The sequence below is a fragment of the Sander lucioperca genome, chromosome 9 (genome assembly GCF_008315115.2).
Source record: "Sander lucioperca isolate FBNREF2018 chromosome 9, SLUC_FBN_1.2, whole genome shotgun sequence".
Taxonomy (NCBI): Eukaryota; Metazoa; Chordata; class Actinopteri; order Perciformes; family Percidae; genus Sander; species Sander lucioperca.
The window spans coordinates 2959434-3102193 of record NC_050181.1 but is presented as its reverse complement, the minus strand read 5'-3'; the positions used below and the strand labels follow the sequence as shown (position 1 = coordinate 3102193).

At 39.7% G+C, this 142760-nt stretch overlaps 9 protein-coding genes across 20 annotated transcripts; 6 read left to right on the top strand and 3 right to left on the bottom strand.

The window, feature by feature from the left end:
• The first annotated feature begins 21665 nt into the window (after positions 1 to 21665).
• Positions 21666 to 22978, top strand: rgs5b (regulator of G protein signaling 5b). The gene is made up of 5 exons (XM_031293686.2): positions 21666 to 21837; positions 21963 to 22052; positions 22162 to 22223; positions 22328 to 22491; positions 22610 to 22978. The coding sequence occupies exons 1-5, from the start codon at positions 21794 to 21796 to the stop codon at positions 22784 to 22786; spliced, it is 537 nt and encodes a 178-aa protein (XP_031149546.1). The 5' UTR covers positions 21666 to 21793; the 3' UTR covers positions 22787 to 22978.
• Positions 22979 to 34759: 11781 nt separating this feature from the next.
• LOC116045806 (carboxyl-terminal PDZ ligand of neuronal nitric oxide synthase protein-like) lies at positions 34760 to 49590 on the top strand. The gene is made up of 10 exons (XM_031293674.2): positions 34760 to 35339; positions 36236 to 36307; positions 38469 to 38561; positions 38656 to 38714; positions 38809 to 38917; positions 41071 to 41200; positions 41689 to 41816; positions 45356 to 45517; positions 46693 to 46861; positions 47362 to 49590. The coding sequence occupies exons 1-10, from the start codon at positions 35235 to 35237 to the stop codon at positions 47862 to 47864; spliced, it is 1530 nt and encodes a 509-aa protein (XP_031149534.1). The 5' UTR covers positions 34760 to 35234; the 3' UTR covers positions 47865 to 49590.
• A 2262-nt stretch (positions 49591 to 51852) lies between these two features.
• LOC116045801 (discoidin domain-containing receptor 2-like) lies at positions 51853 to 64183 on the top strand. 3 transcript variants are annotated; one of them, XM_031293662.2, is made up of 17 exons: positions 51853 to 52009; positions 53027 to 53130; positions 54604 to 54706; positions 55893 to 56130; positions 57176 to 57323; positions 57514 to 57616; positions 57818 to 58001; positions 58492 to 58732; positions 59128 to 59193; positions 59683 to 59819; positions 60880 to 61090; positions 61183 to 61406; positions 61684 to 61811; positions 62303 to 62521; positions 62658 to 62892; positions 63051 to 63200; positions 63396 to 64183. In XM_031293662.2, the coding sequence occupies exons 2-17, from the start codon at positions 53055 to 53057 to the stop codon at positions 63528 to 63530; spliced, it is 2598 nt and encodes an 865-aa protein (XP_031149522.1). In that variant the 5' UTR covers positions 51853 to 52009; positions 53027 to 53054; the 3' UTR covers positions 63531 to 64183. The 3 variants fall into 3 exon arrangements, with proteins under 3 accessions (XP_031149522.1, XP_035861413.1, XP_035861414.1); XM_036005520.1 differs by having other exon boundaries at positions 59668 to 59819; positions 63396 to 63530; XM_036005521.1 differs by lacking the exon at positions 51853 to 52009 and having other exon boundaries at positions 53055 to 53130; positions 59668 to 59819.
• Positions 64184 to 64727: 544 nt separating this feature from the next.
• Positions 64728 to 68813, top strand: LOC116045810 (3-keto-steroid reductase-like). Its single transcript, XM_031293680.2, has 9 exons — positions 64728 to 64931; positions 65465 to 65668; positions 65778 to 65870; positions 66003 to 66117; positions 66550 to 66744; positions 67886 to 67990; positions 68072 to 68128; positions 68224 to 68322; positions 68578 to 68813. Exons 1-9 carry the CDS (start codon positions 64897 to 64899, stop codon positions 68677 to 68679), a joined length of 1005 nt encoding a protein of 334 aa, XP_031149540.1. The 5' UTR covers positions 64728 to 64896; the 3' UTR covers positions 68680 to 68813.
• Positions 68814 to 70595: 1782 nt separating this feature from the next.
• On the top strand, positions 70596 to 80172 carry serbp1b (SERPINE1 mRNA binding protein 1b). Of its 4 annotated transcripts, none has more exons than XM_031293677.2 (9): positions 70596 to 70979; positions 72141 to 72321; positions 72613 to 72753; positions 74321 to 74392; positions 74632 to 74706; positions 75029 to 75206; positions 76052 to 76138; positions 76439 to 76648; positions 78501 to 80172. In XM_031293677.2, the coding sequence occupies exons 1-9, from the start codon at positions 70724 to 70726 to the stop codon at positions 78558 to 78560; spliced, it is 1260 nt and encodes a 419-aa protein (XP_031149537.1). In that variant the 5' UTR covers positions 70596 to 70723; the 3' UTR covers positions 78561 to 80172. The 4 variants fall into 4 exon arrangements, with proteins under 4 accessions (XP_031149537.1, XP_031149539.1, XP_031149536.1 ...); XM_031293679.2 differs by having other exon boundaries at positions 70597 to 70979; positions 76052 to 76117; XM_031293676.2 differs by having other exon boundaries at positions 70597 to 70979; positions 76436 to 76648.
• Positions 80173 to 80963: 791 nt separating this feature from the next.
• Positions 80964 to 84538, top strand: LOC116045809 (UDP-N-acetylglucosamine/UDP-glucose/GDP-mannose transporter-like). 2 transcript variants are annotated; one of them, XM_036005432.1, is made up of 13 exons: positions 81006 to 81199; positions 81904 to 81937; positions 82029 to 82115; positions 82241 to 82308; positions 82737 to 82808; positions 82899 to 82967; positions 83056 to 83158; positions 83256 to 83348; positions 83452 to 83519; positions 83731 to 83809; positions 83901 to 83983; positions 84064 to 84116; positions 84225 to 84538. In XM_036005432.1, the coding sequence occupies exons 1-13, from the start codon at positions 81006 to 81008 to the stop codon at positions 84233 to 84235; spliced, it is 1014 nt and encodes a 337-aa protein (XP_035861325.1). In that variant the 3' UTR covers positions 84236 to 84538. The 2 variants fall into 2 exon arrangements, with proteins under 2 accessions (XP_035861324.1, XP_035861325.1); XM_036005431.1 differs by lacking the exon at positions 84225 to 84538 and having other exon boundaries at positions 80964 to 81199; positions 84064 to 84216.
• Positions 84539 to 84741: 203 nt separating this feature from the next.
• On the bottom strand, positions 84742 to 94890 carry mier1b (mesoderm induction early response 1b, transcriptional regulator). Of its 2 annotated transcripts, none has more exons than XM_031293665.2 (13): positions 94794 to 94890; positions 93972 to 93996; positions 92347 to 92495; positions 91977 to 92171; positions 91696 to 91825; positions 91518 to 91585; positions 91050 to 91122; positions 90777 to 90928; positions 90090 to 90171; positions 89845 to 89939; positions 89369 to 89496; positions 87401 to 87528; positions 84742 to 86616 (listed from the first exon to the last, which is right to left on the bottom strand). In XM_031293665.2, exons 1-13 carry the CDS (start codon positions 94800 to 94802, stop codon positions 86300 to 86302), a joined length of 1551 nt encoding a protein of 516 aa, XP_031149525.1. In that variant the 5' UTR covers positions 94803 to 94890; the 3' UTR covers positions 84742 to 86299. The 2 variants fall into 2 exon arrangements, with proteins under 2 accessions (XP_031149525.1, XP_031149526.1); XM_031293666.2 differs by having other exon boundaries at positions 89369 to 89415.
• Positions 94891 to 96829: 1939 nt separating this feature from the next.
• On the bottom strand, positions 96830 to 99017 carry LOC116045812 (tctex1 domain-containing protein 1-B). 4 transcript variants are annotated; one of them, XM_036005434.1, is made up of 6 exons: positions 98781 to 99017; positions 98612 to 98750; positions 98198 to 98324; positions 97870 to 97961; positions 97274 to 97362; positions 96830 to 97189 (listed from the first exon to the last, which is right to left on the bottom strand). In XM_036005434.1, the coding sequence occupies exons 2-6, from the start codon at positions 98691 to 98693 to the stop codon at positions 96986 to 96988; spliced, it is 594 nt and encodes a 197-aa protein (XP_035861327.1). In that variant the 5' UTR covers positions 98694 to 98750; positions 98781 to 99017; the 3' UTR covers positions 96830 to 96985. The 4 variants fall into 4 exon arrangements, with proteins under 4 accessions (XP_035861327.1, XP_031149544.1, XP_035861328.1 ...); XM_031293684.2 differs by having other exon boundaries at positions 97274 to 97398; positions 98781 to 98975; XM_036005435.1 differs by having other exon boundaries at positions 96986 to 97189; positions 97274 to 97398; positions 98198 to 98345; positions 98616 to 98750; positions 98781 to 98855.
• A 348-nt stretch (positions 99018 to 99365) lies between these two features.
• On the bottom strand, positions 99366 to 123664 carry LOC116045800 (SH3-containing GRB2-like protein 3-interacting protein 1). Of its 2 annotated transcripts, XM_036005429.1 has the most exons (24): positions 123234 to 123664; positions 115858 to 115921; positions 115423 to 115468; positions 114516 to 114572; positions 114152 to 114209; positions 112961 to 113136; positions 112797 to 112808; positions 112277 to 112288; positions 111745 to 111769; positions 111190 to 111253; positions 110614 to 110684; positions 110428 to 110502; positions 110265 to 110333; positions 109393 to 110169; positions 107191 to 107312; positions 106924 to 107074; positions 106731 to 106787; positions 105315 to 105426; positions 104906 to 105061; positions 104581 to 104713; positions 104283 to 104485; positions 103287 to 103351; positions 102867 to 103031; positions 99366 to 102753 (listed from the first exon to the last, which is right to left on the bottom strand). In XM_036005429.1, exons 1-24 carry the CDS (start codon positions 123241 to 123243, stop codon positions 102731 to 102733), a joined length of 2703 nt encoding a protein of 900 aa, XP_035861322.1. In that variant the 5' UTR covers positions 123244 to 123664; the 3' UTR covers positions 99366 to 102730. The 2 variants fall into 2 exon arrangements, with proteins under 2 accessions (XP_035861322.1, XP_031149521.2); XM_031293661.2 differs by lacking the exon at positions 106731 to 106787 and having other exon boundaries at positions 123234 to 123663.
• Positions 123665 to 142760: the final 19096 nt, after the last annotated feature.

The window sequence follows — 142760 nt, the reverse complement described above, 5'->3', positions numbered from 1 at the left end:
TGAAGTTTTGGATGAGACAAATGAAAGTCAAGGAAATAATGTGTTTTGAGCAGTGATGAACTGTGTGACAGTCGAGAATTAATCCCACAGAACAACGCACACATTTGTAGTACTGTATGGAAAGTTATATGGCATATACTGTCAAATGTAACTCCTCTAATTGGTAAGATGTTTATTCCTTTTCCATAACTCTCCCTTATTCACATTTATTATATCATTTATTTGGACACATTTGCACCTGTACAACCAGTCTCACAGTTTCAGTGACTACAGGGTAGTAGCCTGATAATCAGACTGAATTACTGTTAGGGAAATTTTGATTTACATACTTTCCCTCTTGTTATTTATTAAACTGTTTGCATTGAATAATATTATATTCTCTCTCTCTCTGTTAAATTAAACTGTTGTGGATGTGTGTGGATATTGTTAAGAAACCAAAACACAGCTTGAACTCACAAGATAACATAAAAGCCTATTCTGTCCTAGCAGTTGTGTCCTAACAATGCTTAGGCAGATAGCGAACAAGGCAATGAATGAAGCTGGTTTGATGTCTTCTTAAGGTGGAGATTTATTGAAGAGTTCACATCAAGCATTGTTTTCTTTTTGTAAAACTAAGGAATACAAACAAAAATATAATTACTAAATACCAAATATTCCTTTCACATTTTCATACACACACATATTAGCCTGAGCATATACACACGCAGCTAGCGCTAGCATAACTTACACGAGGAAAAAGAATGAGCTACGCTAACATGAAATTACATCTTAATAACTATTATATTATTGCATACATATTCACATAAGTGTTAATTATGATATCTGCGTACAACAACCAAAAGAACACTTATGGACGTATTGCTACAAGGATCCGACATGTATAGAACAGCCGTACAGCAGTATTTCACCATTTGAACGTGTGGGAACTAAACTCATCCACTAGTTAACAACAATAACGTCACAAAATGCACTACCCATTTAGTACTCGCACCTGCAATGATGCACAGCAGTCTAGCAAAGCAGACTCAGAACAATTAAATTCACATTTACATTTCTCGACCAGAACAGAGCCATTGCGTGTCCTTGTCTGAGCACCGTGTGTTCCTGAGGGCATACATGCCCTCTCAGACTAGATAAGGGAGACGTCATCGACTCTGACAAGATAACAATTGATGACATCAATTCTGTTATGTTTGAATTTCACACATAAATAAGCTACTGTTTGAGGCTTACGTTAAGTCATTGTCTGTACTGTTCTGTAGTGCGGAGACGGCCTCCTTGTTGGGTTCTCAAGTAAAATTAACTTTAATATATCTTCAGTGGTCTCTGTCTATTCTTGATAATGTAAGACATTTTGATTTACATACTTTCTCTCTTGTTATTATTAAACTGTTTGCATAGAATAATATTATACTGAATACTCTAAATAAGATAACATGGAGCCATTGCGTGTCCTTGTCTAAGCATGGTGTGTTCCTGAGGGCATACATGCCCTCCCAGACCAGATAGGGGAGACGTCATCAACTCTGACAAGATAACAATTGATGACATCTACTCTGTATCATGATTTATTACATTTCACTTGGTAATTATAAAAAGCAGCTGTAGAGAGCTTTTCGTTAGGTCATTGTCTGTACTATTCTGTAGTGCGGAGACTGCCTCCTTGTTGGGTTCTAAAGTAAAATGAACTTTGATATATCTTCAATGGCTCTGTCTATTATTTGATAATGGAAAATATTCTAACAATTACCTTTTCATTTCACCTCTGAAATGAAATTGTGGGTAGCAATCCACGCTGACGAAATAGCTCAAGTGGAGAAATGTTTCTTTTTGGAGCGACGAAAATGTGTAAAATACAAAACTAAGGACTGTTTAAAATGATTAATTACACTTCTCTAGCCATAAACATAAGAAGAAAAGAACGTGTCAGTTTTTGTCTTACTGTAGCATGCAGTACTTGTTGAAGATGTAAGGTTATATATGCATTTATTGATGTAAGTAAACAATAATAATCGCCTGTTTTACTTCAAGTAATTCAATCCTTTGTTGAATGCGATAGTTTTGATTTGTAATATATTCTTTGTAATGTTTATTTCATTTATCCCTGTGTCTTTTCCCCCTGTGTTTTGTTTTTAACTACATTAGCGATGTGGCTCCCTGGGATGGCGATGTCAGTCTGTTGGTCAGTCACCCCTCCACTTTGGTCCAGGCTGAAATATCCCAACAACCATTGGCGGGATTGCCATGGCATTTTGTAGAGACATTCATTGTTCCCAGAGGATGAATCCCACTGACTTTGGTGACCCCCTGACTTTTCTTTTAGCACCACAAGCAAGTCCCCAGGAACAGTGCTGGGCTTTGAGGAGACTCTGACAGTACATTTAGGAACCATAAAATGCCCTTCATTTCTGTGTAGGAAATTCCTTGAAAAATCACCACATTTTCCCTACCACTGTGACCTTTTCTACCTTTCCAGGTAGATCTTCATGAAAGTGCGCATACTTCACAGATATGAACTGGGAGAACTACTTCTGGCTACAGGAAACTAAATGTTCACTCATGCGTACTATTTTAATTAAAGGCAAAGACTAACTGGCTATTATGATTAACCTGCGTATCATTTTCACACACCACATCAGGAAACTTATCTATCTTATCTACCTATCACGGTCATAAGAGGTATTTCCAAAATGACCCTTGTCTCTTAAGACATGTTATCCTCTCTTACACCCATAGAAGGCATTCACTAGTGATTCTTAATTAAACATGATCAGCAGAGGCTAAGTCTTCATTTCTGTCTTGATAAGCCATAAGAGCTCTCCTGGGTAAAGTGAGAGCTAACATGCAGTGTGGGGGGATTACGATTAGCTTCAAGCTCTGCCTCGTTCCTGCTGCCCTTGTACGACCTCAGCAGTCTGTCCTTAGCAGTCTGAGACGCCCCAGTGAGTTGAAGAAACATGAATTTACATTACCAATGTGGCCGTTAAAGTTCTCCAGAGTTTTCATCTCACTCCAGCCTCAGAAACTGACATTTTAAGCTGCGTGGCAATTAATTGGCTCACATTTGGGTTGGGCTTCCAAGAGAACCGTTACCATATGCTAATTTGGCAACTAAAGGCTTGGTGAATTACTTAAGGGGATGAACTATATGTACGTTTTATTACTGCTATGACAGATGCTTAATGACCCTCAACAATGATAAAATATTTTATAATGATCAAACTCTAAAAACTCCAGGCAGGGGAGCTGCAAGAGACAAATAATTTAGCAGCCCTCTGTCTGTATAGAGCTCAGAAACATTTTAATTGCATCATGAAGACAAAATCACGTAGTCTACAAGGGCCCTAATGCCAAATGTTTTACTGAAGACTGAAATTCCTATCAGCGCTCCTGACTGACAGCCTGAGCCTGCTATTGAAAGCCGTTTCCATGTTTCTTAAAATAGTCAATGGTTTTTTACATTGCTTCTTCTGGATTGCATTCCTTTAATGTGAACAATGAATAGATAAAAGCTATTTTAGTCATGTTGGATTTCTTAACAAACTATCTTTCATGAAAACATCTATAACCCTCTTGTTATCTTTAGTGCTGCACTTTGGGCATGAATTCATTCATTATTGCAACGTAAATATGATAAGATTAGTGATATTCGTAGTCTGGTCTGCTGAAAAAGACATATTTGTTAGAGCTAATGGTCCTACAAGAGCGCAGTGCTCCAAGTAGCTCCCTCTTACTGAAAAGACTATCAAGATCTCTTTGGAATGTAGACAAATCACTTCAATGGCTTTCATCTCCATTTATGAAATTACCCTTTTAGCTTAAGTGCTCTAATGAATTTGCTCAAAACCGAACACATTGACTATGTATTTTTCCCTTTTCCTCCTTCCCTCATGTATGTAATTCTCTCATAATATGTCCAGAGAATTATTTGGATTCGTGCCTTGAATGGTAGTTTTAAAAAGTTAATATTACAGACACAAACATATTGTAAACTTGGAGGTCACACGCTGCAGAGAATAGAATAGAATTGAAAAAAAAAACCGTTATGGTCAGATTTGCCCTTTGTCTTACCAATTGACATTATCATTACAATTTTGGACATCCTCAAAAATGTCACTTACATTTTGTATTTTCATATTTTTCTGTTAGCCTGAATTACCTATTAGCCATGCTGGCAACGTGGGGGTGGCAATATGTCATACAGTCAGTGTAGCACTTTGGTTCAGACAGAAATATTTAAACTATTGGATGAATTGCCATTACATTTTGCATAGATATTTATGGTCCCCCGACAATAAAGCCTACTGACTTTGGTAGGCTAGTATAATTCTTTGGTTATATGATTTTTCCTGTTTTACCATCATCAGATAAACATTTGTCTATTCATAACTAAATACCTGATAAACTACTGCCATTCCTATCAGCCTCAGCTGTACTTTGTGTTTAGTGCTAATTAGCAAATGTTAGCATGCTAACATGCTAATGTAAGATGGTGAACATTGTAAAAAATAACACTTGCTAAACATCAGCACGTGAGCATTGTCATTGTGAGTATGTTAGCATGCTGACGTTAGCATTTAGCATAAAGCAACACTGTAACACAGCTTCACAGAGCGGCTAGCATGTCTGTAGACTTTTAACCTTGCTATGTAAACTTTTGCTCCAAACTGTGTGCATTAAACACCAGGATCCAATATAAAAAAAGTTAAAAAAAAGACTAGCAAAAAAAAGTAACATTGACCTTTTTTACAGTAGAAACTGAATGTACAGTTTTAGCTCAAAGGTTTTGAAGATATATCCTGCTTTCAATGCCTCAGAGTCACAATCGTCGGTAATTGGTGTGCCAAGATAATGTGATTCCAAATGATTTATAACAATCAAACAGTGGAGCGGCCGGGGAGATTGAGCCATTTCACAGACCAGGGGATAGACATCACTATTGCCTTAACTGCAGCCCCTATTTCCACTTCTCATTGCAAGAGAGAATACTGATTTAAGCTATCATCTTCAGACAGGTGCTCTCATAGCCATCATCCATCCCCATTAGGTTTCAATCACACCCACTGATCCCGGAAGACAAAATAGGTCTAGAAGAAGGATACCTTATAGTAAAGATGTATTAAACTTGCCTCACTTAAATGTGTTCATACAAGAAAATCGCTCATGGTGGTGTGCTGTCGTATCCACCTTGGCTTTTTTGTTCAAGTATATTCAGAGAGAAGAGACACAGCTGAGACACAGTTGAAATGATAGGCTTTATTTAACAGAACTTTATATAACACTTGCATACATAATTTAAAATATGCTTACACATGCATATCTGCACCCAGTGGATAACATGAAAGCGTTATAAACATTTTTTTCTATTGTCTGCTATGGAAACATGCAAGATAATGTGGTCCTTTGGGAGGAGATGCAAGACAAATGCAATACAAAGTATCCATGGGTTTTCTGCAGGATAAGGAACTTGATCAGGAAAACAAATACAGCATTCTCTCGCCTGTTTCTATTCATCTCTCATATCTGCACGAAATGATTAGTGTTTTGTATTGAAATCATCCACTTCCATTCACAGTGTTTAAGACATATCCAGTAACAGTAGTACACAATCATATTTGACATGACACAAAGCGTGCTAAGTGCATCAAAGGACTTGATTTCAATGGTTCACTTGTGCTCGGTGCCCAATGTCTCTTTACTATGTGTAGTTCAAAGCAAAGCAAAGCAAATTGACTTTTAAGTCTTTACATATCAATGACAAACATTGGTTTCAACAGAAAACTTTAGCTTTATTTCTTTTCTTCAGCAGTCCGTTTTCATTCATTCCTGAACCTTGAAAGACTGAATGCAGCCGACAGACTGTCGTTGTGTAAATGGGAAGTGAGGAGAGATACCTTAATGAGAGCTGCTGCAGGATTGTCAGGATGTAACACAGATTTCAGGCAACACAGCATGGATGTGACTCTGCTGCCATCCGTTGGACAAACACTGAAGGACCCATTTCTATCAAACTGCTAAAAATGACGTTTTGGACCGATACTCCTACTCACAACTTGGGAATAAAAGTTATTTTGCAAATTTATTACGTACAATGTAAAAGTATTATTAAATTGAAGAGAGCTGCAGCAGTTTTTTAAGTCAGTTAAGACCAGATCCTGCTTCAGGGGTTGCCAACTTTTTTTATTCTGTCCCCTTAAAACGAAGCACTGTTTACATGTCACCAGTTTAACGTTTTATGTGCTAAGTCATTCAACTAAAGTGATTTACAAAATGCCATTATGTTAGCTAAGCAAATATTATTATTAATTTAATAATATTAATAGTATATAATTCAGAATATGATTGTTTAAGGCTATTGTTTGCATTTGAATTAAACATTTGAAAGGATGTTACATTACTTTTTTTCTTTGCATCTATCAGGGGTTCAAACAGAAATTATACTACTAAACTTCTAAACTAAACTAAAGTCTCTATTGGTTTCCTTTTGGTTTCCATTCCAGCCAATTTCCCATTAAGCCATTCCTATTTATATATTTTTTTTATAAGTTGTTATTGTTATGTTAATATCTGCTGGAGATAGGAGGAATTAAGGATGTTACAGACAATACAAATAACTTTTTAAAATAACATATTTTTACGGTTTTTAATAAGGAAATGAACACAGATGTAGGGTAAATCCTGGTCTCTGATTGGCTCTTCCTGCTAGGATCATTCATGTGATGTAGTCATGTGAGTAAGTTACTTGATAAATGTGTCTTATTCTTCGGTTTTGGACTATTTTATAGTCACATTCATTTCTTACCTGTTGGCCTTTTAGATTAAAAAATTGATAAATACGGCCTTAGATAGATATATATACTTTGATAGATGAAAAACTCACAAATAAAAAACGTTAACTCCTTTAGGTCAGACCTTTAGGTCACACGTTGGTTCTGGTTTTTCAGCAGACTCCAGGGTAAACACAAGAGAGAGCAGCCAGACCACAGACCGGTGATTTTCGTAACTTGAGCCTTTGTCATCACTGCTATGAGAGTATCTCATGGTGTGGGAAATAGCACGTGTGGCATCCAATGCTCCCCTCTCAATAAACACCTTAAACATTGGAATGATACTCCCAAAAAAAGTGAGGGGAGTTGAATTAAAAAATGGTCTCGTGTTTGTCAGCCCAGTCAGTCTTTGATGCATCAGAGCAAAAGAAATCAAAAGGTTCCAGTTTTTTGTTTGCTTTTTATGTTTTGATGTGTCCCCTGCTGAGGACGGAGGTGTGTTGGACCAGGATGTTCTTTGGGGAGATTAGGAAAACCTGCCTTATCTCATTCTGTAGTGAAAGGTCATTCATCTGAAAGGACAGTCATCTTTGCTGCATCTTCACTTTGTCATTAATGTTGATCTGTCAGGTGCATCTTTGACTTTTGGTTTATTTCCAGTATATTTGCTCACAGAGCCTGTTCATAAGAAATTTATTTTTGTAGATGAAAATAAACCCACGGTGGTTTCAGTAGGCATGTAGCCAAGAATGCTCTTGCCTCAGAGGGGAAACCAGAGTTCAGATGATAAAAGCCGGATGTGATTTCCTCAATTCTTTATCTTTTAGATGAAAAAAAAATATTAGCACTTATGTGACAAATGTTGTGTCTCATCAAATGATGCATGGGGAAGCAAAAATTCCCACACATGACTCTGTGGCTTGCAGTCGGACACCAGGGGATCCACTGAGCCTGGAATGTGGCAACATGGGAAGTTTGTTGATCATCACTGTCACATTCACTCTCAGTTAAATGATAAAAACACCCAAACAATAGCAGTTCTGTCACTCTCTGATAGCTTAAATACATATAAACCAACATAAAAGCCATCATGTATGAAAAAAAATAAATCTGTGTTTTCATATTCTATCATTGGTATTCTGAAAAATCCAAGGTCAAATTCAGAACCACATGAACGCTTTAATGCTCTCTTTTTCTGGGAAACTGACATCAAACTGAGCCTCTACAAAATGTCTGAGAGAGATGTCCATTTACAGTCAAAGTGCACAATCTGCATACATGAAATAATTACATGTTTTACATATAACATACATATGAAAAAAATAGCAAGTAATACAATATGCAGTTCTTTGAAGAACCGGATCAGAGTCGTCAGTGTTTTTGGTGAAACAGCTCCAACTGTTTTTTTAGGTGATGGATCCTCTTCTTGTGGTTTTGTGCGAGTCACCAGCTTGAATTCATACACAAGTCCACAATATCCACTTCAGCCTTGGCACATACGTCGGTAAAACAGAGGGAACTGTTCAACGTTCACAACTAAAATTATCAGCAGTATCACCCTGGATTTATCTGATTAATTACTGTGTTTTCATTGTCTACATGTGTCAGAAAAATCTAACTAATATACATGAAATCATACTGACAACAGTATATAAGAAGCCGTTATTCTATGGCAATAATTACTGTGATACATTTACAATGAATAGATATCTCTACTGACTGGTTGAGCAGGTTTTTTTAAAAGTCATTACAAAGTCATCAGTCTTTTGGGGGGTTTATTTATTGAGATGATTCTGTTCCTTTTACACCTAATCAAAACTCAAAATGACTCAAAACCACATCCGAGAGGAGCATTAAAGGGTTAAATTACTGATTACACTACTGTACTGTCTGTGTCACTAATATGACTTTATTTATTATTATTTATTTATTAGAATCAGGTGCATTTATCATTTTAATTACTCGCATAAGAGTGTGTAAATTAAGAATCTATGATAATTAAAAAGGAGCATTAAGTAATCCATGACCTTTATCAATCTTTGTAACTGTCTCATTCTACACAATGCCCTGACAAAGCCCCCTTCTGCTCCAGTCCTGTCCTACATTTTCTCAGTTAAAATGATGCGTACAAAATAATGTTGTTTTTTTTAAGCTAACAATGTCTATCATTCATAATACACATATGGAAACAGGAACATTGGTCGGATTCTTCTAGTCTGTAAAGTGAAAGGGAGAAATTCCAGATATTTAGTTTAAGCTCCATTACCCTAATGCTTTCACAGATTTAACGTACTGCTGCAGAAAAGATTCATATTTTTCCCCACAACATGGATTGATGAGTTGGAGTTCTACTACCATTGCGATACGTTGCAGAAAATGTGACTTCCTCATACTCTAACCTCGGAGTCCATGCTTCCTTTATTGCTATGCTTGTCCCATGTGACACAACTGATTACAGTGAACAGATCTACTGAGGTCTCTTGGAAACCCAAAGATCAGCCAGGCAGACAGTGAAATGTGGTGACTTCAACTTTAATCCTGCCAGAGCAGGAAGACCATCGAAAAGGTCAGATTTTATTACCTTTGCCGTCTGTCAGCTTGAATTTTCTGGGATTTTCTGCAGCCAAATACTGCTCCAATCACATACAGCAGGAGGTGTCAGGACCTTTATTTTCATCTTCTACTTACTCTCTGAGTTTTGCACAAAGCACCCTAAGGAGGTATTCATGTGTAACACAAGATAAGCTGTGTCACTGATTGTCAATGTGAAAGTAGACCTTGAAATTCATGAAGATTGAGAAGAAGCTCTGGAGGCCACCTTCCCTGTTTTGGAATCTTGTCCATTTTAATATTCCACAACATTTTCATCCCTTCTCTTACTCCAGGTTAGCTGTATTTCTAATTAGATACCAGCTTGTTGTCGCATAGCAATGAGAGGGATCTGACACTCCTTGCGCCATTTGAGCTCTTGTCTCTGCTACCATCAACGCTCACAGCTCAGCTTTGTGAAGAAACAATCGTCCTGCACATTCATTCTCTTCTCCTGGACTTCCTGTTGTAGATGCATTCTAAACTCAGAGGTACACAATCTGCCGAACAACCAAGCCCACTTCTATTCATTTTCTATAAGAAGTGAGTTATTCCCTGTGCAATGCATGCAGGGATTGCTTGTGGAGCAAAGCCAGTGCATCACAGAGAGAGAGAAGGCAAATGTATGGATCCCATCAGTATTATGAGCAGAAGCCCGGTGATTACACAGAATTACAAATAAATTAATGCATACCAAACATGTGCAGTTTATTATTTAAAGGGGCTGTGATCGATATTCAGAACATTAATGTAGCAGAAGACAACTATTTGCTATGTAGAGATATGGTGGAGTAATGGCGTCCTGACCATCGAATAAAGTAAATGTGTGAACTCCCTCTGTGTGTGTTCTAATCAGATCTTCTGTGTTCTTTGTTTTGATAGCTGTTCAGGCCACACATGCATGTCAGTGCATGTGAGTGCCTTCGCGTCGGTAGTTGATGAGTTGGGGAACCATCTCTGAGAGCTGTGTGAAGGCAATTCTAAACCACTTTTTTTCTGAATATCAAGTACAGCCCTTTTGATTAGTAATGAATCTAACCTTTCTTTCTTTTATAACCAAATGGAATGTGATATAAAGAAAACACTATCGACATAAGAAGGACTAAACCAATATTACAAGTCTTCCTCCCACCTGAAAGGCCGTTGGTTCCCAAATCAGATTTTTAGCCACACAAGCAACAAGACGCTAAGGATGGCAATGTCGGCCTGTGGTCATTGGTTGAATCCTAATGACTTGTTCAGCTACTTCCACCATTTGTGGTTTTGAGTTATATGTCTCTGAGATATGATTGGACAGATTACCAATACATGTGATATAAACATTCATGTTCCCCACAGGAACTTTAGTTATCCATTGACTTTTGTTTAGCACCATCATCAGGCTAAACATTTTAATTTGCCCAAAACTTTGGTTTATAACTAAATACCTGCAAAACCTATAACATACCCATCAGCCTTAGCTGTACTTTGTGTCCAGTGCTAGTTAGCTGATTTTAGCATGCTAACACGCTAAACTAAGTTGGTGAACATGGTGATCATTACAACTGCTAAACATGAGCATGTTAGCATAGTCATTGTGAGCATGCATATTTTAGCATTCAGCTGTGCCTAGATACAAAGCTGCTAGAGTGGCTGTAGACTCAGTCGTGTTCTTCTCATTTCTGAGAAGCTCAGCCAAGATTTCCCCACTCGAGTGTTGCCAAGCAGGCAGGGCTTTCAACAGATATGCTTTCCCAGATACTTTCAACAGGCCTGTCCCAGAATATTCCTCACCTGTCCCCCCAAAAAGCCCCAAAGCTTAAAAACATTTACTTACATTGTTGTAATGGAAAGAGAAAAAAAACCTGCATGCTGTTGGTTGAAACTGACATGATGATGCCCCTTTAAGTTTGAAGTAAAGCATCTCATTGCATTATTTGTTACTGTGCTTTGATCCTTGACAGATCTGTTGGCTGAATTTAATAAATGATATAATGAATACGGAGAAGACACCAGTGCCCTCATCACACCGACCGTGACATTTCTGTCTTGTTTACTGGCACCTCATTAACCTCCTGTTCCAACTCACCCTATTGTCTCACAAGGCAGCTGTATTATAGAATAAGACAAGACACAGAGTGGTGTATAGTGTCCCTGATTGTTTCCCATCAAACAGCTTTTTTCTTGCCTGCTGCTGGATTTCTGGCAATGTACCCAATTAGCCGTGTGTCTACCAACGTCCTGCTGGTGCATCAGTAGCCTTGCTGCGGGCATATTTGTTTCGGTGCTAGCGAGTGCAAACTTATTAGACTCCTGCAGAGTATTCTTTGGAAAAATTAAACCACTTTTTTTCTGGCTGTACTCTGTATTTATTCTAAGAAGAAAGAGAAGCTCTACATGTCTTATCAGACATGTTCACAGTGTGATAAAAGATACCCGGTGTCATCACCATCATCTGCGCGCAGCGGGCGCCGTCATCATCCGTAGAACTGAGTCGCCACCATTGTGAAAGATCATTGAAAAACATATGGATAAGGTTTCAGAAACACAAACACAAACACTACTTTGCTTTTATTTTTATTTCCTCTTAAAATGTTTAACATGCACCAGACACTGAGGAAAATTCCTTACATGTGAAAATCTACTTGGTAATAAACCTTCTGATTCATTCAAATATACAGATAGAGAGAAATAAAAAAAGGTCAAAAGAAGCTATAGACAGCAATAATCGCAATAATCATGAATAGCCTATTTACATTAAAATAATCATTGAGACCTGTAGCTAGATTAATTCATTCATGGGTGGCTGCAGGGATTGCATTAAATTAAGTGTATTTTGAACTGAATAATGATTTGCCATGGAAAGAATCTCTTCGAGGCAATAAGACAGGCTTGGATGAATTGACTAACTGGAATAGAGGTCTACCCTACAGCTTATAGTTTGTAAAGGACAAAACGTGTGCATTAGCTAGCAGGCCAGTCTGAGTTGTTGTTGTTGTTGTTGTTGTTGTTGTTGTTGTTGTTGTTGAGTTGTTAAGTTCAGTCTATCTTCAATTTCACCTTTCGTTTATGAAATTACCTGTCGGTAGCCCTGAGAAACCTAAATGCTATAGCTTTGGATCTCAACCTGGATAATTTGAGCAGAAGAACACTGCTTGTGGTTCATAATGACTAACATACTGTACAGGTTACTGATGCATTATGCTTATAATGGTACATTTTAATATTAATCAGGGCAGCATTAAGTCCAAGATGGCGGCCGCGTTGTAAGTGGCTATTGCGCGAAAAGAACGTAAGTGCCACCTCTGTGATGCAGATATAATTTGGCTAAAAGTAGATGATTTAAGTATGATTTTTTTTCTTCTTCTCCAGATTAGAAGAGCAAACCTGTGCAGCTTTATAGCAGATGGGTGAAAAACAACTCATTCATGTATTTATAAAAGCCAGTGTGTCAGAATTAAAAATACGTTCAGTAGCTGGCAGGTACAGAAAGCTAATGAGAGAGATGGGTTTAAACAGAAGTACTGGATCTTCTTCTCTAGTTAACATTGATTTATCAGCCTTGCTGCTGCATCTCCAGATGTTCTATGGACAGTTGACATTTGATAATACATACATAGGATCATGTGCACTACTGGTAGCCACTGGCAGGGTTTCTTAGTTGGGATGCATTAGGTAAGCCTCCACCTGCTCTGTCAGATAGGTAGCTGAGTGAATATGCAAATCATGGCTTCTGTGTCCACTGGCAGATGGTGCCACTCGAATCTGCAGCCTGAATACTGCACGTTGCAAAAACAAAAAAAGATGCTGTCCAAAGCTGGACATGATACAATAAATGCCCAGTGTTTACATCCTCTTATACAGCTTTGAATCACACTGCCTATAAACTCAAAAAATAATATCTAAACATGTCATGCTTCAGTGGAGAGGGAGGAGGAGAAGTGGTGAAAAAAGAAGGAAACTGTGTTGTTTTTGGAAGTCTTCCAGATAGAGGCTAAGGTCAAGTCAGCTGGGAAATGGACAGACTATCTGGGAATTCCATGCGGCTGTGTACTTCCCGCACTCGAAAGACCCTTCCAGAAAGCGAGCTCTGACTTTGGTTGAAAATCATCACAGCCGGAGCAGGACAGGAAGTGTCAGTCTCCATTCCATTGAGTCAAGATAATGACTATTACAACACAGTTTTGATTTTTAGATTACCAACAATCATGCAACATTAATCAACTAAGAGTGAGTTAAGTTTAGGTTCTTCAAGCATAATAATCAACACAGTCCATAGTGAACATCTTGATTTGATAAAGTTTTATAGTTCTTAAACTGACTGATCAGAATAGATTTGACGTATGTAGGCTGGGTCAAGTAGATATGTATGAGACACTTGTTAATAATGGAGTCAGATTTGCCCTCAGAAAACTCCCAGCTGATGTTTTCCTGCACAAAGTTCAGGAAACATACAAATACATCAAACTGCACGTCTGCAAAATAGCTTGCCTTATTCTGTTTCTGTGCAGCATGTATGGGAAAAAAGTGAAAGGTTCAGCAACAATTACAAAATTACTTTGTGGTTAAGAAATGACCTCCAGTTAAGTTTTACTTTCACTATGAACGAAAAAATTATACATTTAGCTTTACTCCACTTTAGGTGTCTGAAGTTGAATACTTCTGTGTTGCAACAAACTGGGGTGGCACTCGTTAGGAATGAATGCACCTTAAAGTGCCCATATTATGAAAAAATCACTTTTTCTGGGATTTGGGGTGTTATGTTGTGTCTCTGGTGCTTCCACACACATACAAACTTTGAAAAAAATCCATCCATGCTGTTTAGAGTGAGATACAGTTTCTGCATGTGTCCTGACTTCAGTCTCTGGGTGAGCTGTTCAAAATCGGCACGGCTTGTGACGTCACAAGCCGAAACGAGCAGGCTAACCGCAACCATTAGCTCGTTAGCATGCTAATGCTAACGCTAGCATGCTACCTCGTTCTCAATAGCAAAGCACTGCTACAACACACACAAGTTCACCATAATCTACAAAAGAACTACTTACATGTGCGCCCTCATTTAGAAGTCTCCCAGCTAATCCTGCCTTGTAACTGACCGAAGTTGTAGAAACAGCCTTTCTTTTACTGTCTATGGAGCTAGCTAGCTGACATGATCTACATCTGAGCTACTGCACATGTGCAGTGCAATCAAAGATAGTACAGAAGAAGAAGAAGAAAAGAGGTCTCACTCTGTAGCTAAAACAGAGACCAGCTGAAAAGAGGAGCTGCAGCAGTGAGAGAGAGCGGTGCAGTACAACAAAAATATGGTGTTTTTTGAAAATTAAACCATGTAAACCTATTCTGGTACAACCTTAAAATACAATTATGAACCTTAAAATGAGCATAATATGGCTGCTTTAAAGCTATAGTGCGTAGTATCTGTCTACCCATGAGGAATTCTAAGTAATGACAGCAAAACTGTCGCCGCATCCAGATGATACAAGCCTTCCATGACCGTGCAACACCCCCACCTGTCCTCCACACAGTTGCTTGTAAACCAGGAGGACACGGAGAATCAAAAAACCATGATGAACTCTTCAGAAGAAGTAATTATCTTCACTCGATTTTCTGCACGCGGAAGTCGCCGGATGACACCATTTTCTAAACATACTGATACTGAGAAATACAGAGAGAGTTTTGTGGAGCTAAAAGTCTTAATTAGCTTTGTATCAACTCATTTGGCAATGGCTTGAATGTAACGGACGTTCATTAATATAAAAAAGTTACGCACTAAAGCTTTAATTCTGCAAATAAAACATGATTCCAGTATTGTCTTATTTGATGGAATATAGTAATTTTTAGTAAATTTGTACAGGTGTGACAATGGATATATAATGAAGAAGGGGAGCCCACTAACCCTAAACCTACAGCACTGATAATAGAGTCTTGAGGGTCTGAAAAGTGCAGAGACCAGCAGACAGTATTGAACTACAGATTAACAACAGATAACTATGTAATCTGACTGATGTGATGACTAAAAGTTAGAAATAATGTTATGTAAGGAACCATGAGTTTCACTGTTACAGGAATCCCCTGTACAAAGTGATGGTAACTGACAGGAATGACATCCTGCAGCCTCTGAGCTCAAAGTGTTTCACTGTTTGACCAGTAGGTCACAGACAGGGTGGAAAACATTGTCCGTGATGTTTAAAGCTGCACTTTATTAACAACTTGGGGCCAGCAGAAACAAGCTGTAAACACAATATTGACATATTATCACCTCATAAAATTGATATCGCTAACAGGTTAGCAAACACTTACTTATTTACACATCCAGCATATATGGAGCAACATTAGCATTTATTTGGAGTTGTGTTTGTGTCCACCTGATGAGTCTACAATATTCACTCCTTTTAACTCTGTTTTTGGTCTCCACCAACTCCTGAAGTAAATATCTGTCTTGTTAGCCGTTAATTTGCTCCACTATGTTCACCAGCCAGTTGCTAACTTTGTAGTTCTATTATCCATTGTTAATATAAAAAGCCATGGTTACTGTAATACTAAAATAATGATTATAGCTGCTTTAACACTTGTGTAACATCTTCTCTCCACTACCAAATATATGGGCTCCAGAGTTAAGATACATTTAGCTTGTTTAAAATGTATTCAGCTGAGAATGAAAGGGAAAATATGTTCAATTTAGAATGCAATGTGAAAAAAATTAAACAACCATTGCAGCCTGTTATTTTAGTCTGCCTCCAAACTATAGCATGTCATGCTGATATAGTTTTCCTCATCCCGACTTCCACAAAATATCCTGTTTGGCAAAGACAGAAAAGCCTTAAAAATGTACCAAATTATATTTCATTATACACTTTTCTTCATTAAAAAAATAGACATTTCTGGGCCAAAGTTGTAAGAGATGAATAGTTAGGAGCAAGACGGGGCCAGGAAATTAAATGTCAGCTTCATGTTGTTCAAATGACCCAGTTTTTGGACAATAGTTTGTGACCTAAATGTTAATGTGAACCACCTCATCTTCTTTGTGCCATGTTCTATGAGCCTAAGAATATTTTCATGTTTTTTATGTACTGTATGTCTGAATGTGTGTGTGTGTGTGTGTGTGTGTGTGTGTGTGTGTGTGTGTGTGTGTGTGTGTGTGTGTGAGCCGCTGCAAAATAGCGTCAGGAAGGAACTTGTTTTGGTGGAACGTGTGTACGTTCAAAAGTTGTTTTAGTCGTGCAAGTAAAAACTCAGATTGGACAGATAGTCTAGCTATCTGTCTGGATTTACCCTGCAGAGATCTGAGGAGCAGTTAACCATAGTCCTCATAAATCGACCGGAGTTTAAAATTCCAACACAAAGAAAGGGGAAGGAAATGGACATCAGCGAAAAGACATGCATCCGGCAAAAATTTCCTGCGGCACCAGAGCAATCCCGGAAGAGGAACGTCGTGGATATAGACTATAGTAGGTGTGTCAGCAGCAAACATTTGCAGTATAGGAGATACAACAAGACAATTATTTTTGGATTCAGCAGTATTGTAAATTAAATGCAAATATTCCCCCATGTAGGCTATATTGATGAGGGGCTAAGTGTTTAGTCTCACAATATGATCAAATACTGCATCCGTTAATGGAAAGAACATAACTATGATGTGAATAAGAATAACATGTTTTGGTTACTGTATGAAACTCATGATGAGCAACTGCCAATGAAAACATGTTTACAATAGGCTATGTCAAGTGTCTTTAAAGAGGAAGGCTCCACTGGCTGAGGAATGGAACATGTTTAAGCCACGGTGTCCAGAAAAACAGTGACCCAAGAGTGAAAATAGGCTATTTGCTTTTCAGGCTCTGAACTTCACCCTACTCATGGTGCTAAGACTCTTGATATTGTGCATCTGACAAAGCCCAAAGTGGCTGAAGGTTGTCTTTCAGTTTAATTTTCTGCTATTTTCTACATGACCTTCAGCTTTTATAAAACGTATTCAGGTATGTGAAAAAGAAAATTATGTTGTATGCTTAGTTGGTTCCCTTTTTCTTTTTTCACATAAAATACTTTTTACTACAAAAACAACATGATGTTGATATGTGAACCAACCTATAAAATTGCGCACATCCGGTACATACCATACACACATACAGTGTAACATGTATGTCCCTGTTTCATATGACGCACCATCCAGCATTTAACTTACTGTGGATAATTAAACCTGCAAGGATTTTAAATGTCTAATATAATACAATCATGTTTGGTGTTGATACAGAACAGAAAGGTGAACTGGTGTGGTGAAGTATGAAGAATGTAGACTAAATAATTTATATTTACAGTAATACAACATATTCAATAAATACAATGAGTCAAACTTACTCCACATAATTTCAAATACTGACTTCTGCATAAATTGCTAAATTTTATTTTGGAATGCAACAAGGATTAAAATTAAGAGAGGAATATATGCAATGTTAATGCTATGGTAAATTCACTATGTGATGTATTACAGTACCAAATTTACGTAATTTTTATGTGTACATTTTGTGTGCTGGTGATACGATTTTTTTTTGTTGGTGTTTTGAGTTTTGTAAATTGAAACTTGGTTGTGAAAATTGAGGCAAAACAATTGTAAAATACTCCAACTCTAACTTTTGTAAGTGTTGTTAAAGTGTTGTATTCTTGTTGTACTGGAAATATAGTCCTCTATAATGGCAGTGTTAGGTTGTATTTTCTCCATATAATGTCTTAAATTAACACATCTTATAGTGTGAAGAGAGCTCTAAAAATGGATTACTGACTCTTCTTCCTCAAATAACCTGCTGGTTGCCAAATTTTCCTTTTTCCTTGTCTCCCTGTAAGGCCTATAAGACTGTGTCTCAATTGAAGAAGCAGGGGAGCAGCTCATTATTTCAGGCTGATGTGACCAGGCGTTGACACCCAGAGCTGTGTGTCGGACAAAGCAGCCAGTTAGAGGGAAGTATTGTTTGGGGCAGCTGGCAGAGGAAGCTGGCTCAGACACTCAATGAGCTCTCCACCTTTTCATCAGGCTACTTGATTTTCCCTTTCCTGAGCATTTTCCTGTGAACTCACTAAGAAATAATCCATGAGCAGAGTTTACTGTTAGCTAGCTCTTTGTCCTGTCTAAATATAGGTTTTCTTATTCAATAGACAATAGTTTTCTCGACCCCGAAGCTAAATATAGGCACAATTACCTTGAAAGAAAAAGACTCTAGAATGCAAGAATGCAACCTCTATCCATATGACAAAATAATAAAAACACTATTTTGTTACTGTACCTGTGAGGACCTTCATTCATCCATTCTCTCCATTGAGGAAAAATATTGAAGATAATGAAGTAAATAAAGATGCAAATATGGGACTTTTGGGCCCATAGAATAATATAATATATTAATTGGCAATACAATTATTATTATTATAATGTGTAAGCTGTTTGGAGAAATCTACTCAGTAGTTTATGTTTTTGTACTTTGTATTACTGTAATCATTTCCTACTGTGCATTTTATTATTTTCAATTTTTCTGTTCAGTTTTTTTTCCTACTGTTTTGTCCTGTGATGCAAACGTAAACTCAAGTAAAGACCCTTTTTAAAATCTTAACTATTTCTATAACACTAAGGAGTCATGACTAAATAAGCAACAAATAAAGTTACAGTTCAGAAAAAAATACATCTTTAGTTATTATGTATTAAGATGTTAAGATGTCAAAAACTCGGCTAATCTGCCCCATCAGGATTGGATCACATTTTTCCATCATCACTCCATAATTTTAAACACTGTACACCTTTTTTAACTTCAACATATATAAATTGTATATTTTACATATTTGTATTGTTAATTTGTATTTAACATTTGTGCTTCATGACTTTTGCGGTACCTGTTTTTTCTCTTCCTTTGTATATTTTGACTGTCATGCACCACAGCTTTAGGGCAAATCCCTTTTATGTGAAAACCTGCATTGCAATAAACCTGAATCTGATGTGTGATTGTTTTCTTTCTCCTGCCGCCACCCAGAGTTGGTTTCTTTTAATCATGAAAACAATATTTCCCCAACCTAACCAAGTGGTTGTAGTTGCCTAAAGTTAAGAAATGCTGCTGGTGTGCAGTGCTAGAAGGTAGTGCTGTCCTTAAAGGCCCTACACACCCATGGCACACCCACACAGGTGTTGTCACTTACCTTGCCAAATAAGACTTATTCTCAGTACAAACTATGCTTGACTGTCATCCCTCTGATCTTTATATTAGTGTTGTTGGTCCTGTTTGGGTGGGAGGGTCCACCTATGTCATTCATATTGGTTTGTTTGGTTTGGTGACCTCATACAATTTGAGAACAATAGTAACTGCTATACAATACTTGAGTATTTCCATTTTCTGCTACTTTCTACTTCCATTTCACTATATTATATTGGAAAATATGGTGCTTTCTACTCTCTATAGTATTGTTTGAACCCCTTTTGCCTTCAGAACTGCCTTATTTATTCATGGCATATATTCATCAGGGTGCTGGAAACATCCTCAGAGATTTTGGTCCATATTGATATGACGGCTGCAGATTTGTCGGCTGCACATCCATAATGCAAATTCCATCCACCACATCCCAAAGGTTGTCTATTGGATTGAGATCTGGTGACTGTGGAGGCCATTTGAGTTCAGTGAACTCATTATCATTTTCAAGAAACCAGTTTGAGAAGATTTGAGCTTTGTGACGTGGTGCTTGATCCTGCTGGAAGTAGCCATCAAAAGATGGGTACACTGTGGTAATAACGGGATGGATATGGTCAGCAACAATGCTCAGGTAGGCTGTGGCATTTAAGCGATGCTCAATCTGTACTAAGGGACCCAAAGTGTGCCATGAAAGTATCCCCCACACCATTACACCACCACTAGCAGCCTGAACCCTTGACACAAGGTTGGATCCATGCTTTCATTTTGTTTATGTCAAATTCCCTACCATCTGAATGTTGCAGCAAAAATCAAGACTTTTTCCAATCTTCTATTGTTCAATTTTGGAGAGCCTGTGCCAATTGTAGCCTCAGTTTTCTGTTCTTAGATGACAGGAGTGTCACCCGGTTGTCTTCTGCTGCTGTAGCCCATCTACTTAGAGTTGCCTGTCTGTCCATTATCCTTTGACGTCTGCCGTCAACAAGGCATTTTCGCCCAGAGAACTACCGCTCACTGGATATTTTCTCTTTTTCTGAGTATTCTCTGTAAACCCTATGGTTAATGTATGATGGTTGCATGTGGAAATCCCAGTAAATCAGCAGTTTCTGAACTACTCAAAGCAGCCCTTCTGGCACCAACAACCATGCCACATTCAAAGTAACTTAAATCACCTTTCTTCCCTATTCTGATGCTTGGATTGAACTTCAGCCGACCATCTTGACCATGTCTACATGCCTAAATGCATTGAGTTGCTACCACGTGATTGGCTGATTAGATATTTGCGTTAACAAGCAGTTAAACAGGTTAAGGTTACCATTAAGTGCCAATTAGTATATGATCAGTTTATAAGATGTGAGGTAATGATATAGACTAAACTACCAAACAAAAGTATATTTTACATTTTTATTTTTGATACTTATATTTTGCTGATTATACTAATGTACTTTTACTCAACATAACGTCACTGTTGAATGAAAACCATCTATATTTAAATTTGGTGCTTTTGCATTTTTCATTAAAAAAAATGAAGTATTAAGTCTTATTTTATAGGTTGACAAAATTATCCTACTTCTTAAGCTCAATAATAGAAAGAAACAGCTGAAAGCAAAGCTTTTCCAAGCTCATGAAAAGTTACTGTTTTGAAGATACATGGTTTTCATAAGACAGCGACAATAGAATTTAACAGTAAGAGAGTATTTTTACAATGTGTTGACCTGGTTACAGTCCAGATCTGCCAAATAATTTGGGTCTTTTTGGAATTCACCGACAATCAATCTGTGTCGTCATTTAGATTTGAGGGCTTGTTGACCCGACTCGAGAGACTTATTTTCTATTAAAGGTAAGGATGATCGAAAAGTCCTAACTTTAGGGGATTTTTCTGTCCTTGTGAGAACATCTGGTTCACCTCACAACTATTGAAATACAAAAACACACAACAAACACTCCCCAAAACCACACACACACACACACATATTCACACACCTTGACTAAGCACAAAGATATTTAAGAGTTCAATCACTGTAACTATCACACACGTTGTTCAGTAAGTGAGGAAGTAGGCTGGAGGAAAATCAGTGTCGAAGAGTCTCCTCATCCTCCTACACATCTGTTGTTTCATTGGCTGAGAGGCGTGATGTCACAGAGTGGACTGCCCTATAAAAAGTCACTCTCCCACACAGACAGCAGACCAGCTGAGAACTCATTCACTTACGGCAAGGAAGACAGCTCTGTACCATACATACTTTTCAAGCAACTGTCAAAACCTTTGGAAATATCTACCAGTGAGCAGGAAAACACCTCATCATGTGCAGAGGACTTGAATCACTGCCTTTCACCTGCCTGGAGAGGTGAGATCCATTTTTATTTTTTTTTGGAGGAGAATGAATTAGTCCTGTACTTCTAGGATATGACGTGAATTTAAATACTCATACTTAGTCTCTTTGTAACATTTTCTCTCTCTTTATCTTCGCAGGGCAAAGGAGCTGAAAGCTTTGTTTGGAAGTTTAATACAAAAGTCAGATCACAGCATCACTGGCCAGTCAAAGAAAGATGACAAACTGAGGTAAGACATACAGCACATTGACATTTTCTCTCTAAGCGTGTCAGTGAAATCAAAGTGGACCTCTGTAATTCTTCAGAACTTTTCTTATGATTTTTTTCTGTTGCTGCAGATTAAACGTCAACGAGCCTTTGAAATGGAAGGAGTCGTTTGAGAAACTGTTGTCCAGTCAAAGTAAGTGTGATTCTTTACATCACAAATGTTTCAAACCTGCCAGATGTTTTGAGATCAATACCAGATGTTAACCCACCACTCTCTCCTCTCTCTCCTGTTTACAGATGGACTGTGCCTGTTCAGAGCGTTCCTGGTCTCAGAGTTCAGTGAGGAAAACATTGCCTTCTACTTGGCTTGTGAGGACTACCGGGCAACAAAATCTTCAAAACTGGCCGCCAAAGCCAAGAAAATTTATGACCAGTTCATCGGCTCTGATGCACCACAAGAGGTAAATATCAAATATGCTAAATAGACAATTTAGGATACTCTGTCACTCTGCTGGCTTCACTTATATTGCTGTGAAGTGCTGATAATCACCTCTTTTCCCATCATTTGCTCCCCTGCAGGTTAATCTTGACCATGCAACCAAAGCCATCACAAAGGAGAACATGAAGCATCCCAGCCAATCCTGTTTCAATCTGGCCCAAGCCAAAATCTACACCCTGATGGAAAAAGACTGCTACCCTCGCTTCCTCAAGTCCTGCACATACCTGGAGCTCAGCAGAAAGGCTAAGACTGGCTAACCAACTTTATTTTGAAAAAACTATCCTTCAAGCAGCAGACATAAAGGGACATAAGCTTACTGACGCACAGTGGAGACTGGAAAGGTTCACACGGAACAAATACCTCAGTCCAAGGAGTTTCACGCCAAGTTGTGGAGTTATTATGGGGGATGCATACAGATTGGCGTCCGAGCTGAACACATGAAGCTGTGAGAAGAGACTGACACAGACTGAGCTGCAGGCGATGTCTGCCTCTGAAAGAAACACCTGTACTGTACGTACAGGGCTGCATGAACGGCAGCCACAGTGGCATAAATTATAAAATGCAGATAGACAGAAATTTGTTAGCATAGTGTTTATTTATTTATTTCTTATTTATTTAAAGTATTTGTATTATGTGGGGAAAACTGATCTATTCCATGTGTTGTTTTTTTATCTGAAGTACTGTATGTGAAAATAAATGCATTGAATAAAATATGACCATTTCCAGAGACAAAAGAGTACTGTTTTGTAGCATGGAAAGTTCACTTCTGAGTTCTGGTTACTGAGGTCAGAAAAAATGTTGGAGGAAGGAAGAAGACTTGCTCATGTGCGCTATTATAGCTGCTAACTAATCTGTGGCCTCAGTGGTTCCACTTCACACGTGGGTGACTGGGTGACTGACTTTTCTCTGGCGTCACAGTGAATGGAAGATATGAAGTGAGTGTGTGAATGTGTGTCAGTTCTTTTATCAATATAAGGATCTGGTATGACCCTTGGAGAAAGGTAAAGGGTAGGTCATTTTGGCTGGTATTCACAGGATTATAGGAGGTACTGAATTTAGATAGACAGACAGCTTCTTTAATAAATAAATTACTTTATTAATCAGCAGAGGGGAAACTAGTTTGGTCACCCATGCACAGTAACAAACACAAGGCACGTGTCAGACAGGTCACAATAGACAACATCTAAAAGACAACAACTACAAAACTAACATACAAACTAAACTACAACAATAGTTTAGAATAGGGAAATACACGTATTCACTTTCTTGCCGGGAGTAAGATGAAAAGATTGATACCACTTTCATATCTTTACGTTAAATGCTTAGCACAGAGACTGGAAGCAGCTAGCCTGGCTAAATCCATCTACCAATACATAGGCTATGTGTTTTCAGTGTTTGTGCTAAGCTATGCTAACCAACTGATTGCTGCCGCTAATTGTTACATATTTACCCACAAACATGCAAGTAAGCAAATAAGGGTATTTCCCAAAATTTCAAACTATTCCTTTAAGTTAGAGCAGGAGTGGAAAGCAAGAAATACAGTTTATATGTGTGTGTGTGTGTGTGTGTGTGTGTGTGTGTGTGTGTGTGTGTGTGTGTGTGTGTGTGTGTGTGTGTGTGTGTGTGTGCGTGTGTGTGTGTGTGTCCAAAAACAAGATCATTTTGCCAGGAAGCATCTGAGTGTGATGGCCGGTTGCCATGGAGACAGCAGCCACCTACTGTCACAGGCAGGTTTGTTTACTACTTCAGCCACCGCTCACAGCCTGCAGTCACAGCAGCCTCCCCTCCTTTTGTAAAGCAACCACTTCCCTCCATTCTCCTGCCGTCCATCATCACCACCTTCTCGCCGCTGTCCTCCTCCTACACTCTCCTATCGCTATAGCCGACTCCTGTTCAAACACTCAGCCCCTCAAGAGGAGAGGGCAAAGTCATTAACACCGCTCTCACACAAATGACAGCGGCTATCTTTCCACTTTATCCTTCTTTCTCTCTGTGGTGTTCACCCAGTAGTGATGTATAATGAGGCCTCTACTGAACAGACAGTAATTGAGATTCATTGAAGAAAGACTAATTTGTTTTTTTGCTTAGCAAACTGAAACGTCTCTACCTCAGAGAACAGATTGACTTGACTTTTTATTGTCACTTACTCCTGTACCATATGCACTGGTATCCCGAATTAGTTGACTTTACTAGAAATTTGCGTGGAAACCTGTTGCCTTAAACCGTTTTTAAACAAGGTGAAACTTAATAGGTTAAGTTGTCTTAAGTTAAGTTAAACATGCAAAGAAATATTACAAATATAAAACAATAGGCTACTTATCAATACTAGAGAAATAAATTGTATGTATGAATATTGTTTTTTCCTTTATGTCAGTATGATTCACAGAACATTATTTAAACACACTTTAACTAGAACAGAAACCGTTCAGAACATATCTTGTTTTTCCCATTAGCCTTTGCACCGCTTCAGCGCAAAACAGTTCAAACGACCCCGCCCCTCCCATACAGAAAAAAGATTGAGATTTTTTATGCCTGGAAGAAAATAGGTTCACTGCAACACCTTGGATCAACGTAAAAAATACACACCATTTGAAGGATTAAAGTAAAACTTCTTGTGACACCAGCTGTGCATCATTAGAGGTGAATCATATTGAATTGAATGCCAGTCAGAGCGTGACTGGACTTTTAGCTCACTTCCTGTGCTCCATTGCTGTTTGTCATTGCCTTTTTCAGCTATAATTACATGGTGAGAATCTATACGAGATCTTTTTTATCTGCTAAATATTAGATGTCAATGATCTTCATTACTCAAAGAATTTTTGTTTCTTTACCTTGAAGAAATCCCACTACACACTCACTCAGTGGTGGAAGAAGTATTCAGATCTTTTACAGTGTAAAAATACTCTGTTAGGAGTACAAGAACAAAAGTACACTGTAAATAATTGCTGTTAATTTACAGCAGGATTTCAACAGTTTTAACCTGTTATTGTTAAATACAGCGCTTTACTGTTGATACAAAAGAGAATATCGAGTATCATGCTTTATTGTAGCACTGCTTGCCTGAGTAGCCTATCAGTTCAAAATAAAACAAAGCTATTTGATCAAATTAAAATGTGTTCAAAGATTATAGGACTACCTGTAGCACACTCCTTTCAGGAAGCTCACAATACTAGTATGCTCAGACTGGCCAGGAATATTTCAAATGACTCTTCACATGTTTTGCACAGAGAATATCAGCTTCTGCCTTCAAACAGACGCTTTAGAGTTCATTCTTTCAATCGCATCAGACTTAAAAACTCTTTCATACATCAATCTATCCTATTGTTAATCCAGCTACATTAAATCCAGTGCAATATTTATTCGGGGTTACAAGTCTCCAAGACCTTGTCTATCTGTATGTTCATGTCATTTTCTGTTGTTATACATGTATGCTTTGTTTCCCTACTTGGGTGTTTATGTCATTTGTGGTAATGTTTCATGTATGTCTTTTGGTGTTATTCATCTTATGTATGTCTGTATGTATGTCTGTCCTCTTTTTTTATACGAGCTACCCAGGGATGCAAAAAGAATTTCAGTCCTGGCTGACAATAAAGTTGTATCGTATCGTATGTATCGTATCGTATCTGTTAAATAACGTTCTATTGACAGTTTTTTTTAACAGAACTATAATGTAGTCATAAAATACAGCACTTTACTGCTAGTCAACCGTCCAAAGTATCTTAGTTAACAGTAGCATACATTTTGGTAAGAGCAACTTCACCTGAACTGCACATGTGAAGCTGGATTTGTTCTTTTCTTCATCCATCCCCATCTTACTAATTATTTGGTGAGTAGCAATTTTATTTAATTCATAAATTGATGCAAAGTCTATCAGTGATGTTTCCAGTTTGTTTGCATACTGAATACATTTGTGCATGTCATAACAGAAGGATTCAGCAGCTTGCTAGAATTTCAGAGATTATTGCCTAATCAGACAACACAAGGAGGTCAATTTAATTTTTAAATATCTAAGTTAATGTGTGGATACATTTTGCCAGTGAATTCATGAAGCATAATGATAGTCTTGACAGTGTAAACCCTTTACAGTCTGTGGAAGTCTGTGTTATTTGTGTTCTGTTTCGGAAACGGTAACTGTTTGGATGTCCCAGGCTAACTATGGCTAATTTGGCTGGCTGAGGGGTTAGTTTAAGGCTTGGGATATTTATTTTTTGTATTTTTATGATCCACATTCATTGTGATAAGAGGAAATAAGGGAAACATATGCTGATTTTGTATTTGAGAAGTTGCAATGTATTTTGGAACTCATATCTCGGACTGCTGTCTCACATGCACAGGGCTGCTGAGGCTGGATTGAGACAACATGGTGTCTTCCAGTGGGCCATCAGTCATCCACTAACCCACTCCCTTGACATCTTCCAATACTTGGACTTCTGTACTTTTTGGCATTTTGTGAGAGAAGGCTCTGTCTCAGGTTTTTGTTAGCAATATTTAACATGCATTTGTTCTACATGTGAAGTTTCCAACTTTATATCAAAATAAAAAGTCAAGAAAGTCAAGTCAAGAAAAAGCGCTCTTTTTTATCTCACATTGTAATTATATGTATATAATAGTTCTGTTCTTCACTCACAACATTTTGTTATGGTTTATGTTATGTGCTTGTAGCCAGCTTTGCATTAACAGTAAAAAAAACGTACATTTTTGTGACAGTAAGAGAATGTTAATTTTACAGGAACATAATGGCAACCCTGCTGCCAGTTCTTTACTGTTTTTTACAGGAAAATTATTTGCAGTGTACTAGCATAGAATATGCGTATAGTACCAAAAGTGAAAGTACTTATTATGCACAATGGCAAATAAATTTAGTGGGGTAAAAAATACATTATTTGCCTTCAAAATGTTAGTTACATTTCAGTAAATGTGTGATTAAAAGTGTCCTGAAAGATGACTCCTCTTTACTTGATATTTATATGTTCATTATTGACAAAACAGTCCCATAAAGGTAATTGTGTCCTACATGCATTATACTAAACTGATTAAATGAATGTATGGATAATAGAGTGGGAGACCTGAGTGACTAAACCAATTTCAAGTACTCTATGCTGTAACTAAATGTGTCCACTACTGTACTCCATTAGTCACACAAACTTTGACGACACTAGTTGTCGTCAGTGCTTTCCGCTGTCAATTTACAGTAAATCTCTTAAAGTTTCCTCTGGAAAAAGAACACGAAACCATCTGCCAAGCCAAACTATAAAACGGAGGAGCCACTGGAGCCTTTTGACAACTCCTAACACAAAGAACTTAGTGTTATAATGGAAGCTGATGATGATTAAAATGTATCAGTAACATAACATAACAAACATGCGGGTCTATTTGAATGTTTTATTCTAAATTCTCACGAAATACAATTCTATGATGCTGTAAGGCTGCATTATTTCCTTAATCTTCACAAAACTCAAAACTGAGTAAATATATCTTTCCTACCCCTTGCATAAACGTAAATCCCTGGCTCGAGTCCAGCAAGGGACCTTTGATGCATATCATTGCTCTTTTCATTTCCTGTCATCTCTTCAATATCTATTATCAAAATAAAGGTCAAAATGCCCCCCAAAAATACTAAAAGAGAATACAGATACAATGCTGTAGTGTTGCTTCTCACCTTTAAACAAAGCCTCCATCCAACTCATTATACAAATATTGAAAATATAAAGAATATCTGAATAAATCCAAGAAGAAAAGCAAGACTCTCAAATAAGATCTCATCACCTACAATGGCAAAATGACTGACACACTGACTTTTACTGTCACAAATTTTTTTATTTGGTTGAAAACAGAGGTATAATCTCCATTTTCAGGTTTAAAATTGTTATTCCATGCTGGCTAGCCAGTTATAACAACAATGTGTTTACATCAAGAAGATTAAGTTTTATTGAAATACACCTTTGGTAACCATTCAGGATCATTAAGTTTAACAGTCCATACTGTAAAAACCGACACGTCCCACACCTAGATGAGCTGGCATGGGAGAGGCTGAACCTCATGTTGTATACATGAGGGTTTCTAAAGAATGGATCAGTTTAAGTGGACAGCTTTAAATGTCAGGAAGGTGGAAACATAATGTGGCACAAAAGAGGTGGAGCTGTTAAACGGTGGATCTAGGGACCTACTCCACTGGTAGAAATGAGTCAGCGTCCTCTTTTAAATACATATTTGCGGTGTGAGTGGTGATTAATAGCATCGCCAACGGTGCTTGAACTTGGGAGAGTGGTGTAAAAACAAAGAGCTGCAGTCATGGTTACCGGGTTACCAAGGGAACAAACCCACCACAGCTGAGTGGTCCCATCCAAATGTGCACTCTAAAATACTCAATTATAATACAAGAATGTAAATTCATTTTCGTTTAATGTGGAATACAAAATAGAAAAATAGGCTGCTACCATAAATAAACTCCTCTGTTTCCACTTAAAAATAGCCTCTTAAACACTTGATCTGATTCTTGGTGATATATATTAAAACACTGGCCTGAGATATGAGACTAGAACAACATCTGGTGTGCATTATTTCATTACATGATACCATATGAAAACAGCATGGCGTCGAGCCATGTACAGCAAATAATGATGACTCACCTCAGTGAGGCAACATCCCATATGTTTGCTATTAGTTTAAATTTTTTTCCAGGAAAAATAATGTAGAGCCTGAATAGATGTAGTTTGACTTTTCTCAGTGGAGTTCCTGTGTTGGTGCCCTCTGGTTTCCTCCTGCAGTTCAAAGACATGCAAATCAGATGCAATGGAAACCCTATGGTATGAATGTAGGAGTATTTAGTTTGGTTGTCTGTATGTTAAGGCCTTTGCAGGGTGTTTCCCTCGCTGATATAAATAAATAAAACAAAACACACAGAAAGTATACTAAGTATGAGTTAAGCTGTCTTTGTGAGTGCGTGTCCCATAGAAACGCCCTCTGTGTTTACTGTGATCCTGTCAAATGCTGCTTCTTTCTAATTTATTTGAGAACATTCTGCTGCTGGAGTTTTCAGGAAACCTCCTCATGACTATGTCTAAGCTTCACCTTTTCAAGAATTAGCCAATTGTCTGCTTCTCTGCTAACAACTCGTTTCAAGACACAAAATCACAAACCTTTGGACTGACCCCTTTCCCACATTAACATGCATGCTGTAAAGTGAGTAAATCTTACACAAATATGACAGTTTAATGCACAAAAGCACTTCTCATCATGTATCTGTCTGTTTTGTTTACTATTTTTTTTATTTTATTATGTTGGACAACCCCATTCATCAAACACTAATTGAGTGAAACAGCTAATAACATTAGGATCCTAAACAGATTATTTAAGTGGGAACTTAAAGGTCTAAAGAGTTCAGAACGGCCACAAAGTAAATATGTGCAAACTGAGGCCAACAAGTTCATTAAAGGGGAAGTTCGATTTTTTGGCATTTGTTGCCAAGAGTTAGAGAAGAAGAAAAATATCATTCTCCTGTGTGTACACTAAACCTGAGGCTACAGCCAGGAGACACTTAGCTTAGCATGAAGACCAGAAACAGCGGGAAACTGCTAGCCTGGCCCCATCCAAAGCTAACAAAATCCACCTTCCAGCGCCTCTAAAGCTCATTAATTAACACATTTTATCTGACTTGTTTGATCCATACAAAAGCCAGCACCTAGCAAAGACTCCAGGAAGTGACTGCACACAGTCAAGAAAGTACTAAAGCTATGTCTGTCAGCTTGTGGAGGGAAGCCTGATTCTATGCTCACACTTCGAGCGTCAAAAGCTACAAAACGAGCAAGCGTGGCCAGCTACATTGTCGCAGAGTCACCGTTGAAGTGTTGCTTAACCCCTCGTATCATTTCATATTAGACTGCCCTATTGCATCCCTGTGTGCACCACAATACTTAGAAAGCTGGAATACCGTCCCAGCTAACACAGTTCCAGATCTATGCGTTTAAAAACGTTGGTTGACACTTCACTGCGTCCTTTGAGCGCAGAAAAAAGACATCAGTTTGTAACTTTATGTCTGGCTTCTACTGCAAATTACATGTAGCCTGTTGGTTGTCACTCGTAGTGTGAACACAGCATTAGAAATGTCATGACCAGCAGGCGAAAGTACAGTTTTCAGTTTATAATGGAAAATATCTCCCTTGTTGCCTCCCACCCACTTCCCGTCACCAAACTTCCTAGACACTGATCACTTGTTTGTTTGTTTTTTACAAAAGATTAATTCTGTCCCAATCCAGCAGACACATTTAAGGATGTTTTTATGGTCAAAGTTCATTGTGAAGAATTCTGGGAAGAGAAGTGATGAGCCAAATGAGACGTTCATAAAGATGAATAAGCAGCAGCTTTTCATAAACTCAACTGGCAGTTATGAGGTTAAGTGATGCATATACTGTAACAATCCTTTGAGTCTATTTTCTATGTGAAACACAAAGGTCGGTCAACCACATCCACATGACACGTGTGTGACGCGATAACTGTGTGGCTTTCACAAGATAATTGAGATTGAGATTGAAATTGTGGGAAGGTCAGCTTTGTACAAACACAGCAGGCTGTGTGTTTATTGACTTAAGAAGAGCAATGAATGCCTAAAAGCAGCTGATCTTAAGTAGCTGATCTTGTGTCGGTCTGCGCTCAGTCACGTTTCGTTTGTAGATGTCAAAACAACACATGACTCCTGCTTGCTTTAATGTGACATTAGCATTTAACTCAAAGCACCACTGTGCCTCAGTTGGCAGTGTTACAGTCTATATCCACGTCCTTCCACTTCCTTTCTTTGTGGTGTAATTTTAATCTCCGGTAGATGTATGAGGACTATGGTTAACTGCTCCTCAGATCTCTGCAGGGTAAATCCAGACAGCTAGCTAGACTATCTGTCCAATCTGAGTTTTCTGTTGCACGACTAAAACAACCTTTGAACGTACACATGTTCCACCAAAACAAGTTCCTTCCTGAGGCTATTTTGCAGCGGCACTTTGGCTCTGTCCGGCTCTTAGCACCGCCCAAGACGATTGTGATTGGTTTAAAGAAATGCCAATAAACCAGAGCATGTTTTTTTCCCATCCCGGAATGCTGTGTGGACTAGCCAGAGCCTCCTCCGCAGCGCTGCTGAGGAAGGTCTGGCAATGCGAGACTAGCAGCGTTCAGACCGACAGTAGCCCTGCGTGAAAAAACACAGCCCTCTTATTTATTTGAATGGGGCCAGTCTGGCAGTGCAGTAAAGGACAGAAAATGGTGTTCACAGCATGAATCAACTCTACTGTTACTACTGTACAAACACACAGCATCAAAGATAAAAAAAAATAAAAAAAAAAATAAAAAACACAGCTCCTTCCTCACGTGGCAAGTGGGAAGCGGTGAGAGAGATAAGAAGTTGCCCTGAAGCTCTCATTGCATGCTCACTCACAACTAACTAAACATCAGATGAGTGATTTACCTGATGCTGAGTGTTAAAGTAACTGCAGCAGCTGAATCACAGGCATCCATTCTTACTGATCTTGTAATAAAACTCATTTGGACACAAGAAGCTTTGACTATTGTCTGTAGAAGTGCTGCATCCCAATGAAACCAGTAAAGTGTCAACACGTGACCACCATGTCACCAGCCATGACATAACCAAGATGCCACGTGATTCAGGCTGCAGGAACTGGATGAACCGAGCAAGAAGACAACTGCTTGAAATTAGACTATTTCAAGGGAGTAACTTTGGGTTTAACGTCCGAGGGTGGAGATCTCTACTTTGCACAAAATTGAAATTTTGAGCATATCAAACACTTTCTTCAAACACATTTCCTGCATTCTGGTGATTTTTTTTGCAACTATTTGTGCCGTTTCATCATCAAGTTATGGTGTAAATGTCTTTATTTATGTAAAGGAAATTATAATAAGATATTTGAAGGGGTTGCACTGGCCAGTTTTGATGACCCTCGTAAATTCCGCCTATGGACCATTTCCAGAAAAAGTTCTAAAGCACTGAACACTGTATTTCTGTTCAGTTCCAAGTATGAACTCAGAGTACATTTTGTCCTAAGAAAACAGTGAATATAAAAAGTGATGGGGGTGATTTTGTGAAGTGACAGAGCACTTTGTTCATTTGGACCTTAATGGCGTCTCTCTGTGCTTTACACTGAGGCGGAGAGTGCAACAATCAGACTGAGTGGTTCCTGACACAGGTCAACGAAAGACAAGCTGTACAAAACGATAAAGGACATGGAGAATAAAAAAATAGCACACTGCATATATAAAAGTGGATATTTGACTTTGTCTCTTCTGCTTGGTCTTTTGCTGTTATGTGCATTATCTCCTGTAAAATGCAAAGAACTCTGTTGCCACCTGCTGGACAGATGGCATGAATGAAGTTTGATCAAAAAACAGAACAACGTGTTATATTGACAGGTGAGAGGAAAACAAAGGTGTAGGTTTCACTTCAGATTTGAAGGGGGAAAACTTACCTTCTGTCTGTGGCTGAAATACTCATATTGCCCTGTACCTCAACAGGGGGCCTAAAGTAAAATGCCAAGGGTATGTGATTATTGAAGAAAATAGTGGTCAATGTGAAAGACTGCTATAATAAAATCATCATACCAACAATGGATCAAATGACTATATGTAAAAAGTGTCGCTCACAGTGACAAACCCACAGGTAATAAGTACCCAACTCTGCAGTTCTCCTCAGTACAGTGCGTCTTAGTATCTTTCAATTCACCGTTTGGTCCAGTCTCACTGCTCTCATCGGCTTCTTTTCTAGCCACAGCAGTCAGCTGTTTTCACCAACAAAAACACCTTACTGTGGCCTACACTACCTGCTCAGCACCAAACCGCAGACAAACAAAGTTAGCAACTAGCTGGTAAAAGTGAACATATTGGAACATTTTGCAGCTAAAGACCCAGATATTCCCCTCAGGATTTGACAGAGAGCCAAACAGAGCTGCAAGGAGACTGGGTATTGGACTTACATTCATCAGGTGGAAACAAACACGATTTCAAACATATGCCAATGTTGCTCCATCTCTGCTGGATGTGTGAATAGGCAACTGTTTGCGTACAAGTTCATCATAACATTAAACCTGCAATAACCAATTTTTTTTCTTTCCTTTTTTTGGCCACTGGGGGTCAGCAGAAACTCCTGAGGGAACTATGTGGCTCTTTGGCTGGTAAATGCTCCACTATATTCACCAGCTAGTCGCTACCTGTGTCTGCCTGCTGTTTAGTGAAGAGCAGATAGTGTACAGTGGCCCACTGACCTAAAAAAAAAGACCTAAAACCCACTGTCAGTGTCACTGAAAACAGCTGCCTGCTGCGGTTGTCCAAAGCCGAAGGGAGCTGCAGATTATGGTGATATTTCTCTGTAGGTTCATCCCTACAAGTGACTCCGTTCACATTGTCACATTGTTTATATTGCCTTTTGATACATTTATTAGAAACATATCAATAAGGCCTATATCTGCTTTAAAATGTGATAATATGTCAGTGTTGTGTTTAATTACCGTTCCCGCTGCCCCCATGTCACCAAAACCTTATTATATAATATATATAGGCTAATCAAAATCTGATGTCAGTTAAGCCGTTAAAATGACACGGACAAAGAAATCCAAAAGAAAAAGAGCTGCATTTTTCTTGTGACAAAAGCCAAGTAAACATGACAGTAAAATACAGTATGCTTCAACAAATCTGTCTCTGCACTTAAAAGTGCAGAGCAAGTGAAAATGCAGGTATAAAAGGTATTAAAAAAAAGCAGGGATTAAAATTCATCTGTCCCCCAAACATGCCCCTTCAGCAAACTATATTGTATCTTTATCTAAATTGCAAAGTTACCTTTGGGCAGCTTTTAATATAATATGACCTGGAAGAGGTTTCCGCTCTGCTTCTTGATAATTCCACACAAATGGATCTATAGAAGAAGACTGCATGTGGCAACCAGGAAATAATAATCCACTAACACCTCAGAGTGTGCCTTCATGTGCTTCACCAGGTTATAAAGCATGTGTCAGCTAATTACAGGAGCAATTATGCCCGTTTCATTCATTGTTTTGTCTGAGAAACATTTTATGTCTACCTATGGTAAATTGCACTTAAATAAATGGCTACAATAATCCTCGTATTGTAAGAGGGAACCAGGAGCCCTTCAAGGTCCTCTGGGGGCTCCTGGAAACCACTGGGAGTCAGTGATTTGGGAGATTGTTTGTTCCCTGTGATGCCACTAGATGTCACACAACCAAACACCAGCTGTATCTGCTGATAGAGTCTTTACAAGCGGAGTCTGTCTTCATCTGTTAGAGCTTACAGCCAGTGTCATGGCTAATAAGCGCCCACTGCTTCTGAATATTGATCTCTCACTGTGATGAATTAGTGCAGATTGATGCCGCGGAGCTTCGAGGAAATAACAGTCATGTGGTGAGATTTGTGCGTCATTGGGGACCCCGGCGGTGGCCGCAGTGTGTACTGTTTCTTCGTCGTGTCTCAGACCAGAGTGAGGGGGTCAGTAAGTGCACACACCGATCACCGATCAGCGCGTTAATTGAATCCATCAATCGACCAATCCGTCGCGACCGGTGCGCCTCAACCCGGATGACCTCCGGAGTGACGGAGAGAGTGCGGAGGGAGCAGCGCCGGAGGAGATGCGCATATCTGCAGGTACACTAGCGCTGTCGTAAAACGGGAGTCGGGAGCAAGTCAGCAATCATTAAAGCGATGCCAGGGGTAACCAAGTACAATTTAGTGGATGACGCGCACGATTTGAGGCTCCCCATGCACAACGACGAGGTGTTTAAGCATGGGGTCTGCTTTGAGGCAAAGGTAAGGACCTTCTGCAACAGATACTTTCTGGGTGGCAGGAATGAGAGCATGTGGTCATCATCACTGTATGTGTCAAACAATGAAATGAGGGCTATTGATGTCACTGCTACTGTAACAACAAGCATACATTTTCATCCATGGGTTTATGTGATGTTGATGGTGTCTATTGGCAATATAACATTTTAGATTTTTGTCCACTTTGCATCACTTTGAAATGTTTGTGATTTTATCATTTTTTACCTTACATGCATGGAGAAGTGTTGCTTTAACTGATGACTTGATGAATGCTGACATCATTGCGGTTATATATTGTTGACAATTTTGATGAGTGCAGAACAATAAGAGCCTTTTTACATTTCTGTCTTTGGTTTCTGGCACCCAACAAAATCAGTCTGAGTTTTATAGGGCTGCAACTAACTCATGGCAATTTCATTACTGATTAATCAAGTAATTGTTTGGTCTATAAAACATCAGAAAACTGTGATAAATTCCCATCACTATTTCCTCTAGACCAAAGTGATCGCATCAAATGTTTTGTTTTCAACAGTCCAAAACCCAAAATATTCAATTTACCATGATGCAAGACAAGGGAAAGCAGACAATTTCTTAATTTTGAGAGGCTGGAACCATCAAATATTTGATACTTTTGATGGAAAACTGGCAACTGATCAAAAAAGTGAATACATTTTCTTGTGGCTCTACTGATCGACTAATCGTTGCAGCTCTAACATGTAATGATGTATTCATAGAGGAGGAATATTTCCAAAAATGTATGAAAAGCTGTCAAAACTATAATGGTAATCAACAATCTGCCAGCCCAGGCTTATCCCCAGGTAGTCAGTGGTATTCATTCCCTTAAACTGTCAATCTTTAAACCTTTTTCTGACATTTTGCAGTACATTGGCAGTTTGGAGGTGGGTCGCCCCGGCAGCCGGATGGAGATAGTCGCTGCTATGAGAAGAATCCGAGTAAGAAACTTAAATATGTGACGTCACTGAACCAGACCGCTGAACTTGACCCTTGTGACAGCAGTCTAAACATATTAACAATGACCCTGGAATTGATGCTGGTGCATGCACATTAACTCTCTCTCTCTCCTGTGTTTTATGTCTCACCTTGTGCACGGTGCTCAGAGGATCTTTACTCTCCTCATCATCCTTCTTACACATAAATCACTAGTCTGCGTAAAACTACACACTCGGCAGATTCAGTGGCCTGTCAGAAGCAGTGTAAATCACGGCAGGATTCGTAGGGCAGCACCGATTTTATGGCTGAGGAGAGATACGGGGTGCAGGTTTATAAATGAAACCAACATCTCTCGAGCCACCCTTTAGAACAAACAAGGCCACCGGAAACACAGACGATGCCTTGTCATTACACACAGCACTGCAGTGTTACAGAGAGGATTTAGCTGCTTGTCAGCTGTTGGATCTAATCTAACAACCAAGTTATTGAGTCAACCAGAGGTCAGTCACATCCTCAGTGACATCCAGACGCACTTAATCCTGATCCCTCATGTACAGTGCAGTATAATGGCCATTTGATTGTACTGGCAGAAATTTAGTGATGCTGTATGTTTGAGTTTCCTCCCTTAACATATCATTCACGGATCTCAATGATTTGGGATTTTTACAGTTTTTCTCATAATGCATTATAAAAGAGCTTTTGATATAGCAGATCAGATGAAAACAATATACACACACAATGTACAAGGTATGGCTGCTAAAACCCTTGCTGGCCAAATCTCTGTAATGTACCTTTTTTATCTGTCCTTAAACAAATCAATTTTATTAAAATGTATTTTATGTTATGTAGCTCTTATCTAAAAGCAGAGTTTGCAAAATGCTTTTTTGCAAGCCTTCAATGCAAATATAATAAATGGAAGGAGATGAAAAAATAGAACAAAAGAAAATGCATTAAGAGACAAATAGTATGTAAATATGAATACAATACAACAGTATGATATTAAACGTGGGCGAGATTAAGGTTGATAGCATAAAAGCAAGTCGGTAAAAGAGTCTGTACTCTTTGTGAGCGCTGTAATGGCTCAGTAATTAACAGTCTCTGCTCCTGCGGGGGACGGACTCTGAATATTCAAAAGCTGACTTGTCCTTAAAACACTCGCAGTGGCTTAAAGATAAGATGAGAGGTGAGTGTACACAACCTGTAGAGCATTGGTTGTGCTTGGGAGTGGTAGCTGAGTGATATGCATGAAAATTTAGCACGAACACCTCCTGTGTTGCACTTCATCGCCCTCCGACAGCAGTGTGTTTGGAGATAGATGGTCCTTTTGTCCCAGTTTACATGAGGCTGCACACATTGTGGGAGTTGTGTCCTTCACCTGAGCATCTACAATGGAGGAAACCTCCCACACAACAATAAGACAGATGAACTAGATAAGAGTGTATGACCAGGAATAAGCGCCCATTGAATCTTCTAATAAGGCACTTTTCTCCTGGGTATGACACAGCTCAGACAAGCTTATAGTGCTCCAGATTCAACAGGGCTCAAATCACCATATGACTTGCTATGTTTGTAATAATTATCCTGTGAGATTTCTTTTTTGATATGAAAAGTCAATATAAGAATGAGAAGACAGTTCCAATCCTGATGAAAATAATCTTCATTTGATCAATTAATCATCTGATGTTGGACGTTGTTGTTGTTGTTGTTTCAAAGCAAGGCGCGTTATTTCAGATAAATACTGGTTGTTCTTAGATCTCTGGGCCCTGTTATACGGAGCCTGCAGTGGAGGCAGAGAGTACAGCATCAAGCAGTAATCACGGAGAGGGATGAAAGTGTCCCACAAATGTCGGCCTCCCTCTGGGAAGTCTGCCTTTGAAAGCTTAAACAGCTCCTAGGAATAGAAACTGACAGTGTTTACTCAACCTCACATTTCCCCTAAGAAGAAGATTGTAAAAAATTCAGAAATATCCTCCTGTCTGCATGATTCCTTACCTCTGTTCCAATATATCATTTATCTTGTGTAAAGAGCTCCATCTCAGCAGGTCCATGTGATATTGAATTCTAGTCACACCTCATAATAATCTATTTGGTTTGAGTTCACTTTTGGATTACTTTTTTTTTGCCAACCTTGAATGTTGATTTAAATATCATTTTCCTTCACAGTATGAATTCAAACTGAAGAATATAAAGAAAAAGAAGGTCAACATTGTTATATCCACTGATTTTGTCAAAGTGATTTTGCTCAAAAGGAGGAAGGTCAGTCTTGTAAAATGTGACTTTATTTGAATTATATCTTTTTGTCTTTTCACCTCTGTCACTTGTCAACCCATGTGTTTTTGTGTTGTAACAGAGAAAAGGGTGGTCATGGGATGAGAATACGATCTTGGTGACGCAGGATCCCATCTACAGGTAGGCCCTCCTGATGGTATTAAATCAAAGCCAAATAACCAGTCAGCTTGTAACCAACTCAATGAAATATTGACGTTTGTCTTCCTTTTAACAGGATTTTCTATGTCTCACATGATGCCCAAGACTTGAAGATCTTCAGTTATATAGCGAGAGATGGCCAGAGCAACATTTTCCGCTGCAATGTGTTCAAGTCGAAGAGGAAAGTAGGTTTGATTCCCGCTAAACTGAAAATGCTTAACAGACAAGTCTGGTGATATTACATATTTTTCTTATCATCAACAAATCCAATGAAAATACCAAATGATGTATCTTTTTCCTCTGTGCACAGCTATTTTATGAAATTATACTTAAAGGTCCCATATTATGCTAATTCTCAGGATCATACTTTTGAGTATGAACCTCGAAAAAGCCCTGTCTGCTCTGATTGGTCAGCCTTTTTTTTAGGTCTTCTGCATCTGCTCTCTCTGCACCATCATTGCAGCCGGGGAATGACTGTAACGACACTGTAGCAGCACTTTATACCTATATATAGTAAAGTTGTGACATCACAACTGTACAGAAATCCTGATGGCTCAGTTGAAGGCACAGTTTCTGAATACAGGCTGTGTGCATTTCTCTGTGGATTGAACATTTTATATAGCATGTCGACCTGCTTTATAATAAAAAAAGAAAATGGAAATCTCACTTTTTACAAAATGGTAACCTTTAAAATATAATAAGTGAGCTTTAGATGTGCACCTTTTGGACAGGCTAGCTGTTTACCACTGTTTGTTTTTCTTTGTGCTAAGCTAAGCTAACTGGCTGCTGGCGGTAGCTTTATTAACCAAACAGACACGAGAGTGGTATCAATCTCATCATCTAACTCACGCCAAGAAATCATAAGCATGTTTCCCAAAATGTCAAACTATTCCTGTAACAATGTACGTCTTCAGTAAGAATGAAAGTTCTTTTGTACTGAGAGCAACAGAACAGGTGGGGGGAGGTTGCAAACTTAGTATTGAGAGATGGACAAACACATTGTTGGTTTTGGTATTATCATGGATTTGTTGAAAATTACAAAAAATCTCCAGATGCATCCTTTCAGGAACCACAGCAAGTCAATAATTGCATTTTGTTTTCCCCTGCATGCTCTGCACATAGCTTCTAATGATGATATTATGCCCATTGTCTCATGATGTATTGTCCTGTTGGACCTCACATATGGCCAATTATTCTGAGAATTGTGCTAAAATGCTTATGAATCTCCACATATCAGCATATCAAGCAGATACATTCTTTCCCTCCATGACAAAGACAGAGCATCAGTCAGGTTGATTCCCATCCCTTCACCATGGATACCAGACTGACAGTGACTTAGTGAAGCTGAATACTAATCATCCTGGTGAGGATAAAGAAAAGAAGACAGGCTTTTTTACTCAGCTGCTTAAAGACATTTTCACCACTGCCGACTGAACACCCACCATAATGTTAGGGATAGGCAAAAAGTGGTGCCTGACTACCTCCCCAGGGCCGCAGAGCCTTATCTGGGTGCTGCAGACCAAGCATGTGTGCTGAGTAGGAGGAGATGGACCAGCTGATAAAAGGAGATTTGAGTTATTTTCATCACGGCATGTTGCTGCCCAGCAGGGCTTAGATGTCAGCTCAGAGTACCAACAGAGCCTTTTGTGTTTGGCCTTGGGAGGGCTGTTTGTTTAACTTGACAATTTCAAAAAAAAATTCAATTTTGAATTGATGGAGCAAAATGTAATTTCATAAATCAATTTCATCCCTGTGTTATTTTGCAATTTCACTTGATTGAACTGCTTTCTTTTTTTGCTGCTTTCTCTCATTTTGGTGGGAAAATGTGTATGTTGTGTAATGTGTAATTTAAAGTAAAGGTACTGTCTCTGATTGTTGACCTGATGATGATGACACACCTGAGCCTCCTGCGATAACAACAAACTTTATCTTCACTCGCTCTGCATTAAAAGTTATGTGACTCTGAAATAGAACAATCCATCACTATGACAGCAGAATGTATGCAGAGCAGATAAACAAGGACAAGTAGCTGATTCTTTGTGCTCGTGATATCTTCGACTTTAATTTGGTCTCTTTCTCTCCTCCTGTTTCCCTCTGTCTTCATCTTTAACCTCCCATTCTGTCTCCCTATTCCCCATTTTCTTCCTGCTACTATTTTTCACTTTCTTTCTCTTTGCATGTGCACACACACGCTCATCCATTCACTTTTCTTCCTGCGCAACTCTTCTGGCATTTCATTTTCGCCCCTACTGTGCCCCTTCATTTATGCACCCTCCCGTACTGTGCCCCTGCTCTCAACACCCCAACACACACTTTTTTTCTGTGTCCTCCTTTGCAGTCTCAGGCCATGAGGATCGTGCGGACAGTGGGTCAGGCGTTCGATGTGTGTCACCAGCTGACCCTGCAGCAGAAAAGCGATGATCAGGAGGATGAGGAGGGGAAGGCAGAGGAATCAGAGGCAGTGCCAGGTGACTCACACCTACACACAAACACACACAAAAGTGCATCCACAAATCCCTTCTTCTTCTCCCTCCTGTCTTTGTCTCTCTCCATCCCATTCTCCTTCTGTCTCACACACAAACTCAATTTTCTTTCTTTTCCTCACACAACAACACATAAACTCCCAGGCCTTCTCTTCTCTCCCTCTTGCTTTTTTTCTCTCACAAACAAAACACCTGAGCGCCTGCAGAAACAAGCACATCTCTTTGAGAAAAGATGTCATTATCCACCACTGCCAATTTTTTTTCAGCCACTTGCCCTGCTGCAGCTGCAGATGAGTTTTGGTAAGTCGGGCAAGCCATTGGTCAAAGACCTTGCTTGTGTGTGGGCTTCTGCCAGCTCTTCGCCTGCTGCTGCTGCTGTCACTGCCTCTAGATAGGTTGCAAACTATAAAGCTCAAAGTAAAAATTGCATGCAAGTCCCCCCACCCCTTTATATGTATCTGCTCCCTCTGCAGCAAAGAAGAGGTTTGCATTGTCAGAGGAGACCGAGCTTGAAGCCACTACAGAGGAGAGCATTGAGTGTGTCTCCTCATCAGACCTGGAGAAGAGTAAAAAGGACGAGGCCCTCGGTAACAATGACAAGGTAGAGTACAGAAGTCCTTGATCATTTTGGTGTCGATTACACAAAGCCCTGCTATTTTCTCACTCTGTTAGAAACACAGGGATTTTTGTACATTGCAGAGATGAAGACAACCCTGCAATGTTTCCACTCAGCTAAAATATAGTGCTGCAACTAACACATTTTAATTACCAATTATCATTATCAATCTGCCATTCATTTTCTTAATTAATCAGTTGATCATTTAGTCTAGAAAGTGGAGGAAGATAGTGAAAAATGCTCCTCGCAATTTCCCAAAACTCAACATAACTTTTTCAAATCACTTGTTTGTGCGACCAACAGTCCCAAAAGCCAAACATCTTCTATTTACTTCCATATAAGACTAATAAAACAGCAAATATTCATATTTGTGTTTAAAATGACTTAAATAGCATTCCACCAATTTTACACATCATGTTTAATTTACTCATCATGAGGAGTACTAGTCAGACAAACAGTTGTATACAGTAATAATAATTGTGTAATGCCTTCTGTGGCTCTGGAAGGAGAGCTCCAAAGTTTGAGAAAATAACCCTGATGCAACATAGTGATGTCATCAGGGTAGCAGAGAGGGTCTAATGAAAGATGCTTTCAAGTTGCATCATGGGAAATGTAGGATCCAGAATTTTTTTTCAGAGTTTGACCCATACTAGGCACTAAAAGTCAGGATATCTGATGAATCCCTGGAGTCTCCCTTAAATGACTTATCGATTACATTTCTGTCAATCATCTCATCGATTCATTGACTAACTGTTTCAGCTCTGCTAAAATTAAATTCCTTAAGTAACTTTTAACGCCCATTAGTCCTGCTACTGAAATGCTTTCCCTCTTCCACACAGACACGACACAAACAACTTATTAGATCAATCTCTTTTTCCCTGTTGCATTTACATAAATCCTTCTGGGAGGCGCAGCTCACAGAGAGGGTCATGGGGAAAGTTTGGCCTCATAACGAGCTGTATGACGATCAGAAAACAAGCATATACAGTGGGCAACGGCATCTTTAAGGCTTATTTGTGAAGAAATGCGCCACATCAATATTGATGTGATCATATGGTTTATTAATGAAAACATAGCAAGGCTTTCTGGCGTCGCTCTGAATCCTGAGATGTCGAACAAGCGGCTATGCTCTCTGATATTTGTCAGCTCATTTTCCAACCAAGTCTCTGTGGCACTGTCAGCTTAATAGTGTTGTGTTGGCGAGGAGCTAATTGGTTTGAATTAAATGGATATTACATCTAATAACATGGTTACCTGAAAACAAGAAAATTAGCTTTATTATTTCATTATTTGATACAACTTTGCCACAATCAAACAGCAGTATTTCATATGTCCAGATCTTACATGCAGTTTTCCCCTCTCCTGTGTGTAATCTCATCTGACGGTCAAGTGTCCTTCACAGTCGAGCATTATTGACAGGACAGTCTACCATATTGATTTCCCATCTCAGATATAACACAGATAAGTCATTTTCTTCATGGTTGCTCTTCTCACAGCAGCACTCTAACATAATGGTGTGAGTCATAATTCCTGTATGGACAGCTGCCCATCGGTTCAATCTGTAGGTTTATTTATAGATTCCGCTGATTCAATCCCCATTAAAACACTATCTCCACAACTAGATTAAATGCTATTTTAGACCAGAAATGTCTTTGACATGATTAAAGTAAAATCTACAGTATAACTGATTTGTCATGCTTGTGTTCCATTAGAACATTAGAACTCAATTTAAAGCTATAATCAATATCTTTGTGTTAGCAATGGCTCAAATGACGACCTGTATGTGAAAGGAGTCGCTCATTATGACACACCCATAGACCCTCTGCAGTTCCCCTTAGCCTTATGAAGCGGTTTAGCATCTTTCAGCTCATTGTTTTGGTTTTATGGACCCCATTTTTGCTGTTTTGGTTCACGCTCACTGCTCTCATAGCTTCGTTTTTGGTAGACAGCTGTTTTCAGAGGGGGGGGGGGGAATGACTCTACGGTGCCTGCTCAGCACCAAACAGCAGACAGACAAAGGTAGTGACTAGCTGGTGAACATAGTGGAGAATTATGCAGCTAAAGAGCCATATGTTTTTTATTGGGAGTAGAGACAAAAACAGAGCTAAAAGGAGTAATAAAAAGTACAGTGGGTAAATATTAGCATGGCTGTACCAAATAGTTTTAAGATTTGAAGCTTTATTCATAACGTTGATTTAATAAAAAATGTTCTTTTTTAGGGTGATGACGTCATAAAATATGAGGACAGACATTAAAAGCTTAATTCGAAAACCTCATTTGTGTTTACAGCTTGTTTCCAATGCCCCCGTCGTGTTGTGGGTTTACATTTTTAACTGATACTTACAGCAGAAAAATGATTCAAAGGTCTGAAATATCAGTAATGTCAAGAGTCGGTGCAAAAAACAATACTAGGCTTTTTAAATTGAATAGCCTGACACTTCTCATAGAATCTACAGTAGAATAAAACATCACTAAGACAACAACACAGATGCATAAACACACACACACGCTCCATTCCCTAGCACCGTTGAAACTATTAGAGTTAGAACTATCACACGCCGCGTTTGTTGTACTCACCTGTCTGAATGCGAGTCTTGTATTGTCTTGCACCGCGAAGTCTACTAGTTACTAGTAATATAGTATTTAAAAGTACAAGCAGCCTACCCAAAAACCAAACAGCTTTGTTAAAGTAATGAGAGTAAATGCAATCTGTTCCTTCCACCCCTGGGTGTCAGCCCCTCAAAATCAAAGACCAAGCTCTTCTTTATACACACACCTCACAGTCCACCTGTTATTCAAGTGGAAATCTATGTGCTGTTGCAGGTTATTTTTGGAAGATGTTTAAAATCAAATCAGGAACTGAAGTTGCATTAAATGGTGGAACTAGGCATCACAAAATGTCCTCGGGAGGCCTTGAACATCAAGCAGCAATGATGATATATAGTGGTGGTCCATCTGTGGATTTTTTCTATCTGAATGAAAGGCAACAGTCGTGCTGCTGCCGGTGCAGCGTATCTTTTCTGTCTCTCCCCAAGGAGCTCATACTGGCAGAGAGAGACTGTCAGTTTTTAAACCACTTCTTTAGATGTGTTACTACTCACACACTTTCATATGATGTTTTACTTTCCACTGTTACTCCATTATTTAGGATTATTGGTTTTCCTACCCTATACTTAACTTTTTCCCCCCATCTCCTTTACAGCCCATCCACAGCTCTCGCTGTGATGTATTATATTTTGTTAACTTTATTTAAAGTGGTAATATGCATGAGGTTTTCCATTGCACGGTTCAAGGATGACGTAGCAATCAAGTCTGGGACTGTGATGTCTTTTTCCTTGTATTTCTCACAATGAGTTGAATTTCTGCGGGTGGTGCTTATGTTTCTATGTGTTTATGGTGGCTGTGATCACTCCAGCAAAAAAGACTGAGCATTCCAAGGAATGAAAACATCAAAGGTACTTTTCATTAACTTATTAATGCAGTTAGAAGTAGTAGAGCCCAATTTACTGCCATCTCTGTTGTAGGTGTCTGATGACCCATCTCTCCTGCTGGGCTCCCCAATCCTTGGAGCCTCTGTGTCGGGTCAGTCGGCAAAAGAGGCTCCCTGCTCTACAGAGCACCAGGTCCAGCTCCTCCAGAAACAACTGCAGCAGCAGGAACAGCAAGCACTGGCAGCTTCAGAGCAGGTACTGATGGCAATTCTTGTTTCCTGTGGAACCACACCTATGACATATATTTCTTTCTTTTTTTTTGTTCCTGATGAAACTCCTAATGGCAGCTTTGGTCCATATATTGTTTACAGTTTAATGAATTTATTCAAGTGAAACGCCTTTTATCAAAATAAAAAAAATTAAGACTACAACATAAGTTCTAAATATATCTGTATAGAACATAATGTACACATAGGTGCCTGGATGGCTCAGTTGGTAGAGCAGGCGCCCATATGTAGGGGTTTACTCGGGTTCGACTCCGACCTGCGGCCCTTTGCTGTGTGTTGTTCCCCCTCTGTCTCCCCTTTCATTTCTTCAGCTGTCCTGTCGATAAAGGCCTAAAAATGCCCAAAAAATCGATCTTATGTGCACATAAGATAGATCAACAAGACTAAAGGGGCTTTCAGACGAGCTTTCAGCGGCTGCCGCCTGGCAATGTTGTTTATTGGCCTGGCTAAAAACATATTACTTGTAGACAAGACTAAATTTGAAACTGACTGAATTTTTAGAGCATGTTGGTTTGAGGTATTACCGTAAAATGTACATCAAAATACCCTAATTAAGATTATTGGAAAACGTTGTGATGCTTGACACAAAATGTTCAACCACATAATAGAGCGATGCGCTATTTCCATTTTCAATCAGTGGTGTGTTAAATAGGACGTGGCAAGGCATTTCGGGTTATTAAATTCTCACCTCTTTAATTCCTTTAAACCACTACATACACTTTTGAAAAGTTTCACATCAAATTAAATATGCATGAGCCGTGGGTTTTAAGGCCTTTAAAGACTTGAAGCTTTAGAGTTTGCAGCTGGCATTAGCCAATCTCATTAACAGGGATTTGATTCATAAAGTTAATTCATAGTGCTGATGTGTGCTGGTTTCAGCCTGTCTCTTCTAATATGGTCTCTGGAGTAACAAAAATATTTCCTTAAAGTTGTCTAAAAGTGAAACTTTTGACCCAGCACACTCTAAACTTAGGAGCCACTGTGGAATTGCCTATCAATACCAGAATTGTGTGTGCATCCTTAGTGAGTGAGTGAGTGTGTGTGTGTGTGTGTGTGTGTGTGTGTGTGTGTGTGTGTGTGTGTGTGTGTGTGTGTGTGTGTGTGTGTGTGTGTGTGTGTGTGTGTGTGTGTCGGCCTGTCCAGGTCCATGTACTTCAGGAGCAGCTGTCGGTGGAGGTGTGTGCGCGGACTGAAACCCAGGCCAGAGTGCAGAGGCTGCTGCAGCAGAACACCGACCTGCTGCAACACATTTCCCTGCTGGTCAAACAGATCCAGGAACTGGAGCTCAAATCTGCTGGCCACTTAACATCTAGTAAGTGGAAGTCTGCAGTTTTAGCTTTTTTTCCTCTCATTTACATTATATATTTTATTTTGTTTGGTTGCCTCAAATCTTCCTATTCTTCCATTTCAATGTTTTCTTCTCTACTAATTTATGTCATAAAGTCATCCTTTTCTACCTTCCTCTCTTTTCCCTTCATCACTTTCTTTGAGTGTCGCTTTCCTGTCGTTATGGCTCCTTTTCTACTTCTGGCATGCAATTAATTATGCCATGGCAGCCCTCTCAGAGGATTCAGTACCGCTCTCCGCTCTCCCCTCCCTGCCTTTAGCCAGTGGCAATATGCTACTGTATAGTCATGAATGATCAAATCCTGTCAGCACAGACACCATCCCTCTCCATATAATCTCATCGGTTTTGCTCAAACCTCTCTTCTCATGTCTTCTATCTCTGTTTACATGTGATAACCACCAATTTTCTCCATGCTTTGTTTCATCTTACACATCCTTCTTTTGATATTTTTTTTCGTTCCTTAGTGGGATCCCAGGACAGTCTTCTAGAAATCACTTTCCGCGCCAAGCCCCCCAGCTCTTCTTCATCTATGGGTCCCTTTGCAGCTCAATCCCAGATCCAGATTAGTGACAGTGCCTGTGTCTCCGCCGTCCCCGGGCCCTGCTCTCCAGGCACCGACACCAGCCATCTTGGGCTCAGCGGCAGTGGAGTTCGTCTAGAGTGCTTCCGCTTCACCTCCCGCGGGCCGGACAGCCAGGAGCAGAGCCAGGACACAGGGGAGACTCCCAGCGACGGAGCCCTGGATGAAAGCTCGCTGCTGGGGGAGCAGGTCCTGGGAGCCCTGGAGCTGCTGCGGTTTAGGGAGTCAGGGATCGGGTCGGAGTATGAATCAAACACAGATGAGAGCGATGACCGGGACAGCTGGGGGCAGGGGGAGGGAGTGGGGTCTGACGGTGCCGCTCGACTCTTTAACGTGCTGAACGCAGAGAGTCTGCCGGACTGCTTAGGGGATGAGATGGCTGTGTAGTGGTGCTCTTAAAGCTGCTCAAGGCAACATTGCACGTATACACCACCCCAATGAGAAACAGCTGAAATTCTGAATCTGAAGGACTTCATAACAATATAATACATCAGTAAACTGCATTGTCGACAGAGCGTTCACGCACCACTGTTCTGTTTTGGTTTGCTACTTCCTGTGCACTGAGAAAATGTCCCAATTGTATGAGTGGTGCAAGATTTATTTATAGAAACAGAGATGCAGAAAGTATAATCAATTGATGGATTTGTTCTTAATGTTTAATTCAACTCCATTGTAGCTCCAAAACAAGGTACAACAGGTGTGTTTATAGTTTGGAATTTGGCACAGTGCAGACTTATTCAAACTTTGGACTGTCAGATAGTATAAACACTGTTGTGTTTCAGGCTCCATCTCTGCTGTCTGTTAGTATGTGTGTGTGTGTGTGTGTGTGTGTGTGTGTGTGTGTGTGTGTGTGTGTGTGTGTGTGTGTGTGTGTGTGTGTGTGTGTGTTACATACTGTGTGCGTGTCAGTTTGATGGTTGCTGTACCTTACATCCTTTTGGTTCCCTGACTCTCTGGACTTGTTACACTGTGGTTGTGTCTGTGTTTATGGAGTTGTGACACATCCGGCGTGGACGTGGTCATTTTCTTTGCTGTTTCCCAGTGAAGATCTGTAGAGAAAAGACCCATTTGTCAAGTCTGTCTGAATATGCTAATGCATTTTTTGGAGTGTGAAAATTAAAACCTTACTGTGCTTGCTATGACATAAATCTGTAATTACACATGGGTTTAAAAAATGAGCATGCATCTTTCATGGTCTGATTTATTTCACAGTTTTCTATTCATACTAATCTTCATCCTATTTTATATTATTGAAGAACACTTTCTGATTAGGTGATGCTGTGTCTCAGAGGAAAACATCGCACTGCTACAACCTTGTCTCTGCTGCTTAAAAATGCAACCACAAAGTACTTTGAGTATTATTTGTTAATGCCGTACTGCAGTAACCATAAACTGCTGCGTCACTGTTGTTCCACCCTTCAGATGAATTCCTTGGAAAGTCTGGAACTATCATAAATAAAGTTACTAGCACAGCACTCCAATTTAATATTTTTATTGCCACACAACGGACGTTTCGGGCAGCGCCCTTCCTCAGCGTGTGCATGCAATTACAAAAACCTGAAGACCAAAGTCCTGTACTACCAATTCAGATATGGATGGAGGCGTATAAGACTCCTGGACACGTTCATATTCTTCTGGCTAACTGTAACACTGGCTCCACCTCGCTGACTGTGAGCCAGATCTCTGAATCACTGAATTGGGGACGTGTGAGCTCTTTCCAAATTCGATTAATCTCTTCCTGGCCCCATCTCTCTCCCTCACCCACCTTCCTCCCCTATTTTCCTTGAAGCTTGTCACCTCTTCCCCACTATCCAGCACTCACAATCTATCTGCTGTATCCAGATTTCTCTGTATATCTCTGTCATTTCTCTCCAAGGTGTAGTGAAGTGTACTAAACATTATATACTAAACAAAATGCACTTGTGGAATTACATGCTCTATTCTCAAATGCTGTCTGGTGTCATGGTAAATGTTCAGCGTAAGTTACTAATTGCTGAAATACATCAATGGGTGAAATAACCAGAAATATGTCTCTGACGTAATGATAAGCAGCACCAGTTCCTGGGCTGACCTTTTCAAAATGTTTTCCTCATTAGTATTTATAACTGGTTGAGAAAATGGTATGCGGGAGGTCTTTTGTGAGGAAGATGTCTCTCTCTTATTATTAGATATACACCAGCTGTGGTCATTAAACAGGGTCATCTCCCATTAGGCTCACTGTGTGTACGGACAGCCGCAGCTTGATGTAACGCTGCAGATAAGCTGGAAAATATGAAGAATATCAGCCATTACCTGCCCACATCCAGCCACAACACCCTGCAGCTCTACTAGTGCAGCTGCAGCTCACACAGAAAGTGGGCGGCTTCCAGGATGCGGCCTCTACTTTGGTTTGCTTGATTATAATGAAAAATGGTCTGTAGTGTCATTCTGCTCGCCCCCTCTTGTATTCTGCAGGTAAAATTAATTCAATAAAACATTGTCTCACAGTACATGCAGTGTGAAATGTATCCCTAGGTTTGGTCTTTTTAGCCTAGTCTATATCCACAACGTTCCACTTCCAGGATTGTTCAGGTGCTGCCGGAAATTCCGCCGGATGTCCGTTACCTTCCGCTTTCTTTATGCTGGCATTTTAAGCCACGGTCGATTTATGAGGACCATGGTTAACTGCTCCTCAGATCTCTGCAGGGTAAATCCAGAAAGCTAGCTAGATTATCTGTCCAATCTGAGTTTTCTGTCGCACGACTAAAACAATCTTTAAACGTACACATGTTCCACCCATCAAGTTCCTTCCTGAGGCTATTTTGCAGAGGTGCCGTTGTTCCGTGCAGAGCTTAGAGCCGCCCAAGAAGATTGTGACTGGTTTAAAGAAATGCCAATAAACCAGAGCACGTCTTTCTCCCATCCCGGAATGCTGTGTGGACTAGCCAGACCCTCCTCTGCAGCGCTGTGGAGGAAGGTCTGGCAATGCGAGACTATTTTAGCCAGGCTAGCACTGTGGCTCTAGGGATGGCACCGTCAGTCAGTCGGTCCACCACTCCAGTCCAGACTGAAATTTCTTAACTACTGTAGGATGGATTGTCATAAAATGTTCACTAATATCAAAATATATAAAATAAATTGGAACAAAAGTTGTAAGGACATTCATGGTTCCCAGACGATGAATCCTATTGAGTGGTGATCCCCATCTTTCCTAACATTTTTGTAAATAACGCTCATTTGCTTTGTTGCAGAGTCAGATGAGAATATCAATACCACTCTCATGTCTTACTGTAATTATGTAGTTATTAGCCAGTTAGCTTAGCTTAGCATAACAACTGGAAACAGGAAAACAGCAGGACTAGCTCTGTCTGAAGGTAACAAAGTCTGCATACTACTGTAATACCACTCTTGTACATTAAATATGAAGCTGCCTGCTGTAGCAGGTTAGCTCAGCTTAGCACAAAGACTAGAAACATGGGCATGAGCTATTTTACAAGATGCCATGTAATTACATCTGTATAATCATTAAAGATATTTATTGATTAGCAGTTAGCAGACAGGGATCATCAGATGTGGCCTACTGAAAACCCTTTAAAGTTTTATTGTTTCAAGATAAGTAAGTGTGTTAAAAAAGAGAATGTGAGGCTTTGACTATAGAATAGTAATGAAAGTCTCTTTTTTCTGTTGCCATTAAATTTACATCGCTCTTTGTTTTGCCATAGGTTTTCACACATAACATCCTGAAGAAATATTGTCACTTGTTGCTGCAGCAGCAGTTTTAAATGACTGTGAGTAGAAAATAAAACTTTTTCAGTGTTTAATTCTGTTAAATTCATGCCAGTTTAGGGTACTTAAATAATGGAAAATGAATTAATTATGAACTGTTCCTATTGTTAGTTTTGAATTGTAAATGTTATATGACATAGAAAAAGTTAGGAGACATCTGCACATAATTTACATAGTTACTGTGTGCTTTTCTATGCTACCACACCATTCTGATTCTGATTAAAAACAAGCATCTGCCTCCTTTCTGCTTTAGCGGCTGTGTCAGTTTTACTTTTAATCTCAGCTGTGACTCATCTTGTTTATATGCAGTGATAGTTTTTTTCTGAAACATGTCTCCCTCTCTAATTAGCAGGTTCTCCTCTGCAGAAAAATGAACTTCAGTTTGTTTTTGTCAGTAGCTCTATGTAGAATCTGCCAGATACTGCTGCTCTCAGCTGCCTCTGCAGGCCATAATTGAAACCATTTGTGGATCAGGTGGAATTCTGGGATTTTGGCCTCACCTCAAAATCCCAAAGCTTGTTATTTTCTCTGTGTCTTTCCTCCAGCCAGAAAGACTGTTACATCAGCCTTCCTTTCCCCTCTCTCTCTCTCTCTCTCTCTCTCTCTCTCTCTCTCTCTCTCTCTCTCTCTCTCTCTCTTTTCCATTCCCAGTCCTTCAGAGGAAGAAGAGGTCAGCGACTCACAGTGCTGAATGCATCAAGTCACGTCGATGTGGAATATCTCCACAGACAGATGGTTTCATAATAACGAGAGAAGAACTTGCAAAAGTAAGTCAAATCCATATTTTTTCTCATATGTTGCTATTACTGTAACCCCAGTGTCCACATTGACTTTGAAGGAAGTTTACGTCAGTTCAGCTCAGTATAGAGAGTGACATCATACAAGAAAATGCATTTTACAGGTTTAAGAAAAATATGAAGGTGAAGTAAGTATTTGTGCTTTATTTGCATTTTATTTGTATTGTTTTAAAAATTACCTCAAAAATAGACTGAAAAAAAATGATTCCACAAGAACGTTAGTCAGTGATCATCATGTCAGCTCTCCAGAAATGGAAACTCTGCTGAAAAATGCATTACAGACATGGGTTTTCCCAAATAATGCTATATACTACAGTAAAATTACATTCTATACAAATCACACTGACACAGAACGACATTGTCCCCACCAAATCTTTGGTGAACTCACCACGTGAAAGACTGTAAGTGCAGTTTGTGAACAGTGGTCTAACTTGTAGTAGAGTATACCAGAGTGTGTTAGAGCCATAAGTCACTGAGACCTCCACAGGGCTTTTACAAGGTAAATAAAATGCAGGTACTGTGGTGGGAGAGAGCAAGACTCTGGGCTACAAGGAGGACTGTGTGTACATTTACCACTGTAGGTTTTAGGGCTGTCCAGCTCTATATAACTATTTGTAACATCTGAAAAATGTAGCACTTGAAATGTAACACGTATATTATTGAAATGCTTTATCTTTTATACCTTTTATATTTCTTTTTTCTAATTATTTCTTAACTCTTATAATGTAATTCTTATTATTTACCGCACACTAGTCTTTTAGCGCAGCTTTAAGAGTATGCCACCCTGCATTCCTGCACACATATTGTTTGTGTATGTGGCAAATAAAACCTTTGAATCCTTTAAATCATCAGAAATTTAAATATAAAGAACAAGATTTGCTGTGGAGACTTTGTTGACATGATATATGAAATCCTAAATAATAGTTGACATTTTGGCTTACAGTAAATTGTACTCCTAATCTCATGCCCTGATCTACAACCTTTTAGGTGTGCGGCTCCTTGAAAAGAGAAGGTCATGAAGGTTCAAAAGATCTCACACCATGTTGTCGTTATCCTGCTGGCTGCTTCTGTACAATCTCAAGTAAACCCAGGTACAGTAGACATTGGTATTTTACATCCATGTCGTTCTTTCTCGAAACAGATAGGGGTTCAATATCTCTCTCAAAGACACTTTGGTAGGACGTGTTGGTTGTTGCAGGGATCACACCTCAACGTTTTACTGTAAATGTAAATGCATGTGCCAGTCAGAGAATCAATAATATGAGTTTACTGTTATTTGACGTAGGTTAAGTTTTTAATGTGTGATTGAAGTATGAGCCGGTCAATGTGTTTTTTGTTATTTTGTTTTTTTTAATTGGTCTCGAACAATCAACATACTGTTAAAGATGAAAAAATCAGATGAAAACACACATACAAATTAATCAAATACAAATCAATCCGATTCCATGAAAAAAGAAAAGAAAAAAGGATGAGTTCTTAAAGAAATGGATATGTCATATATAAGCTCAAAATAACCTCCTCATATTCCTGAGGGATACGCATGTTGAGAAGATGCAGAAGGAAAGCAATTTTAGGTGGGTGGGCTTAATGCAAGAATGTAATGTAGTGTGTGTGTGTGTGTGTGTGTGTGTGTGTGTGTGTGTGTGTGTGTGTGTGTGTGTGTGTGTGTGTGTGTGTGTGTGTGTATGTGTGTGTGTGTGTGTGTGTTTGTGTGTTTGTGTGTGGGTGTGGGTGTGGGTGCATGCGTGCGTGCGTGCGTCCATGTGTGTATGTGGTTTACCTAATGGTCAGACAGCAAATATCCCCAGAACAGGCAGACCTTTCACAAGCAGGGGGCATTCTTGGAAAAAAAAATTGAAAATTTGTAGGCGCACACACACACACACACACACACACACACACACACACACACACACACACAAATGCTCTCATTTGACTTTCCCACTTAGAATATTTTCATAGTAAAAGGCTTATTTGTTCTGCTGCTCTCCGAAAGTACATGTCAGGCTTTCGGTGTGGGAAGGTGAATAAAACACAGACGTCCCTTAATTGCCAGGTAGAGATGGTAAGAATAAACAGTGACACTCTGGTAGATGCAGTGAGCAGATGTACAGTGTGGTCACTGAATCATATTAACACTATAATGGAGCATCTGTTGCTGCCAAATTCATTTTATTACATAAGAGTTCATGCCCAGCAGAAGCCAGGGCTTTAAAAGTCAAAAATGTCTCTCACGTGGCTCTGGTATAGATTATGAAAAATTGTGAAAAATGGAGAGCAGGCAGTTCAGAGGCCACTCCCATCTCATTTTGCTCAGACTAGCACCTACACAGTGATGCCTCTGTTTGGCTTTAGAGGCCTTGCAGGGCTGCAGGAAGGGGACTGGGGGGGGGGGGATGAGACCTGACCACTTAGTTTACCCTCATTTCTCACATCCTGCAACAAAAAAAAAACACAAAAAGGATAAAAACTCATGGCATGTGAAATAATACAAGTCTCACACTCACATACACAAGTATTAATGTGAGCAGCATGTGTATCAGTTATGCTTCATGTGTTTATAGAAATCTGTCGATATCCTCTCGGAATGACCGGTGGGCAGATTCAGGACGAGGACATCTCTGCCTCTAGTCAGTGGTCTGAGTCAACTGCTGCAAGATTTGGCAGGTATGTTTGATGATACATTTCTTTTCTCATGTCTTTATTCAGTTTCATTTGCATATTTTAAACCTGTCATTAGTAAGTTAGAGAGCCTGCAGGGTGTTTACTCAAATGTAATTCCAATGTAAGCAATATTTTATAGTCTTTTCAAGTCCTTCTTTAGTGATCATCCGTAAAGTTTTGTTTCTTTTTAAGTGAAAATTCTTCTTCTATTTAACCCAAATTTACCACTTATTTGGTTTCAAAAGACTGCCTTTTGAATTTGTGTTGCAAACAGCATTATGTGAAAGTTGATGAAACAATGTTATCTTAAGGTCCATTGAGTTGCTGTTTTGGAGCTTTTGATCAAATCATGTGATTTTCATCAGCAGATGGATTGTGCTCCAGCTTGGTATCACCAAATGGCATATGAATATAAGCAAGTTAATTTTAAGTCATTTTGTGTGTTATCACTACGCATTTGTTGCTTTTCGCATGTCATTTCACAACATTTAGTCTCTGCTGACATATACTGTATTGTGACGTAGTATAAAGAGCGAGAAACTCCATGTAGGGATGGGTCAAACAAACAGAGATGTGATACCAAAAGTCAAATTTGATTTATTTACGTTGACTATTTAACTTACTTACTGTACATATACTTAACAAACATTTACATTTACTTCTTTTAACCCAAACCATGATCTTTTCCTAAACTTTACCAAGTAGTTTTGTTTGAATTAAATTGAAAACTGACTAGTTGAGAATGAGAACGGGGTGTTAAATGACACACAAAAAGCTTAAAATGCATAGACCTATAAGGGGCTTGGTATTCATGTGAGTTCCCATGAGATCATATTGCCAGAACAGCTACTAAATGGACCTTAAGGTGAGATTGTTTGGTCAACTGCTTTTTCCAAGGTCAGGAATTAAATTTGAAGCTCAGCATATGTGAAAGTTTCATGAGCTGGCTCCATGTTGAATAATTATAGTGCTGCTTTACCAGCTGTTGTCCAGCAGCAATACAGAGTAGTGAAAGATGTTCTCATGCAAATGTGAATTATGTATAACTTCTTCCTCTATTCATGATTCAACATCTTTCCCCTTTTATCTATCTCTATCTTTTAATTATCATGATCCTCTCGTGCCTACCTGAACTCTTTTCCCTTCCCTTCTCCTCCCGTCTCCTCTCTTATTTCTTCCTCCTTTTCAGACTTGACTTAGACAACGGAGACGGTGACGGGGCCTGGTGTCCTGACATCATGTCAGAGCCGGATGGCCTCAAAGAGTATCTCCAGGTGGACCTGCGTTCACTGCACTTCATCACACTAGTGGGCACCCAAGGTCGCCACGCCGACGGCATGGGTAATGAGTTTGCCCAGCGATACAGGATCAAGTACAGCCGCGACGGCAGCAACTGGGTGGGCTGGCATGATAGGAAGGGAAGGCAGGTGAGCATGTCTAGATATTACTGTCTGTCATTGTTTCAAATTCCAGACGTGCATGTATTATTCAATGTAGGTGGACACGTTATCAGGACATCTTAATTGCATCAGGTGCAGTTGAAGGCTGGAGCAAAAACTGCCATGACAGGAGGGCCTCTAGAAACTGGGTTGACTTTGCACATCACAGTATTTACAGTTTTCAAACAGGTAGCTTCTTTATATATGTGAATTAAATTAGATGAGGGGACAAAAACACAGACAGTATTGTTAATAAGTTATAGCAGTTTAACCTAACATTATGACATTAATTCATAATAATTGTAAATAAGTATATTTACTCAAGTACTGTATTTGACTTAAATTTTTAGGTACTTGTACTTTAATAAGGACTTTTTACTACTGTAGTTTATTTTTATTACATTTCAGAGGGAAATATACTTTTTACACCTCTAGATTTATTTAACAGTGTTTCTTACTAGTTTGACATATAAGACATATGCTGAGCTTATCAAATGTGTTGCAATGTAATAGATTACTACAATATATGAAATAGTTAAAATTAGCCCCAGCTACAAAAATACTATACAAAAACAAAACAAACAAAACAACATAATAAATAGGCTATTTGTATAACACTCACAGGGGCAATTTTACTGAAATATGACAAAATAACACTTTAACTACATTTTGCTATTAATGCTTATGTTGTTTTACTCAAGTAACCTTTTCAGTGCAGGACTTATACTTGTAATTGAGTATCTTTATATCACTGTATTGCTAATTTTACTAATGTAAAGGATCTGATCTGAAAACTTCCTCCACCACTGGCGAGAGATGACAAGAAGATAACATCTTCTTTGCAGCAGACAGAAGCAGAGTTTATGGGAAATTAAGAAACAGCTGAACTAGCAGCAGCGCTGGCATGAGATAAAGGGAACCAATTTATTTACAGATTTGTCTAGGTTTTACATTTGATTTGACGATCACACATATATGCTGACAGGTTTCACTCAGTCAGTCTTATTCATGTCATCTGCGTCTCCTCTGCCAGGTCATTGAGGGGAACAGGAATGCGTATGATGTGGTGCTGAAGGATCTGGAGCCTCCCATCATAGCTCGTTTTGTCCGCTTTATGCCTGTGACAGACCACTCCATGATCGTGTGTATGAGAGTGGAGCTCTACGGCTGTGAATGGCTGGGTTAGTCATTGCTTTCCATTATACAGAGTGCAACATCGTTACCTGGTTGCATTAGCAACACCTAGTTTATCTTTTTTTAATAACCAAAAGTCCATATTCATTTTTTTGTAATTTACCAGTTTCAGTATTGTCATAATATCTTATAAGCATGCAGTGAGTAAATCTCTGACCTTTGACCTGCCTCCTGTAGATGGCCTGACGTCTTATAGCATTCCAGATGGGCACCAAATGATCTACAGAGGCCTGGATGTCTACTTTAATGACTCTGTCTATGATGGAGCATCAGCTGATAGGTCTGGATTTTACTGCCACAATTAGGGCTTATTTTGATCATTATTATTATTTTGCTCACCCCGTGTGAGTGCAGTTAATAAAACTGATTTAAGATGTGATTTGTTAGCTGTCATGAATTTAAAAAATCTCTGCACTCCTCAATGAATAGAAATTTAAATGCTGTTTTCTTTCTTCATTTCTTCCATCCATCCCTCCACTAGACTGACAAAGGGCCTCGGCCAGCTGACGGATGGCACCTGGGGTCTGGATGATTTTCTCCACAGCCACATATATGCCATGTGGCCAGGGTACGACTACGTGGGCTGGAACAACAAGAGCCTCCCCAAAGGTTACGTGGAGATGATTTTTGAGTTTGACCATGTCCGAAACTTCACATCCATGAAGGTAAGGAGTCAGGATGCAGGGGAGAACTTCACTGAACAGCTTAATCGTGGAAAAGTGGAATATATTTTTTATGTTGCTGAGCCAACACTATACTGCCGGGCAAGCACCCATCTTCTGTAAAAGCTGCAAATTTTATTGAGACATAAAATGTACAAAAGGATGCAAAATAGCTTTGTAGTGTGAAAATTACATTCTCTGTATAATTAGCCCCTTTTGTCATGGGTACATGCAGTGGCCAGAGATCAGAGATATGTTCTTCAGCTACAGCACAGCAAGACAGATTAGTCATCAGTTCACCTGCTCCTGCATCATCTTCCCCTTTGATTATGACTGTTTGGAGCATCTGCACCCATTTAGTCATCATGGTCATAGGTAGAGAAAAATATGCATATTTTTTTGTGGATATTAACAGGATAATTGACTATTTGCGAGATACAGTTTTTAATACTTTGATCATGCTTGCTTTTAGTTACATATCCCACCTCCACAGGTTCACTGTAATAACATGTTTAGCCGAGGGGTGAGGATGTTCAGACAGGCCACCTGTTACTTCCGGTCAGCATCAGACTGGGAGGCTGACCCGGTGACATTCAGGCCCACTGTCGACCGCATGAGCCAAAGCGCCCGTTTTGTCACTGTGTCCCTCGGGGACCGCACAGCCAGCGCCATCAAATGCCGTTTTCACTTCAGTGACGTTTGGATGCTGTTCAGTGAGGTGGCCTTCCAGTCAGGTAAGTCAGTGTCAGTGTTGAATAGGTGTCCCATTTAAAGGGGCTTTTGTCGACTACAATGTAAATGTTTAGTTTAGTTTTAGTTTATTATAAGGATCCCCATTAGCTGATGTCTAGACCAGCTAGTCTTCCTGGGTTCCAAAACAACATTTAATCAGACAATATTAAAACATTTCATGACACATACAGGAAAATAAAATAAACATAAAAATATCTACGTATAAAACAGAATAACAAGGAAACAACCCAAAAAAAACAAGAAAAAAATATCTTAAAACCAAAATGAATACAGTATGTTGACTCTTTAACTGCCGGCGTGTTTACTGCACCAAAGCTGCGTCCTGTTTGACCTTATATCCTTCAGCTTTGTCTTTGTCTTTTTCTTTCTCTCAAAGGCTCAGCCGTGTACAACACATCTCTGACTGCTCGCAAACACGGACACCCCACAAACACACTGCCAGGTCAGATAAACCCTTTATGGTTCTTTTTTCTTTAAGTAGTGGTTGTTATTTTAGTGAAGTGACCGTCGGGCAGTGGAGAAAAATGCTGGCAGGAGGGAGTGCAGGCTGGTTTGATATATGGCTGCTGGGAAGTGGCGCTAAACAAAACACAGGCCGAGCATAATCTTCAGCCAACCACAAATATAATCAAGAACTATTTTTATTTAGGAGATCATTCATTTTTGAATTTTCTTAATCAAGCTTGTATTGGTGTCATGGATTTATTACAGTCTAAAGGTGTAGGTAAATGCTCTGTTTCAAAGATGGTTTAACTAAAATGTTTCCTGCTTAAACAGTGCCCCCTGCTGATAGCATCAGAAATGAGTAATTATTGAAATAAATGTCATTTGTTACTATAGTTGTAATGGGATATGAAGAGGATTATGCAGTGAGAATATAAATATGGGATTAAATCAAATCCACCTTAACTCACAACTCTCATCTGGCTAGGAGATGATCCTACTCATAAATTGGATGACAGCAATACCAGGATCCTGATTGGCTGCTTGGTGGCTATCATCGCCATCCTATTGGCTATCATAGTCATCACCCTGTGGAGGCAGGTCTGGCAAAAGATGCTTGAGAAGGTGAGAAGAGAGTATTTTTTTCAATTCATTTGTATGTGACAAAACAAATCAGTTGTTTATTATAGTTTTTATAAAACAGCTTCATGAGCTGAAATGAAATGCAAAAAAAAAAAAATAGGTTATGATCTGGAGAAAAAACATGAAACATTTTTGGTTCATGCATTAAACACTGTGTCACTCCAGGGTTTAAATGAGGGATTGGACATATAATTCTGTAGGACATAAGCCTATGTGCTTTTTTATGTGCACAGTGAATTGTTGTTATTATTTTGTTTTGTGTGATAGGTGCAGCTGTTATTTTTTTGTTTGTGTATATAGCCTGCTTTATGTTCACCTGGGAGTTTGCCTGATGAAGACCTTGTATGTATGGAGTCATAGGAGTGCCATAAAAAAGAATACATCTGTAAAAGAATAAGAAAATAAATGTGGAAATATAAAGAGAAATTAACTGAAAGATTAAATAGTAAATAAAAAATGTGGAAATATAAAGACAAATGACAAAATATAAAGCATTTTAATCTATTTTCTAATGTGCTTGTTTTTATTTCGGTTTCATGTTCATGCATTTTTTATATTTGTTAATTCCATTTTTGCATATAAATTACTCTATTTCTTCTGTATATTTTTAATTTTTCATTATTATTTTAATATGTCAGTTATTTCTTTCCCTTTTGCTTTTGCTTTCTGTCTTTATATTTCCACATTTAATGTCTTATTGTTTTACAGATTTATTCTTTTTAGATATAGAGATAGATAGAGATACTTTATTTATCCCGAAGGAAATTAAGGATGGCACTCCTATGACTCATAGCCTTGTAGGTCCAAAATTCCCATGAATAAAACATTTTGGGGAGTTTGCACATTTTAGTGTGCGGACAACTTCTCCTTTTCCTCAGTCACAAATACTGCTTATATCCAAGTATGTCCTCTTTCTATTTGGAAAATCTGACAGCCAACACTGATGTCCTCTAGCAACCATGTAAGAGGAAAATTCTCTCACAGAATATTTGACATAAACAACAAATAACAGACTTCAACTCTCACACACTTTCTTCCACAGGCATCCCGCCGCCTGTTGGATGATGAGCTCACAGCTCGTCTTGCGGTCCAGACCCAGGCCTTCTCCTCCCACCACTCCTCTCTGTCCAGCGAGAGTGGCTCCACCTCCAACTCCACCTATGAGAGAATCTTCCCCCTCTGCTCCGACTACCAGGAGCCTTCCCGCCTTATCCGGAAACTACCCGAGTTTGCTCAGTCCACTGAACACCTCGGTAAGTTGGTAAAAGCACAATGCAATAAATGCTGCGGAGGTCGGCTATAGCTAGCTGCTGTAGTGTGTGTATTTTTGTGTGCACCACATCAGGACCGAGCACCTCCTGTAGAGCCCTCGCAGTCAGTGGTGCAGACGGTGCCCCCCACTATGCGGAGGCAGACATCATCAGCCTCCAGGAGTCTTCAGACAGCAGCACCTACTCCATCACAGCTGTCGACATGAATCTTTTTGCTGGCACAGATTCATCCATGAGAGAGTTCCCCAGACACAAGCTCACGTTCAAGGAGAAACTGGGAGAGGGCCAGTTTGGAGAAGTATATATTCACTTTTGTAGCTCTAATCTTTGTTGGCATTGATTTGGTATTATATTCATCTGGCTGCCCTCTCCCTCTTTACGAAAATTATGTTGATGTATCTTTATAGCTCTCATTTAAAGACTAAATGAGAGTTATTGCTATGTGGTAAAAGCATGAGTGTGAAATGCAATGACTAGTACATGCTGACAAATAGGCAACACTTAGTGGTATTAAACAGATGGTTTCAAGTAGTGCCAAGTGGATGATGGACTAATAAGGTGCTTTTGTAAAACAGGTGCACTTGTGTGAGGCAGAGGGCATGCAGGACTTTTTGGATGAGGATTTGTCTATAGAGGGAAACAATGAGTCACCCCTGCTGGTTGCTGTGAAAACACTGCGGGAAGATGCCAACAAGAATGCAAGGTAAAAGCAGGTGGTAACTTTTTTTGTTTAACCCTCTGAGGACGAAAGACGTACCGGCGTGTTTCAAACGATGTTTGACAAAACTCCTACTCAAAAAGTGATATTACAAAATTTCATTTCAGACATTTATTTACTATTTTAATCATATATAGACTATAAGACTTTGGTAAACTAATTTCAAGCACTGAACAATTTGTACAACACATCATAAGTTAAGGTTTGTTTTCAAAAAAGATTTGACTTTAAAAAAGCCAACATCAACCTTTCAGCTTTAGCGCCAAATTATCTCCTTACACATTGCTCTAGAAAAGATTTGGGCATCACTATACAGAAAGCTGAGTTTGTTTTGAACATTTTTGATATGAAACACATGGTGATTAATTATATGCAAATACCTTAAAAAGGTCAATTTAAGAAGATATGTGAAAATGCCCTTGGTCAGTCGTCAATCAAGCGATAAATTATAATTGTTTGTCCCTGCTGTGCTGCAGGAATGACTTCCTGAAGGAGATCCGAATCATGTCTCGCCTGAGGGACCCCAACATTGTTCGTCTGCTGGCAGTGTGTGTGGACACAGACCCACTGTGTATGATTACTGAGTACATGGAAAATGGAGACCTGAACCAGTTCCTCTGCAATCTCAGACTGAAAGAGGGTGCTGATGAAGAGAAGACAGAACAAGAGGAAAAAGAGGGGGAGAGTATGGTCAGGTAGGTTCATATCTTGACATTAAATTGTAATGATTATCTTGGATGAATTTATAGAGCCAACTAGACATTACATATATAAGTACACTGCACTTATTACTTGTATCCTCTTTCATTGTGGTCTTTCTCTGCTCTTTAGTTATAGTAAACTCATTGGCATGGCTGTGCAGATTGCATCTGGAATGAAGTACTTGTCCTCTCTCAACTTTGTCCACCGTGATCTGGCGACACGCAACTGCCTGGTGGGTAAGAACTACACCATAAAGATAGCTGATTTCGGCATGAGTCGGAACCTGTATAGAGGGGACTACTACAGGATCCAGGGCCGGGCCGTCCTGCCCATTCGCTGGATGTCCTGGGAGAGCATCCTACTGGTGAGTGTTGTGGAGAGCTGGGGACATGTGGAAGAAAACACAAGGAACAAGTGTACTATTTAATAATAATTCAAATAATTATTACAAGTGTACAAACCAGCATCCACATTCAGTATATGCTAGATTGTGTTTGGATTTAAGTTGTCTTGATCTCTCAGGGTAAATTCACCATGGCCAGTGATGTGTGGGCATTTGGTGTGACTCTGTGGGAGATTCTGACTCTGTGTAAGAAGCAGCCTTACTCCCAGCTCTCTGACGAGCAGGTCATTGAAAACACAGGCGAGTACTTCAGGGACCAGGGCAAGCAGGTGAGCATCACGCAGGTTTAGGCTACCCATCTACGGAGTACAATCTGTTTATGGTCTCATTGTTTTGTTTGTGGCAGTCATAAGTAACCAATATTTGCCAATACTGCCAAATTTGCTGGAAATATATAGCAAAAATATTACTCACAGTTCTTTTAACCATTAATCCTACATTCATATCTTGTCTCATGCTCCCAGGTGTACCTGCCAAAGCCTCCCTGTTGTCCTGACAGAGTCTACAATGATCTCATGCTGAGCTGCTGGAGGAGGAACGCCAAGCAGAGGCCGAGCTTTCAGGAGATACACACTCAGCTGATGGAGAGCCTGGCGTAGCAAATGGAACAGATCATTTCTCTTTGCCATGCACTGTCACTGTACATGTCACATTTGTTCCCTTCAGTCTGGATTTTTTTGGGATTAATTTGAAATCAGAAAAAACCCATCAAATGTAACCATTTGTTTTTAGCTGGCGTGCCACAATGGTGCTGTAAATAATAAGATATGAGGAGAAGGTATACACTTGAAAAGTGCCTTGTGTTTTAGATATACAAATTAGCACTGTTCACCCAGTGAATTCACTCCTTTGTGTATTTATTAATTTCTTTTTATTTCCTATGCTATGTCTATTTATAGAGTACTCTATGGTAATCCTAGATTTAAAAACACAATTGTGATTTTTCTTTCAATTTATTTTCTATACATACATCTAATTCTATTGCACATTTATTAGAGGATGTCTATACAAATGTGTGACTTTTTATGAATGTTTATATTTTTGCTTTTTAAGGGGGAACAAATGGCATGATACTGACTGTTGTCTAGATGAGACATGTGTTTTTACGCTGCAGCAGTTCACTGACATGTTTTATAAACATGTTTACGTCCTTTTGCAGAAATATGTATGTGTATATTGTTGAATAGTAGGCTAGTAAAGAACAAACTAAGTCAAACCAAAGATCCCTGGAAATAAAGACAATTCATATTTACTACTGTTTGTCAGGCTTGTCACATTTTTTTATATTATCACGGGTTAAGATGCCCAGCACATAAAGTACTTCAAATTAGCTCCCCTTTACCAGCTGCAACATTAAAATGATGTCAACATGAATGCATGTTAATCCAATCATGCATAATAAGTAGCCTTTTACTTTTGGTACTTCAAGTAGGCTACATTTTTAAAATAAATTATACTTTTGTACTTAAGTAATAGGTTAGAGTACCTCTTCCAACACTGGTTATTAGACACTTATACAGTTGACATGTATAGTGATGTTCGCAAACGAGTCGATTTATTTTTTTAATTCTTTCTTTTTAGTTAATACAAGACACAATAGAATGACCCTATAACCTATTTGTTAAATACGCTCTAAAGACGTCTCACTTTGGTAATAACATTAGGAGCCTCTGAAAACGCCAGCTCTTATTGCTGAGCAGAGCCAACTTATCTTTCCTGTTACTTTCCTATGCGACACTTTCAACCGTTGCGCTCTTTTACCGTATGGGCCTCTTCGGCCTCCGTAGTGGGAACTGATTGGCCAGTTGTATGTTGACATCCAATCACACCACGTAGCTGCTCGTACACATAGGCTGATTTTTTTTCTGCCGAATCGGGCGATGGGCTGCCCCGGTAGAGAGTCTTCATAACTGTCCCTGTCCCGGTCCCGTTTTTACCTACAGACGCTGCTAGTTCCGGTCAGACATGGAGAAAGTTGTCCTTGTAACCGGCGCGAACAGGTGGGTCAATTGAAACTGCGTTATAACCATGGTTAGACACTGTTTGTCATGTTGTTACAAAGTGACATCTCTCACGAGCTAATAAACACTGAAATGTAAATGAGTAGGCTATATGTTAACTAGGCGACAGAAACATTGTATCGCCACTGAGGGAAAGAATCCCTCCTGTTGAGAGATACACTGCTTCAAACTCCGTGATAAACTGACCGTAATGCTTTAAATAAATAGTAAAGATTATAATACTAATAGTAGTAAAGGCACAGGTTTCACATAAACTATAGCAACAATGGTTAAGTTAGGCAGGTAAAAGCTAATGAGTAGAGGTGTGTTTTAAATGACTCTTGAAGATCTCAATAGTGGGGGGAATGATGGTGGGAGAGATGTTTCTAGTCTGCCTTTATTATTTCTTCTCCAATTACTCCAAGTCTTCTTTGTTTACTATTTGATTTATTATATATAAATCTGTGATCACACAGTTCCTTAAGGGAAGTTTGGCTACATTGTGTTTGTCTGCCATTTGTCACTTTATTCAGCGGCATTGGCCTGGCCCTGTGTGAAAGGCTGCTGACTGAGGATAGCCAGCTTCTTCTGTGTCTGGCCTGCAGAAACATGAAGCGGGCCGAGGATGCCCGCTCTGCCCTCCTGACCTCTCACATCAACGCACATATTGACTTACTGCACCTTGATGTGGGCTCTGTGCAGTCAGTGCTCACTGCTGCTCAGGAGGTCAAGGCCAGGTACTCTTTCTAAGATACATTGACGTCATGATACTGTTGATATACCCGTCCTCAACAATGAATATGGAATTGAGATTGATCTTTGATGCATATTTGTGCTTTCCCACAGGTACAACAGAATTGACTTTCTGTATTTAAATGCAGGAATTATGCCCAACCCACAAGTGGATGTCAAAGCTTTGTTCAAGGGTCTGTTCTCCAGGTAAAATCCTAAAGCCTTGCTTTGATTTGGGTCTTTCTATTTTTTTTTATTTCATTATGGTTTAAAGCTTCATAACTGTATACTAGTGCAACCTGTCCATTATCCATGTAATAGTGTACCCTCTCACTACAGGAATGTCATCAACATGTTTGCGACAGCAGAGGGTCTCTTGACTCAACAGGACCGCCTCAACTCAGACGGCCTGCAGGAAGTTTTTGCCACCAACCTCTTTGGTCATTTTCTCCTGGTACACCACAGACTGTACACATACATGAAATCTAAAATATGATAACCATTCCCTTAATTTGACATAGTGTACATACAGTAGTCCTCAGTATTAGATGTTGCTATTTGTTATTTGCTGCAACATAGTGAAGTAGTATTATGCATATAGTATGGTATTGCAGATGGATTTAGTTTGTGCATATGGCATATGCTTCTGCATGTAGATACATTTGTTAAAAAATAAAACTGTTGTATTGTGTAATGTATTGTGAAAGAAAGACATGTTTTGGTATAGTCCTATAGTACTATAGGTCTGTTGTGAAAAAAAAGAAAATGGAGAAACTTTGATGAAATAAGCAAACCTAGATGTCTGTTTTTGGCTATGGCAGTGAATTGATTACCTGACAAATGAAAATAATGCAAGCGTAATGATGCCCTAGTCTCTGTGGTCCAGATCAGGGAGCTGGAGCCCCTGCTGTGTCCGGGAGGTCAAACGTCCAGGATAGTGTGGACATCCTCGAGTAACGCCCGCCGCTCTGCCTTCAGCATCGAGGACATTCAGCACAGAAATGGGACGGAACCCTACAGCTCCTCCAAGTACGCATCAGACATGCTCAGCCTGGCACTCAACAGACACAAGAACAGCCAGGTTTGTCTATCACACAGTCCGCAGATTACTGGTACAGTAGTGACTATTAGCATCCACCCACATTCCAAAATTCAAGTCCTTTGCAAAATCTCACAATGTCATGGAAGTTTAGCTGGAAGAGGAGTCAGCAGTGTTAACTCTTGCCCTATCTTCCTCTGCTTGTTTAGAAGGTTTGTTATAAGAAGGGTGAAGGGTCGTTCCAAACAGTTAGTGGGGAGAGGAAGTGTTGTGTGCATAAAATGTCGACATTTTCCTTTTCACTGCATTGTCATGTTGTGTTTAGACAAGATCGCAGAATATTTAGCAAAGGTCAAATCAAATACGAAAAACTTGATTATGGTCAAGTTTTTCGTTTTTGATTTTACAGAGCATGCCCATGGTTTCTTTAATTCTCTTAATGTTGAGAGTCCTCCACAACTGTGGCTTCATGTATTTAGTCAGTATGCAGTTGATGTTTTTAAAGTAGTCATTGGTCATGGAAGACTGTAGCCTGGCATAGCTAGAGTAATTCACAAATGCATATTAGTCTGGATGTTTGCGCCGGACGGAGAATGCCAGTTATGTCAAGTAACTACGTTACTACATTACATTGTCAGTCATTGTCTTACACCCGCCCCATGTGAGTTAAACAGTCTTGATTGGCCCGTTTAGGTTCTGGATGGCTGTAAATCTGTTTGAATGGGAGGAGGGCCAGACATATCTGCCAGAGCAATGGAACATGAGCTTTAGATTCATCTGGTTTCCAGGCCAGAAAGACTGTAATGGGGGGAAAGTAAACAAGACTTACATAACTCTGTCGTGAAACAATAGGTACAATTTTGGTCCAAACTAATGTGCTTTTAAGGATAGGTTATTCTTTTTCAGCGCGGGTTCTACTAGAATGTTCTAGATCTACTGTATCTTTTGTACCATTTACAAAAATGTTGTTTTTTTTGTGAGTTTTTTTTTAATGAACACAGACATCTCTGACAATCCCTTTAGCTCCCTGTTTTCTTGAAATAAGTTCACAATGTTTTTGCAGGCCTAAACAATCCACTCCCACAGCATTCTCAACTTCAGAAAGTAACAGATACTATACATCAGAAGAAACCTAAACATTCATCTGTTATGTGAAATAAACGTCTTCTTCTCTTTGTGACAGGGGCTGTTTTCCTCTGTAATATGTCCAGGACTGGTGATGACTAATCTGACCTATGGCATCCTCCCCTCCTTCTTCTGGACCCTCATCATGCCCATCATGTGGCTGGTGAGTGATCTTTTTATTCTACTCATCTCTATTAAAGATGATTGGAGTTATTATGATATATTTTCTTTCTGTGGTGAACAGATTAGGATCTTTACCAACACATTTACACTCACACCATACAACGGAGCAGAGGCGCTGGTATGTTGTCGACATGTCCTTTTGCTGTCTATATAACAATCTCTCTCTACAATGAATGCACTGTGAACACAAAGTCCTGCTCTGGCTTTTCACAGCACTGGTTATTTGTTCAAAACCCTGAGTCTCTGGATCCAAGAGCAAAGTATCACAGTTTAACATCAGGACTTGGAAAAAACTACACTCAGTCTCGACAGGTGAGTAACCAGAGACCACTACTTCCACAGACATTATACTGCTCAAGTCTGCTCTATGTGAACCTCAGGTAACCTGAATCTTAGTATTATAGTAATTCAAATATTCATGAGAGACTGGGTGAGTTGAGATGCTTTTTATAGAATATCAAGCAGGAAACCTTGAAAAGTTTTAAACTGGAAGATGTGATTAATGCAATCTGCCTTATTTACATGTAATGAATTCAGATTTTCTGCGTGTTTTTGTTCTCGTTTCAGATGGACATCGATGAACAGATGTCTGAGATCCTTTATTCAAAGCTTCTCGAACTTGAGAAAGTAATGAGAAGGAAACAGAGTGAGGGGAATGCAGACAAGTAAGCTAATGGACAATACCTCAGTAAGATAGAGTAGAAGTGAGTCTTTTGTAATGGATGGTTTTGCTTTGCAAATGTTGTGTGCAATTTGTGATGAAGAAAAATAAGGGTGCTCTTATTCTTTTCTTGCCAGTTGTACCATTGAATCGTGTGTCTTTTCTTTCTGTCTTTTCTTCAGACTCACATGCCTTTTCATATTTACTACAGTAAATGAATGTTGGAAATATGTGTTGTATCTTAAAAGATTGGTCATTCACAAACTCGCCCTAAAATATATCGAAACGTTAGTCACTGTTATGCACCTTATTAAATAAAGAAAACTAATAAGACATCTGTGCTGCACCGGAGATCTTTTTTTCTCTACACTGACCTGTCCTGCCCTGGTTGCACCTGATTGTTGTGGTTTGCAGAAGCACAGAGAACTCTCTCTTTTCACCCTAAAATACCTATTGTTTTGCATTTGCATCATGTGAGATCAATAACCAGCAGGAGTCGCATCTGTTGCTGCTTTCTTGTTGAAATTTCGATACCACCGCCTGCTGCATCTTCACCTGATATCTGTTATCATGTTTCTTCTACAACAGGCTTCTTACCTTACAAACTTTTAATTAGCTGTATGCGTATTGTCTTGTTTACTGAGGCCATCAACCAAACACCATCAGCACTACCATCAACTGTCATCAGTGGCTTCTTTTATCACAAATGATACACTAAGATGCATAGTTAACTGAAAGAAATGGCATGTTTACTGCTAAGGTCTGTAGACCAAATAAAGTGTATGAATAAATCCTTTCATGATCTCTTATGCACGAGTTGTGCATTGCTGATATCCTTTTACTGATATTTTTGATTTAACTGCTTTGGGGTAGCAAAAGGCTTTGCTAGCTAAACTGCTTATTGCATGAGTTGTGTGTGGCTTTGGCTGTTCCTGACTGACATGCACTGCTTCCACACTGAATTACAAGATATCTGGCTTTTTGCCTCCTCTGTATGAGGTTGACTGCTGTATTTTCTCATCTGGCAGATCAGAAACAATTAAGCATCAATTCTTTTTTTATTATAGAAAATGGAAGAAAAAAAGAGAAAATGTGCATAACAAATATGCATCAGAAGGCATTTTTAAAGCCATTTCAGAAAGAAATACAGCCAAATAACTGATTAATCAGGGAAATCTTCAAAGCTTGGTATTTGTTATTAAATGCTTTCATTGCACTTTAGCATTTGATTCTGAGTGCAGCGATTTTGCGCTGAGGTGCAAATGAGCATTTGTCATAAACATGCACACGTGGCCTGGGTCTGAATAGGGTTTCATTCTTGTTTTTAAATCAAATACATCCATGTCTCAAAAGACAAGCCTCAAGTTACATTAGAAAATGTATCTTCAACCAGTGTGACAGCTTCCTCATTGTGCTAAGCTGCCTGTACAGAGGGCAGACTTGCCAGATATGTTATCACCAGCTGTTACCCAACATGCCCCCTGCTGGCCCTCACCACAGCATTTGCTGCTTTTCATAAACTGACAAACCCCACTTAATGTTATGATATGCATGGGAATACATATGAGCATAGAGTCATGGCTGCACATACAAGGTGCTAGAGTTTTTAATAGCAATAATTGTATGGTGTCCATGTAGAGCTTACTATGCTAACAGAGATATTGGTGTATGATTTTAGAAATGTCTTATGTGTATTTATTTAGGCAAACCTAGAATATGTATTTAATAGCATGAATGCAATGCATGCACATTGTAGCAGAACCTGTTTACTGCAGGCACATATTACCAGCCTAATGTGATTTCCTCTCAGAAATTAAAAGCCGGATTATTCTAAGAGAACATGAGAGGACACTAGTGCATCGTTACATAATGTAAATAAAAACATTGCAGCCACCGTGTGTTCAGATTGGTGCGCGCTGTACGATGTCCCGGATGGTGCTCGCACCGGAAGAGAAGGTGCAGTTCTCCCAGCCATCTTGTGGCAGCATCCAGCGGATTGTTCGCATCAAGCCTCGTAGAATCGGAGGTGAATCCCGCTGAAGGGGCGCCATCATGCCCGGACACCTGCAAGAAGGCTTCGGCTGCGTCGTAACCAACCGGTTCGACCAGTTATTTGACGATGAGTCCGACCCGTTCGAGATCCTGAAAGCTGCTGAAAACAAGAAGAAGGAGGGGGCCGCCGCTGGTTCCACCAAGTCCGCGGCTCAAGCAGCAAAGCAGCCGAAGAAGGAGTCACAGAAGGACCGAAAGAACCCGCTGCTGGACAAGAAGGAGGAGTCCCAAGCTCCAGTTCCACTGAAGAAAGAAGGTAAAAAGAAAAAAATCACCTGCTCTCTTGCTTCTGTGCAGTGCACGTTTATTTTCATCTTTTTTCGTATCAACTGTCATGTGCATCTCTTGTTAGCTACGTTAACGTTAGCAGATGCTGGTCTGAGCGAAACACAGCGTGATGTCAACCTGACAGTCGGAGATTAGCTAAACAACAAGAGATGTATGTACCGGGTAACTATATAAACAAGCTCAGGTGTAGCCCACCTGCAAAGCCCTGTGCAGACTGGCGAGCCAGTGTCGCAGACATGGTTTCCACCAGCATCCTACAGAAAGGTGTAGTGTAGAGTTACTGTCTGGTGGATGATGCTTCGTGCACTGGCTACGCAGCTCCGTTATCGGCAAAGCAAATTCCTAAGATATTCACCTATGCACTGGGAAACTAGGCTGCTCTTTGTTTGGGTTGGTGATATGATGTCTCTTCTGAGTGAATAATTTTTTTTATAGCTTAGTCGTCTAAAATTGAGTTCACTAACAATGGCACCGAGTTAATAAAAAGAGGCAAGCCCACTGTTAGCCAGGATTGTAAACAGTGTGCAGTGAAATAAAGTGTAGCGTGCTGACGGAGTAGGCTACACCAGGAGCTTTGCAAGACAGTTTGCACCCAAACAGTCCTGCACGTAAATGTACAGAAACGACTGTCAAACACAACTGAAATTTTGAATTGTTGGAAGTGTTTCACTGGGCTTGCCTAAGCATAAATCTGAAGAAATGTTCAAAGTTGGTCAACCTGTTTAGCTGAAAGTTGAGTTTTTGTCATCATACTATTTGGGCACACGATGGGAATACTGTTTTTCTATATTTTTATTATATTTTAGAGGAAACAAAACAGCAGTCTAATGTGCCCAAACACTACATATAGCATCATAAGAAAATGGCTGTATCTCAGAACCTACGAGGAGCACAATCAAGATGATTTTTCAAGTGATGTAAACATTTTAAAATTGTACTGTTAGATACTTGCCCAAAGTATGTCCATACCAGATTTCAAGACTTAGGACCAATCATAACAAATGTGGCATTTTTCCTTATACTAAATATAGTCTTTGGGCACAAATAGGGTAGGGAGTTATTATACTAATTGAAATGACTGCCTACTGAAAGTTTGATTCCCATTTTAATGCTCCTGTGATTTTTTTAGGTATTAGGCGTGTGGGCCGAAGACCAGACCAGCAGGGCCAGCCTGGTTCCCAGCATCAGGGTGGGCAGGGTGAAGGGCGACCTGGAGACAAGAGGCCGGAACGGAGACCTCCTCGCGAGCGCCGTTTCGAGAAGCCGGCAGAGGACAAGCCCGATGGAGGTGGCGAGTTCTCTGCAGACAAGTGGGTAGCTGTGATGAATGATGAAGAGCATATTTAAACGTGCTGATAAGATCAAGGCTCTCTGGTGCGATCACAGGATCATCAGGATCTTTGCTCACTTAACCTCAACATCACAGCCATCTGTAAATTTCTTTTTGAGCCTTTGGACAGCCACTGCCATTAAGAGCAGATATGAAATGTGTGTGTCAATGAGCTTGTAAAAATAAGTGCTGACCACTCCTTTTATAAGGTCATGTTTACACGCTTTCTCTTTATTTTATTTTTAATTTAGTGTCTGTTTGTGTTCATCAGGCCTTCTGGAGACAGGCCCCCGAGAGGGCGTGGTGGCGGACGGGGTGGGCGTGGTGGAAGAGGACGGGGCATGGGCCGAGCAGAAGGCTTTGACTCCCGTGGGAAACGAGACTTCGACAGACACAGCGGCAATGACAAATCGTGAGTCAGTCCTCAACTGAGTACAGACCAGTGAATATATATTAATATTCTATATAAATGATTACATCCCATTTTTGATTATTTATCCAAGAGGTACCTTCTACAGCTGTTAAACTGCCAACGGTTGCCAGTACCAGGTTTGTTTATTTGAAACGAAAGCCTAACTGACCTAAAAACTCTATTCTCAGTTATCGGCAGGGTTTCCACTAGAAAAGTTGTTAGGCGGCCAGGTGTCCAGTGTTTTGGGGTTAGTCGCTAACTTCTATGCTAACCCCCTTTACTTTGATCAGCATGTGGCAAGCAAGACACAGGAACTTGGCTTGGTTTTTAAAGGTTTTAGCATATATTCCGCCAACAAAAGTACAGACACAGCACTGCTGCATTGAGTTTTGGTGGGAAAATCATGTTTTTGTCCTTCCTGGATAACGAAGATCTTCTGTTACCCAGGACATGTCCTCTGTTATCCAGATTGGACATGTTAATGAAAATAGTTTTTTTATTAGTATTTATCACGTTTCAAGCATTGTGTTGATAATGTTAGATTATATTAATAAAATAATATGTATTTATTTAATCTTTTATGGCATTTTTGCATTATGTCATTCCTGGCTAACGGGATGTCATCCCGAGTAACAATGACACAGTCAAGTGTTTTCAAGTCATTTTCATGGTATATTACACAATCATGTTTTCCTGTGAGTATACAATAATAACCTGATAACCTTTACTGTAAAGCATTTTAAGACTTCTTTCATCATTTTTCTGTTTTTGGCATGGAATATTGTGTGACCAAAATCAAACGATGAGCCCATTTAATTATAAATACCCAAATATATCATATTAATTGTGTTAAAAACTTAGTTTTTTTTAACAGTGTGCGTTTGATTAGCTGTAACTATGGATATGCCTAAACATTTATATGCTAAAAAGGTAGACATTTAAATATTTTTTAAATCCATTCCCGTTACCCAGGAAGGACATTTTTCATGGAATAAATCACATGATTCATCAAAAAAAGTTAAATTGCATTTCTAAATTAAATTCCTGTTGTTGAGATGTATATAGAGCACTCTAATGAAAATAGAAATTGCTTGAGTTGGCATTTTTTGACAATTTCATTTATTTTCAAATTTTAAATCCTTATTCGTCTTTGACCCATGTATGTATGTATGTACAAGCCTCAACATGGGAAAAGTAACTACATGTACATACTGTGAATCGTTTTTTGAATTGAGAATCGTTTTTGAATCGAAAATCGATATTGAATCGAATCGTGAGCCTAAAAATCGGAATCGAATCGTGACATTTTCTGAATCGTACACCCCTAATTAAAATATTCAATTATAAAATGGTAGACACCCGTACTCTACACAGAATACTTTACATTGAATAACAGTCTAAATGGCATCTCAAAGTGTTTCTTAATGACATCTCAGTTAAGCTTCTTTTCCCTTCAGACTTGAGGTCAAGGGTTGTTGTTGGTTTTCGAATGACGGTTCATTGTGGGCTGTAAGTATTTTTAGGCTGCATACATCAGTGTGTGTGTTTTCCTTTTTGTTTGCTCCAGCAATCAGAAAAGTGAGGAGAAGCGCAGTGGCAGCGGCTCACACAACTGGGGCAACGTGAAGGATGAAGCGAGGTGAGTTTTCAAGAACAGACACATGGCCTAGTTATCTGAGCATTAATGTCTGCAGGAAAATGATGCACATCCGATTTCTGTACTACGTGTGGTCTATATATAAAGTGGCTCTGTTTTTGTGTTAAAATAAACAAGTGCACCAGTTTCAATGGAACATTTTACAGAATAGTGTCTGGTAAGGTTTCAACTGGAGGCAATATTTCAGCATTGACAAGGTGGCTGTGTGTCTCTGTTCCCAGCGAGGCTGAACAGACTACTGCTCCAGAGACGACCCCAGAGGGAGAGGAAAATGCACCTGCCGGCTCTGAGAACAAGTCAGTATCCCATTTCCTGTCAGATGTTCAGGTGATAATCGGATGTTAATGGATTTCATCTTTTTAACAACTCCAGAAAAAGTAGTTTGAAGCTACAGAGTCATATGTCCTCACACTGGGATGTTTTCCTTTTGGACTGTGGAAGTTGTTCTGTGTCACAAACAGTATCTCTGCATGTGCATTTTCATCACAAAGCTTTAGCGCAAATGGGATCAACATTGTCTCTAACCTTTTGGCCTCAGGATTAGAGAGCATGCATAGAGCTAAGAGGATTGGCAGTTTGAGGTTTAAGGTCCTACATTGTTGTGTGCTGGCTTTCCAGAGAGAACGAAGTTGAAGAAGTTAAAAACGAAGGCCCCAAAGAGATGACCCTGGACGAGTGGAAGGCAATGCAGGACAAGGAGCGCACCAAGGTGGAGTTTAACATCCGTAAGCCCAACGAGGGAGCCGACAGCCAGTGGAAGAAAGGATACGTGCTGCACAAGTCCAAGAGTGAAGATGTAAGTATGGGGATTTATAATATCATGTGAACCAGACACCTTTTCTCCCCTGCACCAGCTCTGTACAGGCTCATGTTTAAGGCTCCATCACACATACGTCACTGTAGCCTCAAACGTCTTTTAGTCTTTTTAAGTGTTTTTTTGTTTTTGTTTGTTTTTCAAGGATGACCTGGATTTTCCACATTTTAACCAGGCAAAAATAATATACTGTTGCTGTAAACATTTTAGCATAATGATTCTAAAGGTTAACAATGAATTCTTTATTAATTAATTTTTCTAGCACAGAGCAAATAAAACGGACAACATGAAACCAAGACAAACTTACAGCACTGATAAAAGTCTGATTAAGGCTGCAACAATCATTTAATTTGCAGATTCTTTTCTCCATTAATTGTTTTGTTTGTAAAATGTCAGAAATTAAAAAAATAAGTAAAGGCACATCACAATTCCTCAGAGCCCAAGAAGATTTTTTTTTTTTAAAAGTCTCGTTTTGTTCAACAAAATGAGTCACTGGTTTTTTAATTTATTTTTTATTGTGTATTTTGAGGCTGCTAACTCAGAAGCTTTTGAGTGTGACAGAAAGTTGACTGACTAGTCTGGACACTGTTCTTCATTCATGTGCATTACCAAAGTACTGCTGTTTTTTCAGATGTTATTCCAAAGCTGACAGCCTGAGTACCTTGCTCTGCTTTTTTCCCCTGTGATTGGTGTATTTAGATTAGACCTAGTATGGTGACTTCTGTGTAGCATGCGCAAACTTGGTTTCAGATGCACATTGCTGTGTGTCTTGCCAGCTCATCTGACATGATATTAATGAAAACCCCTATGCTGTCTTTGCATTTCAGAGGCCTGTTGGTGCTGTGATCGAAGCCGCAGAGACGGAAGCAGAGCCAGCCCCTGTGTACAACAAGGTGCCTGCAGCTCTCACACTGGTATTTCATCCACACAGTCCATGAAAACATTAGTATTAAATTAAACAATCTTTATAAAGCCACCTGTTAGAAAACGGTGAGTGGTTTAATACACCTTCAATTATTGAAAATGGTTCATCATTTTTATTTTGCATGGCTCCAGAGGAAACAAAGAATCTAAAGACAGTGTTGGTGCTATGCAGCTAAGCACCACTAAAAGAACACACGTGTTCACTCGTTTCATTACTGGTTTAAAAACATGCCTCTTAGTACGGAGTGCAGTTCACGTCTAACATTACTTTAATCGTCTGTTTTTAGCAGCAGGGCACCCCGGATGATTCCAGTGACCACCACTTTCGCAAACCAGCCAACGACATCACATCTCAGCTGGAGATCAACTTTGGAGACCTGGGCCGCCCCGGTCGCGGGCGCGGGGGAGCTCGCGGAGGCAGAGGAGGCCGTGGCGGTGGCGGCGGTGGCAGCGGCGGGGTAGGCAGCCGGACGGCACGCGGGGGAGGACGGTCCGAAAAGGTAACAATAAAAGCTGTTGTCGCTGCTAACGGCAAAGGTTTAGTGTCCCTCACAAAGGATTTAGCTCACTGACTGTGAACAGGCTGTAAAACCACTGACTTGGAAAACCTGCTGTGGAACCACTTAGTCCCTGAAATAACAGACTGGCGACCACGTGTCCCATAATGCAAAACTCACAGACTGACCTCATGTTAGTGGTCAGGTGTTTTTTTTTTTTTTTGTAGTAGTAGTAATAGTGCTTAGTTATGTGAATTACAGTTTTTAATAATAGTATAGTAGCAGTAAGCAATAATTAATAGTATTGAACTGTCAAAAGCTGGCATCAAAGTCTACTCCTTTTTACTATTTTTTTTTAATCTAGCGCTGCAACTTATCAATTAATTTAGGGAAAAATGCCTCTCCCAATTTTCCAAACCCCAAGTTGATATATTCAGAATTCTTGTTTATTTCAACCAACAGTCCAAAATACAAATCTATTTGGTTTATAATCATAGAAAACAAGACAACAGCAAAAAATCACATTTAGGAAACTGGAACCAATGAATTGCTGTCATTTCTGTCTAAAAAACCACAACCCTATCAACTACTCAACTACTCAACTACCAAACTTGCTGCAGATACATTTTCTGTCATTCAATTAATCAAATTATAGATTCAGTTCTACTTAAATCAGATATTTTACTGATTTAAATTATATTTGTACCAATTTTGTTATATTTAGGCAAGGTTCATGTACTGCTCCTTAGTTTTGACAACAATAAATTAAAATGTTTTAGGAAAGCATGTTTACATTCCAGAAAGTAAGTAATCAGTTAATATAATAAGAATATAAGTAATCTTAAGTAGTGTAAGCAATACATGTAGGTACCATATCAGCATTGGTATAAAGAAATGTTCACCAGCTAGTTGCTTCTTCCAGACGCTGGGTTTTTAGAGTTTTTACTAAAAATGACGCAGCGAGAGCGTTGAAAGTGAACCAAAGCATTAAAGTTGCCGGCCGGAGAGTCACGACGATGAGTTAAAAGACGCTAAAGCACTTAGTAGAGCTGACAGGACCTGTAGATTGACAAATTATTATCTATCTTTATTTTATTAGACAGGGACAGTGCATATTAATAAACATTTCTGTAAATATGGCAGATTTAGCCAAAAGGCTAGTTTTCATCTGCAGTCTCTGGCCTGATGTCTATGACTATGAGTGAGAACTTTTCATATCAAGTAGTAATGTGATCCATTGTAAATGTAAAAATATTAGGGCTGTACCGAATACCCTTTTCTGAGCTTCGAAGCTTCGGTGCTTTTCAACGGCGCATATTCAATGCTTTGGCAGCGGCGGGGGAAACCAACATTTCTGACCGCACTTGAAGGCAGCTTTGGAAAAAGAGAGAAAATAAAAGGCGACAAAGTGAGAGATGAAGAGAATCTGCTTTGATATTGCAGAACCTGTTAACAAAATCCTGGGCAGTTCAGTGCTTGTGTTTCGTGTTGTTCCTTCATAGTGTTAATCTTTTTTACAGTAACGTTACGGGCCTTGCACGTCGCAACTGACGAGTCTGATAGCCAGTTAACGATGCATGATTGTCCACAGCGAGTTGACATTGGGTTGCTTTTCACCAAAAGTTGATTCTGACTTAACTTTTTGCCACAGGCATTCAAAATAAATGGAAAGACCTGCGTTTGTGCAAATTTCAGCCTGCATGCACATTTAAAAAAAAATAATAATAATAATATTCAAATCCTTAATTGAAAATCGAATACCTACCCATCGAACGAATATTCGGATCCAGTCATAAAAAATACTGATAATAGCACTCTTAACCTTGTCCTGGTTTTTGTGTGTGTTTCTCCCCAGGCTAGTGGAGTGTCTGTCCCCAACGTGGATGATCCTGAGGCCTTCCCAGCCCTGGCCTAAAGGCTCCTCTTTTACCACCAGCCCACCCATCAGCCCTTCCGGGCCCCTCTTCTACGAGGCTTGCATGCTTACCACATCTTCGAGTATATAAGAAAACAGAGAAAAAAAAAAAAGATTTTAAATGACAAGAAAAGACTGTCATCCCATAGCACTCACTTCACCAGAGGACTAAAATTTTACCTGTTTTAAAGGAGAACAAAAGACAAAAAAAAAAAAAAGGCGAGAAAAGGACCTCTTGTTACACTGAAGTTTTGTATTTAGGAACATGAAAGCAGGGATGTTTTCATACTTTTTTTCAGAGATTATGCATACTTCATTGATATTTTTTTTTTTGTGCTGCTTGAATTTATGAATTTCTGCAATTAGGTTGAAGTGTGTGTATCTCTTCCCCTGAAGCTTTTGTGCTTTTTCCCCCTCATGACTTCAGCTCAGTATTATGGGGTCAGACTTTCAACTGGAGTTTTTCCTCCCAGTAATACACACTGATGTGGTAGCACTACACTACATAGGATACTTGTATTAGATATCTGAAGTATGGCTTAACATGCATTTAAAGTGTAAATACTCTGATCCTGACTACCCATCCCTTTGCAAGGCGCAAATCGGGGATGGGTTACCAGGCCAAGTGACTTCCTACTAAAGCTTGGTATTTTTCTGCTTGTGCAGTGAAAGTAAATGCCTCTTTCCATTTTTTCTTTTCTTTTGATAGCTTGCCTTTTTTGGTGGACCAGTGGTTAGTGATGCTTTGTATCCCCTGATCCAGATGTGCTACCTGTGTTTTCAGGGTGTCCCAGGGCCCAATGTGTATATCTTTAGGCTGGTCCTCGTAGGTCATACAGACTGTGCTACTTGTTACTTCAGGACCACTAAGCAAATATTGTGGGTGTGGGTGGGACTGAATGTGTGAATTTGACAGCTAGTTACTTAGAATTTAAGTATTCTTCTCCTCTGAACTTGCAACTTTCAAAACAGTAGACTGCAAGTTCTCACCTGATGTAGTTCCTACTCTTTTGAGAAGTAATTGTTGAAATCTTGGTGCGTATGATACATAGACCATGGACATACCTTGCTCTTAGAGAACCTCTAATGTCTTTCAGATCTCAAAGCACTTGGTTTTTGGCACTACTCCTCTGAAGATTGTTTCCCCCCCTCTGTTAACCATATTTGCTGTTTTTTTAATTTTATTTTGTGCAGCACAAATGCATAATTTGTCTAAAAGAAATGTCGACTGTCATTGTGGAACAATCATGAGCTACAGAATGTAATGTAAGCTACTGGTGCTTTTAGCCACCTGTGTCAGCATTTCCAGTGAGCATTTTCTTTTAATGAAGCGGGTATATTTCGCATTGGGTTGGGGTGGGGGTACTGAACATTAAGTGAACTTAAAGCTTTACATGCTGTCTTCTGCAAAGACTTGCTGGTGATGCACTGATACAGACGGCTGGAGCAGTTTTCTTGTCGGACTGTTTGAGCCACATGACGGTGAAACTTTCTTTGCAAACATCCCTGTTCTAATAAATTGCTTTAGAGGTGTTTAGAGGGTTACATGTATTCTGCCAATGGCTGTTGGGTTGTTTAAAATCAATACTGTGATTTTAAAGCTGTAAACAAATGTGCTGTCGACTCTTCATTGCTTGAAGCAGAATGAAGCTGTGCTGTCAGTGCTTTTCCATGATAATCCCATATAAACGTAACAGTCCAGAAGGGTTTAATACCCGTAGTTGTGAGTTTATTAGGTACAACGAACTAAGGAGACGTTTATAATATTGAGGCTACCCTTTATTTATATAAATTGGTTGGATATAATGGCTTAAATTCAACAGCACCACTTAGCCTCCAAAATGATTATAAAGTTGAGTCAACACCACTATAAACAGTTTAAACTAAAACTGAATATAATCAACTTGATGAAGGTGTTATTTATGCTACTAACGTTACAGGGCTTTTAGAATAACTAGTTTTAGCTGTACCTAATAAAGTGGCAATTTTGAATCTTAAACTGACATGTAGCTAGGCTAATTTAATGTGTGTATTATCTGTAAATGTAACTAAATTTGTGTTTGTACAGTTTAATCAAATTATGTTTTGTCAGTTATATAGCAAGATGTAGACCAAAGTCAGTTTTGAAAGATGTAGCTTACCTGATAATGTAATAAATAAATGTATAAAATAATTGAGGCTGTCCCGAAGAACCTTTTGAACAGCAAACAGGAAAATACGTCAACGGTAGTACTCCCATTAAATGCTTTATGTAAAGTAACCATGGATGTAAGTAATTTAAGTAGCTAGCTAGCTAAAGAGTGCGTCAAAGTATGTAGTTGAATCAAGATGTTTCACTTCTTTCCGTTTCCGTCATCGCCGACAATATATTTCGTAGCACTCTTAGGTTAGAGTGTTGTACGCATGTGCAGGAGAACTCGTAGGCTTCCGTTTGAACCTCAAACTATGGCAGAGCTTCACAAACGTCGACATGAGCTCGGCGGCAGAAAGTTGTTCCCCGAAGGAGCATCCTCCACATCCAAAAGAGCCACGTCCGGTGCCAGCTCCACGGTACATCTGAAACTGTTGGCTGCGGGATTTTACGGAGTCAGTTCATTCCTCATCGTTGTTGTCAACAAAAGCGTCCTCTCCAACTACAGGTAAAAGTACAAAGCACAAGCAACAGTTACAGCAAGCTTCGTTTCGGACACTTGACCACCTGTTTATCAGAAATGAGAGCAGAGGAAAGAGATGGCAGTTTTGATTAAGTATGGGGGAGACTAATGTAACTGGGCAGTTGTAGATTGTCTTCCTCCATCTGTTTTGGGCATACTGTTTGGTCACACTGGGAACCGAACCAGCCGACTTTAGAAGAAGACTCAAGCCAAATTATAAATCATAAGTCAATGTGTTTAATTATGCAGTAGAATGACCCTTTTCAGTGCCACTGAACAACAGTGTGTAAGCAGCTTTTTAATGTTGTAGATGCTCAAAGTGGAGCTAATTCTAACTATTAATATAATGTTGAATAGTTTAATTTACTGTATAACAATGCATTCATTTCTATGTGCTTATTTAGGTTTTTAAAATGCAATATTTAATGTAACTGGTAGCTTTAAATAAATCAGATAAATGTAGTGGAGCACAATAATTTGCTCCTGAAATGTAATGGAGTACAGTAGAAGTATAAAATAGCATCTATGAAAGTACTTAAGTAAAGTACAGTTACCTCAGTCAAGGTACAATTACCTCAGTCATTTCATTCTTTGGTGCAAAATATTCAAAGATAGTAGATCCTTGTCATTTTTTGTGACATTTTTTTAGTCATTTTCCTCATGTATACCATTGTCTACTTGTTTTACAGATTTCCATCGTCAACATGTGTGGGAATCGGCCAAGTAAGTTTGTCTTATATATAGTTGAGTCACAGATGCTTCCTGTTCTCCTAAACAGACAGCCTGATGTTTCTCCTTGCTTCAATAACTGCAGATGTTGGCTACTATTGTAGTTCTGAGGACTGGGAAGGCATTGGGTGTTATCTCGTTTCCAGATGTGGATTTGAGTATACCACGCAAGGTGAGACAGACTGTGAAGTAGTTCTCTCACTTGGGACTGAAATACAGGACATTAAGAAGGACCTCATATTAAAGATTTAAAAGAAACATTACATTAACATTATATGTGTTTATGTGTCTTTCCAGATGTTTCCACTGCCTCTGCTGTATGTTGGGAATCAAATATCAGGGCTGTTTGGGACACAACGACTCAAGTTAGAACTTTTATTTATTGCTGTATTATTATTATTATTATCATACGATACGAAACATAATTTCTTTAATATTCATTCAACCTTTATTTATCCTCGAGAGATCATTGAGGGGCGACCCTCATTTTCAATGTCATCTAGTCAGATTACAAAGACAAAAACAGAACAACACAGAAAGTACAATCATAAGAAATATAGAAAGACAATAAAACAGAATTGGAAAATTAAAAAAAAAATTGATAAATGCATTAGGATAATAGGGAGGCAAAAGAAAATACCATTATGTAAATCAGTTACAAGTAGAAGTTTGCAGGTTTAAAAACAGATTTCTAAATTGTCCAAAAGGCACAATTTAGTGGATTTTAAGAAAGTGCTGTAATTTGTTCCAGGAGTTGTATGAAATATGAAACCATGTTTTCCTTTTTTCCTAGTTTACCCATGTTTACAGTTTTAAGGAGGTTCAGTATTTTGCTCACCATGGTGTTTGAGGGACTCTTGCTGAAGTAAGTTTCCTCAGCACTACTTAACAAGAATGTTCTTGCACGCGTAAATTAATGATTTTAATAACCGCAACCCGTTTCCTCCACTCACAGGAAGACTTTCTCTGCGTCGATTAAGATCACCGTATTCACCATGATCGCTGGTGCTTTTATTGCTGCCAGGTGAAATGGCCACATACAAGTACACCCATACACTGACATTATTCCGTTTACATGTGAGCATGTATCTCATTCTTTCACATGTTTGTAGCGCTGACTTGGCTTTCGACCTTGAAGGATACATATTCATAATGCTGAACAATGTTCTGACGGCGGCCAGCGGGGCGTATGTGAAGCAGAAACTTGATTCCAAGGTGAGCGGAGCTGCTAATCGTCCTACCTCACTGTGTGCAATGCTTCTTTGCTGCATCGTTTCTTAAAGGATTGTACTTTATACTGCTGTTCCCATAGGAGCTGGGCAAATATGGGCTGCTCTACTACAATGCTTTAATCATGATTTTCCCCACTGCGGCATACGCTTACTACTCAGGGGACTTGCAAGTGGTAAGGAATGCTTTTGACACAAATATATTCATGTTTATGTGATATATGTTAGTGTCCAACAACTAGAGTTGAGAATCTCCTCCGTCTGTGTGTTTGAGTACAGGGGTTGGAGTATAATGGATGGTCTGATCAGCTGTTTGTTTTGCAGTTTGTGCTTTCCTGTGTCATGGGGTAAACTCCAGAGCCATCATTTAAAGTATTGTGATTATGGATGAATGTATTCCAGCTTATGACATATTTTTATGAAATAATAGACCCCAGGAAGAGTAGCTTCTGTTTAAGACAGACAGAAGCTAATGGGGATGTTAATAAACAAACAAACAAATTAGATAATATCCCACATTGCTGCTCTCATCTAATCCCTCTTCAATGTGTTGTACAGCTTCATTTTAATGTACTCCATCATGCTGTGCACGCAGTACAACTCAGCACTCACCACCTCCATTGTGGGCTGTATTAAGGTAAGTCATTTCACGCTGGTCCTGCCATCTGTGGGCTGATAAGATTTATGAATGTGATTGTGTGCCGTGACTCTATCTGTGACTCCTGCAGAATATTCTTGTGACCTACATTGGAATGGCATTTGGAGGAGACTACATATTCACTTGGACTAACTTCATTGGTCTAAACATCAGGTAAAACGCACACAATTTGAATCATGCCGTTGTGGAGGTGGTGTTTTCTGTCAGCTTTTAGACATCTTTGTTTCCCACAGCATCGCTGGCAGCCTGGTGTACTCCTATATCACATTCACACAGGAGCAAACAAGTAAGAACAGTTCAAATAATGTGAATCCAAACCTCCGCTGTAATGTGTGCACAAATTGAACATGCTGCAGTCTTCTGAAATGTGTTGTAATTGCATCAAATTTAACAGGAAAGGTGTAAACCACGGAATCCCAATCGGACCCGACCCTAATGAACTACGTACTGTATGTCCAGAACACGTTTCATGTCGTCTGTGTACTGTATGATGTTGAGATGTCTATTTTTGAACCATGCTGTCAAAATGTTCTGCAAACATTTGTCATACACAGTAATTTAAGTGCCTAAACTTTATTTTTATAATTACATTTCACTGATTAATACAAAGTCATGAGAATTTTTACATTTGACAAATCAATAAAATTAAAGGTCAGACTTACATTTTTGTAAATGTGTTTTTAATAAATTACTCACCTGCCATATTGAGTTATTGTTCACCCTAATCATTCCCTTTTTTCCTTACCGGCTTTTAATTGATCTGAACACGAAAATACAAGTTAAATAAATATGGCATCTGAGTATTGTATTTAAAAAGACCCCAAAAAAATGTAACCCTATCTTTGAATTAAATTGTGAAGTGTTGCATTTTTGTTGTATTGAAGTGTGCAGTTTGAAAACTCACAAAACAACTCACTCATTAATACATTTATTAAATATAGCCAATGTTATTCCATTCATAGCCAGTCTTGGAATACATTTAATTTTTATTCATGTCATTTACAGAGAAAAGAAACATGACATCATTGTCAACAAAGGGAAAGAAAACACTACATGGATCAACATTATTTGAGACAAACTTGTCTTAATTTGTGAATGTAAGTTCAAAGCTGGAGTACAAAGTAAAAGACGCAAGCATCAAGCTGAACAGCTACTGTACCAAAACAAATTAACCCCCCATGTCAACCTGGTCTGTTTCACTGCTCTGAAGCCTCTTACTGAGGAAAGACTTGGCAGAAACTAAGCACTTTGAGTAAGCAGAGGTTTTGAACCAAAGGCAAGCAGCAAACTGAACCACAATGTAGGGCTTTTTCTATGCACAAAAGGTGAGGCTCTCTGCTACAAACATTTCAGAATGTGCAAGGTCACACAGGAATGGGAAGTGCTGTCAAACAGAGAGGGAAAGAGGAATGGCTACTTTTTTTTATTACATCCATCTCTGAGCAACAGGGCGAAAGATTTCACAACAAAAAGCCCAGCCTGTAAGGAAGACTAGAACATACAGATGAACAGACAGTTATAAAAATGTACCAACTTCTCAAGGTAAGAAATCTATACAAACTTTACATTAAAAAGCACGGGCATTCTGTCTATTAAAAACAAAGCATTGCGCAAAGCACTGACTATGAATATCCAAAAATACAGCGATCTTCTACATGAGTTATAATACAGGACATCACTGATGTCAGCTGCTTTACACAAACAAACCAGCGGGGGGACTAACCCATTGGTTTATTCATCCGAATCAAACAAACAGCCAGAAGAGGAGTGAAAATGTTATTCTGCTGGGTTTCGACACCACTCCTGTTCAATAACGATGAGGAACATACAATCAAAGTGCAACTAAAGAGAGCCAGCGACAGCACCAGCCTTACTCATCCTGTTTGCCTACTTTTTGACAACTCAAGCACATAACCGTTTAAAACCTGTCCCATTTCATCAAATGTTCAAATAGCCTGAACAGCAGTTACCTATCATAGTTTTTCTTTTGTTAAAAAATATAAATATCTCTTGTGTAAAAAAATATCACAGGTGATTTATTTTTCTTTGAGTACAAATAGAAAAAGGAAATTCTTGGCAAAATTTTGTTAGTCTGTCTCATTAAATAAAGACGATTGGTAGAAGATGTTTTGTAGGACATGGTGGAGCTGTGGTACTTTGGAATGAGCTCAGTAGGCAGTCAGTACATGGAGGGGGGGTGAGGGGGGCAGGGAGACGGGGCCACCACTGCCCCTCCTGGAGGACCAGCTGCAGTTTGGTTGAGTGTGTTCTTTAAGGTGTGATTTTCAGTGACCTTTGACCTTATCAAAGAGTGAGTCTGCTCTTAGGAGATACTACGCTGCCGGGCCAAGAGGGGCTCATCTTACCTCATCCTCTTCACCCTTTTCCTCTGCCCATAAATGGGGAAGCAGGGACAATTTCCCGCCCAATTCAGCGTCTATTAGTCTACATCACGTAACTGTGTATCCTTCAGTCCTCCTGTGTTCTGGATGCTTCCACCTCACTTTGGCCTAATGGCTCTGCCTCAGTCCTGCATCTCTTGGCCGGCCTTTCATGTGCTGTTGCCGTGTCTCTGTGTTCAAGCGGAGGCTCCAGAGAACCATTTTGGTCGTGGCTAGGCGCACTGGGTTGGCTGCAGCCATTGGAGTTGTTGTCTGAGATGGGAGGAGGAGCTTCCACTGACGGATGGGAGGGACCGTTGGACTGAACGGACTCAGGCGGGACTTGATTTACTGGGGGCAACTGAGCGCCGTCCACTGGGTGGTTTGAATTGTGGCTTGCGATACCTGACAATGAAAAATTAAAAGTTAGTGGTTTGACGCAATTAAAACGTTTGACCACCCAAATTACAAAAATTGTAGTAGTATCTGGCCGTGCAGATGGGGGCCGTGCCGACCGCCATCCAAATTACTGTACTGAAGCAACGTCACCATACAGAAACCTACATCAGATCATGTGAGAACGTTTTTTTTTTTATAAGGACTTGGGAAAATGGCATTTTGACACTAAAACATACTTACTTCACATACATACTACTTACTGCTACAAAATGTGAATGTTTGGATTTTAATACATATGGAACACTACTGGGAAGCTACAGAATGATAGAAATATCTTAAAACAACAAAACATTATAGACTTGCCTTTTAAGGTCTTTAAATATTCAAATTAAATAAATCAACTGTTTGTGTGTGTGAGTTAGGCATGGGCCGGTTACCGGTTTCAAGGTATACCGCGGTTTGAAAAAGTCACGGTTTTAAAACCACTATAATGTTCTGTCATAGCGTTCCTAAGGTCTTCAAGCACAGAAAGTGCACTTTAGAAATCCCTCTCCCTGCTAGTGCGCAGTGTGTAGTGTGTTTGAAAATAAAATACATTGTGTCCAATGAAAAAAAAAAAAAGTTTGGTTTTGTTTTTACCCAGACATTTCAAAAATAAAACATTTTAAAGCTGTAATTGCAATACCGTGAAACCGTGATATTTTTGCCGAAGGTTATCATACCGCCAGAATCTCATACCGGCCCATGCCTAGTGTGCGTGTAGATCAGTCATTTTTATTCATCAGCTCACCGTTCTGACTGCTGCCGTCTTCCCTCTCCGAGTGGCTGGCGCTGCTGCTGGAGGTGGTGGGAGGAGGCGACGCCGCCCTGCTGGACGTGGCGCTCTCTGTCTCGTCCAGTAATCTGTCCATGTAGTCTCTAATGACACACAGCAGCACACAAGCCGTTACACACAACCTCACTCGTGATATGGTTTCAAAGACTAGCCAAGTGTATGTGGTCTGGTCAGTCCGTTTTTTTCTAACCTAACAGTGATTGCAGGTGGGTCCTCCTAGTTAGGGTCTAATGCACATTGAATCGTAGTGTTTTATACAAGCTTGTTGCAATACATGAAGTCAATCCCAGCAGTTTGCTGTAGAACCGTGTGCTGCTGTGGCTGTTGAGGTGGTATCACCAGTTACGTTGTCACATCCAGGAGGTGTTCCATGCAGCAATATTATGCGTAAAGCCAAGCTTACTTAATTTATTCGCTCAGAAAGACGGACTAGGTTAGTCCCAGTCTTGAAAGCTTTATCTTTTTATTTAATTCTGGCTTCATGGCTGTTCCTTTGGCTGGAATAACACAAAGTCTTTTATTTACTGTTTGAGCCTGGCAGTGCAATAATGTGACACTACACCCAACATGTGACATAAAGTGCAATTTACATTGCATTTTATTGGCTTACTGCCTGGAGTATTTCAACAGAATAAGAACTGATGGATATTAAGATAGAGCTAAAAATATTTTTTTTTTACCATAACCATGGCTGAGGCATCAGTATGAAGGTAGGAAACAGACACCACATTACAGGGAAATCATATGTTTGTTATCTGAGACCTGAAACCACATGGGATACTTTCACTGGAGTGGCTCATTCTACACAGCACAGACTGTAGCAATAAACTCAAGACAGTGCCCTTTCTAAAATACAGTATATGTCCTGTACTCCAAAGTCTTCCATGAATGAACCTTAGACCCTATGCTTTTACATTACATTACATGTCATTTAGCTGACGCTTTTATCCAAAGCGACTTACAATTCGTCACCTTCCTAAAATAATGGCCATATATAATAAGTCATTTTTTCAGGTTTTTCAGAAAACACAAAAAACTAAATGGCCTAAGTCACACGCTTGACTTAGGCCATTATACTAAAGGTGTGGAATCACAAGACCTGTTCAACTGAGGATGTAGGCAATTTTACCAGAGGTGGCCAGCACCATGAGGAGATGATTTAGGAAAAAAAATCATTTTTGTCAAAAGTAATTTTTTCAGTTTTTTCAGAAAACACAAAAAACTAAACGGCCTAAGTCACACGCTTGACATAGGCAATTATACTAAAGGTGTGGAATCACAAGACCTGTTCAACTGAGGATGTAGGCAATTTTACCAGAGGTGGCCAGCACCATGAGGAGATGATTTAGGCAAAAAAATACTTTTTGTCAAAAAATGACTTAGGCAATTATTTTAGGAAGGTGATGAATTGTTATATATGTCAGAGGCCGCACGCCTCTGGAGCAACTAGGGGTTAAGTGGCTTGCTCAGGGACACATTGGTTGATGTATGGCAGTGGGAATTGAACCCAGATTTCCCACACCAAAGGCATGTGTCATATCCACTGCGCCATCACCACCTATGCTATGCTCATGTATTCTGAATATAAATCCATCAGCTACCTTTACATCCACAGAAATGCCATTGAGCTCTGTCATCACCTTATGTTTTCCAAAGAAATCTGCGTGTTTAAGCATTAAGTTTAATGTATAATGTGTGTCTGCAAAAAGGACCCACCAGCAGCTGACTTATTTTCACACAAAAACAAATTAAGAATCTTTTTTTACACGAGTTTGAGGTTTGTATTGTAGTTTTGGATCACAAAACCTCTATTGGAATATTAGAAACAACCAACATGACCAAACACATCAACCTGAAACAGGAAGACAATTTCTTCCATTAATAATTTATATATATATATAAATGCATATTTTAAAAACTTACGTGACACCAGGATGAAGGTTGTATTTCCTTTTTCCAAGTCTGGTTTGCTGTGCAAAGAAATCATAACGCTCAGACTTCTTCCACATGTAATAAAAGGCCACACATTCTCCTACAGACCTAGTTCTCACCTGAAAGATTTAATTCAGCAGACATGAAATAACCATTATTACCATCGTCTGAACATATAGATTCAGTACAATTTCAAATAAGAGACAAATCAAATTATTGCTTGGGACTCTGACAAAGGTCATATGATCTACAGAACACTGTAAAAAAAACTAAGAAATTTGATTTGTCTCAAAATGCAACAAGGTTGATTCCAACCCTGAGCATCACACAGCCACAGCAAACACATCAACATACATTTAAAATGAATGTCGTGATTATCAAAATGATTTTAATGTTATCAAACATATGGTCATGCCATAGTAATCAGAAATGGTTCATTAATGGGGGCTTTGAAACATTTCCCTTACCTTGTTGGCCTGTATTAAATGAAAGTCTTTCCCATAAGCTTTTAGTCCTTGTTCAAAATGTCTACATTCCTCTTCAGTCCACACAGATAGCTCCTCTGTTACAGAGAGAATAAGTATTAATCTTTCATCTGCAAGGTCTTCTTAACACGATCCAAGTACAGAACATCATATACCCCAAACATGTTGCATCAGAGAAAACTGAAGGCCAATATGTGAAGGACATTGAGGTTTGAATGTCTACTTACCTCTGGCTGCTTTTACGTTAAACCTAAGTCTTCTTAATGCTTCCTCTGTGTCAAAGTCACATTTCACTAGTTCATACAATGCCTACAGGGAAACAAATAAATAAACAAATGAATAAAGATGTAATACAGAATGATTGCAACTCGTTTGATTTAAAGCATAATGCTTGCGTTATTCAACATTTTTCTTATTGTCAACAAACCCATGAAAAGACCAACAACGTGTTTGTACGTCTCTCAACACATTCCGCACTCAGCCCCAAGCCCATTCCTTCATACACTGGATGCAAATCTTTACAAGTGGCTTGTAAATATATAGTTTAATTTAAAAAAAAGGCTCAGTACTTAAAGCTGGGCACTGTCTTTAGCCAACATAACTCAAACAGGAGTAAAAAGTGTATTTCAGCCACGGATTGATACACATTGAGAGACTACAATAAACTACAGTGGCCATGTTAATTGCAATGAAGGAACATGTCACACAGTGGAACAGTGTAGCTCACCGATATGTAATAAGAGTTTTTGGACAACAATGAAGGTTTATGGCACAGAGAAATAAGATATACCAGGTTTTGGCTACACATACAATAGTTGAATTAATTTACTGTTACAGTTCTGGTCTTTTCATGGGATTTGTTCACAGTAAGAAAAAAAAAAAAATAGACTTTGGCCAGAATATTATGCTGTCACCTGTTCATTGTCTTTGATATGAGATCCCTCTGGGATTGCATCCACTCCCTTCTCCTCTCCTGTCCGCCTTGATGCCTCTGTCAAGAACTCCACCACTTTGCCTTCAGGAAGACACTCGGGGTTCCACAACAACTGGTCATCATTTTCATAAACTACAGGACAAATAGATATAGGCAATGTGATGTCAACCTTTTGTTTACCATACCATCTTCAGTTCTTTTGGACCCAGAAAGGACACACAGTTTTACAGCTTAAAATGTTGTCTGTGATTACCTTTTTCATTGTCTTTGTATTTACAAAGGCCAACAGGAGTTTCTGCCTGATACATGGAACCCACCATGATTTCCTGTTGGAAATAAACACAGAGTTTAGACTGGCTGACAATTACTTCACAATTGATTACAAATATTTACACCATGAAAACTGTAGTGTGTAAGTGTAGTATTTGTGAAGTGAGCTTAGTGTTTTTTAGCCATAAATCCATCATCCGACAGCAACTTTGATAGCTGTGTATTTCTAAAAGTCTAATGGATTAGACAATAGTGAAGTGACACTGCACATGCTGCAAATCCTGACATAAATAGGAAGTAGTCTGTATCCAAATGTATCTGATCAAGGCGTTTAGCATTTAAAAGAAACTATGTTTTTGTTCTGACAAATGCTTTGACAGCATAGTATAAATCAAGCTGTAATCTGACAGTACGAGTGTCTGACACTCAGATAAATAAAGTTTTTACGCACCTTTTTCCAGTCTTCAGACGGAACATAGTCCTCATCTTCATCTGACTCCTCCTCTGCATCATTATTACCTGAGGCACAATGTGAAATCCATTTAATCAGCTAAACCACACACACAAATCTGCATTTAGTTTCAACAAGAGGAAAGAAGAGAAAGAAAAGGAGATAAGATGGCACATACTTTCAAAGTACTTGAGTTTCTGTGGGCGAATAAGTTCTGCTGTGCCAAGGGACCTGACTGAGCGTGTGCGAACCTCAGAGGTTGCCTGGGCCTCATCCCTCTGTCCCGACGAGATCTTAACACCCTCACCCTGAAAACAAACAAACACTAAAAGTTGCAAACAATGCTCAAATCTCACACAAACACACACACACACACACACACAACAGTCAACACAACAAAATATATTAAGTCTATGGAAACCATATCACTGTCAAGAGACTCAAGAAACACTGACATACCTCATTTCTTTTTAACTCGCCAGTCCTTTGACTGCTTTCATCGTTGTCTAAGTCCTCTTCCTCCTCCTCTTCCTCATCATCCTCTTCTTCCTCAGGTTCTTCCTCCTCCTCCTCCTCCTCTTCATCTTCATCTGCTGGTGAACCGCCCCCATAACCATACAGACTCAGCAGCTCATGAATGGGCATCTCTCCCTCCTGTTGAAAGAAAAATGACATTGTATTCTAAACTGTAAAATGAACTTAACATACACCTAACAATTTGATGCCTAAATTTTGGTCTAAATGTAAATTTAAAACTCAGGATTGGGATTTGCCATTGATCGAAAAGACAAAACCAAATACATGTATGAGCTCAAAGTCTGAAACTCACCCGTGCAAGATCTTCAATCTCGTTGGCGTTGGTCTCATCTGATGCCTCCAACATTTCTTCTTCCTCCAGGGTGCGTTCATCATCAAAGTCATGGACAAGCATGTCTGCTGATGGGTCGAAATCATGGTCAACGGAACCTACTGAACCTCCTAGAAAAATATCCCCAACAATGAAAGCGATATTGCAAAATTTGACTGATAAATATGACTGAATGAAAGATTTACTTTAAAATTATGAACAAATCCAATAAAGGTCAAACAAGTATATCTGAATATACACTCACCGGCCACTTTATTAGGTACTAGAGCTGCACCAAATTCAACTGCTCGTTAAAGCGTAACTCGCCAAAATGCAACCTAGGGTCTTTTTGTGAATGTACCCAAGTCAAACTTTTGTTTAAAAGCATATTTAGGACGGAAGCGTCACTTTTAAGATTTACCGTATTTTCGGTCAAATGGCCTTTTGAATGGGAGTAATAGGGGCACTTTTATGCTAGCCTCAAAATAACTATTTTTAAAACACTAAGAAGGCCCCTTAGTACAGACTGAACATTGTTTAAATGCCACAGCCTACCTGAGTATTGTTGCTGACCATACCCATCCCTTTATTACCACAGTGTACCCATCTTCTGATGGCTACTTCCAGCAGGATCAAACACCACGTCACAAAGCTCATATCTTCTCAAACTGGTTTCTTGAACATGACAATAAGTTTACTGTACTCAACTGGCCTCCACAGTCACCAGATCTCAATCCAATGGACCACCTTTGGGATGTGGAGATTTGCATCATGGATGCAGCAACCGTGTGATGTTATCATGTCAATATGGACCAACATCTCTGGGGAATGTTTCCAGCACCTTATTGAATCTATGCCACAAAGAATTGAGGCAGTTCTGAAGGCAAAAGGCAGTCCAATCCAGTACTAGCAAGGAGTACCTAATAAAGTGGCCGGTGAGTAGATTACAGATATATTCAAGTATGGGGGTGGGTGAAATGGATCAAATCTTCTATCCTGGCATATGTAATTTTATATCCACAATATCATTAATTTAATTCAACTTCATTTGCTTGTTTACTCTAGTAGCCTAATGCTTCACATAACTGACAAATCCAAGATCCTACAGATTAAAAACCAAGATGGCGAAGTCTATTTTGGCAAGTCTGGGGAACGGATTACCAATAATCAAAGTACTTTATCACACTGATGCAAAATTCCTAAAATTTATGATATATAGACAGAGGTTTGACGTGTAGCTGCAAAATAAGCCTTTTGTGTTGTTGTTTTTTTACCGTTGTGTATACACATTACTGGTGTAAGCAAATTAGAAAACACAAACACATACAACTAATAATAACTATTATTATTGTTGTTGTCAATAACAACACAATTATTTGATATAATGCAGATCATTAAGTCTAAGACTATCAATCCATTTGGGAATAATGGTTCCAATCCTGTGTTTTGGATTTTGGTGAAGGTGTTTCCCTTTCTTTACATTTAGGCCAACAGTGTTCCTTTAAGCATCAAATTGAATATGTATAATTAAAAGTAAGTTTGAACAATAGATGTGAAACATATGCCATGCACCTAAACAACAACAAAAAGGCTCCAACTTTATGTACCTGGGCTCGAATTCCCGAGGGAGGGCTGGAAAACGGAAAACATAAATAAAGTTAAAGAACAGCTTCAGAGGCAAAAATCTCATTAGATGTGCAATTAGAAACGTTATGCCGCTGTATACAACTTATCTATAACATAATAAGTTACTCTGGTTGGGGGGCACGGATGAGTTCAGAAAAAGCGCGCTCGACCCTGTGCTCTAAAGGCTGACTGCAGTTCAATAAGAAACAAAGACTGTCACCACTTCCTCTGGGAAAATGTATGTAGCATCTCAACATAGAGTAGCAAAGGTACAGTGGTGTTTACCGCCTGCATTCACCCACAGTTAGCTAAGTTACAGCAGGCGAGTGCTTACTAGGTTGATTTACTCAACTGGCTAACTTGCATACAAATTGAAAGCTACATCTCCTTTATATATATTTAGCTAACGCGTCCAAGTTACGTTTGGTATCAACTGCCTGCGAATAATTATAGAAAAACAACACATAAAATAGCTCTAACCATGACACTACCGCTACGTATCTAATTAAAAACGTTCAAATGGTTAGTTCAGTATTCTTAAACAAAACCGCGAAGAAACATCGCTAACGCCGCAGCTACCTTCCGTCAGGGCTAACTTAGCGCCGCTAATGTTAGCTAACGTAAATCCGAAGTTTAGTAAACATTCTTGTGTCAAGAAATGGCTATTATCTAGCAACGCAAACATCTGATTCTTAATTTCGTATATTAAAGCTACAACCCGCAAACGATGTACACATTCGAGTGAACCAACTATCTTGCAGTATATATTTATTTTTTTCCGAATATTTATTTCACTTTCTTACCTCCGCCATGTTTGCAATCCTGCAGGGTCACGTAAGGGGTTAGCCGTAGTTCCCGGATGTAGAGCCCCGCCCACCTGCAGTATCACGAACATACTATTGCATGGCATGCAATATGCAGTGACATGAATGATGTATTATTATCATAGACTGTATTATTAATTATTTATATTAACAGTCTATGATTATTATGTGCATTATGTAGCCTATATTCATATTATATTCATAAAAACATTAGCAAACGTAACATATACATATACAGTCTCCACTGTGTTTAAAACGCTGTAATCTAAATCAATGAAATTCAATATATTAGTATGCTCTAAAACGAGAAAATAGTCATATCAGTAAGAAATTAAATAGGAATATGTAAAAAGTTGTTTTTATTTTTAAGTTGCCTAAATGCAGTATAAATGTAAATGGCACTGAAATGTATCACCCTCAGCCTCATTAGACACAGATATTTAGAACATATTTCTTATATGATATATGTTAATGTTTTGGTTTTATTTTCCTATGATCAGCATTGATCCATCGGCCATATATCTGGGAAAAACTCAAATCTAATAAAATTATGTCAAGTTAATATCAATAATTAATATTCACTTAGCTCCTACAGCAAAGATTATGTTGTATATGCTGTACCTCCATGTAAGCCTTTAATGCAAAACTGAATGCTGCTTTAATTCCATAAAGGGAACACTCAAGAGGACCCAACAGTGATGTGTAGATTCAAACATCGAACATATTATAAAAGTTTTGACAATTATGTAATTTATGTAATTACACCTGTGGATTTCCTGCCATGACAAATTAAAATCGCCAAAATAACCAAAAGCCAGGCCCCTGGTTGTTAGAATATCAACAATTTATGTTGAATATTTATATAAATCAGTAGTAGCCTATGTGAGAGAAAGATACATTCATTATAAAAACTATATTTTGCATTTTGATTATGCTTAGCCCCATTGATACATAAAAAGGGGTCCGGCAACAACTATTTTAAGGTCAACCCTATTTCATGACACAGTTCAATTTGACAATAAATGTTCCGGTTAATGCAACTGTCTCTTCTCGGAATCACTGATTTATGTTCATGATAGTGGGCATACACTCCACTATGTTGCTATGTAGAGAGCCATCACCTCAGTTTGTTGTAGGATGGCTATCTCAAGCGATCCATTAGGCAACAATTTGCTAAATCCATGTCAATAAAAACCCTACATTTTGGACATAAATGAGTCGTTCTTTCTCTTTAACATTTACGAGAAATGTTGACAATCAGTGATCATCACAATGGCCTAGATTCCCACGCATATCCCAAATGACCAGACTGACATCCGTTGTTAAAAACACATGATGGTTACCAAAGATTGTACAAACAATTTACACAGGGATGACCTGAGGAAGACTTGGGAAAGTGTGTGACATCACTGGAGACTCTATATAAAAGGGTTGATCAGGATCAGGTTTTCAGAGAATAAACACCATGAGATCCCTAATCTTGCTTGCGACGCTGCTGTGCATGTTGTGTGTAACACAGGTACAGACACAGGATAATACAAACACGCTGAGGCTGTGTGGCCGGGCGTTTGTGCGGGCAGTGGTGTACACCTGCGGAGGATCCAGGTGGAGAAGACTGATGGGAGAAGAGAAGACTTTGCCAGGCGGTGAGTACACAGTCACTGGAATCCTTCTTTGTAGCTTTGGGGTTCATTTCACAACTGTGTAATAAATTACTGATAGGCTGATATCTCTCTGCAGGTAGCAGGGAGCCAAAACTAAAGATGACAGATGAGCCAGCGATGGACCGTCCTTGGCGGGACCAAAACCAGGCACTAATACAAGTGTGCTGTCAACTAGGCTGTCGACGGAGTGACCTCTCCATGCTCTGCTAAAAGGGGAACATCCCAAGGGTCCTTGGGTTGATCATCATCAATCTGTCTTACATTAGCTTAAAATAAAATCTTCAGAACATTGTTAGGATAATGTGATTTCATTTTCCATGCTTCCAAAAATAAAAAATAAAAAAACATGAATTTTACTTACAAATTCTTGTTTTATCATTTTATACATGGAAAAATATACAACATACAGAACTCTTCAACAGCAGCAATTTCTTTCGTAACTGTGAGAAATGCGTAACTAAAGCGACCCTTGTGTTCTTATCAGAGTCTATTCAATGTCTGCATGATTCACTCAAAGTAAACAGCGTAGACAGTTGCCACCCCAAATAGAGAGCTGTTCTTGAAGGAGTAGGAGGCGAAGGTGTCATTAGCTGCATCCCACAGACAGCGGCTGCTGATTTGCATGCTCTGCCCGGTGAGCTGGCCGATGTGGACCAGGACGACAATCTTATATCGGGGAATCATGAGGTCCTTCACACGGGCTCTTATCACCTGGGAGGGGCAATCCAAAGAATGAAACTGAAGTTCACGGTATTCAAAAAGTGTTGCATGAATGAGCTTTTCAGTTTTATTTACCTCAGATATTGTTTTTGTCATTTTTTGAGACCACTCTCCTTCATATTCCTCCTCTTGGAGGTAACTGGTAAGTACATCCTTCAGTATGTCTGTGACAGCAGGAATAGGGATGCGTTTGTAAGGTCCTGTGATACAAAAACCAAAGACAACAATACCATGGCAAATAAGTTTGACTTCTTATGCAATTGCTTTGGCTAGTAAAAAATATTGTGATGCATTGATCGGACTTGGAAAGCAAATCAATCGAAATTGCAATTAATACTGCATCGAAATGTCTGCTGCTTTGAAATGTTACTGATCTTGTTCAGCTTCCATCCCTCTCTCCCTAGCATGTACACAGCTTTTGTAGTTAGACAAGGCAGAAATAAGTCATTCATTAAATCAGTGCCTTTGTGTAAGGTTGTAGTGAGGCTTAAGTACTAAATTAATCAAATCAAAATAAATAAAATGGAATCATTGCACACATATGTGGATGAACTAAACCTCTTAAAGAATCAAAAATCGATCATTGTTGTATTATACTGTTACAGTACATCTGTAGTTGGTGATGATGCTGTGGAGCAGCATGTCTGCCATACAGGTGAATATTATCTTACCCATCTGGTAGGTGTTCTCCATTGTTACGGCCATCCGAGGGTTGTCATCATGGTGTGCTAGTTCATCTATGTACGACACAGTACTTATAGAGCTGGAATCAGAAACAGGATCAGATTGTAGTTATGGTATGTACACACTGTGGTTGACTGACCTCCAAACAATTTAGGAAGAGCTGAGTATAACTTCTCAACCAAACATATACACGTGTTGGGAATGCTTTCTGAATTCTGCCATTCGTTATGATTAATAAAGATGACTGACAACAATACAAGAATGATGAAAGGTGGATATCGGCCCATATTATCTGCTTAATCTAACGTTACTCACTCCTTAGTCTTGCCAGTTGTTTCTTTGCCTCTGACTCCATGGCTTCCCTCTGAGGGCAACTTGCCTGCCCTCTTCTCTCTTCTTTGGGATTTGTCTTTAAGCAGGTCAGACATGATGACGGCTTTGTCTTTACAGGACGACAACCCAAATATATTGACGTTAGCTCAATTAATATCTAGTTAAACATATACAGTGGTAACGTTACTTGAGGACGAGTATCAAACACATATTGTCGAAATGAAAACTCAATCGGAAAGCGTTTAAACTATGTAAACATTGCTATGCTAGCTTTTCTGGGTAACGTTAAGGGATTCTTTTTCGGCTAATTAAGGACAAAAGTATAGTTTTACAGATTATGTCATGTCAATTGGGCTACAAAGAAATATTACGGAGCGAAATTCAACAAGTTTTTACCGATTTCAGGACGTCTTGAACCGAGCAGAACAAAGTAGCTAGCTCCGTAGAGCTTGGTGTTGTCATGGCAACCATGAACCATCAGTCAGAGTAGGAAGGGTTTCCATGTATGAAGGCTTCCTGCTGCTGAATTGCTCCAAAGATAATTTTTTTGTTTGTAGTAGTGACATTATTTTTCAAAGACTATTTCACTCATACATTATTCATAACTCCACAGGAAGACTGTGAGATGTGGTTGAAAGCTTCAGAAAAAAAGCTACTAGGTGGACCTAAGTTCAGATCAATCTTGACCTTGGTAACAGCAGTTGAGAAACAATCTCACCACAAGGTCTATTTAGTAGCTGTTCTGGAGCTTTTGATCACCCACATGATATTCATCAGCATGGCGTTTGTCTGGTTGTCATGGATTTCCAAGGTCAAGAATGAATTTTGAACCTCAGCTTTTAACCCGTGTTAGACATGTAAATGTAAAATCACTAAATGGGCCTTGTGGTGAAATAGTTTTCTCTATTAGCCTAATAATATTATTTCCCCATACCCTCTCCTTTCGGATGACCTGCGTGACCCAGTTGAGGCTTTGTGGAATTTAGGAATAAATCATAAACGACAGTAATAAAAATAGTCTTAGTTTAACAACAGAAATAAGGTTGAGAGATTCACTTTTACAGAAACAGAAAATAATTTTATAATCTAGCCAATATCCCCATAATGTATACTTTTCTGTCTTTGAACAAATGAGAGGGAGATAAATGTGTCATATTTCCTCTTCTTTATTACCAAGTAAAACAGGTATTACATTATATTTTTTTCATATATTTACTTTCAAAATCTTTGGATGGGAAATTTACATGACATGTTTGCATATTCTGTGTCTAATGCAGTGAAAGGAATACAGCCAAAACATTGTAGAAAAAATAAACTTACAGAAACTCTTCCATATTGGTGGACTAAGTGTATGCTCAAAAAAGGCAAAGAAAAACCGAAGCATAAGTAACAGAAACACTGAGAACTGTTGTTCTTAATACACTGAAAGAACCATTATGTTTTTCCAATTTCGAAGAACTAAATGAAATATTACACCTAGGCCCAAACTGTGAGTCAACACATAAAAACATTCAATAAAATGTAATGTTCAAACACATATTGATATGTGACATGAGCCCATGAATTGTTTTATTAATGACATTTAAGGTGTGTTTTGTGTGCAATTCAAACACAGGAGAATGTTAAACACCTATATCAGATGCATGGAATGGGAATAGCAATGAATACATGCCAAATTTATTGACAATGAGTTTCTGAAGGTGCAACAACAGCAAAACAGAGAGTGGAGGTTTAAGTGAAGGAAAAAAAGTCTTCTCTCATAGCACAAATATACAGTAACACACGTATCATGACCTTATTGAAATTGATAAGACTGGAATGGACAAATGCAGATTTCATGCATCACCGTTTGGAGTTATTCATCAACAGTAACACGTTTATGGTACAAGAAACCCACATGTAAAACAATAGATGAAGAGTGGGAGTGTTGTTACATAGAACCTAATTCATCATGAGTGCTGACATCAATAAACCAAGAGACAATCACAGACACATCCATATGCCCAGAGAAATATTGAAACATAGCTTTTTATGTACACTTTTTACACTTAAATATTGCTATTAGAAAATGATAAAACATTTATTCAACATGGTGGAAAAGCAAGAAAATAAAACAGGGACATATATAGTGCTGTCTTTTTGATAGACATTTCTTTTCATTACTCTGTTATGTCCCCAATAGTCCTTGTCAAGACCTCTATCAAAGATCATGGTTAAAGGAATTGGTCAAGTTTTTAAGCAGCATCAAAGGTAACTCCTACAATCGTCAGCCCAGGTCCCTCTTTATTTCTCCTGAAACTTAAAGCTCCTTCTTACCACCGTTTGGCACTCTTGTCTGGCTCTGTATGCGTCTTACATCTTAAGGCCCTTTCAAACATAATTTCTGTAACATTAACAGAATAAAGGAACCAAACTCTTCCAGTGAAAGTAGCAGCTGTTATTCACACAAGTATCGACTTTTTTTTGTACAAAATTTGACCATTCACACACCACCACAAACACCACTAAAGTCCTGTGATGTAGGAAAGTTGATGTATCTCAGCATTGCACTTGCTCATAGTGGTAATGTAATGCTTTTGTTCTTCAGCAGGACAAATGGCTGTAACGGATTTACTGACAGTTCCAACTCTCTGTTCACATGACCCGTTAACAGCAATATGCCATCAAAGTAGTGGTAAAGGCTGCATGTGTAAACATATATTTGCTTCAATCCTGATCGCCATATGGGACAAAATAAGATTGTTTTGCAAACACATGAATGATATTTTGTAGAGAAATGATCATTACTCAAAAATAATTCCCTGCTTTTCTGCTATAAACCACATAATATAACCTATCTGGTATGTAGGTAGTAGAATGGTAAGCAGGCACACCACAGCCACACATAAAGTATGCTATATACATTTTTGCTAACATACCCGATTTTATGAAACCTTTTGAAATTGTGTTTGAAAGTTAGTCTGTATTTGATTAGCTCGCAGACTAGCTGTATTGGTATCTAACGTCTGCCAGATATGCAGTAGCTAACTAAGCTAGTTGGCTAACTTGATAATTGTCAGCTACACAACCAAGGCATTTCAATCATTAATGTAATCCCTTTAAAAAAGTAAATGTAAACCGGAAATTTAGCCACTTGTGGGCAGCGGAAAACAGCTGTGAACACTGACATATTATACCTTTTAAGTTGATATGGTGAACTTGTTAGCAAACACTTGCCTTTTAACATGGATTAACACATCCAGCAGATACGCAGTAACATTAGCATTCATTTGGAGTCGTGTTTTTTGGCCACCTGACCAATATTTACCCTTCTTTTAATTGTTTTTAGTCTCTATCAACTTCTAAAGAAAAATCAGCTTTTTAAATGCTTCCAGAATGTTCACCAGCTGGTTGCTAACTTTTACAGTGGGGTTAGCCATTTTGCTGAAACAGCTGCCTGCTGCGACCAAAAACAATGCTATGAGAACAGTCAGAGTCAACCAAAACAGTACTATTGGGGTGATAATTCTCTGTGGGTTTGTCACTACAAGCAGCCTCATTCACCTAAAAGTAATTATGTCATCCCATGTAAATATAAAAATATTGATTATAGCCATTTTAAACTTAAATTAAATTTAAGATATGGCAAATAAGTAATTTTTTTCTCTGCTCAATTAAAGTATTTGTTGTATGATGATAACTTCTCTACAATATATAATTCATGTGCTCAATATTCCCCATCATGTGATCCGGATTGAGGCACAAATATAATTCCATATAAAAAGCACCTTCAGATTAAGAGTGCTGATGTTAGTCCAGCGCTGCAGGTCATTTGAACTGTGAACTGACCAGTCACCTTCAATCACAAGACTGATAGAATGGGCTGTGACATTTCAAAGGCTGTCTACACAGAAACATAAATTCTGCTTAGACAACGATAAAGATCGGTCACACATGGTGGAAAAAAACTCTGATTTGAGGTGGCAGTGTAAATCAGATATTACCATGGAACCTATAACTTATTAAAATACAATTGCAAAGCAACTCTATAATACACTTCTTTTTTTTTTTTACATTTTCCAGTCTTTTCCACCTTGCTTAAGATTGTTGTAATATTATATAATCAATTCACATTATCTTTTACGGTGCATTTGCAATGACGACCAGTTAGACAAAAGAAACTGCAATGAATAAGGCTGGATCACTCTATGAATCCACAAGTATGAAAACAAGAACAAAGAATCAGAGCTTTCCTATGTTTTACTCCATGTAAGCCCATATGTGTGTTCCAAGTGCACAAAACTAATGATTTGTATTTACTTGCATAAACTCAGCAGCAGTCAGTCGACTGAAAATGATATTACGAACTCAAAAATGATCTGTTGTCATCTGTGTTGTGTTATTCTGTTAAATCTCAACCATTCATTCTAATGGTTGCTAAAGATACAGTTTCAAATGCACTAAACATGGGATGGATCCATAGTCTTCACAGTCAAAAGCCATTGATTCTTTTGGTTCCGTTCACAAACAGGTCCACTAATTATCCGCCAAATATTTCCCTGTGAAGTAAAACGAAACATCAGAGAAGCAGAGAAGTTGAGCGTGGAGTGTTTGTGTGCATTTAGATGACTACACCAAAGAGGTCACACACAATACTGATACTCAAACTGACCTGCAGCAAATCTCTTCTTGATCAGCGATAACCGGTAGCCAGTCCCAACCAGCTGGATGTCGCACCCCGACAGAGTGCATCCCTCACTGCTGAACTGGACTGCCAGCTGTGAGGGTTTACAGGGACCTTCTGTCATCTGGAACCGGCCCAGAAGAGCCCCTACTCCTGTAGGACAGATACAGTATTGATAGGTTTGTGTGTGTTTCTGTTTCTGTTACTTTGTGTAGTGAAATGATGACATTTCGATAAAAGAATAAAGAATATATAAATCAATCCAAAAACAATACCAATACACTTTTCGCCTGTAACTGAGATTTCAGTTCAGTGCAGTGACATAAGGGAGAATATAATGAGACTGATTCTCTGTTTAGCAAGAAGATTATGTAAGAACATGAATGAACATATAAAATGACCGCTTACCTCCATTTTCAGATCTATGAGAGAGACTGGGGATTTTCCACTGTATCGTCTGCTGCTCTGGATTCCTTTATGAGAAAGTAATTCCACATTACAGAGGACATGTTGATGTCTGTCTGATAAATTAAGCCTAAGCGCATTTTTCACATCTAGTTTGTTTGCTCTGGTCCGAATCAGTTGATGAGTTTGTAAAGTTGGTGCGTTTTTTCTTTGGTTCGGTTTGTTTTCACACAGAGAAAAATCCAAGTGAATCAAAATGCATTACTACAAACCACACAAGAACGTTCGCTCCTCTTATTGGCCAGATGTGTCTGAGACGGGAGCACAAAAGTAAATACAGAAAGAAGGTCCTGTGTTCTGGACTACTGTATATGTCTGACTACAGTCAAGCTAGCTGTCTCTCGCCTCTCCATGGTCAAATCATTTTCCAGATATTGCTTCGCGAGCAACGTTACTGCGTCTGCTCTGCTCGCCGAGACTTTGCTCCGTATGACAGCAAGCTGCTACGGTTTGCATGCTCTGCCGCAGCGCAGATTGCAAAGCAGACCTGACTACAGGAGCCGTTTAGCTCAAACTTGAAGAGTACACCTGGTAGCTGGGTCAAATCACGTTCTCACCACAAACAAACCGAGTTTATCATAAACAGGTTTGTCTGTGACCGGACACAGACCCCCTCCTCAGTGCGATTAGTGTGTTCACACCTGCCCAAACGAACCGCACCAAGAGGGTAAACGCTCCAGTGTTCGATTCAACCGAACTAAACAAGGCAGGTGAACAAGTCCATGTCCACGTTATTACAGAACAACTTGAAGATTGACAAGTGTTTAGAACTAGTTTTCTGTCTGGCATTTTTTTTTATGAAAAACTTACACTTCAAACTTACAACATAGCATCCAAACATCCCATAATTTTGGGGGAAGGGTGGGAAATTGTTCTAGGTTGGATTAAGCCCCTCCACATGAGCCCCTTCAGCTGGTCCAAAATGCAAGGAGTCCTTACCAGCTGGCGGGGGGGATCATGGCCTGGAGTTTGGCCATGCCTCCATCCACAGGAACCAGGAACTGGATGTTGTGTAGTGGCACGGGGGCGGCCATGGCCTCTGTGTTGTATTTGTAGTCTATTCTAAGGTCTGTGTTGGCGGTGTCGCCTCGCCAGCTTAGCGCCAGGTTCAGAGGAGTGGACTGGATCCCCTCTGCTGACACCTGAGACACACGGAAACACAAGACGGTGAGATATATGGATGAATAGATACTATAGTTAGATCAACTAAATACATAGATCAATGGATATTTGATACCTGATATTTGATCATGTCCACGTTGTAGTATGTTGCCTGAGGCTTCTGTTCAGCCACTTTTTTCAGATGACTCATCAAGTTTGGCATATTCACCCAGAACTCCTTGTTGTTTACATTGTCTGTTGTGGAATCACTGAGGGATGAGAGGTACATATTTGATTCAGACAATCTCAACATCAAGTTACTCCATCAACCATGTGAGCACCATAATTAGATACTTCTGATAATAAATAGTGTGTGTGTGTGTGTGTGTGTGTGTGTGTGTGTGTGTGTGTGTGTGTGTGTGTGTGTGTGTGTGTGTGTTTGCCTGTAATGTTCATCTTACCAGCACAACAGCTGTGGATTGGGGAGGACCTGCTCCAGTCGGCTGTAGTTGCTGATGCAAAAGGTGAGGATGGGTTGAGTTGGGTGGCTGGCAAAATGCCTGGTTATGCCGGCAGGGAAGGACAGCACCATCTCCCCTGTGATCTTCACAACACATCTGGGACAGAGGGAGTGAAGAGGCAGATCTTAGATATCATACTGAACAAAAACACACACTGCCAGAATCCCTTTAGCATCAAAACTGAAGTGCAAAGTCAGTTTGTAGCTGCCAAGAATGTGTTTACCAGTATATAAAAAGAGACTCTTCATCTAGCTACTGATAACAAAATTTTCCATCATTTCTACATTTCATCAATGCATACTGATCAGTGATGATCCCACTGTCGAAAACAGAAAAAATGTGGGCCTACTTGCTGGGGTCTGCGCCTTTGAAGTAGGCATTGATGGTTTCTGTGAAGGCAGCTGCCACTGGCAGAGTGTCCTGGGGTCCCATGGTGAGCGGACTGGGTCCTCTGGAGCATCCTGTTGAAAACACACAGACACACACACACACACACACACACACACACACACACACATACAAAATACACCTAAATACACTGAGACTATGTCTACTCTCTTTGCTCCTTGCCTATATGCTCAAATGTTCCTCTATGGGTTATACACAAAGGATAGGGGAGTATAAACCAAAAAAAGCAAAAACTCAACAATCCATTTAGAAACCAGATTCTATGGCTACGTTCAGACTGCAGGCAAAAGTGGCCCAAATCAGATTTTTTCAAATCAGATTCAGGCCACTTCCATATGTGGTCCTGAATCAGACCCAGATCTGATTTTTTTCAATGCGGCCGCAGTGTGAACTACTAAGGCGGATTTGATGCGACCTTTACCTCAATAACCCTCGCTGCGCCCTCTCTCTCCGCGGGGAGAGGCGGGGCCCCCTGCTCCCAGTGCAGCTGTCAACCGGGGCGGACTGTCCTCAGTGTGCCCCAACCGCGTTGCCAGGGCGGGGATCAGCTCACGTAAAAAAGGCGATGTCAGCAACCCACCCGACCCGTTCACGGACCAAGGAGTGTAACGCGCACGCAAGTCAGAGGGTCACCCAGTGGTGCAATGAAAGTGAGGGCCGGCGTGCGCCGGCTGAGGTGGGATCCCGGTCCCTCGGGGTCGGGTGCACCACCGGCCCATCTCGCTCGCACCGTCGGGGAGGTGGAGCGTGAGCACTTGCGAGGGCGAAGCCAGAGGAAACTCTGGTGGAGGCCCGTAGCGGTCCTGACGTGCATATCGGTCGTCCGGTCACACAGACCTCTATAGTGAATTTGCAGCCATAACCCTACAAAAGGCCAAAATAGCCAATTTGGCTCTCTTTCTCTTCATTCTTCTCTTCCTCAGCACCTGCTCATTAATGTCACGGCTGCCATTACACAAACATTTTGAAATAAAAGCGAAAATGCTTACTCCCTCCATAACCTCCCTAACTTTAGTGCAACAGCGTGCTGCGTCTGATGTCATTGTTATTGTTCTTTTGCGCATGCGGGTCATTTCAAAACCGCAAACAGTTCACACTGGACTCTGATATAGACCACATTTTAAAAGGTAATGTGAACAACCTAGCAAAAAAACGGATCTGAGCAAAAAATCAGAATTAGGCATTAAGACTTGCGGTGTGAACGTAGCCTATGTGAGTGAGCAGGGCATGGGATGGGATGGGCAGCAGTATTCTGGCTCAGTGAACATGACCGTGGAAAAGACTGCAGGTAAAAGGAGGGCAGGCGCATTCAGCCCATGCACTGCTGGGACCACAGTAGCATTCTGGCTTGACTCACCTTCAAAAGCTAAATAAAACCTGCCGTGGTCAAACCATACCAGAGGCTGTGAGGCCTCTGAGTGAGCAGAAACATGAGGAGGACAAGACTGTGAGACAAGGACATGACGATGAGCGACAGACAACATGGACACAGACTGAGATGTGAGGCTAAAGAAAAACAGGAAGAGCAAGAGGACTTGCTAGTAGTGTACCTGTGGCGGACATGTTAAGGTCCCTTCCTAAGGTTGGAGTGGACGCTGCACTCTGTAAGATAATGGAGGAGATGGAGGAAGAGCTCTCTGCCCGGGCCAGGGGGGCGAAAGGTGGGGGGCTGCCTGAAACTGGAGGACTGAAGGGCCGAGTCTGGAGACAGCACACAACAACAATTGTATTAATAATCAGTTTTCACACTATTTTATTTCATCAAGGGAGATAAATGCAAATAGAGACTGAGAAATGAAAGGACACTTCACATGTACCAGGTCTGTGATTGGTTTCCCCGGGGGCAGCTTTGGTCGCGAGGACGGTCGAGGAGGAGGAGGCGGGGGGACTGGACTGCCTCGAGACTGAGGCGTGGTGGGACGGGCTGGGGACGAGGGGCCTGCGGCACATACCAGTGTCTGTGGTTAGCACTGCCTTCAGATCACAGTGAGAGAGATTATCATTCAACATCGGCTCCAACATTTCCACTCATGTCACTTTCGCAGAGCGAGTACTGTATGTCCTTACCGGAACATACTTTAGACAGTAACGTGTGACCAAAATTCAAGAAGATTTTAAAGCTATAGTGCGTAGTTTCTGTTTCCCCCATGAGGAATTCTAAGTAATGACAACGAAACTGTCAGCGTGTCCACATGATACAAGCCTTCCATGATTGCGCACCACCCCCACCCCTCCTCCATGCAGTTGCTTGTATCCAAGGAGGACACGGAGGATTAAAAAAACATGATGGACCCTTCAGAAGAGGTAATTATCTTCACTCAATTTTCTGCGCGTGAAAGTCGCCAGACGACACCATTTTCTGAGCATAGCCATACTGAGAAATACAGAGAGAGAGTTGTGTGGAGCTAAAAGTCCTAATTAGCTTTGTATCAACTCATTTGGCAATGGCTTGAATGTAACGGAAGTTCATTAATAATAAAAAAAAAGGTACGCACTAAAGCTATAAAGAGCTGCCATATTTCACTTCTACAATTTATTAAAAAGATTCACCGCTTACTTCTACACTTCAGGAGCAAAACTAAATAAATGAGAGCGGCTGTCTGGTTCTGGGATGCCACAAAATCACTGCTGAGCCTTTTGGAGGTGTTGTGGGTCTGAGGGTCCTGTAAATTAATAAAGGTCTGACATGGAACGTCCGCTATCTATAATCACCAATTGTAGGTAAATATATATTTTTTTTGCATCTGTCCCTACGATAAAGTTACTGGTGGAGCATTAAAGAAGTATGTTTCGTACAGAATTACATTGCTAAGAATTAAGAACATAAGAGGCTGTTACCTTACAATCATACCACTACATGTCAGTAAGAAGCAGTAGCACATGACACCTTTTTTTTTTTTTTTTAAGTCTGGCAGTCAGACTGGCAGATAGGTAAAACCATTACACTTTTTCTCTAACCAAAATTGGTTGCGTTAGTTTGGATTTCTGTTCAGACCTTCAGACATTACATGGTAGCATTTACTGCACCCTCATCTTTAAAGGAAACAGTGCAGTAGCTTTCTATTGTTTGTGCATATGTCCATACCTTTGGAAGGTACAAGGACTTCCTAAAATGGTATTTGAAATAAATTTACAACTTTTGTTAGCATGTGATTTTTATATGAAATAAAGCTTTGATCCATGTTTACAAAATAGCTTGAACTACATCACTTTGCGAGATTATGTATATTTCTTTTAGGGCAGCAAGTCATTTTATTAGGTTGTGTAGCTCTAACTAACAAAGAAATAATGAAAGATTCCCTTAAAATGGAAGATATTTGTAATGTGATAAAGTACTTTGAATAGTTACATTAACCAACAACTCTTACCTAAATAAATTATAATTTTTTACTCATGATGTAATGACTCAGTCTAATAATGAAGGTATTCAAATGATCATATTCTTTCCATTCTAACGTTACAATATTAGTAATTAGCATTTTTATTACAATCTAAGTTAATTAAGTGGTACATCAGTTGAAGTCATTTTTTATGGTAACTGTAACTTTTCCGAATAAAGTCAAAGTAGCACGCTATATTATATTGAAATTTAACTCATGTTGTCACTGTAGCAGTTGCTTTTCTAAAATTGTTTTGAATAAAGTGAAAATAATACTTCTTTCCTGCGTATCTACCAAAAAAAATCATCAAGACATAAATAATGTTTATATTTACTGAAAAGCAAACAGCAAACATAAAAAGCTCTTCATGAGATGAGGATGAGTGTTCTGTAGCTGGTTCAGTTTACATCCCAACACCTAACAAAACGTAAACAGATCGCTAAGAGGAAAGAGGACCTGCGTTTCAAGCATCTCTGTGGGATTTTTTTGGTGGCACCGATGGCAGCGTCATTCTAACTTTTTCAAACAAACCAAGCTAAAGGACACTCCAAAGTTTAAATACACATCTCCCATCATACTTTGTGTGTGGGCAGCATACTTAACCCCTGTAAACACACAGAAAGAGACCAGAGTACTCACTGCTGCCGGAGGAGGGCCCTGGGGAAGACATAATAGACCTGTAGGTGGTTGGAGGGAGAGGAGGTGGCGTGCCCCTGAAGCTCGGCGTCAGCTCTCTGGGTGAACCCACAAAGTCTGGGATATCATCTCTCAGGTATGCTCCCTCTGGAGTCCTCTTTCCCCCCATGCCCCCCAGGACCAGGGGAGATATGACTCCTGGCCGAGGAGACCTCCGCTCTGCTGGCAGAGGGGGCACAGGGCTGATGGGGACAGGGGACGAAGAGTACTCTGCAAACTGCAGCACCTCCTCATCGATCACCTCGTGGTCGAAGCATAATGGAGGCGAATTAGAGGGGGAGAAGTCGGGAGGCAGGGGAGGGGCTGGCTCATCCGGAGGAGGAGGTCCGAGCACGATGGAGGAGGGTGATTCTGGTGGCGTGAAAGGAGGAGGAGACCCGGGAGGAGGAGACCCGGGAGAAAGCGACGGAGGCGAAGGTGGGGGCTCGTTTGGCGGCGGACCTGGAGAGAGACAGGGGGTGGAGGGGGTGGACGAGGGCGTGTCTGGAGGAGGAGAGTCCGGTGGGGGAGGGGGTGCAGGCTCATCGGGCGGCGGGGGTCTGTCGCTGGTGAAAGTAACCCATCTGGGAGACATCGTTTCCTCACTGGTGTGGGTGCCGTCCGTGGGGCCGAACACGTCGTCTAGGTCAGGGGCCAGGGAGCCTCGGTAAGAGGCGGGGGACAGGACGTTCAGGTAGATGGGGGCAGACCTGCGAGCTGCCCTTCCATTGGGTAGATCAGCTGCAAAGAATTTGAGGTAGCATTTAGATGAAAGCTCTCATGGGATTTAACTGTGTGATTGATACAGAATGCTGTTTTTTAAAAGCAACATTTACCAGCAGAGTCCGAAGAATAGCCGTAATGACTTCTTGATGGAATGTTTTTTGGAGGAAGCGGAGGAGGGGCTGCAACAAGGGCGGGGGTCAGGCCTGTTTAGCACTACAGAGTACAACATTTCAAATACTGTATGTACTGAGGTTCATCTTAATGCCAGCTCACCTCCTGTCGGGAAACTTCTGCTCAGCTGTGATTCTGAGCATGGTCTTGATTCTCCCCATACTTCAGTAGGGACCACTGTGATTGAATAATGACGAAAAAACAATAAACGTCACCTCTGTAAACTGCACCTGCTACATGACGTGTTTAGTATCAATTCATGTGAAGTAATATCAATAGGAAACAGACCATCATATCTGGCATATTTAGTCTCTGAAGGCAGCCCAAAAAAGACAGGAACGTTCTGCGACAGCCTGTCACTGCAAGAGGAGACATACGATCAAGAACTTTTCCTGCTCCTAGGTTATTCCAGTGGTTCTCAAGGGGTCGCAAGACAATTTCTGGGGGTCGCCAGACAGTTGGGGAGAAAAAAAAAATGAAATAACATATTCTAGACTGGGGAGTGGTTTTTACATAACTGTGTGAGTTTGGTACATTTCATGTGTTATATTTAGAGCTTCATGTGTAAATCAGGAAGTCCTGGAACACAGAAAGGGGTCTGAAGGCGGGTCAGGGGGAGAGAAAAAGTGGCCCAGGTAGCTCAGTTGGTAGAGCAGGCACCCATATATAGAGGTTTACTCCTTGACCGCGACCACCGACCTCATTATTCTGGAGGGTCACGACTGAAAAAGGTTGAGAACCACTGCGTTTTTCAACCTGGAGTAGCACCAATAGCTTACAGACTGAAAAACATGGGTATTGACCACTGACTGAACTGAATATATTCTGTTGTCGTGGTCAATATTTGCTAAAAGAGTGACAGACCTTGGCATCTCAGGGGCAGGACTTGGTGTGGGGGTGGAGCGTCTGGGTCTGGCAATCTCTTCACCTATTAGAAACATAACAAAAACTGTTGCTCTATTGCAATTGTATTTATTTATAGTATCACAAAAAAAACGTGTGTATAGCTAGTGGTGTCGCTCTATGCATGGCAATATCGGTCAGTTGGTCCACTACTTTGGTCCAGACTAAAATATATCTCGACAACTATTGGATGCATTGCCACAAAATTTGATACAGACAGTCGTGTTCCCCTCAGGGTGAATTTCAATCACTTTGATCATCCCTTAATTTTTCATCAAGAGCCATGAAGTGTGTCCAATACTTTTGTTTATGGCTAACACATGCAAAACTGACATTCCCATCAGCCTCAGCGGTACTTGTGTGTTTAGTGCTAACATTAGCATGCTAACAAGCTAAACTAAGATGGTGAACTTGATACACATTTTGCCTGCTGACCATCAGCATGTTTGCATTGTCGTTGTGAGGGTGTGAGCATTTTTTTTGTTAGAAAAATGTGTTAGCAATTGGTGTACTTACAGGACAAATTCCTTTTTATCTGTCCCTGTAAAAGATAGAATCCAAACAAAAGATAAAATGAGCATTTAGACAATATATCATGAAAGTGTACACCACAAAAACATAAATCACTGTTCCATTCAATTTTAAGATGTTTTTTTTTCTAAGACAAATAACAAAGCAGTACAATTAAGTGAAGTGGAACTTCATAAAAAGGTTTTAGCTTCTTCAATTAATTCTGACGCACAAATATTTGTACAAATACATGTTTTTAATTTAACAAAGCCAATCAGTTCAGTCAAATCAAGAAGATATATCAATAAATAATAAACATATAGAAATGCATAGATTTATGTTACCACAGTATCATATTTTTCACTTGTTTTAGGAAAAGGGTTGGAGACTTAAAACTATGTATTATTCTTATTTTGCTGTGTATACTTTTACTTTCTGCACTGCATTTTCTTTGAAACAGATCAGGCAGCAGGGATTAGAAAGCTGTGCTTCAGGCTGTCGGCTTTGAAACAGCCAGCAGATGGTGTATGAAACTCACCGGGCTGCGTCTCTGAGACCAGCAAAAAGGAAGAGAGAACAGACCTGGGTCAGAGAGTGAGTGACAAATCAGTCAAATGGACACCAACTAAAACTGCACACATCGCACCTCTTTACTTGCACCGCAAAGCCTTAATAATGCAACATGAGCCATAACACCCTCGAGATTATGAGGACAATCCCAGCATCACCTACGACCAACACGCAGTGTTCTATGTAGCAGGTTGCACGGCATGTAAGCTTCACAGAGACCAAATCAATAGGCCTGGAGCTTTGTGTGTGTGTTATGTTTACTGTGCATTATGTAACAAAAACACTTTGCCAGAGAGGTTGAAGTAAAGCTGAAGCTAAACAGAAATAAAAAGTCAACAAAAGTGGCCTTTACGGCCCAGGCAGGACACCGACGCTGAGGGTGAGACAGAAAATGGGGAGGAAAACTTTCTCAACCATTTCCAAGTGAATTCATGCCATGCGATCACTGTTGGTGGTGATACAGATGTGAAGATGAATGACAGGCTTACCGGACTTCTCTTCTAAAAGATGACAGCAGATTAATGAGAAGAGAAGACAAACACAGAGAGGGGTGTAAGACAAAATTCAACAGCTGTTACCATATTATAAATTGCAGCGTGTGTTCCCTTCAGTACTGTGTGGTAGAACAAGAGTCTTGATCAGCAGTGCTCACCAGAGATGGAGAGAGTGCCAGGCCTCCCACGGAGGCTTTTAGCTCGTCCATAGATGGAGGGACACACTTGGCACTGTCCGCCACCAGCGGCTTGATCCTAATTTTGAACTTCTTCTTGCTGTCCTCGTCGTCCTCTGAGTCGCTGGAGGAGAAAAACTGCTTTGCTTGGGAAGCTGGTGAACATGTGTCAAGGACAAAGTGGAATAATGTGAAAGATGGAGGCTAATTCAGTCTTTTACAGCATTTAAAGATATCGTATTCTTTTAAAATGTCTCTCTAAAGAAGAGTGACGTGTCCACTCTGTGTCTCTGTCTGCTGTGTCCCAGTTAACTATATTACAGCTGCTGTAACTGACACTCTTGCTCCGTCTCCGCTAAATCATCCTGCTCCGGGGAAGTCTCCATAGTACCAGCTCTCTATGAATCCATTTCAAACTTATAGCTGCTGACACCTGCGGGATCAAAAACTTAAAAATACCAGTGAACTGAGGGTCAGCTGTTAATGAGAACTGTGACTCTGTGACAACTGAAAAGTCAGTCTGAATGTAGTCTCGCATTGCCAGACCTTCCTCCACAGCGCTGCACAGGAGGGTATGGCTAGTCCACACAGCTGGGAGAAAAACGTGCTCTGGATTATTGGCATTTTTTTAAACCAATCACAATCGTCTTGGGCGGCGCTTAGCTCCGCACGGAGCAACGGCGCCTCGGCGAAATAGCCTTGGGAAGGAACTCGTTTTGGTGGAACACGTGTACGTTCAAAGGTTGTTTTAGTCGTGAAACAGAAAACTTAGATTGGACAGATTAGATTGGCAGTTAACCATAGTCCTCATAAATCCACTGGAGTTTAAAATGCCGACACAAAGAAAGCGGAAGGTACCGGACATCCGGCCGAAATGAAAGACATCCGGCGGAATTTTCGGCAGCACCTGAACAATCCCTGAAGCGGAACGTCGTGCATATAGACTATAGTCTGAATGCAATGTGTCTGTCCGGTTGCCCTCCATCTCTTTTCTTTTTTTTTCAGTTTAAGGGACATACACATGTGATGTGGCAAGAGAGTGGGGGGGGGGCTATTGATTTGACTTAGTTAATGCGGAGAAGCACTCATCCAATGAGCCACTCAGCCAAACAGCTCAATAGTTTTGCAGGAGAAGAGTCCCCAGACTGCTTCCTCTCTTCACTGCAAGGATATCATCGCCCTCGTCACCGGGCCGGAGGCTGAAGCCCTCCTCGTCCACGTCAGGAGAGGCCTGGAAAAGAGAGAGGAGAAAAGTGACATCTCATTTCCAGTCAGTCACACACAGGTACAGAGGCATCACTAAACTCTTCCCTGTGAACGGCTCTGCGTATAAATGTGGATCAGATTTTAGACGGACAGCTTCCTGGCTGAAGCTCCTGCACACTCACAGAAATATGCAGCTATCACTCTATTTGTCATTTTAAACCTAGCGTTATGTGACACTGATAGCCACAGCACAGTACAAGTATTGTAGCTGCAAAGTCCCTGCTTGGTCAGAAACATCGAAAAGGAGGAGGAGTAGGCTTCGCATACTTACATATCTGTCCCAGTCAATCTCCCCATAGAAACCATTTGGGGCTCCATTGGCCTTTTTCTAGTAACAAAATGGAGAAAAGATAGAACAATTAAAGGAGAACAATTAAATGCAGTATTAAAATGTCATTGCAAATAATGAATTTGTATAAATAAATAAATGAGAAACAAATATCAAAATGTTCTTCATAGAGAGACTGGTTCATTACAATGTGGGTTTTAATGTTGTAGTTTTGGTCATTATTCCTGTCGGTAAAAATAATGTTACACACACCAAGTGAATTGTGACAAAATTGCTGAGAATAAGTAAGACAGGGCAAGAAATATAAGCAGTCGGATAAAGAGATAGTTTTGTTTAAAAGCATGTGTTATGCTTACTTATTTGGAAGAAAAAAACAAAGGCAAACAGTGAAAATAGTATCCAAACTTTCAGTTGTAAACATCCATTAGAACTTTCTGGTTTAACTTTGACCTATCATAGTTGACGTAGTTGTTTGCACACACAGTTTTCCTGTGCAGTGAGGGATTACTACCGACATTTCAGATTGGCTGACTTTTGTTTTTCACCTTCCAATAAAGAGGTTTAGATTAAATGTTGGCTTGTTTACAACCTGTCAGATCGTCAGCCTGTTGTTGTCGTGGCGTCGCCGTGTTTTCAGATTTCAGCAGTTACTATGGTGAGTACAAAGTTCATCCTAACGAAGTAGAAATGATGGCCAAAACTACATAAACCAAGTTGTAATAAACAGAAGTTTTCTTTTAAAGGCAGTAATAACTGTTGTAACACACTGTATTTGGATTGGAATTGGATGGAAGTTCATTTGTTAACAGCACTGTATCTTTACTCTCAAGAGAGAGAACAGAGAGGAAACATCACACATTTTTTCAATGAAAATGTCAAATGTACATACATTTCCTTTCTTTCTGCTTCCAGCTCCTTCTTTGTTAGGTGAAGTCCTGCTTGAAGAAAAAATAAATAAATTAAAAAAAAAAAAAAAAATATATATATATATCATAAAACTAGTGCCAATACAAAATATGAGGTTTGGTACTGATTCAATCTTACTTTTTCTACAATACCTCTGTCAAAACACCAACAGTAGTAAAAGAGTCTTGCATTAAATAAAATAGTCTATGAAATCAGGAACTTTCTCATCACACATTCAATATTTGACAGTTTTTGATACCTGACGCTAATGACCCAATTTGGTCAATCCCATTAGACTATTTAGGTTTGTACCCAGCCCTATTCATTCACATTTTCAAACTGATTAATTTTCAAAATGCTTTCAGAGTTGGGTGGTTGTAAAACTCGGCATGTTAATTACAAGTATGAGCGAACTCACGTTGCATCTGTATCCTTGTCTCTCTTTCGTAAGCCCAGGGCTTTCCTGGTTCGTTTTTTCAGTCCTAGTGCAGAGAGAGGGAGGGAGACCAACATCATGAAGTGATGAATTAGTTTAATGCTAATATAAAGCCTAATAGTTAACTGTCAAGTTAACGGTCTTGTCATTAAAATGCACTTAAAAGCAAATAACACAAAAGAGTAACAGGCTAATGTACAGTAACTTGAGAATGAACCTGTCCTATAGTGGATACACAGGAAATACAGTAACCATAATAAGTTGATATAAATGAATGTATTGATTCGGGACACAAACATCCCTGCCATCTGAAGAAAGCCTCCACATAAAATGCAGCAGCGCAGACGCAATCCCCTTAAGTGTCCCCTCTCTGACTATATAGAATGGAAAGAAAACACGAGCAAAGATTGATCAATGTGTCCACTTCATTAGTGAGATTCAAGGGAGAGTGGGGAGAGATCTACTACGGCAGCAACCGTCAGCCAAACTGGGTGCCAAGACCCCTGCAGCACTGACGGTTGGCACCACATAGCGCTCGAATCAGGATGACTGTGACAACAGACAAAAAGGACAGAACTGAATGTGTGCAAAACCTAAAGGTTTCTGCATAAGTATTGCAAGGTTGGAATTGTAGTGTAATGCTTCATCTGTGTTTTTATTCCTGGTTTGCGGTGTCACTGACTTACAGTATGTAAGGTGACTCCACAAACACTGAAAAAACTACAATGTACAATTATTAAAAAACAATACTTAAAACACAAGCGCAGAAACACGCCAAACAGGGAGCCATTTCCCATAAGTCTGAACCATCGGAATCGTATGCCCCCAAACTTATCAATTACTTTTATCGATGCATATTTCCTTCCTTGACAGAATGAGCCACTCTACTTTTAACCACATTTATAGGAGGTTGTAGTCCATTCTGATAGCTATTTTCTACTCGAAAGAATGAGCTACTCTACTTTTAATCTCATTGATGTGGGTTAGACGTCTGCTTCTCACACATATCTGACCAGAGTAGCTGCTGAACAATGCTTTTTGCTAAGGTAAGTCATTAGGAGTGGGAGGCTTAGTTCATCAGATTAGTCTGACAGGATGAGCTACTGGTAGTTCATCCTGAGTAGGTAGCGCAAACTGCCAGAACACCGGTATGTTTTTCTGACAGTCGCGCATTGAAAATAATGACGTCAAACTTGTGCGTCTACACTGGTGGACGCACAAGAAACGGTCTAAAGCATGGCTCATTTCACGAAGAAAGATGACAACAGTGCTGCTAATGTCTGCAAAATGATCATTTCAAGTAAGGGACAACATGGGCTTAAAATCCAGGAATGCCATGTATTTGATACTCGAGTTCCGCTGCTTCCCAACCAAGTAGCACGTCCGTTACCACGGGTATATTCTATGTTATAATAACATTAGCGCCACGGGTTTCTTTGAATAAGAAAACCTAAATGAAAACAAATGCTGTACAAATCTTCTCTCAATCAACAGTTGTGGTGATGTTGAAAACCTGTGTAGGCCTATTTTCTTTCCACACAGAAAATTGACCAGGAATCCATAAAGGAATCAATAATGAATCGGATCGAATCTTATAATTTCCCATCCCTAGGGCTGTCGTTTCTTTCTGTGCTGACACAGTATTTTTTTTTTTTTTTTAACTTTGTTCAAATCAGAAAGCTTTTTAAGTCAAATAGCAGTGGATGTCTAAAAATATGGACATTAGGAACACATTTCATTTCCATCAGAATGACTGATCAAAGAAATGAAAAACACCAAGCACAGCTGAGGTGAGAGACATTTCACTGGATAAAAACATTGACCAGCTTGTGGCAATAGACGAAAAGTCAAAGAATTCATCCTCTGGAGCTTACAAATCGAATCACAAGTCTGTACAAAATTTCATGGCAATCTTTCCAATAATTGTTGAGATATTTCAGTCAGGACCAAAGTGTTGGGTGGACCAACAGACCAACTGACCTCAGACAGACAGACAGACATTTCCATCCAGAGCCATGCCACTAGCGTAGCTAAAAATAGAAAATTATTAGATGATCCAAAACAGACACAGAATTGTACACTTCTCTATCAAATTGAGCCGAATATCTACTCAGTGTTGGTGTGTCCTGCTCTGCACATGCACTAACAACAACAGAGACAAGCCAAAGTCCAGCAAACTTCAGTTGTTGTTGTTGTTGTTGTTGGTGAACTTTTTTGAGACTAAATGAAGCTTAATGAGTTAATTAACATTGACAATCCTCCTGCTTCCCTCAGGTTAAAGATGTGAAAGCCATTTAACTGTATTCCACATGTACCTGTATGATAACTCTGATAAAAGAAAGACAGTTTACCACTTATAAAACACGAGAGAATGACCAACAGCTAAATCTCCTAATGGCAAAAGAAATCACTAAAGTAGAATGTTCTCTTTGTATTAGCTGTGGTGTAGAACATGTTTTTTTTTCCTAAAAGAGACAAGTGACAGGTTTGCATAACAGTGTTTTAGAAGACAAGAGAGCACAGTGGATTCTCACATTCATACAAGAGCAACAGGGACACGTGTGATGGACAGTTGGGTGGATGAACATTTTGTGCTATTCAAAGGCAGCTCAGTTTGTGCTCTTTTTTCCCTTTTCATTTAGATTTTATTATCGATTTTCAATGACAAAGACAAACAGAAATACATGGTGGGGGGATTACAGTGTTACATTTTTTTATGCATATGTTTCTATTTAACACATAATGTGATAGTATAGTAATAGATAGTGATAGTCCATAGGAACGCATCCATGCATGTGATCTTACATTAACACATGCTTTGCTCCAACACATAAATACACTTTTTAATATATTTTTTAAGCATTATTTTACAGGAACAGAAAAGATGGTTGGGACCAGAGTGAGTATTATACATTATATTATATATGAGTCCAACAATGACGTTGTTAAAAGGTCAGATGAAGACCTACAGTGGTCAAAACCAATACCGTGACTTCGATAACAGTTCTTGATTGATACTTTTTTCGTAACCAATTTTATAAAAATCCATTTTGACATAAAGAAATTACAACATTACGGCAAAAATATTTTCATATATTTTTCAGCTCCTACTACGTGAGCACCGTAGAGTTTTTTCTGCATACCTCTACGACGTATAACGTAAGACAGCCAATCACCAGCATGATTAGACCTTGGTAGAAGCATGCTGCATGCTTATTGGCTCACTAACGCTGATGAGATTTACTCCTTAGGTATTGAAATTTGGTATTGAATGATGAGGCATTTTTTGATACTCGATACTAAGGAGGCAATTTGATCGGTGCCTAAAAATCGAATTCGGTACCTAGCCCTAGTCAAAACATGTTGGCTTTTTTAACGATTTAGCCACTACAATAAAGGCTTTTTCATATTTCCCTCCTTGTTGTCATTATTTTTTTTGTTATATGTGGAGTGCCTTCCTGTCTATCCAATGACCTTGTTATATTACACAGAGTGTCCAGGAATGACTTTATTGTGACCCATAAGCCATTATGCGCCATTTGTGTTCTTTGCTCATTATCTCTTTTTGTAATTTGTGTGCTGTTTAAAAAAAGGAACATACTTTTGCATTGTTGATGACTCATTTATTTTACTTTTTCCATATATAGAGACCTGTACTGATTGTTGTGTTTTTAATTGTTGAGAGGGAAATTAAATCAAACTGACTTTGAAATCAAAATAAATATTGAGTCATTGATTTGATGAACCATTACACTCAAATTGAAATCCTGATAATAAGACTAATGAAAACTATAAATGTGAAGACAATTGCACTGGTGCTCAGTACCATTCACTTGGGATGAAGCTCTCCTAGGTACTGAAGGACACGTCAGGGCCTGTGATGTATTAGTAGCTAGCTGGGCTGCTCAATAGCACAGATTATCCCTGCATCGTTGCTCTTTATCAGTGGAGACAGCTCTGAACAGCGAGCCTTCTGTCCAGTCCTAACCGGCACGTGTCTTGTGTGATAAGAAGTAAAAATAGACAATCCTGACATTAATATGCGACAAACTTGCTGAACAGTATGATACATCTTGAGGGAACAGACTGCTGCTTTTGTAACCCATTTACAAAGTTTGCCTGAGGAGAGCCCTACAACACTCATTAAACAGTGTAATTATTATATTAGCTGTAAATATAATTTGGGTCTTCTTCTTGTGCTAATTATCAGAAACAAGATGTTTGGACACATTTCTGTTAAAACTCTTTGCATGGACCATAGTGGTGATTTCACGTGTTACCCTGCTACAAATGGCATATACTTTGCATTACTGCAGACTATTTTTCAGTAAAGCATAACGTGATGCACCGTCGCGATAGCACCACCTTTCCACTTTATAGGGTTTCAAATGCATATCCTCATTTCCAAAACATTTTGGTAAAACAGTTGTTTAGACAGATTCCCAAATTTCTAGGGGCCATTTGTCCCCATCCATTTCACTGTGGTATAAATAAGATAAATAAAAAGTAGTCCTTTTTTACTGAATGTTCAACTGTTTCTGGGAAACTTGAACGTCTGAGATGTAAGATCTAGTCATGAACTTTTTAAATCCAAATAACTAGTTGGTAAAAAAAGTTGGCGCCTGCACATGGACTCCAAACCTTTTCATGACATACCACTTTCTTACTTTGACATAAAATTCTTAACTCAAGGTGCACTTCCTAGATTTCCTTCAGCCGCATCTTGTGGCCTTCATTAGTAGAAAGCTCCAGAACAAATCTGGTAATTGATGTTTGATTTCTTCCAGAGCATTCAGCTGCATCTGGTGGCCTACATCAGTGGAGGGAGTTTACAACTGAGCCATCTGCATGTGCAGATGAAGGCGAACAGATGTGACACCTCCAGAAGAAATGTTGCAGGTGGATCTGAACAAACCAGCGAGAAGACGTCTCAAAACAGTACCTTCTGTCACTGCTTCAGAAGAATTCGTCCCACAGTTTTTGTAAATTCCTAAAACAGACAAGCTGTCAGATATCCACGCTGGCTGTCAGTTGTGCATAGGTGTGAAAATTCTTTACACACCTATCTCTGCCACAGCAAAACTGCCTGCTAAACAACACCATGCCTCAGTTGCCAGTGATAGAGAGGTGGTTTGTAGAGATGTTCCGATACTGCCTAAAACGCTGGTATCGGTATCAGGAAGTACTGGAGTTCATGCACCGATCCGATACCACGTAAGAAAGCCCTAAAGAAAATCTACATTAAAGTAGCTTATTTATGTTCTCTTTCCGTTATAACAGATTGTCAAACTGGATAATAAAAGAAAGTTCTGTGGCATTCATTGTTTGTGTTTGTTCATGTTTCACAAAGAGTTTAACTTGAGCCAGACTGACAACAAAGATAGAAATAATATCACATCCATACAGGGATAGTAGTAATCAGTTGTTAAAACATAATAAAATATATGACACACTGGTATCGGATCGGTACTCGGTATCGGCCGATACGCAAGTTCAGGTATCAGAATCACTATTGGGAAGCAAAAAATGGTATCGGGCCATCTCTAGGTTTGAATTGAAAAAGAAAGACAAAAGCAATACAACCAAGGTTGGGCCAGTTCTGAACCATGCACAGGACAGATTTGCTCAGTGCTGATACACGTTGAATGCACTCCAGTCGCTTCAACTCCATGTTTAAAGATACCTGTAAGTACAGCTTTCTGTATTTCTGACTTGACTTTAATCATATTTTTAATTTGATACTTTGAAACTGTAGAAGAACATTGTGTTCGTTTTCTATTAGCATCTACAAACTAAACCTCATCTTTGGCAGCTGGCAAACACATGGCACATTACCACCATCTATCTCTTACTCCAATTCATAAATAATATTCTACTGTATGATGTCTAGCTTCTCAGCCCACCTTCTAATTGGCTTTACAATGGGGTTGGATGATGCATTGTGCATCTTTTTGTCTGTTCCCTTGCAATGGATCGCCTATCTCTAGAAGGTTTAAAGTTTTGGCATGTTTATTTTCATACAGTCCTGGCATTAACTGCGTCAAAAGGCTGCCTGGAAATAAGGAAATCAATGTAACACCTTATGCCATGCTCTGATAAATGGTCAGCATTAGTGTAAAGTATGTATGATTTGAAGTTACAGGGCTAAAAGATGCAAAACCACCGGTACAGACCTTGGAGTCAATGTCAAGCCACAGTCGAATAAATGTACAGTTCAAAAAGGGGTCATTTGCACAAATAATCAAAAATGAAGATGCTCATTTCACACTGTCTAAGTCATCTAACATTATAAGCCATGTTCTGAAGATATTGCATTTCATTATTTTGTTATAGAGGTGATAAACCCACATGCTGCATACACAAAAGGGCTGTCATTGCAGCACATGTACTGCAGCCATGTTTAAGTCCAAATAACGAACTGAATGTCACTAACTACACTTGACAGCCTATACTGTGTAATAAGCAATGCACGTGTAGTTAAGGAAGGCTATGCTAAGCATGTGACATCTGTGTTGTTGTGTAGCTCATGAACTGAGTACAGTATCATGGTAGGCTGACTGCCGGCCTCTTGCTAATAATAGCTAACTTCCATTACCACGTTGGCATTCATGGATGGTAACCCAGCATCTGTCATGGAGGGTTAGATCTATGATTCAGCTCCTCCGTCACAGTTTACAATGTACTTTATCTCATTCCACCACTGTTAACTTTTAATACAGCATCCTTTACTTCACTTTATGCAACACAGGCACCAAATAATAGATGGTTTAAGCCTCCCTTGTCCTATTGCCATGATATATTATACACTGAAAGCAACAGCCGAAGAGGTATAAATGAGTGCAGCTTCCTGGACTCCTGAAAAACGTATTTTTATGACACAGACTGTGACATTGTGTAACTAAATTGCTATAATGTGCACAAGCAAACAGAGAGACACACACACACACACACACACACACACACACACACACACGTGTAAACACACAAACAACAGGACATTAGCAAGTGCAGCATTACACTGCTATATCTTTACAAATCCACACCTCACACACCTTCGCTTTCATTTCATATACGTTTTCTCTCTGTCACAAACAACGTCACACACACACACACACACACACACACACACACACACACATACACATACATACACACACGCCGAGATTGTCACACTGGTCGTGAATGTAGCTCATTTTAGCTCAAAGGTCCTCTGTGACTGACCGTGCGACAGATCACATCACTGTATACGCCAGCTTTAATGGCCCAGCGGGACACAAGAGGGCAGGAGGAGGACGAAGAGGGAGTGGGAAACATGGGAAATATAGGAGAAGAAGGAGTGCACAGCACAGATCATTTACCTTGCATCATGACTGCAGATTTTCATCCTATGTTGTCCGCCGGCGCGCACGCGGACAGAAATGTAGAAATCCAGCCGGTCATAGGATTCCTGGGCAGGGCATGGCTAATTCTGCACAGCTCCCCAGCGAAGCACGATGTTGATTCCCTCCACCCCCAAGGGCCCAACTCCCAGACACCCGCACGGGGAGGTGGGGTGGGGGGAGAGCTGAGAGGCAGCAGCAGTGGTGGAGGACACAGTGAGAAGAGACACCCGAGGAATATGCAGCAAATCGGGGGATGGGAGGGGGGGGGGTTCTTCTCTCTGTGTGCACGTTAGGCCCTGGCAGCCCGAGCAGCACCGATACACGCCATCTCTGAGAGGGGGGATGCTGAGGAAAGGCAAAGGAGAAAAAAAAGCAGAGCGGTACAGAGAGAGAGAGAGGCAGAGAGACAGGGAAATACTGAGAGAGAGAGAGAGAGAGAGAGAGAGAGAGAGAGAGAGAGAGAGAAGGGAAGAGGGACGGAGTGGGAGGCTCCCTGATGTCACATCTGCACTAAACCAATCCCTGCAACCATGGTCACGTGGTCGCTGTCCCCTGATGCCTTCAGCACATCTTGGTTTTCCCCATGCAGACACTCTACAGCCATCTGCATACATATTACACAAGGTCTCACATAATATAATGCACTATTTGAGAAAGTTATGTCTTGCAAATTAATCAGAAAGAAAATGTCCACTTTGTGCTTAGTAGAATTCCCTATATTTGTCTTTGTTATTGCACATTTTGTACAATCATTGAAATGTGATTTAGTTGCTTAAATCCAAAAAGTGGTACGCCTGAATCACTCACCCACAGACAAACACAGGATACAAATAAGAGGTCAGGCACTGTAAAAAAAAAAAAAGAAAAAAAAAGGCCTCAAGTCTCCTTAAATCCTTTTGTTGAAATCATGAATACACTGAAAAAAAAGTATAGCAGAAGAGGAAAAATTATTCCATCATTTTTTTGGTCACATGATTTTGTCCTTGAGTGAGCGACAGATAAAAGCTTTTTGAAAAAAGTTTTTTTGGGGTAAGGAGTTCAGCAATATGTAGTCTATTGTATGCTGGGAGACCATGCAATGCTTTATATACAAATATTCTACAACTAAAAGGGGACCAGTGAAGGGAGGAAATGATAGGGGTGTTGATAGAGGTCTTGCTGTAACGTTCTAGGGTTGAAGACAGACGTCTGAGTGATACCAAAATATAAAGTAATTGACTTATTTGGATATGACAGCATGGATATAGATACATTACTCTGAGTGAAAAAAAACAAGGAGTCCAAGTTTTGAAGGTGGCCTCTGGTAATGCTATGAAACCACGTTTTTATAAGTGGGTCATCGGTTACATACTATTTTCGGCCAAAGTTAGAGCAGTTTTGGTTATTTCAGAAAATACATTTCTGTATTTGTGTCTTTCTCAATGGTTTGAAGTGGGCAGGGCTCAGCTGGAAAAAGGTGGTGTCATGTGCATCCTGGACAAATCACAATTTAGAAACAATAAAATCAACCTGCGATGACAGTTGTGGGGTTGTTGCTAATGTTGCCAGGCCACTGTCAATCAAATGTAAACCACACCCACACAGTCTTGAAGAAGCAGGTTAGCTGGGATTTTGAGTGTTATACTCTTAATAAATAAATAATAATGATGGGTTGTTGTTGTTTAACTGTTGCTTATTTGGGAATGAACATTTAATGTCAGAGAGAAATACTTGAGATTTAAAACCAAGCTTTCAGAGAGATTAAATTAGACATGGCCAAAATGGGCAAATAAATGGAGAAGAGGATTGGACTGACAATCGAGCCTAAGGGTTGCCTGCAGGATGTGGAAGCTGAGGATGAGCAAGAATTCCCAGTGGAACTGCAACATTTTGTAGTGCATAAATATGAGGGAAAACCAGTCTAAAGAGAGACACTTGTGCTTTACCTGATGGATTAGAAAAAGGTGGACTGCAATGTCAAAGGCTACAGTTAGACCTAAGAATAAGAGGATGCCAAGAGAAGATCATTTGTCCATTTTTAGGAGGGTGGATTTTAGTTCAGAGGAAAAACTTAAGAGAGATGGGACTTTTTTTTTTTAAGAAGCAGTTGGAAAAAACTTCTTTCTACAGCACTATGGAAACAAAAGAGGAATATATCGACTGCATGCAACTACAAGTTTCAAGCTTGTTTCTATTGTTAAAGATGTGTCACACTGGAGGCTGACAGTGCGTCTACCACCACAGAGTACACACTGTCCGCTGTAACCATTACATGCTCACTGGGAGGAGGAGCCTCACATTTTAGCCTGGAGAGACGGACAAATTATTCCTAACACTATTATGCTGTGTTACACTTTGGTTGAAAAACGGAGATGCTTTAGAAAATAATTCTGCGTATTGGAGCAGAATGACTCACCCTCACTGATGAGGGAAAGGACAGATGGGGAAGTCAGTTAGAGGATAGTGTGTGTGTGTGTGTGTGTGTGTGTGTGTGTGTGTGTGTGTGTGTGTGTGTGATTCTGCTGTGGAGGTCATGTAATTTTAAAATACGAACATACAAAAATAAACAACACTGATGCAAAGTTGACCTTACACATTGTGTGTTTTCTCTCCCTCTGCTGTCTCTATTCTCCCATGCATGTCAAGAGATTATTGTATGTCAGTGAGGTGGGTGAAATGTCAGGGAGTGTAATTGTATGCAGACACACAAACCCTGTAGCCACTTTATACTGTTTGTTTAATGCACAGCAAGTGCAAGTTTCACTGCCCTTGAGAAAACTAAGTGAAATATGTTCCATGTATTTAGGACACCAGAAACAGAACCAAACATCCTCATCTACTGTAGTGTCATCACTTCTTTGGTTTGGTATTCCCACTACTGCGGTTTATTTGTAGCTGTTGTCAGGTATCCTGGAGTAACTGGTAATGAGCTTACCTAACCTGGCGCAACACGGGCTGCTCCCGTATGCTTTCCTTAACCAGCTCCTTATGCCATCGAGGGGTCAGAGGTCACAACGACTGGGATTAGCAAAGGACAGTGGACAGAGCAAGACACATGGATGGAGAGCTGTGAGCAGAGGGATACAGACAGATTACTGTTACTATTTGGTACTGTGCGTCAAATGCACAGGGCAAGGTACACGAAAACTCTGAGTACATCACAGATATTTCTGAGAGAATAAAACAGTAAAAGGCAAGATATTCTGCTCTTCCACGTATAAACTATTATATTCATCTAGATTGAATTCTGTACAGAAAAAAAACAACTATGCATTAAAGGATGGCCTTGACAGAGGCCCACCTGCAGGATACAGTGACAGGATTCCTATTCACCGTAAATCCTTTTTCACTCTGTGTGGCTCAATACCGCCATCTACTGGAGGAAGTAACTGAAAGTTCATACATACACATGACTGTACATATGCATACACACATGCATACTGTACAAATACAGCGTGTTAATTTAAGAAAATGCTCGAGTGAGTTAAATATTGAATGTATTCATTAATTTCACTTAATTTACAAAAAATGTCAACAAAATTCTCGCAACATCAGGAAAAATCTATTCAATGTGTGTTCTATTGCTATTCTTTTTGACTTTTTGCTGACAGACTTACACTAGCAGACATCCATATCATTGTAACTCATTGGGTTGCCTGTCACAACCGGTTATAACTTTTCAGTGAGAATATTTTGCAACCTAACACATAATCCTTGCCCCTTTTAGGTATCTTTGTAGCAGAGGCTGTTTGTGTCATCCATGTGTGATTGTTATCCTGTGTGTGTCAAAGCAACATGACTCCTCAGGGGCTAACAGAGTGACAGCATCACTGTAGGTCAAGTCGGTGCTGTCAGACATGATGAGCTGATGTAACCTTGCCGCCGCTCTGTCTCCTGCCCGCCGGAGCTTTTCCAGAGGACAGGAGGCTCGGTCAGTCTTGACAGATGACAGTTAATTACTCACCAACTCTGAATCCACTTGCATGTAACAAAGGCAAGAGGCAACTTTTGATGATTTCTGACTTTTCATTTTTGTAAAGAGAAATGTAATTACAATAAAAAAAGTGGTACAGAGCAGTAAATTCCAAGCAATATATATCATATAAGTGTAATCATGTTAATTGTGTCACTCCTCTACGTGACTAAAAGGATATTTCCATGTGCTCTATTACTTTAGTTTGTCTCTATTACTCATCTAGCTTGACAAATATATAAACAAGCAGTTCTTAATTATTCTGTGTGACAGGTTGTTCCATTTAAAAGACTTTGAAAAGTCCTTCGTATGGCACGTCTGGCTGTGCTGGGAATTAAGTTGTTTGTTTTTAGCATTTAAATGTTACCACCTGGCTTTTTTTAAATCTACAGCCTCCTTAAGTTTCTTTGATCTTCTGCCTGAAATAATAGGCAGAAAAAAACTGTAAAACTCAGTTTACAATAAATTACATATTCATAAGATTGTTTCTTTTCAAGACTGTTTTGTCTAAATCCTGTTGTGGCAGATATTTGTTGTGGTTGTCGTCAGTACCAGGAGGAAGGGAAGGCGAAGAACAATAACTGGACACTCATGATCAAATATTCCAGCAGAAACTCAAGCAACACACTCTCTAAAAATCTCTCTACACAGAATCGGCTTTAGGTAACCTAAACACTGAAATATTATAACTTTTCTTTTAGCACTGATGAGCATGGCACTGCTCCTCACTTTGCTACATTATCATAAAACAAAACAAAATCTTTACAATGAACTATTAAACTATTACATGTTTACATTGTTTTACATAATGATGTGAGAGTTTTAGGTGCTCTAGCAAAATATTTTTGTTGCTACCTTTGGACATGTGAGCTGAAAGCCAGGTCTAAGCCATAAAGCATTTTCTGTTACTGCAATGACAGCCAAAGCCTTATTGAACTCTCTGTGTGCATCTCAGCAGGAGGATTGGCTGAAGGAAGTCGGATATGTTGTAGTCAAAGCGCTTCTCAAACAGCAAGGATCCAGTGATATTGGCGGCCGCTTTGTGAATATATTGTGAAGACTAATTGTTGATTCATGCAAGCTGCAAAATGTAAAGGTAAATAATGTGTTTTTGTACATTAAAGCATGTAAACATGTTCTAGTAGAAAATCCTTAACACTTAAGTATGGACCTAAAAATGAACATATGTCCCTTTTAAAGTTTGATTTTAATTGTGATTAAGAAGGGCTGATCTGTTATCAGTTTATGTCTTGTTTACAAAGGTAACTTCATAAGCACTTGGTAAAAATGGAGGAGGCAGATTCAGTTTCCTCTTTGCCCACCTGAATTTTTTGGATAACATGAAAGAACTCTTGAGCATGTTGTGAACCTGCTGCAATGAAATGTTCTCAGTAAAGTTTACATGCAGAAACAAAGTGAATTTTATTTTTTTCATCAATATTTTTTATTGATTTTTTGACATATCAAAACAATCAATGCACATACATACAAAACACGTTCGTCATCCAAGGACAACACAAATGCAAATGACAAAGACACCAAGAATACTTTTTTTTTTTTTTTTTTAAAAAGGGTAACAATAACTAAAAGCTTCTCATCACATCTTATTATATTTGACACAGCTTCTCAATCAGCCACTGGTACATCATTTCCACCATGTTCAAGAAAGAATAAGAAAGGATTCCAGATTTCCTCAAACCTCCTATATTTACCTTTCACAATATAAGTTACCTTTTCCATAGACATACTTATTGCCATTTCTTTCAGCCAGTTACCTATACTTGGCGCCTTTATGTTCTTCCATTGTAAAGCAATAAAACGTTTTGCTTGTAATAGACACATGTCTATGAATGTATATTCCTTACTTTTCAGTGGCATGTTTAGAGGGTATAAATGTAATATAAATAATTTTGCAGAAATTGGTATATTGACATTCAGGATTTTATCTATCATGCATTTCACATCCGTCGCATCAGCCATTTATATTGCAATAGTTTCAGTCTGACATTAACTGTCTGGGTTTGAGCTTTCTTGCACATCTTCATCCAGTCATTCACATGGATGTCCTCTTTTAAATCCTTCTTCCATGCTTCAAGTTTGTAATCTGAGGAGTCCTGTGACCCTGACACTATAATGCCATATAGTAGTGAAATTAAGCCTCTGCTATAACAAAGTGAATTTATAGCTTTTGTGAATGTAATGTACTTTGTATTTAAATTTTTTGTTCTACCAAATCAGGAAATTAGTACAACTCGTATGCTAAATTATATAATTGAAACAGGGGCTCTTACTACTCAATAAAATGTAAAGTGAAAGGACTTTTCGGTAGCACTGATTTCTGCCTGCATTTCCCTTTTCAACATGGCCTACCAAAAAATCCTTTCATTTTCCTGTAAACTTTACTGAGAACATTTCATTGCAGCAGGTTCACAACATGCTCAAGAGTTTTTTTACCTTCTCCAATAAATTCAGGTGGGCAAAGAGGAAACAGAATCTGCCTCCTCCATTTTTACCAAGTACATACTTGTCCTTATAAAAGAGATTTGTTTTGCCAAACAAAATCTCTCTGCTGAAAAACCTTCCCCTCCAGCACCTGTTTTTAATGGATAACATAGAGACAGCAAGTGTTCATGGAAGCTGTGCAGTGGTGTTATGACTGTCTCTTAAAAGCACAGACTTGTGGATGTCAGCTGAGCCGGTCGACAATACAAAGAACTACTGACACACCACATTAGTCCTGTAACTTTCATTAAAAAAAAGAATCCAAAATATATACCAGGCAACAACAAGCTGACGTTTCACACTGATTTGAACATTTTGAGAATGCACTAAACAGTAAGAGCTTCTATCTTGTTTTCTGCCACTAGATGGCACGACAGCACTATCAACACACAGCACACACTGAAAGTACCCAGTCAGCTCATAGTGGATTAATGATGAACATAAAGCACTTACATTTTCTAACCACAAATTAGAATTACACTGAACGTCATTAACGTGATAATGAAAACTGGAGTCAATGCGGTAATGCTTGTTTGTTTCTGAGCACTATGATCTGATCAGAGAGGTGCGATAGCTGATGTCAAATATGATATATGATGAATGATGAAATATGATGATAAACTAAACATTCCACTGAAAGGTGTGACAGACTCGCAGACAGTGATGGTATCGTGGATCAGGAGGTGGCGGTGTTATACACCGGTGAATTAACCAATTGTCTCTGGGCAGAAAAGGCTGAACACTGAGAAATGTGGTGAGAGAAAAAAAGGAGCAAAGACGATGATGTAATCCTTTAAAGGGACATTCACAAAATATAAACTATGGGAACAATAGATGCAAGGAGGTAGTAGAGCTGAAATGACCATGACATATACTAATGTTTGAATAACAATACAATTTATGTAAACAATAAATTATAATAGTTAAAAATGCCCATCAAAATTCACCTGAGCCCTAAGTAACGTCTTCATATAGCTTGTTTTGTCAGACCCACAGTTTAAAACACAAATACATTCATTTAGAATGATATGAAACAGGAAAAAGCAGATAATCCTCACCGAAGTTGGAACCAGCTAGTGTTTGGCATTTTAGCTTGATAAATTACTTAAACGATTACTCCAGTATCAAAATAGCTGCTGATTGATTAAATGTCATTTGACTGATCAATAAGTATGTGTGTAGAGTCTCTTTAAGGAGTGTTTTTTCAGCTCTTTAACAATGTGTGGCCAAGGGCGTGTGTGTGTGTGTGTGTGTGTGTGTGTGTGTGTGTGTGTGTGTACATGCTAAAGTATGTATCTGCAATAAGGAATACGATGGGGATTTAAGTCAACTAAGGGCAACAGGTGAAATATTAATACAAAATCTTAATATTCAAAAGACAGATAGTTATGTTATAGGCTATATGAGTTACAATGAGTGGCATCAGCTCACAGCTTTTATAGTGATTGTAGGATATAGCTATATATAGTAGGACCCATTAATGCTATGTTGCGCATAGCTTACTGGTCAACAAACAAAACATTTAGGGGGGTTAAAATTGTGCAGCGGTATTAGACAGGGGAATAATAACGCTGTTATTGGCTTACACACCCACGTGGGGCCCAAAGGCTCTTTGCTGCACCCATAAGTGTCCAGCACTCACAAAAATAAGAAGAAAATAGAAAATACAGGCAGAGGGCAGGGTGTCTGCAGATACAGACAGCACCACACACCTCTAGTGGGTCATATCATAAGTGATGATTGAGAGGGATTACTTTTGTATTAGTCTATATATTGTTTATTAAGGAAAACCCTACATATTATAGATTAGAGTTAAAACCAAACAATTGTCATTTCATGTAATTTTATTACAGACAGTAAACAGTTATTACATATACACATCACGTTACAATGACTTAAAAATGTACCTGTGCATAGCCACGTAGGGTGGGTGTGACGTGACCTTTGACATAGCCGGACATTGTTGAAGAGGAGTCAGAGTTGGCAGTTGAGTCACTGAGCGGAAGCCACTTCTAGCGCCACTTCTAGCAAGAAAATGAAAAGACGTTACCATGCTCACTACCTCAATCTGGGATTTACTGTCACAGGGCCGGAGGAACAGCAAAGACCAGTGTGTTGTGTGCAGTGAAGTTCAAAGCAACGACAACATGATGCTGTCTCATTTGTGACGCAATTTAATCACAAAACATGCTTTTTCAGAAGGGTTAGGGTTAGGAACATGTTTACATGCTTTAATGTATAAAAACACATTATTTAACTTTACATTTCTTTTATTAATCAACACTAGTCTCGCTTTGCCAGACCTTCCTCCACCGCAGCGCTGCGGAGGAGGAAGGTCTGGCTAGTCCACACAGCATTCCGGGATGAGAGAAAAACGTGCACTGGTTTATTGGCATTTCTTTAAACTAATCACAATCGTCTTGGGCGGTGCTAGGCACCGGGAAAAGCTGCGGTGCCGCTGCAAAATAGCCTCGGGAAGGAACTTGTTTTTGTGGAACGTGTACGTTCACAAGCTGTTTTAGTCGTGCAACAGAAAACTCAGATTGGACAGATAGTCTAGCTAGCTGTCTGGATTTACCCTGCAGAGATCTGGGACTACTGGGAGTCACTCTGACTGTTTTTACGTTTTACGTGCATGACAAAATCACTGCAATGGAGAAAAAGCTGCAGCTGCTCTCTATCAAGCTCAAGACTCGAGATCCCTCTGGTTGTCCAACTTTGGAGACCTGTCTGGAGCAGGGTTCATCTGACACTTAACTTTAAGATGCAATAGCTCAGCACCTCTTATCCATTGCAGACCATTTCACAGAGTACTTCCCAGTCGAGGCCAGGCCCGTGTGGATCAGAGACCCTTTTTCTGTTGACACCACAGAAATTCCAGATGATCTGACAGGTGCTGAACAGGAGAAGCTGCTTGAATTATCATCGGACAGCACTCTGGTGTTGGAACTGAAAAAAACATTGCCTCTTAACTTTAACTTCCAAAGAAAGGATGAGTACCCAGCGCTCTCTCATTGAAGGTTGAACAGTTTTTGATGCTGTTTGTCACCACCTCATCCTTGTGAGAAACGCTTTTCTGCTCTGACTGCCACAAAGACCAAGTACCGCAACCGAATGGATGCAGAGCCAGATCTGCGGCGTATGCTGACTGCGCTCACGCCTGCCATTTCAAGATCATGCCAATCCAGACAGGCTCATTTGTCTCACTGAAATGGTATGTGTATTATTGTTATTATTATTATTTTATTATTATTATTATCATTATAGGTGAACTGGCTCTTTCATTGTTACATTGTTGGTATCTGCAGTGGAAAGTGTACTTGGGAAATTTGGTCTTGGTACATAATGGTACAAGGTCTGAAAAGTTTGGGAACATCTGCCTTAGGGTAAACATTTATTAGATTATAAATTATTATTTCTTACCCCAAAAACATCTGTTTCACATTAAGTAAATTAAGGGTGTGGTGCAAATGTTTTAGTTGTTAACATGGGTAAAATATTATAATAATAATAATAATAATAATAATAATAATAATAATAATAATAATAATAATAATACATTTTATTTATATAGCGCTTTACATGGTACTCAAAGACACTTTACAGTAAAAACCAGCACATATAGCACATTAAAAACAGATAAGCAATAAAACCAACACATAAAACAAGCATATTAAAAGCAATTAAAAACAATAAAACCAGTAACTATCAGGTGAGAAATGTAAGAATATTGTATGTGGACAGCTAATCTGAAGAGGTGTGTTTTGATTAGTGTTTTGAATGTGTCCAGGTCAGTACAGTCACAGATGTGTTGGGTAGGGAGTTCCAGAGGGAGGGGGCTGCAATGGTGAAAGCTCTGTCATTATATTTCTTATTAGATTTTAATTATAGAGCCTCATGTAGCCAGTTAAAAACATATTTTATGAAATCCTTGTTTAATATGTGTACGATAAATATGCAAATTTCAAGTCTCTATGATTTCATGAACCTGATCAAATACATGGAGCGAAACATTTTGCACTGTGTAAAAGCCGAGGCCTTGGATCTGCCTTGTTTGCACATGACCTCAGCTCCAACGCCTTAGGCTAAACAGAAACACCATCCATTATGAGGAGTGGTTAACCAGCTCTCTCCCAAATTACAGTGACTCTGGGCTCCCATTTTACTGATTTAGCGGTTGTGTGGTTCCCCATCTCATGTTACTGACTGTTATAGTGAGATGTACTCACGCAGGCTATCCTCCCCTTATAAAATGTCAGCGAGGCGTTTGTTGGCCATTTAACAGGCACCAAGTTAAACACAACTAAAGATCTGTGGCATTATTTGCTTATTCTACTAAAGCACATTTACCTTTTTTTTTTTTAAATCATACTGGAGTTTAATTATACTGATTTAAAATGACCAGTGTTACACTGTTGCTTCACAAATGCAGCCCCAGGCTTTTCGGCTGAGACTTAACCACATCCTCCGACAAATGCAGGAGGAACATTTTACCACCCTGACCAAGAGGCCATTGCACAAGGTTTTCAAAAGAGCTGTAACATTTCCTAAGGATGTATGAGTGCAGTGGCTGAACCGCCATCCAATCCCCGTTAAAAGCTGCAAGCGACAGGTCATTGGTCTCGCTGCGGTATGATTGTGATTGGCAGATGTGGCAAGGAATCCAGATAACACCCTGGTTATAGAGTTGACCCTTCTTTTAACCTGCTGGCACACCTCCTGTCTTCAACCCCCACCAAACTCCAGGCCAATCCTGACAACATTTGCGCCTTGTGCTCCACTCCATACCAGCTTCCTAAGAGACATCTGCCCTTTTTTTAATATTGATCTTTGACTTCTTGGGCTAAAGATAAGTTAACCTCTACTACCATGTCGTGAAGCTACCAACATGGTCTCTCGTAACACTGTTATGTTAGCCCACATGAGCAGTGTCTGCCTCAGGAAAACCATGTGTCTTTCCTTACTAAACAGTTTAGTTTAACAGTAAAATTACATGAGTAAAAACTTGGAGTTTAAGTCTTATTAAGGAACAAGCTTTGTCTGAAGTGTGAATGGCTGCAGTGCTATTTCCCTCTCACTCCCACCCTCCTGCCAGTACTAGTCAAGGGATTTTCCTTCCCACCATCTCCGGCTGGAACACTATTTCCGGATTGTGTCGTTCATTTACTTAGTTCGCAGAGCACTCGGGAATGAGAGGCCATGGAAAACTGAGTGTGGCAATGTGGCTAGAGCGGTAGGGAGGGAAAGACAGAGAAAGGGAGAGAGGTGTATATGTGTGTGTGTGTGTGTGTGTGTGTGTGTGTGTGTGTGTGTGTGTGTGTGTGTGTGTGTGTGTGTGTGTGTTTGTGTGTGTAAGAGATGGAGAGAGTGCAAGACAGAGCTGGATCGTCAGAGACAAGCCCAAGCAATGGCCTTTTACCAAAATAGCACAAGCTAGAATCTCTGTGGGTAACATAAATTTGAACATGATGAGTGTAATCAAACTGAGTGGGGTTAGACATGCAACATAAACTATCTTCATGACCATGTGATGTTGAGGATTCTTTTGTCACAACTGTGTGTTTGCCTCACTGCCAGTCTGTTTGTTTATCCGCCCGTCTCTCCGTCTCCCAGAACATCCTATTACACTACTACGTCTAAGCAGTTAAAGCCCAGATACAGGTTATTAGTGACCTGTTTACCTGCTGACATTTCCTATGTTGATAAAAGCTAACCCTCTCTGACAGGCGTAATTGTCAAAGAAAGGTGGTCATACAAGCTTAAATAGCAAATAGCATGCTCTATCCTCGTTAGATGACCGAACCAATCAATCAATCAATCAATCAATCAATCTTTTCTTTTTTTATTTGTCACATAAAATCGTATGAGGTACAATTCCAGTAAAATGTTATCAAGCTCCTTAAACTTGTTTATGTTTCATCATAAAGCAGAATGTAGCCATCACATCAGCACACAGAAAAAGAGTCACCCGGTTGAATGGCATCCACACTCCAGGATCCAGCCAAGTCTCGGCGAAAGGCAACTCAGGCAGACACAGAGGCCACCCAGCTCACCGTCCAACGCCTACACACTCGCTAGCAGGATGCTGAGAAGATCACAGACTCCAGGGGGCTTTTCAGGAAGAGTGGGGCAACAAGTCTAAGGCGCATTCGAGCTAGGAATAGTTCATGATTTTCGAATCTTCCAATAGTCATTAAATACAAAAAATGAAATAGTTTATGCGGCTACCGTATTATAGTATGTTTTTTACAAACAGGAGAAACATGCAAAGTCCGTGCGTGCGGGGTCAAATATTTCCCAGTGACTATCGAATAGTATTGTTGCTTGAAATGCCCATCCCTAATTCGAGCTAATAAACACATTCATTGGCAGATGTTTTTAAGTCAACACACCTGCAGAACTAATGACATTCACATCAGCCCCAGCTGTACTTTTGTTCAGTACCAATTAGCTAACACGCTAAACTAAAATGGTAAACCTTATGGTTACTCTGTTATGGCTCGTTCACCCCGCCCATGTTTCGCGCAACTTTGGCGACGCGATTACATACAAAGTCAATGCAAAGAAGCGAACAGACGCAAATTTGTGGCGGTGACGCGAATGACGCTAATATGCATAACTCATGGCATTCGCGTGAGATGAAATATTTCACCTTGAGCGAAAAACTTGTGTAACACGTTCCTGATGTCCTGACGTTGAATCATAAAATGGAGGAACAAATAATTGTAACTGTTTGCGGGCACACAAAGCTAGTACCTCATTATTTGTACAGAAACCAGACGAAAAAGGAGACTTCTTGGGGAAAAGTAAACGGGGAAGTTGGACTGGTAAGTTCTAAAATATGTGTCTGTTGTTGTGTTGATGGAGCAGCTACAATGTTAGCACAGCCCTGATCCATTTGAACTTCATTCAGAAAACAAGCATTTTAAAAGTTGTCTTGCAGACAGACCTGACAAAGTATGAATTCAGACTTTTTACAAATCATAATGTTGATTTTTCGGCATACTTTTTACTTTACTTTTTAAAGCCTGACATCCGGTGTGTTTCTCACGCACCAGATGTCCCCCCTTCCACTATCTCCGCTATCTCTCTCGCTGGGTCACCATCGCTGCATTCGGGGCTTAGCACAGTACAAGACAATTGTGATTTGTTTAAAGAAATACAAACAACCCAGAGCATTTTTCCCCTATACCAGAATTCGTGCAGCTAGACCATTCTCCAGCGCTGACACAGCGCTGTGGAGATAGGTCTGGCAATGTGAGACTAGTCTCTTATGACTCCCCCAACTTTATGAAAGTGTAATACTATATCACTAGAGTACCTCTTTAATAACTATGTTCAGGATCTATTCAAATCATCCACCCTATGGGGAAAAATGTTGCGCTCACATCACTGAGTCTACACAGACACACACCACAGCATCCTGGTGTCCCACATATGTACCACAGACCATTGTGGTGGGACATAAAAACACAAAGCAGGCTGTTAGGAAAGGGTGAGAAAATTGGACTTTCTTACCCGACTTCCTCTAATTACTTTCTTCATTAAATTGTGCCAGACTCCAATAAAATAGAGATATCTCTCCTTTGATTTCTTCTTTGGTTCCTACCATTACAATTACATCCAATTGTTAAACTATATCTCATCTTGTGATATACATTATTATTTTCCCTTTTTTAAATGATCTGTCTGGGATAGTTGGTTTCTCTTTCATTACTAGGTTGTATACTATGTTACGTAGTGATGTACTTGTATTTAGTGTATGTACGGTATAGTAATGTTTAAACCATTTGTCTTTTTCTTCTTACATTCAGACTTATTTTAGTGACATTGTAGAACTAGTATGACCTGTTTTAGCAACAATATACTTACTATGGTCAAGACAATAAAGCTATTTAAAATGTGACTTTTAATTTGTAGGGGGAAAAAAAACAAAGCAGCCTCTGGCATCATTTTCTTGGGTCACCATGACAACTTCAGCATGTGCAGTCAGCAGTTTTGCAGTACAGTTGTCTCTCGGAGATTCTCTTGGACTGAGATTGACTGTGTGGTGAAAAGGCAAGTGAAGGGGAAAGATGATTGTATAATTGGCATTATGTTATGACAACAAATGTAATCCGTATTTTGGAACACAAAGCATTGGTACGTGCTGTATTAATAAATTAGTGGTGCGTGTGGGAGGGAGTTTATGTGTCTTAAATTGTTTTCAGATTGTTGAATTCCAGATTTCGGGGGAACAGACGCCTGATAATTTCACTCATAATAATTATGTTCTTTATTGTCACAGAATGTTTTGTTCTCATAACACTTTCTTAAACTAAGTGAACTATTTTGACTAGCCCAGAAAAGAAAAAAAGGGTCACATACTGGAATCTGATATGGTTTGATTCATTCAACAACATAAATTCATAAAGTGTAAAACGCTTTTAGGCCGACTTGGGTTTGCTGCTGATATATACTGTAATAATTGATCTTTTCAAAAGTAGTCTAATGCTATTAGCACAGAAAATGAGGACACAAAGTTAAACAGATGATGACGTTCTTAACCTTCTGGGACAACATGCTTTAAAGCACCAAGGTAAATCCAATGCATGACGCAGAAAATGAGTTAACTTGCTCCCCTCATGGCTTAAGGTTGTTTCATTTACATAGGTCACTGATGCTGCCATTGTTTGTGCAGGACTTGTGTAATCCTAGTTTCTTTGTCCAATCCTCTTTTTGTTATGGCTCCTGGAAGAGTGCTTAAAACATGCTGAAATAACTTCCTTAAGACCTATGTAAGCAAATACCACTCAAAGTATTTGTGTGTGTGTGTGTGTGTGTGTGTGTAAGAGATGGAGAGAGTGTGTGTGTGTGTGTGTGTGTGTGTGTGTGTGTGCAAATTGGTAAGGGGGGTACTTGCGTGTGGGGTGGTTTGTTTTGTTAGCAAAATGTCAATCTGTCTTTGCAAGGTTATCCCATATGATCTCCCTAAATACACAGGGCTTGGCTGTCCATCTGGTTGGCAGTTGAGAGCCCCCCCCCCCCCTTTACACCCACCACTGCAAGCCCAGGTCTGGAGGTCTTGCCTTTCTACCTCCCACTGAGAGGATATGAAAAGGCCGACAAAGCTTTCCATTCTCTTCTTTTACTGTCAGATTTTTGGATCTGTGAAATCCTCAAATGGCTGCAACACGTGTACAGCGGTTTGGTTGCTCCCTAACAACTAACTTGACAACTTAACAATGCAATGGTTCTCGCTGAAAAGGGACACTCAGAAGATTTTGCACGTCCGGAAAAGATCCGGAGTCTCCTACGTGTGCACATACACTAACACAGCCAGGCAACCACCCAACATCCCCTAAAAGGTCCAAAAAGCCAGATCCGTCCCCAGTCCAAACTGCTTTGGGCTCCCCTAAGCTATTCAGCGTGTGCAAATAAAAGATGTGTCTTGGAACAGTGCAAGCCTCTAGGCAGAGCAGAAACTAGCCTTGTGCACAGATATACACAGCAGCCCTCTGGACAAGTTTGGCACCCACACCAGCAACTGTGGGCCAAAACTCATGTTGCGTGCTAACTCTCTCCCTCCCCCATCCCCTCATGCTATCCCGCTCTGCAATTATATGCTATGCTCCCACCCAAACATGCAAGAATAGGCCTTCTCAGTCAACAGACAAACCGAGTCATTCTGTCCTCAAACCATGACATCATGACCATTTGACTTCAGCGTGAAATTCAAGCTTAATTTAACTTTGTCAGGAAACAAAAGTGGTGTGTGTTACACTGGCAGAGCGCTGCACTGGTGTGAACAGTAACTTTATGCAATTCTGGGAAGGCACAGCTAATTTATTCTGTAGAATATCAAACATGAGGATTATGTGACTCATGCCAGTCTCACACATCATTTATTTACTGTAAGAAATGGCTTGAAAAGGCTTGAGCATGAATAGAGCAGGACAATACTGTCAAACTCAAGTACAGTCATATTTTCACTTTCTATATCAGCAACAAGAACATACTATAAAGTATAATAATATTTTGGGAATGTTAAATTATGTTTTTATACAAAATTTTATATCCACTGTCAGAATAGCACATCATAGTAAGCTGGATTGATATATCATATCAATAATTAAGGTCTCTACTGGATGTGTTGCAAAATGGCATGTAATTAATGAAGAAATGCAGTATTACTGTTACTGAGTATAATTCTGTGACATTGTATGATTTACAATTACTCTCTGATGTATCATCTGGTGTTTCCTGTGTTTCCCTGGAAGTTAGAGCAATTAAAGGGGGTAAAGGTCACTCGGTAAAGAGGGGTTAAAGGTCAAAGGTTATATTTAAGGTTATATAACAATTGACAGATGAATATTACCTTGAATAAAATTACAGATTTTTACAGTTTGAACATTGCTGCCAGTGTTATATGCGGAAGTGTTATATATTATACAATTAATTAGGATAGTCACGTGAAATTAAATGATCATATAATTTAATTCAATTTAATTCAATTACATTTTTTTATAGTCTCAAATCACAACAGAATTTATCTCACTTACAGATGAAGTAGATCTAAACCACACTCACAATTTACAGAGACCCAACAATTCCACCAAGAGCATGCATTTGGACAGCAGCAGGGAATAAGTTCCTTTTAACAGGCAGAAACGTTGAACAGAACCTTGCTCTTGGTGGGCGGCCATTTGCCTTGACCGGTTGGGGAGAGAGAGAGAGTGAAAGAGAGAGAGACCACAATCCAAGGAAATCTGCGAGGCGAGAAAGCACAAGGACTCCAAGGAAGAAGCTAAGTTAGTAACATGCATTAATGGCATATGAATGCATACAGATGGAGAGAGAGAGAGGAGGAGAGAGGAGCTCAGTGGCTCATAGGAAGTCCGCCAGCAGTCTAAACCTATAGCAGCATAACTAAGAGCTGGTCCAAGTTCAACCTGAGCCAGCTCTAACCATAAGCTTTATCAAAGAGGAAAGTCTTAAGCTTACTCTTAAAATGTGGAGACGGTGTCTGCCTTCCGAACCATAACTGGGAGATGGTTCCACAGGAGAGAATCTAAGTAGCTGAATGCTCTGGCTCCCATTCTACTTTTAGAGACTCTAGGAACCACAAGTAACTCTGTATTCTGGGAGCGCAGTGTTCTTGTGGGGTAATAGGGTATTATGAGCTCTATAAGATATGATGGTGCCTGACCATTAAGAGCTTGGTAGGTGAGGAGAAGGATTTTAAATTTAATTCTGGATTTTACAGGATGCCAGTGCAGAAAATACATAATAAAGGAGAAATGTGATCCCTTTTCCTAGTTCTTGTCAGTATACGTGTTGCAGCATTCAGGATCAACTGCTGGATCAACTGGAGAGTCTTAAGGGACTTATTTGGAACAACGGAGTTTAGGTCATCCAGGTTTTTATGTCCTTAATGCATGCTCGAAGTTTAACTAGCTGATTGGTTTCATCTGGCTTGATCAATGGATATAATTGGGTATCATTTGCATAACAGTGAAAGTTTATGGCGTGTTTCCTAATAATATTGCCTAGAGGAAGCATATATAAGGTGAATAGAATTGATCCAAGCAAAGAGCCTTGTGGAACACCATGACTAACTTCAGCGTGCATGGAGGATTCATCGTTAACATAAACAAACTGAGATTGATCTGATAAATAGGACTTAAACCAGCTTAGTGCGGTTCCTTTAATGCCAATTAAATGTTCCAGTCTCTGTAATAGGATGTGATGGTTAATAGTGTTGAATGCAGCACTAAGGTCTCATAAATACAGAGACAAGTCCTTTGTCTGAAGCAATTAGAAGGTCATTTGTAATTTTCCCCAGTGCTGTCTCTGTGCTATGATGCACTCTAAATCCTGTCTCAAAATTCTCAAATGAACTATTGTGATGGTGAAAGTCACACAACTGATTAGCGACTACCTTCTCAAAGATCTTAGAGAGAAAGGGGAGATTAGATATAGGTCTATGGTTGGCTAAAACCCCAGGATTAAACTGCAACACAGCAAAAAATACCAGAATCCTATATGACCACTGGACTTATCTCACAATATAACATTTTTTGGAAGTTTTATGGGGTTAAGATGCCTAAGAGGCATCTATCAAACTGCTGACAGCTATTGTGTGAAGCACACCTCATTTTCCAAATCTGCCTCGCAACAGAGTCGTCTCCTCTGTCCTTGCAGCTCTGGGAGGGGTTTTTAATGGTGTGTGAGCGCTTGCGTGAGAGTGCATGTGCATGTATATATGATAGAACCGAACCAATGACAGGCACCTCAGCCCAGCCCAGCCCTCGCAACAAAGAGGGCTAGTGGGTTTCACTGCAGCCCCTCTCACTCTCCCACACACTCATAAATAACCATACAGAGTCTCTGCCCTGGCCAAGGGGAGAAAAAGGAGAGAAAAGAGCCATTTAGGCAGCTTCTCCCCTCTCATGCCTTCCAACTGACCTTTTCTAAGGGTCAATCAGTCCAACCACAACTCCTTACTCTGACCCCCTCCGCCCACTCTCTCTCTCTCTCTCTCTCTCTCCTTGCTGACACAAACCTGAATCATCCCAACACTGGTGCTGTGGAGAGAAGCCACTTAGCAGACTTGGGTCATTGTAAAGGAACATTTAAGACCTGGAAGGCATAAAGCCTCACAAACTTTCTGTCCCAGAGCATATGAGATGGCAGCCGGGGTCAAAGGTGAAGGTCACAATATGGGAGGAGGGGAATAAATCCTGTAGCATGGACAACAATGGCTGCAATCCCCACTGACACTGATGCCATTGTGGCCTATTGGTTGCTTAGTGTGTCCTGGAGCTGTGCCTAATAGAGTTATAGTGCGATGACTGGCTGTGTAGCCGAGGAGAGTAGTGTCCTTTCATATAAAGGGGGCAACTGCTGAGGAGCTTGAAAGAGTCCACGGCTTCTTAATTTTGCTTTGCATGAAAGCCTGGGATTGTGTGTGTGTGTGTGTGTGTGTGTGTGTGCTTGCGCGCGCGCACACACGCGTGTATGAGGGAGAGAGGGTTAGGTTACTAGCTTAACTTCACTGAGCTTCCAGC

Coding starts and splice junctions, on each gene's coding strand:
- rgs5b (XM_031293686.2), top strand. CDS start 21,794: ATGTGCAGAGGACTTGAATCACTGCCTTTCACCTGCCTGGAGAG. Junction 22,224..22,327: donor GAAACTGTTGTCCAGTCAAA/GTAAGTGTGATT, acceptor TCCTGTTTACAG/ATGGACTGTGCCTGTTCAGA. Junction 22,492..22,609: donor GCTCTGATGCACCACAAGAG/GTAAATATCAAA, acceptor GCTCCCCTGCAG/GTTAATCTTGACCATGCAAC.
- LOC116045800 (XM_036005429.1), bottom strand. Junction 103,032..103,286: donor TCATAGATCTGAAAATGGAG/GTAAGCGGTCAT, acceptor TCTGTCCTACAG/GAGTAGGGGCTCTTCTGGGC. Junction 102,754..102,866: donor CAAGAAGAGATTTGCTGCAG/GTCAGTTTGAGT, acceptor TTTACTTCACAG/GGAAATATTTGGCGGATAAT.
- serbp1b (XM_031293676.2), top strand. CDS start 70,724: ATGCCCGGACACCTGCAAGAAGGCTTCGGCTGCGTCGTAACCAACCGG. Junction 74,393..74,631: donor AACGTGAAGGATGAAGCGAG/GTGAGTTTTCAA, acceptor CTCTGTTCCCAG/CGAGGCTGAACAGACTACTG. Junction 76,139..76,435: donor TGCCTGCAGCTCTCACACTG/GTATTTCATCCA, acceptor GTCTGTTTTTAG/CAGCAGGGCACCCCGGATGA.
- LOC116045809 (XM_036005431.1), top strand. CDS start 80,964: ATGTGCAGGAGAACTCGTAGGCTTCCGTTTGAACCTCAAACTATGGCA. Junction 82,968..83,055: donor GGTGCTTTTATTGCTGCCAG/GTGAAATGGCCA, acceptor ACATGTTTGTAG/CGCTGACTTGGCTTTCGACC. Junction 83,984..84,063: donor TTCATTGGTCTAAACATCAG/GTAAAACGCACA, acceptor TGTTTCCCACAG/CATCGCTGGCAGCCTGGTGT.
- LOC116045810 (XM_031293680.2), top strand. CDS start 64,897: ATGGAGAAAGTTGTCCTTGTAACCGGCGCGAACAG. Junction 64,932..65,464: donor CTTGTAACCGGCGCGAACAG/GTGGGTCAATTG, acceptor CACTTTATTCAG/CGGCATTGGCCTGGCCCTGT. Junction 66,745..67,885: donor ACAGACACAAGAACAGCCAG/GTTTGTCTATCA, acceptor TCTTTGTGACAG/GGGCTGTTTTCCTCTGTAAT.
- mier1b (XM_031293665.2), bottom strand. Junction 91,826..91,976: donor GCGAGTTAAAAAGAAATGAG/GTATGTCAGTGT, acceptor GTTTGTTTTCAG/GGTGAGGGTGTTAAGATCTC. Junction 89,940..90,089: donor TAACGTAAAAGCAGCCAGAG/GTAAGTAGACAT, acceptor TCTCTGTAACAG/AGGAGCTATCTGTGTGGACT.
- LOC116045812 (XM_031293684.2), bottom strand. CDS start 98,693: ATGGTTCATGGTTGCCATGACAACACCAAGCTCTACGGAGCTAGCTAC. Junction 97,962..98,197: donor ACAACTGGCAAGACTAAGGA/GTGAGTAACGTT, acceptor TTCTGATTCCAG/CTCTATAAGTACTGTGTCGT. Junction 97,399..97,869: donor GGAGAACACCTACCAGATGG/GTAAGATAATAT, acceptor TTTGTATCACAG/GACCTTACAAACGCATCCCT.
- LOC116045801 (XM_036005521.1), top strand. CDS start 53,055: ATGAAGGTTCAAAAGATCTCACACCATGTTGTCGTTATCCTGCTGGCT. Junction 54,707..55,892: donor ACTGCTGCAAGATTTGGCAG/GTATGTTTGATG, acceptor CCTCCTTTTCAG/ACTTGACTTAGACAACGGAG. Junction 63,201..63,395: donor TCAGGGACCAGGGCAAGCAG/GTGAGCATCACG, acceptor TCATGCTCCCAG/GTGTACCTGCCAAAGCCTCC.
- LOC116045806 (XM_031293674.2), top strand. CDS start 35,235: ATGCCAGGGGTAACCAAGTACAATTTAGTGGATGACGCGCACGATTTG. Junction 36,308..38,468: donor CTGCTATGAGAAGAATCCGA/GTAAGAAACTTA, acceptor TTTCCTTCACAG/TATGAATTCAAACTGAAGAA. Junction 38,918..41,070: donor TGTTCAAGTCGAAGAGGAAA/GTAGGTTTGATT, acceptor CCTCCTTTGCAG/TCTCAGGCCATGAGGATCGT.